The following is a 144,179-nucleotide window of genomic DNA, read 5'->3' as shown; positions in this document are numbered from 1 at the left end:
AGCACTTGGTGCTTACGGCATGCTGGGTGTCTCTGTGACTGATGCCTTTTAATCCGCACATTACCTTGAAACAGGCAGCGGTCTCTTTCTGGAAAGACTGATAGCCGGACGAAAATAAAGAATAGTAAGCTGGAAGAGGGATGGGCGGATGGCTCAGTGGACAAAGTGCTGGCCACGCGAGCAGGACATCCCGAATCCCAGCACTGACATAAAGCTGGCCGTGTAATCTTGGCGTTTCTATGGTGAAATGGAAAGCAGACACAGGAGGCTTGGCATCCAGCTAGCTTGGCCACGGCAGCAGGCAACAAATAAGGAGGAAGGTGAGGACTCACACTCGAGGCTGTCCTCAGATTCCCACACATGTGCCGTGGCACATGCGTGCCCACACTCATACACATGGGCAGGCACACACATGAATCCACCTGTAAATCACATGCACCCATGCATGACACATGCATGTACACACACACGTACCTGTAAGATACCTATAAGATAGGGCCAGTGAGATGGCTTGGGGGATAATGAGGGCACCTGCTGCCAAGCTCGATGATCTGAATTTGAGCCCTGAAGACACACAGTAGGAAGAACTGACTCCTGCGAGTTGTTCCTGAGACCCAGATGCTTGCAATAGTTTGTGCATCCATACACACACACACACACACACACACACACACAATAGATAAACACAAAAGATAAAAACCAGTAATGAAAGGAAGACTTTATCAAGATCATCCAGTTAATAAGCAAGAACACACCCAGGATTTGGGTCTGGTTCACAGCAGTCTTGCCTAACACCTGCTAAACAGCAGCCCTGGAGGCTCAGGATGGCCTCCAACCTCTTCCCTCTCTTGGCCACAAGGTCATTGTAGGTGGTTTTCGCCCCACACCCTGGGTTTCTGAGCCCACTGTCCCCCTTGTCTGTCACCCTGCCTGCAGAAGAGGCCCTGCTTGCTCAGTTGCAGTGGCACCTAAAGTGTTAACGGCGGGCATGTTTTAATAAAGGCCTTTTTCTAGGCTATGTCTATATAAATGTTCCAATTTAATATGCAAATGTGCTGCTGGTGATTTGGGGGTGCAGTGGGCCCTTATTGTTCAAGTTGCCGTTATGTTGATTTAGCCCATAGCCTGATGGTTAATAATTTAGTAGGCAACTTTATTTTTTAATATCCTTGTTCCTCGAGTCTCATCCTTTTCCACAGTAAGGGAGTCAGGCCTGCGTGAAGTTTTGCTTTAATGAACAAACAATTCTTGAGTAAGAATTCCATCCACATGCTGGAGAACTGTTCAGTTCCAGGTCCGCTGCCGTCACAGCGGGATTGTTGCTTTCACTGTGGATATATTGAATTACTTTAGCCCAAAGTCTGCTTTCTGTTTTATACTCTGTTTTGCCTAATATTGTTATTGGCATACCAGATTTTTTTAATGTTAGTATTTGTCTGCCTCGAACTCACAGAGATCAGCCTGTCTCTGCCTCCCGAGTTCGGTTTTGAGTTCTTTTTTTAAAGACTTATTTATTTATTGTGTATACAGTATTCTGCCTACATCCATGCTTGCAGGCCAGAAGAGGGCACCAGACCCCATTACAGATGGTTGTGAGCCACCATGTGGCTGCTGGGAATTGAACTCAGGACCTTTAGATGAGCAGGCAGTACTCTTAACCACTGAGCCATCTCTCCAGTACCCCGGTTTTGAGTTCTTTAGAAAACATGTTGGATGTGGTGGCACACACCTCCAGATCTCTAATTCCTGCACTCAGGAGGCAGAGGCAAGTGGAGCCATTCCAGGCACAGCCAGAGTTCCAGGACAGCCAGAGCTGTACAGTGAAACCCGGCTCTGAAAAAAGAAATCCTTGCTATTTATGTGTATGTTCATGTGTCAGCACGTTCGTGTGTGCATGGGCATTCGCATGCCCATGGAGGCCATGAGGGCGTTAGAATCTCTGGGGCTGGAGGTCCAGGCAGCTGTGAGTCACCCAGTGCGGTCCTTGGAACCACACTCCAGGCCGTGCAAGAACAGCAAGAGCTCTCTTATCCACTAAGCCATCTCTCTAGACACTTGAAAACTTATTATAATAATGATTATTATTGTCATTATTATTATTTTATGGGCACAGCTGTTTGCCTGCATATGTGTCGGAATACCACTTTTGTGGCCGGCTTCCTACAGAGGGCGGAATAGGGTGTTGGACCTCCTGAACCTGGAGTTATAAACTGTTGTGAGCCAAGACCATCCTCTGAGTGGAGCAGCCAGTGCTCTTAACCACTGAGCTATCTCTCCAGTTTACTCATTTTAATTTTTAACATAGTTGACTAAGTATAATTTTTCTAACAACTTTTACTCCTCGGGAGGAAGACAATCTGTAGCACACGATGTAACCAAATGAAGTCTCTCCCCTCCCCACCCCCATCTTCTTTATTATTATCTACAACTTTAGTTCCAACATTTACCATTAAAATATTTTAATGAGTTGCTGGGTGTGGTGGCACATGTCTTGAATCCCAGCACTTGGGAGGCAGAGGCAGGCAGATCTCTGAGTTCAAAGCTAGCCTTGTCTAGAGAGAGTTCCAGGACAGCCAGGGTTACACAGAGAAACTCTGTCTTAAAACAACAAAAAACTTTTTTTTTAACGTGTGTGAAGTTTTCATACAGCCCAAACTGGTCTTGCTGTATAACTGGGAATGACTTTGAATTCTTCTTTGGTTTTATTGTTTGTTTGTTTTGTTGTTGTTGTTTTGAGATTTTTTTGAAATAGGTTTTCTCTGTGTAGCCCTGGTTGTCCAGAAACTTTTTCTCCTGCCTCACCTCTGGAGCACTGGGATTCAAGATGAAAGTGGTGTGTCACCATACCTGGCGACATTGAACTCTTGATCCTCCTGCTTCCAGCTCCCAAGCGTGAGCCAGCACACATGAATTACATGGAACTAAAGATCAAGCCCAGGCTTTGTGAGTGTCAGGCAAATATTCTACCATCTGAGCTACCGGCACACTCCTAGAATATATAGTGGTCAGGAATAGAGGTCTATGGGGGAGTGTATCTACAGTGCACAAGAGCCTCGATTTAATCCCCAGCCTTACATAAATAAATAAAAACAATTGGATATGTAATCAGAAATTAGATTGACTAGTATATCTGGCTAACTTTTATCATCTTTTCAGCAAAGTTGTTGGTGGTAGACTAGTCTAAGTCTACAGCCTCTGAAAATGCTTGTGACATATTCTCCACTTTCAAAGTTCACTTAGTATATATGAAGTAAACTGATAGACTCTCCTCAATGGGCATGCTCAAAATATGACTTTTCTGTAGGCCATCCAATGCTGCAAAGGAAAAATCCACTGAGTCACGTGTGGTGGTACACACTTTTAACCCCAGCACTTGGGAAACTGAAGCAGAGGGGCCTCTGTGACAAGCCAGGTCTCAAAAACCAAAACAATGCTGGGTGCTTGTGGCGCACACCTTTAATCTCAGCACTCGAGAGGTAGAGGCAGGCAGGTCTCTCTGAGTTCGGGGATAGCCTGGTCCTCAGAACAAGTGCCAGGATAGGTTCTAAAACTACACAGAGAAACCCTGTTCCAGAAAAAAAACAAAACAAAACAAAAAACAGAAACAAAACCCACAAAACAAAAATGACAACAAAACCCTCTGTCATATTAGCTAGTGTTGCTTTACAGACATTATGTCTATTCTCTTGTAGTCTTTGAGACTTATCTTTAGACATTACGTCTATTCTCTTGTAGTCTTTGAGACTTATCTTTAGACAGTATGTCTATTCTCTTGTAGTCTTTGAGACTTATCTTTAGACATTATGCCTATTCTCTTGTAGTCTTTGAGACGTATCTTTAGACATTAGGTCTATTCTCTTGTAGTCTTTGAAACTTATCTTTAAATATTTATGTATGTGTATGTGTCTGTCTGTCTGTTAATCCCACTGAATGAAAGTAAAGACCATTACCCAAATTCTTTTGTCTAACTACACACGTTTTATTTTCTGTCAAATTTATTTTTCTAAGGTGGGGCTCAGAAACTTAGCAGCAAACGCAGGAGAAGGAAGGGTTTATATAATCCAAAAAGTGTCAAGTCTAGGGGGTTCTCAAGGGTGGGATGATTTCCAGAAGAATTTTGGTAACATGGGAACTTGGCTGGACATTTCAAGAACATTTGGTAGAATATTTATCCTATCAGAGTCCATCAAGGTATGAGTTAAACTTCATAGGATGTGGAGCATATCAAATTCCAAACAAGTTAAAGCACGGTCAACTTGAATTCTGTAGCAAACAGAAACTTGTTCTGACCTTATAACAAAGCAGCTTCCATCCTCACGATGGAGTTAGGCTGCCTCATCACTGCCCACCTGTCCTTTCTTTTTGTCTCTCTGTGACACTTTCTAGGTCAGTTCCTTAGACTTTCCGTTCACCAGTTTTCCCTTCAAGTGTGTCTTATTTTAGAGTTTGCCACCTGAATTCACTCCAGCAATCCTTTCTTTTCCTTCTAGTTTCTTGTTCTCTTCCGCATCAACAGGTAATTACAATTGGTTTTGTTTAATAACTTTTCTTTATACTTGTTAGTTCTTTTATCTTTGTCAAGATCTAAAGTGGGTTTCAGAATTCTTATTACTTATATTTCCCACAAGTCGACTTATCTCTTGTATTGGCTTCCCTCATTTTAGAATTATTTACGTGTGTGTGTGTGTGTGTGTGTGTGTGTGTGTGTGTGTGTGCACGCGCATGCTGCAGCACATATATGGAGGGCAGAGGACACCCTGCAGGAGTCTCTTTCTCTCCTTCCACCGTGAGAGTCTCAGGGACTGAGCTCTGGTCATCAGGGTTAGCCACTGGCACCTTTACCCCTGGAGCCATCTTGCTCACCTGGAATTCCCTTAGTGTTGGTTTTCTTCATGGCCTCTAGAATTGGATTTGCAGCCTGATTCTGAGGAAGAATAGTTCTGTCCATGTTGTTTCTCTGCACTTGGATAGAGCCAGTCCCTTGAGACCCTAGCTCCAAGTGAAGCTAACTATCAACAGCTCAGGGCTCTTAGCCTTTGGTGAGAAGAGACAGGTCACAGGCCTGATGGCCGAGTCTGGATAGTTGGCCTCAGATGGCCATTGTTCCCTCTGGTGACCTACAGTGTTTCCAGTCCCTGGCCACTGCAGAGTCACAGCCTGCCCTGAGTTTACAAGCTCCATTATCTCTGTGTTTCAGTTTCTTTTTATTTCAAAAAAGGTTTGTCTTGTTTATGAGTGTGATTAGTTATTTTTGTTTTTGTCTGTGTGTGTTTAAAAGATAAAAATTGTCTCTTATTACAGTATTATATAAGTGGAGGACATTTTCCCCATTAGTTCATGGATGGTTATTTTTTAATATCATAGCTACTGAAGTATAACTTACATTCAATAAAAGCCTCAACTGGAGTGCATAACCCAGTGGATTTTGATGACTGCACAGTCACATAATCATCAGTACAACGAAAGGTATTTTCTTTCTTCCTTAAAGCTTTGCTTACTCCTCTGCAGCCCCCTTCTGCCCCAGACAGCACTGGTCCCTCCCAGCATCAGTTTGCAGGATGGGCTCTGTGCGGCAGCTTCACTGAGCCCCTGGTGAGGACTCCCACACTTCATGGCTTTTGGAATGGTGTTCGGTTGCATGAGGACATGGTTATTCACTTTTGTCTTGATGGACATTTGAAATGTGTCCAGTTTGGGACTGGCAGACATCCATGTGCAAGTCCTCGCATGGACATGTTTTTGCTTCCCTTGGGTGAACACTAAAGTGCTGAGTCTATGCTTAACTTCATAGAAGCGTGTAGGGTAGCCCAGTGTGGTGCAACTCACCTGTAATCCTAGCATTTGGAAGGCAGGAGGACCAAGAGCTCAAGGCCAGCCTTGACTATGTAGGAGCTGAGGCCAGCCTGAGCTACATGGGAGCGAGAAAAAGAAGAGGAAAGAAATTTGCACCCCCTTTCCAAAGCAGCTGCTGCCTCTGCACCCCGGTATTCGGGGTGAGGAGCAGAGGGCATTTTAAAAGCATGAATTCAGTGCCATCATTACTACAGGTGATTTTACAAATATTTTAGAACGAAAAGTCAGGAATGGCGATGAAGGTATTGAGGACAGTCTCCAAGCATCCAGCTTCCAGCTGCACCCCAGTGTCCCCCCACCCTACCACTGGCCCCTCGGTGCTTGGCTCCTGCCCCCCACTTGATTAAGAAGTCCATGAATAAAAGATGTGTCACTCACAGACATGGAAGGCTGAGAGCTGGTTCAAGCTTTGGATCTCCTCCATCTCATCCAAAGTAAGTTCAGGGCTCCTGTTTGCTCCTTCCCAAATGTCACAAGATGCTTTGTTGGGAGCTAGTTGGCATTTCCATCCTGTTACTATAATATCTCCCCTGACTTTACCCCGGATGGTTGCTCTGCTCTCCATGGAGGCCTGTTTCAGCCAGTGGGAAATAGGAAAAGGGGGAGAGAGAAGCATACAGTCCCCCTGCAAGTAGATTGCCTGAAGCTACAGGCCATTCCTGCTTACTCATTGTGCGTCAGAATTTACTCCTATGGCCACACCTAGCTGCAAGGGAAGCGGAGTGACGATGAGACCTTCATTCTGACCAGCTGAGCAACTGGATGGATAGATACCAGGACGCTTTTATTTAGATGAGGTTAGGGATAGGTTCCTGATAGTGTACCTCAAGCCTGATTCTAACCTGAAGGCTTCCATGCATACTGAGAAAGTCAGGCTGATGCCCGAGGAGGGGGTTTGCCAGTACCCCCTGCCCTTGAGCACTTGGCTCTCCTAGGGGATTCCTTCTGGAGGTTATCTGCTACCAAGGGTACAGAACAACAGGGGGACTGAATTCAAAGAAGGGGATAGGTGATAGAGTCAGAAGGTAGGTCTGCTATTGGGGTGGGATACAGAGACCTGGGTCCCATGGCTTTTTTTTTTTTTTCCGAGACAGGGTTTCTCTGTAGCTTTTGGAGCCTGTCCCGAAACTAGCTCTTGTAGACCAGGCTGTCTTCGAACTCACAGATATTCGCAGAGGTAGGTCTGCTATTGGGGTGGGGTACAGAGACCTGGGTCCCCTGGCTTTTTTTTTTTTCAAGACAGGGTTTCTCTGTAGCTTTTGGAGCCTGTCCTGGAACTCTAACTCTTGTAGACCAGGCTGGCCTCAAACTCACAGAGATCTGCTTGCCTCTGCCTCTCGGGTGCTGGGATTAAAGGCATGCGCCACTACTGCCTGACCACTGTTCTTAAATTCCTGTTTAACTCACCAAGCATTCTGGCCTGCTGAGGGTGCAGCCTCCCCCACCGCAGAATGTCCTTGGGCAAAGAAACCAAACAGGAGGGGTAAGGCCTAAGGATTGTGAGGAGGTGAGCAACACCCTTAACACAGTTTTTACACACATGCACACACGCGTACCTCGTCTTCAGACCACCGTCTTCACTCTGGAAGTCTGGGACAATCTTACCCCTGTTGAACCAGCCTGCCTCCATCTTAAGCTTAGAAGTCATCCTATAGTAAAGATAAACTAAGTTCTTTCCTGTTTACAATTGAACCTCTGTTTCTCAAGGATTGGGCTACACCTCATCTGTAACCTTAACTACAAATGGTCTGTACTGCCTGTTCCAGAAATGGCAATCATATCTTTGTTTCCAAAAGGTGTTTAAAACCATCTTGCAATCCTGCCTTGGTGGGATTATGGTTATATGACCGTCTCGTTATGACTGGCTACCTGGTTAAGACGACCTGTTGTTCTGACTACCTTGTTATGCCCGCCTTGCCACCATGTCTTTGTTTCGGGAGTTCGTTAGGAATAACATGTAGGTTCTGCTCCTGTAACCCCACCTATTTTGCCAAATTTCCCATTTGGAAACCCCGTACTCCTGAGCTGTAAAAACCTTGTTTCCTCATAGCTTTGTAGGAGGCAGCCCGTGTACAGGAGTAAAAAAGCTTGCTTTCATGAACTGCTTGTTTTAATAAATTTGGCCATGATGATCTGGGTCTGAGGTCTCCTCCCATTATCAGAATTAACACCCCCGTTATTCCTCATACCTCCCCTGGAGGCCCCTCTGAGGGAAGTCCTGTAGACAGTTTTCCATCTAGATCGCCCATCAGGTCTGTCCTGCCAGTCACTCCCCAAATAACCACACTGAGACTAATTATTAATAATAAATGCTTGGTTGATAACTTAGACCCATTTTCAGCTGGCTCTAAACGTAAATTAACCCATTTCTATCAATCTATGTGCTGCCCGAGGCTCATTTACCTCGTGAATGTACTTCCCACCCTGCTTGTTCTGCATCTCATGGTGTCTTCTCTGACTCTGCCCTTCTTCTTCCCAGCATTCTCTTAGCCTGGTTCTCCTGCCTAGCTGTAGGCCAGCCAGTTTCTTTATTAAACCAATCACAGTGACATATATTCACACTGTATAATAGAATATTCCACAAAGTCCCCTTATCAGCCCAGGACAAGACCAAGTCTTCCCAACGCACGTGGCCCCTCAGCCATCCCACAGTGTGTCTTCTCCCTGAGGGTAGTTGATCAAGCTGTATGGAAGAGATCTTGGTTGTCATGTTCAGTAGAACATAGTAGGTGTTTAAGAAAATGTACACTGACTGGGAGAATTCACAGGCACGAGCACATCCTGGTCTAGCAGAATTAAGCCTGCAATGGCTGGAGACAGACTCTACCAGCTAAAGAGCCTGGGAAGAGGAGGAGGCCAATTAGCAATTCATTAGATCCATTTCCAAGTCTATAGTCAATGCTAATGACTTGTTTGTTTAAAATAGGAAGTTCTGCACTCATTAAACCCATTAGTAAGTGAAAATGTTTCTGGGGAAGTCTGGCCTCCCGCGCTGGAGTGTAATCTCAAGGCTGTACCCCTCTTGCAGAGATTCCCAGGATTCAGCAAAGCTGGTGCTACAGGGGGAAACACCTAGGCTGATCCCGGCTTCCTCAGCCTTCTCCACAGAGGGATATCAGGAAGCTGCTCCTTCTCTTCTGTAAAATGGGCAGAGATACTGTGAGGCCAGGGCTGCCAGAGAGAGAGTCCATGCTTGCCGGAGAGAGGCCACGCTTGCCGGAGAGAGGCCATGCTTGGTTGTATTGCTCAGACCTTAAGTGTGTGTCTTTTTTGTTTTTGGCTTTTTGAGATGTGGTTTGTTTGTGTAACAGCCTTGGCTATCCTTGAACTCACTCTGTAGACTGTTATGCCCAAATCTGTGGGTCCCCACAAAGCCAACAAAGGAGACTGAGTTCCATATGGAAATGCAAAGAGCCTTTATTTTAATCAAGTTTGCAAACTCGGTCTCTCTGCATATCCAACGTATTGGAACAACTGGAGAGCCCCAAGCTCATTTAGAATAGGGTTTTATAGTAGTAAAGGTGGGGGTGAGGGGCTTCTGAGGTTTTAAGACTCCTGATTGGCTGACATTCGTCTAGGGTTTCCTGGTGACTATGCACTGGCAGGTGTTTCTATCTACAGTGTTGAAATGCCAGGAATTTCCTTAGAATGGACTGTTCTTGGGTGAGGGTTGGGTGATCTCAGCCTGTGGTTCCTCCTGCAGCCCAGCATCATCTCAGGGTAAACGACTGAGACGCCAGCCTCCACTGAAATTCATTGCTGGCCAGAGTCCCAGGTGATGATGCTTGGGGGAAGTAAAGAATTCCTTTCTGCCCAGACTTAGATTATCATGGCTGGCCCTCACAAAGACTAGACTGGCCGCAAACTCACAGAGATCCACCTGCCTCTGCCTTGCGAGTGCTGGGATTAAAGGCATCTGCCACCACCGCCTGGCAATTGTCCATGTTTTGAAAAGAAATTATTAATCTACTGCCCTCCCTCTCCCCTTTTCCCTTCCCCTCATGCGTTTGTATGCCAGAGCACGCCTGGGGAGGTTCGATGACACTTTGTAGGAGTTGATTCTCTCCTTTCGCCGTGGGGGTCCTAGCAATTGAATCAGGTTGTCAGTGTTGATGGCAAGTGCCTTCGTTTACTGAGTCATCTTGCCTGCCCAATTTTCCAACCATTCTATGTTGCCTCATGCCTCTGCATGCTGAGCCATGTCCAGGAGGCTATCTCTTGCTTGCCTCCTGCAAGCTGAGCACCAGCAGGTGAAGATGCATGCTTCCTGGGTCTCACATACCCTCCTGCTGTTGTGCCCAGAGTGTGACCTCCCCCTCGCCCGTGCAACCACCAAGAGACCAGATCTGAAGCAAAAGCAGAGTCTTTTAAATTGTGAGTTAACTCGGGTCCTCTGTGCAGCTGACACGGGCGGGGGGGGGGGGGAGTAGGAGAGACCTGAGCCGCAGTGAGGCAGGGCATTTATTGGGGGTAGAGTAAGGGGAGTGGAGGTCTGGGGGTTTTCAAGTTGCATAGTGATAGTCTCAGGATTGGCACACCTCTGGGCTGGGGGAAGCTGCCCTAAATTGATTGGTTAGCTGTAGCAGTGGAAAGGTTGCTATCCCTGGATGCCATGGGGAGTTGGGGGGGGGGGGGTCGGTTACTACTTTTCACCACTGTCAGTACTGCTTGGTTCCTCACCACATGGAGGATACCTGGCAGTTCCTTCCCAGTAATTAGGGCAAGGCTGCGCAAGTTTTTGGTGGTGGTGGTGGTGATGGTGGTGGTGGGACCTACATCTTACTGGGTCTTTTCTGCAGCCTGTCATGGCTCCCAAAGTAGGGAGCTGGGTGAGGATCTGGGCCCTTCACTGCTCCCAGGGGCCTTAGGCTAATGCTGAAAGCTACTCTTCTCAGACTTTGCATCCTTAAATCAAGTCACTGAGGTCCGGTCCTTTAATCCCAGCATTTGAGAGGCAGGCTGATCTTTGTGAGTTCAGGGCCAGTTTGGTCTATGTAGTTAATTCCAGACTACAAGGAGAGACTCTGTCTTAAAACATTAAAAAAAAAAAATCAAGTCATTGAGGTTGGATGAGGGAAGCCGCTGATCACTCTTGGACAAAGCTGGTTTGTCAAGGTTGTGCTGTGGGAGTGTGGGAGACTCCAAACTGGCGGTTGTGCTGACTGTAAGTGATTGTCGAAAGCTCAACCCTAAATGGGGCATCCATACCACATGCACGCATGGAAGCGGAAAGGGGACGTGGTAGGGAGCTATCTGGGGGGAACAGAAAGGTAAAGGAGAGCTGGGGTGGATTAAGATACAATGTTTACATGTATGGAACGCAGGGCTGCCTGTTTGATAAATAACAAAGCCAGGGCTCCAAGCCAGAGCTAAACAGCCCTGGAGAAAAGCTTGGAAAAACAACTTCCCCGAGGCAGCGCCACCCACCATTGCTCAGGGAGTCCCTAATTGCTGCCAGCCTCCTTCCGGCCTTGCCCTGTCTCTACTTTCACTGCCTGCTGCTCTCACGCCCATAGCACAATTGGAGCCGCGCACTGAATGCTGAAGACTCTGCTGTCCCTCCGCCTGAGGCTCCTGTTGCTTGCCGGCTGGATTGTCTCTCCAGGCCTTCGGTCCCCTTCATTGCCACCTTGGCTTTCGCATAGGCATCCCGGCACTGTGGTCTTCATTGTGCTTTCTCTACTGAGTGCTTCAAACCCAGATGCCTGCCTCCAGAGTCTTCCTGGGAGATGCTGACTTACTGCACACACACACCCCCCACCCCCCACCCCCGATGCTGGCTTGTCTGGTTAGCTCTCCTCTGGGCCTAGCTCCTGGGAGACAGCATTTGATCTTTGCCTTCTGGGCCTCAAAACAATGCTTACTGATGTTCTGAGTCAGCAGGGTTAGGGTCCTGTTACATGAGCCCTGATGTAACGGATCAGGTGACATGAGCAGCTTTGGGTTCAAACCCAGGGGTAGCTCTAGGTGCCTTTGAACTAAAAGACGGTCAGTTATGTGTGACGTTAACTACAGCACCAAGCTGTCCGTGTTTCTGTTCATGGTGCTGAAGAGGCGGGCCCAGCTATAACAAACCCTCAGAGAGGAAAAGATAGAAGACGGACAGAGCTTCTGGGAAAGATCAGGATGCAGATGGCAGAGGGCAACAGGCAGTGTCCCAAGAACAACAGCCAAGAGTCCTGAATTCAGCCTGGGCAGTTAGGAAGACGGAGAGGCCTGGTCTGCCTCTTAAGAGCACAGAGGAGCTAGGTGTGGTGAGATAAACTCCCTGCCTGGAGAGAGGGGTCCACATGATGAACAGCCCCCACCCCTATATCAGCATGAGCTAACTAAAGAACTACAAACCCACAGGGCCTTCTGTAGAGAGGGGTCCACATGATGAGCAGCCCTCCGCCCCCACCCCTATATCAGCATGAGCTAACTAAAGAACTACAAACCCACGGAGCCTCCAATTAAAGAGAATGTTTTATTTTGATGTACGTGTGTGTATCTGCACATATAGCACATACATGCAGTTGCTCTGAGAGGCCAAAGAGGATGCTGAATCCCCTGGAGGTGGGATTTCAGACGCTTGTGAGCCACCCAAGGTGGGTGCTGGGAGCTGAACTCAGGTCCTCTGGACAAGCAGCAAGCCCCCGAGCCTTCTGTTTTATTTTATTTAACTTTTATTTTATGCGCATTGGTGTGAAGCTGTCAGATTGCCTGTAATGGGAGTTACAGATAGTTCTGAGCTGCCACGTGGGTGCTGGGAATTGAATCCAGGTCCTCTGGAAGAGTAGCCAATGCTCTTAACCGCTGAGCCATCTCTCCAGCCCTAGCCTTTTATTTTTAATGATAAATATTTTTGTAGATTGAATGAAATTTATGCCCTGGCAACACTAAAGCATGCATGGGCAGCCCATATATGACAGTTCTGTTGAACTTGTCCATATTGGGTTTCACAGTCTACATTGATGAGGACGACTGACCAGGTCCCTTCCTCAAGAGGGCGCAAGATCCCATTACAGATGGTTGTGAGCTACCATGTGGTTGCTGGGAATTGAACTCAGGACCTCTGGAAGAGCAACCAGTGCTCTTAACCTCTGAGCCATCTCTCCAGCCCACACATGCACATTTTATTTTTTTAAAAAGATTTATTTATTTATTATGCATACAATATTCTCCCTCCATGTATGCCCACCCACCAGAGGAGGGAGCCAGATCTCATTACAGATGGTTGTGAGCCACCATGTGGTTGCTGGGAATTGAACTCAGGACCTCTGGAAGAGCAACCAGTGCTCTTAACCTCTGAGCCATCTCTCCAGCCACATGCACATTTTAAAAAAAGGAAACAGTGTAGAGTATTTTCTGAAGATATCCGCCATCCTATTCCCTTTCCTAGGCAACCTTAAAGAGAACTGCCTTAAGCCACCGTCTCCCCTACCGGGAACAAGAGCCCTGCTCTTTCAGGCTACATTGTGGAGCTCTACCTGAGCATCTGTTCTGGAAGGCCATGAGACATGCCTACACGTTCACCAGGCATTCATGAGCCAGTGACTCTGGCTAGACATTTAGGTTGTTGTGAATCTTTATTAATGTAAACATGTACCAGTAAACATGCCACTTACCACCCCTGCACATGGGTAGAAAGGTTCTAAGGGATGGAAAGATGGCTCAGTAGTTAAGAGTAGCTGTTTAGCCAGGCGGTAGTGGTGCACGCCTTTAATCCCAGAACTTGGGGGGCAGAGGCGGATCTCTGTGAGTTCAAGGCCTTAGAAAATCGGGGCTCAATTCCCAGCATCCACACATTGTATGGCTCACTAATGCCCATACCGCTAGTTCTCGAGTATCCAATGTGTGTCTGTGTGTGCATGCACCAACATTCATGCATGTGTGTGTGTGCACGCACACACACACACACACACACACACACACACATAATTGAAAACAAATCTAAAAAAACCACCTCTACAGTTTTTCTTTCCGAACACGGGATCCAGCATTGCTCTAAAGATGTGCACTGTCCTGTGTGTATTTGTAGCACATGTGTACAGTGTCCACAGAGGACAGAAGAGAGCACCGGACCCTCTTAAGAGGAGTCAGAGGCAGCTGTAAGCTTCCCTGTGGGTGCCGGGAGCTGAGTCCAGGTCCTCCACAGCAGCACTGAGTGCTCTTCACTACTCAGCCCCTCCCTTGCTAATACTCGTTTTTAGGAAATAATCCACAGCACATTGGCATAGCTGCCCAGTAGATTGTGTTGGGCAGGGATGTGGAGTGTCTCATCTGCTCCAGACTGTGTGATCCCATGATTCTGTTGCTGTCTGTTGTTGACATACAAGACATCTGGATCGCTTTTGTAAACAAGAAAAGTCAACATACAGACGCATCTCTCGAAGGAGATAAACGACAGTTGATTCTGGAGCCAAATATGAGTGCCTACAGCTGGGCAACGCAGATTTATGTTGCCCCAAATACCATGTTCCAAGGTGGTCCATTTCCTGAGTACTTCGTGGGACACAGGCAGGCAAGCAGGGAAATCTTTGGCGCAGGCCTCAGTCTCTGATGATGCGCTTAGCCCTTGGGCTGGGGGAAGCTGGGGCTCTGTTAGTCACTTTCGTGTGCTATGCATACCAAACCTCGAAGGAGCCTGTACCAATTACAAACCCATCTTCCATACGGTCAACAGTCTTAAATTCCAGCTGTTTTAGGAGAGGGGACTATGCCCGGAGACTGGCCCAAACCCTTTTTCATGGAGCAGAGATGACAAGCTCAGAAGACAAAGGAACACTCAAGGTCACTTAGGGGCAGTGCCAGCTTGGTCCCTATCTCTCTGGTGTTCTCCAGAGAACTAGGGCGGCATCTGGGGCAGAATGAGAATACTGGGTGGGGTCCCCGTGGGGCGCTCTGAGGTCTCTCTCTGCTGCTCACCTGCGCAGAGGAGGGATGGGAAAGATTTTACATTTCCAGAAGGAATTTCTGACTTTTCTCTCCATTCCCTTCCCTCTTCCTGCCCCCCACCTCCTATCTTTTCCCTTGGAAACGGTCTCAGATTCCGGAAGGTGCTTTCCTCACTTCTGAACTCGTGTGGGAGGAAGCTGAGGACGTGGGGGTTACTGATTGAGAGAGGAGGTTGAGACCTAGAGCTGTTGTGCAGAGAGAATGGCAAATTACCTAAGGACTGGAACCAGACGGGGGGGTGGGGGTGGGGGTGGGGGGATAGGGGAGTGGTGCAGGCAGCCATTCATCAGCGCCTTTTAACCCTTTCCTGTGGCGAGCGCAGGCAGCGCTCTGTATCAGGTCAGGCTGCTGGGGGAACATTTCCACAAATGGTAGGTGCTGAAGCCTTTGAAATGAGGAGGGCCCGCTCCCTCTTCAGGCTTTGCAGACAGGTTCTGGCTCAGGGTAAAACTGTAGGAAAAGGTAGCTGAGTGCCTAATGTCGGAGATGATTCCTGTGGGAAATCAGGCTGCTTTTCAGGCATGATTTGAAAAGCCGCTGCCTCCCAAAGTCAGCAGTGGTGGGGTGGGGTGCGGGTGTGGGGAGAATGCCATTTATAAAGCAATCAGCGCTTCGCCAGAGTCCCCCATCACTCAGAATTATTTTCTGAAATTTGGCCTCTGTTCCTCACTCTGGAGGAAAGGCAATCCGGGCTCTCAGCTTCCAATCAAGCGGATGAGGAGGACTGGGGCGAGCCACACAAAGGGAGAGGGGCTTCTGCATTGTTCCGCACAGCTGGAGCAGAGGAAAATCATTTTCAGGGCTCCTCCACGCGGCTCGGGATGGAGCCCGAGGAGGCTTCATCAGAGGCCCCATTCATCTCACTTCGTACTTTTAAACTTTAAAGCACATATTTATGTGCCTCAAGTCGCTCGTGAACCACCGCGTGTCAAACAGTTCTGGGCTGATGGAAGAGGTACCCGTCCTGGGACTCTCTGAAACACAGTTCCATTGCCGGCCTCTCTCTCTCCCCCCCCCCCCCCTCCCGTGTGTGTGTGTGTCTCTGTCTCTCTCTTCCCGTTTCTCCCGTATGCTGCCATGAGATAAATATTCCTAAAATGCTCTCTAACACATCCTGTTCGAGAACCTTCCAAGACGACCCGCCGGGCTGATCCCTCAAGCCTGAGACCCCAGGCTTGGCATTCAAAGCTCTCTGCAGGTGTGGCCTCAGCTTTGCCCCAGACCCCTTACTATCCCCCCTTCCAGCAGGCTGTCACTGACAGGCTGTAAATGCAAGGTGATAAATGACTGTCATTTTCCTCCTCCCCACCTCAGCAGGCATCTGCAGGCAGCTAAACACAGTCCTCTCTTCCTTTAGAGGGAAGCGACTGCACCCCAGTTCCTTCTGCACACGGTAGGGTGAGCTGACCTAGACTTGTGCCTCCAGGCCTGTCTGTGGAGATGTAGATCAGGGGCTGTCGAATTATGGTTGGGGAGAAAAAAAGAAAAAAACCAACCCATCTCCTTATTATTAGACCTTTGAGCTAAACGACTTTCCATTTTTTTTTTTTTTTTTAATGCATAGGGGCTGGAACAACAGGCCACCTGGTAAAGTGCCTGCCTTGTAAGCATGAGGACCCGAGTTCGATCCCCAGCACTGATGGGAAAGCCAGGTGTGGTGGTGCATACTTGCTACCCCAGAGTCAGGGAGGTGGAGTCAGGTAGCTACCCAGGGCTCGCTGTCCAGCCAGCCATGCTTACTAGGTGAGTTCCAGGCCAAGTGAAGAGACTGTTTGAAAACAAAATGGGTGGTTCCTAACCTAAGGAAGGACACCCACAGTTGATCTCTTCCCTCTACACACAACCACATGTATTCCTGTACACACGTGCTTTCCTCCCATACATATACGCACCCACACGTAACACACATTTACACACATACATAAATTAACTAAAAAATAACAGGTGAGCTGGGTGGTGGCAGGAATGCCTTTATTCCCAGCTCTTGGGCAGTAGAGGCAGGTGGATCTCTGTGAGTTTGTGAGTTCGAGGCCAGCCTGGTCTACAGAGTTCCAGGACAGCCAGGGCTGTTACAGAGACTACCCCCCCCCCCCGTCTCAATCCCCCTGCCACCCCAACAAACGTGAAGAGTCCACTGGCCTTATAGGCCCAAGGGCCCTACTGCCTGTCCCTTTACTTAGGTGGACCACTGCCACCTACTGTAAGTGGCTGATGGCTGGTTTGGGGTGCAGCAGACAAGGAACTGAGGAGCAGGTACCCTGGGCTGCATCTGACTCTGGCTGAGGGAGACGAATCTCCAGAGTGTGAAAGACAAAGAATGGTCACCTGGAATGGCTGCAGGTGGCCATCTCTGACTGGATAGAGGTTACAGAGAAGGAAGGTCACACCAGGGAAACAGGAGTGCAGGGCTGGCGAATTCTGGCCTCTTGGTGCTCACACTAGCGTGAGCCTCTTATCACTCCACTAGCAGGAAGCCAGGGTGAGACACGGGCAGGGGTGCCTATGCCTGCAAGCATAGACTTCTCCCTTGTGAGAAGTCCCCACATTTCCCAGGCCCTGGCTGGAACCTTTCCCCAGCCTTCATCTTCCAGCTTTCCTCTATACAGAATTGAAAAAGGCCAGCGGCAGGCATCCCAGGCAGGTAGACGCCAGCAGCCTTCCCAGGCAAGAGCTTTCCCAGTTTAATGCACCCAGGGTCTTGTGTGTCTCCTTGCAGACCCAGCTCAAGTTCTGGTATTTGGACTCTTGAGTCAGTCTCTTGTCTGGCTCTGATCTGCAGCTCCCTTTGGTTCAAATGTAGGTCTCGCTGAGGGCTAACCAGGGACTTTTTCAGCCAGAACTGTGTAATAAGTCACGGGGAGAAAGTTGCAAAGCAGGGAAGTCTGGTGGAGGCTGAGCCATGGCGACTGATACAAGAGTTTAGAGTGGATTCCTTCCCACACAGCTGCAAGGGGCCAAGGCAGCAACAACACCAGGGATGAGAAAGGAAACTCGGAGTAAAAAGGACCCGTCCAAGGTCCACCCAGATCGGATGTGCCTAGGCATCCATGTTCCTTCCACAATGTGGCACCTCCAGACACCTCCACAGGACGCCCTACCTCCAGCTCTGTATTCCCCGACCTCTCCAGAACCTTCTACTGTACAGTAAAGCTCAGATACACTCAACCCCTTTTGTTTTCACTTATTCACTTTTCTTCACATGTGCGGGTGCACCTGGGGAGGCCAAAGGTCAATGTCCAGCATTTTCCTCAGGAGCCATCTGCCTTACAAAAAAATAAAAATTAGCTGGGCGGTAGTGGCGTACGCCTTTAATCCCAGCACTAAGGAGGCAGAGACATGTGAATCTTTGTTTGAGCCCAGCCTTGCTGGGGACGCAGCCCCGCCGCTCCTAATACTACAGATTGGCGCCCAGACGTGTGGACAACTAAACCCACTTAAAAAACCTGAGAAGACTTAAAAATAAGGGAGCTAGAGTTTAACACAGATTTTTGCTGTTTGTTGGTGGCGTGCTGTAGAGAGATTTCCTGATTCGGCAACAGTAGCAGAAAAAAACGCTGTGTCATTTTAAAGCGCGACTTCCTGGGGCTGTGCCGCCATTCGCCATTGCCATCTCTGTCTGGCTCCTGCGGGAGACAGAGCTTTTGAATAGAGCATTTGGAGTAAAGTGCTACGATTTGTAGCACTCATCTAAGAGAGGCTTCCTGACTCAGCTTCAGCTGCAAAACCCTGCAGCTCTTAAGAGGTCCTGCCACGAAACACTTAAATGGTGTTGAGGAAAAGCTGAACGCATGCTTTTCGGTTTTCAGCCACAGCAGGAAAAAAGCTGCGCTGTTTAAAAATGCCAGCTTTCTGGGCTGTCCTGCCAGGGCAAACTCTGACTCTTTTATGCAGGCGGTTCGTGCGGTTTGCAAGCACAGGCTGCTGAAGCTCGCTTGCTGGCAGGAACCTTGAAATGCCATAGAGTTGTCGCAGTAAACGTGGCTACAGCCAGTACCTCAGCCATGAGGCTGGAAAGCTAAGGAATGGACTACATCTAGCCAGCAAAGCCACGCCTTTAGTCCTACTGAGATTGCTTGGTAAATTAAAGACTCATGTGGTCAGAAAAACAGAGAGAGATACTGTAAAGAGAGATTCAAAGAAAATTTTTAAATGGTTTACAGTGTGTTAAAAATATATGCAGATTAAAAGTTGAAGTTCTTAAAGTAAAAAACAAAAAAGGAAGAGAGTTGTTGTGTGTGGTAGCACACACCTTTAATCCTAGTGCCTAGAAGGCAGAGACAAACAGATCTCTGTGAGTTCAAGGTGTAGTAGTGTACACCTTTAATCCCGAATGCCTGGGAGGCAGAGACAGGCGGATCTCTGAGAGTTCAAAGACAGCCTGGTCTACAGTTACTTCAGGTCAAAGATACAGAGAACCTGTCTCAAAAAGCAAAGAGTTAAAAGTAAAAATAAACAAAATAGAGGTTAAAACAAAGCTGTATAAAGATGGAAAATACACAGAGAATCTTGATACTGTATGCTATTGTGCTCTCTTTGAATTGTTTGAATGCTGAGGAAAGAGCAAAAGCTACTAAAAGATATTTGTTTATAAATGCTTCTGAACTAATCCAACATAGATATTTTGAATTTGGATCTAAGGATATAATACTTTGGAAAAGAGATTCTTCTTTTGTTTTCACAGAGGATCATACCTTGTGGATTGCATTTATCCCGATATGGTATGATGGACCACGCCCTCCTGAAGGGTTGTTGTGAACATCTTCAGAAAATTGCTTCGCCCAACTGCCAACTGAGATGAAACTAGCACACAGGTTATACCATGAAAGACCTAATTAACGACGCCCCCATTCAGCAGGAAGCAGTTTGGAGAGAAAAAACTGCGCCCATGTTCCCAAATATGGTTTATAAACGTCCTTTTACATTTAAAGGGGGATATGATATAGATATGAATAATTTGCATTAGTATAGATTTTGCTTTATTGATAGAGATTTAAGGTCAATTTTGTTATATGTATAAGTGTTTCTGATTTTGATTAAGGTATTGTGATTATGTAGTTCATTTAAAAATGTACTGTATAATTAAGAAATATAGGTTGTTAGCCGGGCGGTGGTGGCGCACGCCTTTAATCCCAGCACTCGGGAGGCAGAGGCAGGCAGATCTCTGTGAGTTCGAGACCAGCCTGGTCTACAAAAGCTAGTTCCAGGACAGGCTCCACAGCCACAGAGAAACCCTGTCTCGAAAAACCAAAAAAAAAAAAAAAAAAAAAGAAATATAGGTTGTTAATGGATAATCATCGATAATAGTAAAGCTTGTAGTCATGTTAGATTTTCTAGATATATAGAGATATATTTTAGATAGACATTCTTCATGTCTTTCAAAGATAACAGAATAGGACATTTAATGTTTTAATAACTGAGGACTTTTCATGACAATGAGACACTCTGCTCCTGGCAGCACCAATCTACTTCAAGAGGAAGATGGGCATCGAAGAGGATCCTTATGGAGTTTGATAGCCATTTGGGCAAGAAACTGCCTGGACTATTGCATCAACTGGACACAGAGAACCCGCAGAGAGAGGACTACTGAACTTGCCTAAAGGTGAGATGATCTTTCGGGGTTCCTGATTCGTGAAGGAGTCTGCAAGACATTCTGCAGGACACAACAGATAGTGACTGAACAGACTTTGAATTTTCCTGCTTCATGGAAATGTCTGCTGGATACTATGGGCCTGAAGGCTGAAGATTGATGCCCCAACGGTACAAAAGAACTTTGGGTGACTGTACAGGCAGCGAGATGTCTCTGTCATTTCTAGAATTTTGGACTTCTTGTTTACTTAGGTAATATTATATCTTTCTGGAGTCTTTGATGGAGTTAAGAATAGTTAGTTATAGTTATAGTTTTCCTCAGTTATGATAAAGATTATTGTAATTTTTACTTGATAACTGTTTTGTTATATGTAATTTTGCTATGTTAAAGTTAAAGCTTTTTTTTTTTTTAAACCGAAAAAGGGGAAATGATGGAGGAAGGTCATTGGCTAATAAAGGAACTGCCTTGGCCCATTTTATTGGTTAAGACATAGGTAGGTGGAGTAAACAGATCAGAACGCTGGGAGGAAGAGGAAGTGAGGTCAGAGTCTCGACCGCTCTCCTCTCGGGAGCAGATGCCTGAGAGAGACGCCATGCCCCGCTCCCGGGATGAAGCTCCGACCCAGGATGGACATAGGCTAGAATCTTCCTGGTAAGCGCACCTTGGGGTGCTACACACAGATGATTAGAAATGGGCTAAATTAATATGTAAGAATTAGCCTAGAAGAGAATAGGCCAAGCAGTGATTAAATGAATACAGTTTCCGTGTAATTATTTCGGGCATAAGCTAGCCGAGCAGGCAGCCGGGGTGCTGGGGACGCAGCCCCGCCGCTCCTAAAACTACACAGCCTGGTCTACAAAGCGAGTTCTAGGACAGTCAGGGCTGTTACACAAAGAAACCCTGCCTCGAAAAACCAAAATAAAGAAATAAATATTGAGAAAATTCTTTATGTGTTAAGTGTTTTGCCAGCGTGTATGTATGTGCACTGGTGTGACCGCCATGGGGGTCAAAAGGTATGGGGGCCCTGGAACTAGCTGCCAGTGGTCGTGAATTGCCACAGGAGTCTTCTGTAAGACAAACACGTGCCGTTAAGTGGGAACCACCACTTCTGTCTCCACCTTGCTGTTTTTGAGAGAACTTACCAAGCAGGCTAGGCCAGCTAGCCTGCCCCCAACTCCACAGTGCCATCACACCTGGCTTATCTCTGAGTTCTGAGGGTCCAAGTCAGGACCTTATGCCCCAAAGGCAAGTGTCTTATTAACTGAACTGTTTACTCAATTTCCCATTCTCTTCTTTCAGTTTATTGTGTGAGTGTCTGTGTGGGGAGGAGGTGTCAGGACAGCCGAGGGGGGGTCTGTGCTCTCCTATCTTTACAGGATCTGGGAGCTGCGCCGTCTCACCAGTCCTCCCCGCCCCCTTTTCTTTAAGATAGGGTCTCATGCGCCTCAGGCTGGGATGACCTTGCACTCCTGATCTTACCCCTGCATCCTGGCCTGGCATCACTGTCTGTCCACAGTGTACCGACTCTGCTAGGGCACGGTAAAGGGAAGCTCTTCCCACCCCAGCAAGCTGGAAGAGGGGAAGAACCGCTGTTGGACATCCATGCTAACAAGGTCTACCTGAGTCAGCTGGCCAGGCTCAAAATTAAAGTTGTCTGAATATAACAGAGGCACACTAATTAGTTTTTTTTTTTAATCAAGTGTAACAATCTGCCTGCTGCAATCAGAAAGCAGCTCAGTCTATTTTAACTCGTTGTTGTGGGGCAGGAGCAAGTTTGGAGCACAGTGGCAATCCCTCCTGCGTTCCCTGTCACTTCTCCGCCCTCACCCCGTCCCCATTAACTGTGTGATGCTCTGTAGGGCATGCTACCTGGCCGACTTGTTTTCTCATCTGTCAGATGCTAGAGAATGAATTAGCCCATCACTCTGTGCTGGCAGAGCTGGGAACAAAGCCGTCCTGGAACTTCACAACTAGAAGAGTCAAATGATACCCTGGACTCTTAGCTCGGGCTCCTAATGAAATCTCAGGAGTTGTGCAGAGTTCTGTGATGTCAGCTACATGGCACGTTGGAGCGCTGAGGCCAGGGAGGAAGCCCATGAGGACCTACCTGAGAGTGGTGGCCATCAAGACCTGAGGGAGCTGAATACCCCACTGTCCTCACAGAACAGACAGTGACCGGTAGAACTAGCTGCAGCCCCTCAATCCAGTGAAACCGCCCCGCTCCCCGAATGCCAACGAAGTGCTGGAGCTTGGGGATCATCCACATCACTCAGAGAGGTATCTGGCTGGTGCCTGGAAGGGCATTTGTCAATCCATCCCCTAGCTGCACACTCAAATGTGTACTGTGCTAAATTTCTCAGCTAGAAAAAACAAAATCAAGTATTTTTTTTCCTGCCTTTTCTACATAAATGGTAGTTGCAGGCTACAGATGCCCGAGGAAGAGAAGATTCCCAGACACCTCAGGCAAAGGCAAGTCTGCATGGGAGGCGTGGCAAAGCAGTAACTGTAACCTAGTGAGTGAGTGGTGACAGCACACCAGTGGCCGCTGACACAAGCAAAGTCGTAGGTCCTGATTGACGTACTTACAAGGGATAGTGTGAAGCCAGGAAACTGGAAGGAGAAACAAAAAAACAAAACAAGCCATACCTGACCCAGAACTCTTGCTGTTTCCCAGTTCACAGAAACTCCAGAAGAGCCTGAGCTGACCCTGCATGGATGTAATTAGTAAATCCATTCAGCAGGCATAGGCCATGGAGTAGAAAGCCTGTATCCTTACAGCAACCCTTCAGGAAGAGAGGTGCAGGGGGGAGCAAATGAGGTGCAAATGAGGATATTAGAGGACACACCAGAACCCCAATGTATGTGACTTATTTTAATTCTGATTCAAATCTGATGGGAAACACTGAACAGCTGACATTACTGGGTCACTGCTGGGCTCTTGAGATGCAGCCACAGAGGCTTACACTTACACACGTAAATCTTGTGCAAGACACCTAGGATCTGCATGAGCTCGACAAGTGGGTAGGGCTGTGTGTGGTGCACCACCCAAGGCCGTGGGCACATGTCACTGTTTACCACACATAGCTCAGTCCTCACAGGGACCAGTATGCAGTACCAACAATACAAAGTTAAGAAATCAGCCAGCAGGGCTGGAGAGATGGCTCAGGAGTTAAAGAGCACTTGGCTGCTATTCCAGAGATGCAAGTCTGGTGTTCACTACCCACATGGTGGCTCAAACCATCCACCATCCATAACTCTAGTTCCAGGGAATTTAACTTTCTTCTGACATCCTCCAGTACCCAGCGCACACATGGTGCACATACATATACACATAGGTACATATGGGCAAAACACTTACACACCTAAATAAAAAATTAAGAAAATGAAATTAAATTAGAAGTGGTGGCTCATGTCTGTAATTCCCGGTATGCAAGAACTTGAGAAAGGAGAACTGTCATGAGTTCAAGGCCAGCCTGAGCTCCCTAGTGAGTTCCAGAAGAGGCAAGGCTACAGAGTAACACTGTGTCTTACAAAAAAAGTGGGGTGGGGAAGCTTTGAGGATTGCTCAACAGGTAAAGGTCCAACTGCCAAGCTTGCTGGCCTGAGTTCAAGCCTGGAAACCACAGTGGAAGAAGTGACTCCTGCAAGTTGTCCTCTGATCGACATGACTTGACATGCATGCCCCATACCCCATAAAGAAGAGTGAGGAGAAAGCTTTCCCCTCCAGTGAATAAATCAATCTCTCACTAAGACGTTTTTAAAGAAGATTTATTTATCTTATGAGTATGAGTGTTTTGCTCATGTGTGTGTCTGTGCACCATGTACAAGTCTGGTGTCCGTGGAGGTCAGAAAGGGGTGCTGGATCCCTTGGAACTGGAGTTCCGCATGGTTTTGAGCTACCAGTGAGTGCTGAGAATCAAACTTGGGCCTGGAGCACAGCTGTGTGTGTGTGTGTGTAGGACCGTGGGGCAGAGGGGCTGTGCAGATAGTAGGCTAACTCCTAATCTTAACTCTTAGAGCCCTCAGACAATGCCATCTGAAAACACGAAGAGTGAAATATAAACAATAGTCAGCTACTTTCCTTCAATCCAATTTCTGAGCAGTGGTGTGATAGATCAATTTATACATCGATTGGCCTTCACCACCTCTGTGCTGCTGCCATGGCCTCCATTAGGGGTGGCTCAGTTCAACTTCTGGCTGGCAGGGTCCAGCAGGGTCACTGTAGCTGCTGGAGCAGGCGGAGCACGTTGGTGGCGTAGGGGTTCTGTTGTTCGGTGGCCCCCCGCAGCTGCACGGGGTGAAGGCTGGGGTGGGGGGCTGTGAACTGCTGCACAGGGCAGTACAGCTCTTGCAGGAGAAGCCAGGTGGAGTCAGGATCTACTTTCATCAGGTGGAGGAAGACACTGTGGAGAGAGGATTGCATGAGCAGGGGAGGTGGGTGGGAGGAGGAAGGAAGGGCAGCTACTGCTCATCCCAGAGGCTGTTCACTCAATTCTGAGAAGGAACTGATTATAATATCAAGTCACTTCAAACAATAGAGGGAACCTACTTTAGATCCTAAGACAGGGCCATCAGGATGGCTCCAGAGCCTAACAGAAATATAGGCGAATAGCTTCCGGTCCATTGACGTGGAGTAAAACAGTGATTAGTCCAAGGGGAGCAGTACTGACACAAAGAAGTTCTTCAGTGTAGAGCTGGAGTCTGAAGGAATGACAGGCCTAGCCCCACAACACCAGCTATGCCTGGGGATTTGGGAAAGCCCCTTAACTTCTTTCTTCAAGATCCTCATGTGCCCCTGGCTGGACCCATTCTGGTCACTCGGAGTCATGGCTTCTTAGAGGTCTGGGGACAAGAGCCAACAGACTACATGCTCATTGAAGGCTAGCCAAGGGATCTTGAGGCAAACAGTATTGATGTCCAGTACAAACACAACCTAGAGCTCAATTAAGGGTCAAGGCCACAGTGTTACCAGGAATGAAAGTCTTCACCTTGACCTGAACTCTTGACTATTATCTGTTCAGTTCCTGTTTCTGAACCACCAGTCGTGTGCCCCCAGACTGGATAGTCCCGTGTAAACCTCACACACTTGGCTGTTCAATCCTAGGGTAACTGATGCTCTCCCTGTGCTGGCCCTACCAGCCCACCCACTGAATCACCTGCTGGAGAGGCTGCTTTCCCACTTTGTCGAGGTGGTCTCCATTCTTTCCTCTCAGAACTCTCTCGCATTTAGCTGTCTCACAGTGGCAGGGAGTGTGGCTGCTGGCTTTCCTTTGGCTTAGCACACTATAAGCACTCAGTGAATACCTGCTGACTAACAGGCTCTCACTGCCTGACAGACTGATTAATGATTTTGAGGGACACCCCTTCCTGGGGTTTTTACATTCTAGCAAGGATCTGCGAAAGGTCATGAGACCATCATAAGGAAGAACAAGAACAGGGAAACAAAATGTGTTATGTATCACTAGCCATGGAGCCTTGGAACTATACACGTGGTTTGGCCTCAGTTTCCCTACTGTTTCCCTTCTTTTTTCCTTTGAGATAGGGACTCATGCAACTCAGGCTGGTTTCAAACTTGCTATATAGCCAAGGTTGGCCTTGAACTCCTAATTTTCCTGCCTCTACTTACCAAGTGCTGGTGAATTCTTTTAGTAAAACCACATCTATTTTCAGTTTTCTCATTTTACAGTATTTTGCTTAGGTTTAAACCTGTGTTTTAAAACACAGATAAGTGCCTACCAACTCCAGTTAAACATCTTTTTAATATGTATTTGTTTGTGTGTGTATGTCTTGGACATGTGCATGCCATATGTGGAGGCAGGGGATAACTAGAAGGAGGTTCTTGATTTCTACCATATGGGTCCTGGAACGGAATGCAGGTCTTCAGGCTCCATGGCAAGTGCCTTTACCATCTATCTCAGCAGCTCCCAAGTGTATTTTAAATTTAATTTTGAAGTTAGCATATACAATAATAGGTTTTATTACAGTTTTCACACATATGTACCATTATAGGTTGTTCTTGCCCATCTCCAGGTGACTTCCATTTACCAGTTAAAATACCATCAGCCTCAGTATTAGTGGACTCTACCACAGACTCAACTAGTGAAGAACTAAAATACTTAAAAGCCAAATTCCACTTGTAATGAGCACAGACAAGACTTTTCCTTGTCATCAGTCCCTGACCACCCAGGGTAACCAGCATTCAGTGTTTACACTGTGCAAGGTGATCACCATGTGCCCAGGTTGTAGAGACATGCTGACATTTCACAAAGGGACTAAGTACTTACGGGCCTGGAGCCAATTCCTCCTGTGTACCGAGGAACAACTATACAGATAAGAAGATAACCTCTTTCTTGCTAATTATTTCTAGGGACCTCTAGCATACTTTTGAGAGTCAAATGGGAATAAAATGATTGCTAAATAAAAATTAATTTCTGGTTTTTAATTTCATTAATCAGAAAAATTTGTGCCCCTGGGGGAGTTGGGCTTTATCCTGTGACACCAGCTTTGCTTTCTTCCTTGTGTGTGATAGACATATCCTGGGGGGGAGGGAGACTGTGTGTGCATGTGCGTGTGAGTGTACATGTGTGTGCACCTGTGACTGTGTGAGCATGCATGCGTACATGTGTGTTAGCTTAGAATAATCTTGTTGATAACCTACACAGTGGTGCTGAAGAAGTGATTATACAATTCTAATTCATTGTTTCCACTCCACTGCAGAAAAGAGATGGGGCCTGCGTGGGAGACAATTTTTGTTTAAAAACAAAAATATCTTTGATAATTAGAGTGGTGAGGGAAATGATAAAAAAACACCCCCCCCCCCCCAAAAAAAAAACCAACCAAGGAAGCACATTTCTGTTTACACGTGACACTGTTGACAGTTTCCCTTGGTGCCAAAGACTGTTAGAATGCAAATGATTTCATTTGACTTTTTTTTCTACTTCAAGAACTGGAACAATTTCTTAAGCTGCAGCTGCTCTTCCTTCAAGGAATATTTTTATCTGGGTAACAGTCAGCAGAAGGTGCTGAGGCCCAGCTCAGCCGCAGTTCCGCTCTGCTTACAAGCTCAGAGCATAACGACACTCATTCCTGAGACCCCTTTAGCGGGCTGAATGGGATGCTGTAATCACCCTCTGAGATCTCCAAATAAAACACTAACAGAGAAGCAAAGAAAGCATGTGCAGTCTTCACCTGTTTTTTATTAAGCAGAACCAAACTCTTAGAAATCATTTTAGATGTCTAAAAGGGTATACACTCAAACAAGCAAGTTCCTCCTCCTGCCTCAGCCCCTGGAAGCAAAGCATCCTGCCTCCAGAGCCTGCTTCCACTTTCTCCCAAGGATGATCACAGGCAGTCTATCCTCCCCATGGGCGTGTTCTGAGGGGAGGAGACAGAAGGGGTGAGGCAGGGGAGCACTCCGAGTGTCTAAAGAAAGCACTGTTTCAGAAACACACACAGAGAGAATCAGAGAGATGAGAAAGAGGGAGGAGGTAGAGATAGGGAACAGAAAGAGAGAGAGAAGGTGGAGGGAGAGAAGGGGAGAGGACGGGGATGGGGTGGGGAGCAAGAGCCCGAGGAATGATTACTACTACCGACTCCAGCAGTATCACCGGCTACGGATAATGCTCAGACTGAAAAGGGCAAAACATCTGTCTTTTGTCTCACTCAACTCCACAGTGCCTTGGTGGGGCCCAATTCTCAGCCACAGGGTTCTAATTCTGTCTGTGATTTCAGGGACAGCGGAGTGCAGTATATTTCACCACCTGCAAGCGTGAGGAGGGGGAATGAACCTGTGCCATGAAGGCAGGTGGCTGGCAGCAGCAGCTGCGCTCCTGCTGGGCAGGAGGCATGCAGTCTGCTGAACCCTAAATACTGACAAATTCTTAACCTTGGTCCTGTTGGCTTTGCCACCAGGAGCTGAGCCTGAGGCCTGGCAGGTTGGGTCTGAGGGCTCCAGAGGTCTGGCTTTGATTCTCAACTCTGGAGCACTTTGCTTGGGGCCACTTCTTGCCCAGCCTTTCTGCATAATCAAGCCAGGAGACAAAGGCAAGGCCTCTCTTTGAGTGACCAGGGCAACTGCCTGGAACACATCCTCAATCTAGCTCCAGACATGGCAGGATGGTTGTTGAACATGCCAAATGGCCAGTCATCTCTTTTCAAACCCAAAGAGAAGGTGCACTATTTAACTCCTGAACAAAAACTCCTTTCTCCTTCCCCCAGGCCCAAATTGGTGGCTCCGGGGAGCACAGTTATCAAGAGATTACCTGGTCCCCAGAGCACAGGAGGCACTCAGCTGTGCCTCTTGCCTCCACATGTCCCGAGGCAGGTGATTATCTCTCAATAACCTGTAGGGCCGTGTAGCTTAAATGATAACTTGACTTTAAAAAATTTAGAACTTGCCGTTAGGCAGTTTCTAAGCAACCTCTGTTTCCATGGCAAAGAAGCCTGGTGTTTATACTGATTTTTCACTTAAAATGCGGTTTTATTGAATTTCACTTCATGCAGGCAGCCATTTCCCTGCACTCCAGCCCTATCTATAGTTGACGGGTATCAGTAAGTACCTAATAAACTCCAGAGGCCAAACCAACAGAAGGAGAGCATTCCTTCAGGATCAGTGCTGGGCTACTCCAAAGAGCCAGCTGGGGTGTGGTGGCCTGTGGGGCAAGAAGTGTGCTAATGGAATCTAGCTCGCAGAGTCAGGGCCTCATTCTTGTGGTTCAGACATTTACAGACACTATGCTAGGTTTCTGAGATGTTACAAAGGAGGCTGATGAAAGATATGGTTTTAGGACCCATCTCATCTTCTGAGGAAGGCAGGCATCATAGTGTAGTATGGCCAGGCCATCCTAGAGGCCATCTGTGGGTGTAGCCAGGGAAGGATTCCTAAGGGGTACATACGGGCAGTGGCGACTCCAGGGGCAGACAGATAGTTCCGAGGTGTTGTCTGGCTTCCACGGGCCCCTACAACTCTGTACCATGAGCACTGCCACTACTACCGCAACCACTCCCCGCCCAACCCCAGGGGCAAAACCAAAAAGAGAACCCTGTGTTGTAGCAGCAGAGTATGTCTTTGCAAGCTCTGTCTAGACAGCATCCGCTCAAAGGCGGCTCTAGAACACTGTAAGCCAATCAGGGTCTGGAATTGCTAAATAAACTGTAACTGAAATGCAAGGCTCCCAGCTCTCCGGGTGGCAGGCTATTCTTTCTCTGTCAATTACTTGCTTGAGGGATCTGATGTTCCTTGTCTCTTTCTGGATTTATAAAATGCTCCCAGGAGCTGTCAGGGCAAATGCTAGAGGTAAAGAACTTGTGGCTTTGTGTCTGTTTGTTTATTTGGAGCATCTAAGGAAGTGGTTCTTAGGAGCATGACACACCTCTTTCCACAGGGGTCTGAGCAAATGTGGCCGAAAGCACATCACTTACTGGGAAGCGGGCCTGGTCCCCTCACCGGCAGAACAGCCTCCATACCCCGTTCTCTGGTCATTTCTTTCTCCATTACTCTGTGCATGCCAATACTGCAAATGATGCTGTGTGCTGCCTTTTAAACAAATGGATGCCCAGGGTGTTGACTTGTCCCAGGCTGCAAGCAGTGGGCTATGTTTCCATACTTGGTAATTTACTCTAATGGGTCTTGGTTCATTGGTTAACCAGTATTTCAAGCTTGTCCTTTCTTGCTATTCAATTTAGCTATCTTCCTATGCACTGAGGCTGGGTTTTTTTTTTTGTCTCTAAATGTTGGGAATGGGGGATTATGACTGGAAGCAACAATTTACTCTCCAAATACATGCTACCAATTACCTTTGCTGATACACTTACTTGTTAGACCTAGCTATATTTACCTGTTCAAAACCATTCACCCATCGATCGACCTCCAACACAGACTCCCATTAAAAATATTTAAATGCAGAGAGGACAGGAATTAAAACCATAAACACCAGTTGCAGCGTATGATGCTAATCATGCCCCTAAAATATCACAAGACAGAGTATCATAAATGTAGTAGAATGCTTCCATTGCTTCATGCATATTTAAAAGGACATGACACGGAGAGGCCCAATCTGTTAGAGACAATTCAAAAGGAAGTCAGAATCTAGCAGGGTTTAAGACTTACTGGGTGGGTTTTAAATGAAGCCCCTTCCATCTGGCTAGCTTTTCTACCTCCAGGCCCCAGACTAAGGTCCCATGGAAGGGTTGCTTGCCATGGCTTCAAAGTAGCCTCTTGTCTCAGCTCTGGCTAATATACTCAAAGGTCGCATGCAGTGTTTCCTGCCCCTACAAGAAAGATGACACTTTTGTGACAATTTAAGTGTTTTTGCCCTATCCTACTCAAATTATTTTTCTGTGACCCATGCTTTGTCACTAAGCTAGCAGCTCCTGCTGATGGGTGCAATGAGAAGTCTTTCTTAGAAATGTATTTCTGGTGGGGTATGATAGCGCATGCCTTGGATCTTGGCACTTGGCCTCTGCATGCACATGTACAGGCAAGCTTACCCCCCACTCCCCGATAAACACACTGGGTGCAAACTCCAGCAGGTTAGCAATCCCATGACACATTACAGCCTCGGGAAAATACTGGCAATACATGATTTAAGAAGTGCAGAGATCTCTGCCTTCATATCAGAAACCTAGTAACCTGCTTTGTTTGTAATCTGCATGGCAGATGTCTCTTATCTCTGACGCCATGAAATCATGCCTCTATGTGCACAGTGAACGGTTTCAGATCTGAGTGTATTTTTAGAACAATGGGCCTTGAAAAGAAAAGCAGCAGTGCCTGTCAAAAGATGGATAATAGGAAAGCTAACTACTTGGATCTGGATTTGTCAACTATTAATCAAATGTCAAAAGGAAAAATATGAGGAGTGCCCTCATTTCCATGCCAGGTGCAACCCAGGGGGAAACAGCTTTGAATCCAGGCCTCAAGTGAGCTGCCCACCCCATTCAGGGGATAAGCTATTCATTTTGAGCTAGCTGAACTAGTGGATCACCTCAGTAGCTCCTGAGCTGTTCAAACAGACAAGCCTGTGGGTGGCGTAAAGAGGAGTCGGGCTCTGGTGGGGATGAAATGAAGGAGCCTGTGCTAGTCTGTGTTGTTCAGGGTTTGAAGGCACCAGCTGGTTCTTTGATGGGCTGGGATCCTACAGCTAGAAAGAGAGCTGGGAAGTCAGTCAATAAAGAAACCTTCAAACCTGCTCCTGACTTCCCCCAAAAATGGAGATGGGGAGGGTGTCCCAATTAACACAGGAAAAAAAACCTTTTGAGGAGAAAGCCTATTCAGATTTTAATAACAAGTAGATTTAGAAGGAAGGCTGCACCCAGGTGTATACGCACATGACAACACATTATTTGGTTAGTGTATACACACATGTACTTCCTACATATACACATATATATAGAACCACACTTTGAAACACCACAAGGGCAGAGGCCACCTGTTTTCAATTTTCAGTACCCAGACCAGTGCTTGGCATACAGGAGTTTACCACATAATCTTTAGAGTTGACTTTCTGACCACATTTAAAAACCAAAACAAAACACCTGTGAGGAAGACATCGCCACCATCCACTCATACAGGGAGGAACTGAAGAGTAATAGATCCCATGCGGCCGCATAGCATAGGACATAGGACCTAAACCTAGGTTTGTCCAACTGGTGCTACTTGCTCTCACACATGCCAGGTGACCCCCACTCTGACCCAGGTCTATCTAAGCAATAACAGCATCAGGACCTGCGTGGCAGAAGGTGCACTAGCTGGTGGCTACCTGTATCCCTAGCCAGGTTCTGGGGTTGGCAGGGGGCAGGAGCTGATAGAGACCAAGCAGCCTTGGAGCTTAGTTTTATCACAAAACTTATTGGGGATGGACTTCATGATTTAACAGTAGATATTGTCTAGTTTTTATTTGTTTTTGGTCCAGAGTGAAGGTGCATATGATGTAAGACCTCGCTGTAGGACAGGGAGCCTCTGAGGCTAGCAGGAGATCGGCCCATTGAGTGTACATATTCAAGGAAAAACCAAAACTGGGATGGAACCCTAAGAGTAGGGGAGTTGCTCTCCTCTGGAATTCTTCCCGGGTATGAAATGGCAAAGCCCAGTGGCCAGAAGGGCACAGAACCGCATGCTGGGAGATATACTAAAGGCTTCCAGACTACTTAGGAATTTACAACAGTTAAGCTTCCCTTTGCCTCTGGCTTAGGTGGGGCACGGCTGATCCAAGGCTTACTCCTACTGATGCTGCCTTCTTTATAGCCCTTGGTTTGATGGCTACTCTTCCCATACCCAGAATACGATTTACTTATTTGTCAGCCATTAATGTTGCTTAAATACATGGGATTTGAAGAAGCGTCCCCCCCATAACCAGTTAACAGTGACACCTTGTGGTAATAAGCAGCAAGGTTATTTCCTGACCCACCCCTCCCCCAAGTTGTAAGATTTATGCCCCCTCCTTACAAGGCATATTTGCCAGATAAAAGCATAAACTGGGATGGCACCTCCACTCTTAGCATTTACAGCCTTGGTTATATCAACCACCCCCTGATCAATTTCCATTTCCAGAGTTTACGACCTGGATGTAAAACCTACCATGAAGGCTATATTTAATAAAACAAATTAAAAAAGCAAACAGAGGTTGGGACATTCTTTGGAGCCAGAAAAAACAAACAAGAGGAAGGAGAACTTAGCCATGATGTGGATAAAAGGAATGTGCACCAGTTGCCAGCTTTGCCACATCATGACGACTCTGAGGCCCACAGAAGCACCTATTCTCTGGGAATGTGGTTTATCGTCTTGTAGAAGGCAGAGGGCTCAGAGCAGACAGAGGAGCAGGGTGAGGAGCTCCCCTGTTCTGAGGGGAGTCGGGCAATCTGTGGCCCTTCTGACTTCCCCTATTACTTCTAGAGCTTATGCTGAGGTTTGTCTTTTGTACAACCTGCTACAAGCTCTCTAAACACGAGAGCGTTCCTGTCTCCTATGAGTGTGTGTTGTGTTACTCTGACAGCCATGTGGTGAATACGGTGTCAGAGGTGGAGGTACAGCTGGTAAAGAGGCTTCTGTGGTGGCTCAGGTCAGGGCTTACGGTGGTCTGACTATACTGGCACTTGGAATGGAAGAGGAGCAGTTTTCCAAGTGGGCAGGTAGGCATTCTCTTAGTAAGGGAGGAAGGGATTAAGGAAAGAGAACTAAGGACAAAGGGGCTGGCCTGGGACCCCTACTCTCTCTTCACGACTACCTTGACTGCTTCAATGCAATCAGCCTCACCAGGGCCCTCCACATGATGGCTCAGGACACCAGGCCTGCCTATTGTCTTGGGTGACTCTTCCTGTTTAGAGAGCTCATTAATTTCAGAATTAAGATGCAAATCGGAAAATACTGACTCTTAGCCCCCAACCCCTTCAAAATAAGTTTGCAGATGAGGTGTGGGTGAAGCAATCAGCTTTGTACGTCCTCTCCCTCCCACAAGGCAGACTTGGTCATCTGTCTCAACCCCCTGGTGGAAGGGAAGGGACTGGAGCAAAGGGAGCCACAGTAAGTGATTCGGCTGCATTCTCCTCCTCAGCCACCTTGAACACTAACTTAAGATTCAGCAAGGTCCAATTCTGGGTTTAATTACTTTCAGTGGCAGAAGAGAATTAGAAATGAAAAGATAAATGCATTGTGAATATCAGCTTGATGGCTCTAAACTTGAAGGATGGGATGCAGTGAATTTAGGAAAAGCAGACTGGGATGGGAAGTTGAAAATCAGATTTCTATAACTCAGAAGAATTTACTCCAAGATAAAGCCATCATGTCCTTGGGTTGCACCTTAAGTCACAGCACAACCAGCTACAGCACGGCCCAGGGAGGACCCCTTTCACTCTGCGTTGGTTTTTTTTTTTTTTGCTTTTTCGAGACAGGGTTTCTCTGTGGTTTTGGAGCCTGTCCTGGAACTAGCTCTTGTAGACCAGGCTGGTCTCGAACTCACAGAGATCCGCCTGCCTCTGCCTCCCAAGTGCTGGGATTAAAGGCGTGCGCCACCACCGCCCGGCTTCTGCGCTGGTTCTTAAGGAACAGGAACGCCTGAGGATAAGAAGCTCCTTGGGATGCTCCCCTATCCTCCAAAAACCATGACTGATTTTGGGTCTAAGAGATTTGACGGGACAGGGACAGAAGGAAAAAAAGCTACCAAGGAAATTAAGAGCAAAGAATTGCAAAGACAATAAATCAATTCTAAAAGCTATTCCTCTCACTTGTAGGGAATGCAAGGTTTATAAGGGAGCATGCTGCTCTCCTCATTCCACAGTCAGAGCAGCCTTCCCAGCTCCGAGGGTAATGAGGAGTCACCTGACTCCCTACCCAGCAAGGATGAGGAGGGCTAACTCTAGATACCTGGGGAGAAGGGGCTATGCCCACATTAAGTTGGCAGGCCAGGCAGTACTGGCAGCAGGTGTCCAGGGGCAGGCAGCTGCAGAGCACAGGCTATTCCCAGCAGGCAGGAGTGCTGAGGAAAGGAGGCCAGGGTGCACTCCAGGCCTCAAGTTAAGGATGCTGCTGTGCTCAGTTTTGGCTTATGAGAAAAAACACTTAGTCCTTGTGAAACCAAAATAGCTTGTGTTAGAGGCACAGCTATTTTCTAACAGGCATGGCCAAAACCCTGGGAAATGAGGCTCATGTAATTTTGGAATCAAAAGGTCTATCAAGTTGCTCTTTGGGTCAGCTTACTGCCAGAAGCAGCTGAGTGGTATGAACACGAGAAACAGGCACGCATCTGCCTGCACCCAGTTCTGCACAGATTCTCCTTCCACCTATGACTTTCTGTAGTTAGTCATAGAACACCTGGTGCTTTCCTTTGGCTTTGTTATGAGGAGTGAGCAGAGGCATAGAAAGGTGCTGGATCACTGATCACAGGAACAGAGTAGAGGCAGAAACCCTACAGCCAGGAGGGCTTGGGTTCGCTCCAGCACCCGACCTTTCTGCTTTGTGCCCCTCTGGAATTGTTGCTGACACCGCAGCACCGGGAAAGGTCACGTGCAAAGAGAAAGCATCTAGTCAAAATACCATCCTTGGAGTTGGCACAGTTAAAGAAATCATCTTAACCTGGCAAGGAGAGAGAAAAGAGGGCAGAGATTGCCTCAACTCTGCTTGCCATTAGCAAATCATCTATAATTTAGAACAAACGTAAAGAGATGCGGGTGATGAAGCAGACGTACCTCCTGGCAGCCTCTTGTAATTTCACGGGCTGTTTGGTGCTGAGGTAAATCAAGCAGGCATCAGCCACTTTATTCAGGTCACCCTCACCTACAGGGCAGAAAAACAAAACAAGCCTCAGGCTCTCAGACTGCACTGGATACAAGCAATATCCAACACTGTCTTGGGACCTACGATTAGCCATGCAAAGTTCCCTGAGCTCTTTACTCTGCCCAGCAAGCCAGGAATACCTTAAGGTAGAAGGAGAGATGGGGGGTCAGGGTAGACTGAAGGAGGTGTATAAGAGGGGAGGTGAGAGATGCAAGCGCCACTCGGCAGAGGACACAAAGCAGGGGCATCAAGTCATGTGCGGGCTCTATGGCCAGGAGACCCATGTAGTACCTACCTAAGTCCAGACTCTCACAGAGGGGGCCCAGGCCCTGCAAGACAGCTAGTTGTAGCTTGAAGGCCAATGTGTGAGAATAAACTGGTCCAGCCCGGGCACTGATGGGGGCCTGGGTGATTAAGGAGCTGGTCAATTTTGGCAGGACATCTTTGCAGAACCGGCTCCGGAGAAAATCGCCGCATCTACTTCCAAGTGTCTGTAAAACCTGCAGAAACAGCCCCCAGTCTGGTGACTGCATATTGCTAAAGCAGCAAGAGGGTTGGGACACGTTTGCTAATTCAATTCTATCTAGGACTCTATTTAGGAAAAAAAAATGGAATTATTGCTGTTAATTCCTTGCCCATGGTTTGTGATTCTGACAGTTATGAATTCAGAGGTCTCTGCTTCCAAGGCATAGATTCTTCTATCCATAAATACAGATTACATGGAGAGTAATTCAGAGGGAGTTTGGGGTGGAGGAATAATATGATTAATACCTTGATTTCCTTTCTTTTTTTTGATAAGAGAGAGAGAGCACTTAAAGCAGTTCACATAGATCATCTCTGGAATCTTCCTAACATCCCTTGAGAAGACTTGGGCTTTAACTCTCACTAGCTGAGCAAACATAAACTCTGAGGCTCAGCAGCTGCCATGTGCAGGCATCAGGAAGATGGTGACCAGGCTATGGTCCCTGGCTAAGCCAAGGCTGGTCCCTGTGGCTGGAGCCATCTCTGCGTTCCGTCTGTTCAACTGCATAATCTCTCATGTACATCACCCTTTTTCTATCTTTCACAACAGGCAGTCTCTTTGCATGTGTCGTTTAAACTTTCTGTAGCAGAACATATTGAAATGTTTTGCCCCGCTGCACAAGACTGAGTGAACAGGAGGATAGGAATTTCTTTAAGAATCAGTAAGCAAGGCATAATGGGCTCACAGTGTCTGTCCAGTCTGCAGAGTAAGGTTCTCATCTCAAGGGCCCTTAGCTGTATCACATGATTTCAGGTAAAGCACTATTAATGTGTCTGCATGTGGAAAAAGCAGTCTTGCTTGCAGCACACACGTCTTAGTATGTTTTCATTTTTCTACACTGGCTGGCTCTCATTTCAAATAACCTATTAATTTTCATAAAGGGAAATAGTACATCTGAGTAAGATTTAATAATACTGACTTCTCTCTCTGCTTTCCCCTTTCTCTCTACACACATACCTTCTCTCTCTTCTCCTTCCCTCTTAACACACACACACACACACACACACACACACACACACACACCATTTCATGCATTTTGCTTTGGTATTAACATTAACAATTATGTCCCTCAAATAAGCTGGTATTCTGGCTTAGTATCTATTATAGAATCTTACAGAAAACCAGACTATCTCTGCCAGGCATACTGACTGCATTTACAGTTTCCATCTGCTGCCCCTCCACATCTCTTCCCTCTGCTTCATCTTGCTCATCCACTTCTAATTTATGCTGTCTTGCATGGCAAACGTATCTCTGTAGGACGCCATTAAGTGCTTTTTAGAACAAGGAAGGATATAAATAAATAAGTGAAAATTCATGCACTAATATAAGCCAAACTAACCAGGGAGAATGATATCTCTACAGGGCTGTAGCTTATCAAAGGCCTTCACCAGAGTTCTATTTCATCCTTGACAAAATTGTACCTAAATTACTCCTGAAAATGGGTGACTGTGGGCTTGGGCTAGGCAGAAGTGGGCTGTCATCAGGTCTTTCATATGATTTACTGAGAATGAGCCTGACCTGGGTTCTACCCCTTACTAGCTGTAGAATTCCAAAGTATGTTATCATCGCTGACTTTTTTTCTTTCTTGGCCAAAAATGGAAGTAATAAGTGCCTTGCAGGTTACTATAACATGAACTTCCATGTGGACAATGCCAAGCCTTCTGCTTGGCACACAAGAGATGCTCAGTGAATACAGGTGGCCTTTGATTTTATGAGATCACTCAGTTTTAAATTCTAAAGAAAGTGTCATTTAATCTTTTCTGTGCTTTTCTTATTTTTCTTTACTTTCTTTAAGGTCCATGTCCAGAGGTCAAATAAAGAGAAGTAATGCAGAAGACTGGGTCAGTACCTTGAAGGCTCTGAGGACTGCCAGGGGGTCATCACTTGTGAGTCGGTGCACGAGTGAAGGCCAGGCCCGATGAGCCAGGGGGAGGAGTTGGTTCTTATGGAACTGTAGAACCACCACACACAAACCCAGCACATCCAAGACCTGAAAGAAAATACAGGACTTCAACAGGCAGTAGGGGCTTAAAACCAGATGCCTGGGACCAAGTCCCTGTTCAACAAAGTGAGCCCTAGAAATGCATTAAAACAGTAACAGAAACTTGATACACCTTTTAGTTCTGAAACAGCATGAACCCAATTTCCTTGAGATTTGGCTATTCCTGTTGACTTCAGTCCAGGCCAGGTATTAGAGCCATACAAATACACAAGGAAAAAATATGTATACTTCCTTGCCTTCATGGAGTTTAGAGTCAGCTGGCAAAGACCTTAGATACCATTCAATAGAGAAAAGATTAGCTACTGTGTCAAGAAAGACCGTAAAGTATGTAATACAAAGAGATGAAATCTCTAAAGCAAGGTGTCTCTCAGGAATGGCTTCTAAAAGGAGACACAAATGATGAGCAGGCACTAGTTCAGTGCACAGTGAGGGTCCCTACAGCTGGCCTACAAGGAAGAAGACCCTGCGGCTGGGGTAGACCTTGGTGGCAGAGTGCTGCAGAGCTGGTGCCACTCCTGGGTTCCATCCCTAGTATCAAAACCAAAACAAAACAAAAGTCAAACAAACAAAAACCAAACCAAACCAAAACAATAACTCAAAACTAAAAAGCCCCAGAGCTTTCTCTGCTTAAGAAATGAGAGCGAGATGGAGCTGGACCATAAAAGGTCATGTTAAGAATCTTTTATTTTGTGCTAAGTATACTGGGGCATTTCCAAGTGTTTTAGTAGGGAAATGACAGGACACATCCATGTTTTCTGAAGGTCATCCTAGTTGCTGAGTAAAGAAGGCATTTGAAGGGGATTGGGAAGAAGTGATGAAGCCCTTAGGAGCTCATGGCAAAGATGTGATCACATGATGTCGGCAGAACCACAAAAGGATTTGAACATGTTCTAGAAAGGTTTTGAACCCTGTTTGACTTCAGCAGCACTTGTGACTTCAACGGAGATACTCACAGTCAGGTGGAGGAAAAGAGCAGCGGTGCCACCGAAAGAAACAGGAAGCAGGGAGGAGGAGGAGGCTGAGAAGATGGTGGGCTCAAGTCTTGTTGCTATCAGGAGAATCAGGCAGGAAACTGAGGGCTATCCAATCTTACCAGAGAGGTTTGGGCTAGCCTAAACAGTACACTGATCTTTTAGTCTACTACTGAACACTGACAGCTGGCATCAATTGTAGGTAGTGGTCAGTACAGCAGCCAACACAGGCTTTGCAAGAATGGGTACCCACAAAGAGTGCACAGGGTATGTGCTCTTGAGTCAGAAAGGCAGAGTGACGCTGGCCAATGGAGTCTTACCAGCTTTCTACAACCAGCTGACCCCACATCAAGGGCATAGAATAGAGGAGGCCACATCTCAGCAGGTGGAGAGAAAGCTTAGTGGGACAGAAAAGGGCGAGAGTGCAGCACCGATGGCTTTGGTGTCACTGTCTGGACAAGCTGCATTTTAGCTCATGGATTCAAAAATGCCTATTTCCCCCCATACCTAGAAAGTTCTCTTTGCTTTGTCCCTTTACATAGCCAGTTCTTTAACCTTTAGAAATGTTGTCACCTCAGAGGCCCGCTTAGCTGGCTAGTTGGAATCAGAAAGCAAGCTCTGCTTCATGGATAGATTACCCTTCTCTATCATGGTGCCTGTTCATTATCTCGCTAGAACCTCCCAAACTTGGATATATGTGTGTATTGCCCTTTCCCCACAATAAACAGAGAGATCCAGGGGAAAAGGGCTCTTTTTGCTTTGTGCCATTGTCTTCCGTAAGTCCTGCATGAGGGCTGAGGGAGGGAGGGAATGAATGAGTGTCTACACCATACGTCAGGCTCCCGTATTTTTATATGAGCAATCCTGTGAGGGTGACATCCTTGTCCCCTCTTTCCTCATGATGATGCAAAGGTTCAAAATTCAAGGTCACATGGCTAGTAAAGAACAGAGGCATCATCTTAACTCAACTATGTGGATCTTACACCAACAGGCTTCTAAAAGATTTAGTATTTGTATGATGTGTCTGTGTGTACATCTGTGTACCAGAGTATGTGTGTGCAACAGAACGAATATAGAAGTTTTGGGAGTTGGTTCTAATGTGTGGCAAGCAGTTTTGCCTGCTGAGCCATCTTGCTAGCCCAACTGACACTCTTTTTTATCCAAGACAAGGTTTCACTGTGCAGCCCTGGCTGTCCTGGAGCTCACTTTGTAGACTAGGCTATCCTGGAACTCACGTAGATCTGCCTGCCTCTGCCTCCTAAGTGCTGGGATTAAAGGTGTGCACAACCATGGCAGGCACCAACTGATACTCTTAGTTACTGCAGTGTGTACACAGGTGCCAGAAAGATGTAGAGTATTTAGAAGGTTGACAAATAGTTTCTAGGCACTCAAACTGAAGCTTTGTGTATCACATGTACTCCTGCCCCCAGTGCTTGTCGAATGTGTAATGGGCAGATGTCTCAGGAAGACTGAAAAAACTCCCTAACACAGACTCTGACCCTGAGGTAACTTGCAGATCAGGGTTTCCATCCTTTAACAAGGCCACTGAGCAACTAAAGCAGTTGTTCTCCCTCCTCGAGGTGTGGAGAAGCGATGCTTTTCTTGGGCTTAAGAACTTTTTAGAGTGATTATGAGATTTCTCCCTCCCAATGGTCCTTTGACAAAGTCACTCACGTGGCTCAGTCCTTGGGATCAGGGCTTGTTTGGGAGCTGCTGACATAAGAGGAAGTCAAATTACAGAAAGTGTTAGTTTTTTCTATGATGAAAATAGAAACAAAAACAAAGATAAGTGCTCCGAAGAACAACTGCCTTAAAATATTAAAAGCTGCATCCTGCATTATGTCAGCACAGAAATGGTCACCATTCAAAGCACATAGTATTCCTTGCCTTGGAGACTCAGTGAACCTGTCAGGCTCTGTGGTTTTCAAGGTAGGGGACTCAGCTCCCTCTTGGTATCTGGGCTGACACAGAAAGATGTTAAAACTGCTGTCCCATAGAAAGACCCCTTTTGATGCTTCTTTCTCATGGACATCACACACGGGCCAGGAGATGAGGAAATTTGCTTGTTTATCCAGTTACCACTGACCACAACACATCTCACACCTGCTGCTCTATGAATGAAGAAAAGGGCCACACACCGACCTTCAGGCGGATTTTCAGATTTTTATCTGATGATAAGTGGATACAGCGCTCCATCACATCCTTGGCTATCTGGATGTGTACTGGCAGTGGTGGCTCCACATCTGGAAGGGTGTCATTCTCATCCACTTTTGGGGGAGATGATTGTTCCTCTGAAAGAACAGAATTAGTGACAATGCTTTAGAAAAATCCAGCTTGACAGATAGCTTTAGACTCCAGAATAGGACTGTGGTGGTTTGAAAGAAAATGACCCCATAGGGCTCACAGGGAGTGGGGTGTGGACTCGTTGGAGTAGGTATAGTTTTATTAGAGGAAGTGTGTCACTAGTTGCAGGCTTTGAGGGTTCAGATGCTTAAATTAAGCCTAGTGTGATTCTCTTTCGGCTGCCTGTCAATCCAAATGCAGAACTAACTCTCAGCTCATTTTCCAGCACTGTGTCTGCCTGCATGCTGCCATGCTTCCCACCATGTTGATAATGGACTAACCTCTGAACTGTAAGCCAAACCCAACTAAATGTTTTTCTTTATAATATCTGCCGTGGTCAAGGCATCTCTTCACAGCAATAGAACCCTAAATGAGACAAGGACTTAGAGGAAAATGTGTAAAGATGCATCATAAGGAATTTACGTCAAACTGAACAACTCAAGAAGTTCACTAGGAGTGGTGGTGCGTGCCTTTAACCCTAATGCTCATGAGGCAGAGGCACATGGATATCAGAGTCTGAGATCAGCCAAGGTTACATAGTGAGTGGTACCCCACTTCCTTTCCTACCCTGTCACCCCACATTTGCAGATACAGCACAGGCTCTATAATATGTTTTTGCATGAGAGGAAGAATAACAATGTACTGGGAGGGGTAGGCCATGGAATGATAGATGACTTAAAACTGTTTTAGGGCACAGTTCTAATTTGGAGCCCCAGGTTGGGTAGTGCCCTGGGTGGCCTTTTCTCTGTTGTCTCCTTTCCTTTTTGATTCATCCCTTGACCACAGAGTGCCAAAGCTGATCATCTCTACTGGGCTTGTAAGATGTTTAGACGACCAACACCAAAACCTTATTATCTTCGTTTGAGATTTGAAGTTCTAGGGCAGCCTGGTGCAATGCTCAGATGTAGGGCTTGGACCAGGGAGACTCCACAACCTGTTAATACCTCCTTTCACCGTGCATCACCTCGCCTGCACCAAAGGGATAAGGCATATCTTCTGCCACTAGGAGAGTGAGTAAAGAGGATGGCATAGCTCTCAGCTCTCCCTGCCTAGTACTGCTTGAGAAGATGATGATGGAAACTGAACAACAAGACTTGCCAGCTGTCTGAACCCCAGGCCTCATCTCTGTCCTGCAGGAATTTCCTGTCTACAGGCCCACCTTGTTCAAATGTTCTATTACCAGCTGTGAGTGAGCATTTCCACTGAGCTGAGCACTGCTCCCCTTAACTTTTTCTGGGTTCAGATTCCTCTGCTAGAAAACCTGAACCTTATAATAGAGGATATAGTCTCTGCTAGATGCTGAGAGGATGAAGGGAGATGCATCTGTGAAATATTTGGCTTTCTCAGAGAAAGGGACCTTGACTGTATAAGCTGCCTTTACATAGTTAAACAGAACATTCACGCCAAACCTGTATTAGGACAAACAATCTTACAAAGTCAAGGAAGTCGAATACCCATAAAAATGCTAATTGCAAAAGTAACAGGGCTAGACTGCTTCTTCCTCAGAGGAGGATCTGTTGTTTGAATCTGCGTGTTGTGGAGTGCTTTTCAGGAATGTGAGCTTCTGATATTGGAGGAAGGTTTGATTCATGCCAACTGATCCTAGCAGCTATCAAACAGAAGCAGATCTTTGTGTGTTTGTGTATATCCATGTGGATGGGTGGGTGCGTGCATGTGTGTGTGCTTGGAAAAGCTAGAAATCAAACTTGTGTTTTGTTCAAGCTATCCACCTTGTTTTCCAAACCTGGTAGAAACTGGTCTGGAGCTCACTGAGTAGGCTAGGCTAGCTGGCCAGAGAGCTTGGGGACCTGCCTATCTTCACAGCCTGAGTACTGGGATTACAAGCCCATGCTACCATGTCAGGCTTCTTATGTGACTTCTGAAGATCAAACTTGAATCCTTATGCTTGCACAGCAAGCACTTTTTTGACTGCATTCCCTCACCAGAACCAGAAGACCTTAATCACAGAAGAGCAGATTTATTGTTGGGTTTGGATCTTGGACTAGAGTGGCAGCCTTGATCATGAAAGGCCAACTCACATCCCTCTTCAGAGATGTAGGACTGGGTGGAGTGTGATTCACAGGAAGGTTCAGGCTGGCTCAGCAGAGAAACAGAAGAAAAAGCATGAAGGTTATAACCAGAGCGCTGGCTGTGGGAAAGAGTTTGGACCTGTACTGCTTGCCACTGCTCACAAGGAATCTGTTGCATTCATGGCCGTGAGCTATACTTTCCTGTTATCCTGGACGTTTTGGCTCCAGCTCACCAGAATAAGAGCACAGATGGGAAAAATGAAAAAAAGAAATCTGCTCACTTCAACCTAACAAACTAATTTGGGACTCAGTTCGATTTAGGATAGTTCTGGGACCACCAAGCTCATTATGACTTGGCATTTTATTGCAGAGGCGATTCTAATAATTTATTAATCCTTCCATGACCTAAAGCTCCAGATTGAGTTTGTGAATAAAACAAGAGGCCAGAGCTCCTACTGGCTTGAACTCTCTTTTTCCTCTATCATATATATGTAAGAAAAACACCGCAATCGTTCCCTACCAATAAAGGAATAGATGAAGTCCATGAATAGACAATGGGCCCAAGAAAGAAAAAAATGATAGGAAGAAGCATAAAGAAACACACCCAACTTGGGCATTAATCAAAGACATGCAAAGTAAAATAATGAGCCATTATTAACTTGCTAACACTGGCAAGTGAAGCAGGCAATCACCACTGCTGGGAAGGTGCAGACTGCTAAGACTGTCTGGAAGGCAATCTGGTCAGCACTAGCTGATGCTCTTATCTTGGATGTAGAAACCCTACTTGTGAGAATTTCTAGAGATATGTGTAGTGATATTTCATCTGTATTTTCATAAGTAAAGCTTGCCCAAAGATCAGAGAGTAAAACAGCTGCCCTGGTCAGCCTTACAGACTAGGCAGTGGTGACACACACCTTTAATCCCAGTAGCCACACTAGTTTGCCACAGAAACCAGGCGGTAGTGGTGCATGCCTTTAACCCTAGCACTAGAGAGGAATATAAGACAGGAGGAGAGAGTTCTCAGACACAGTCTCATTCTGAGATTCCTGGAGGCAGGATTGTCATTTCAGACTGAGGTAGAGGTAAGAGCCAGGGGCTGTATGTTGTATTTTTTTACCCTCAATCTGAAACCCAATTATCTGTCTCTGGGTTTTTATTTCTTGTGCTACAGATATGCAAGTACGAAGAAAAGGTCACACACAGAGAATTATCCCTTGGCACACTGTATCACAGCAAGGCTGCAGGCAACCTTAACTTCACATGGGGGATGCACTCTTGGTAGCTGCCACCCCAACGATGACTCTGAAAACTTGGAGTGTCCTTTATGACTAAACACGAAGGATATGGGACATTTAGACGTTGGAGCCAGAGGCACTAGGTACAGTCCAGTGGTAGTGAGTCCCAGTGCAATCCTCATCAGCACAAACAAAACTATGGCTGCTACCATGTAAATAGTTTTTTTTTTAAATAAAAGGAATGGGAAAAGTTTACTCACATACACACACACACACACACACACACACACACACACACACGAACAGCTGTGAGTATAGTGGGGTTTAGGGCAACTTTTCTTCCACTTTCTGGAATGACATTTTATTGTTTTCACAATGATTGGTTCAAAAAGGAGCTAGTGAAACCAAACAGCAATTACCTTCCTCAGTTTCAAGGTCAGAAACATTCCCTTCTGCTATGTCCTTCTCTTTGAGGTAGTTCAGCACAAACTGCTCGATGTCCTCTGCTGTGGCACTAGCCTGGCGAGCTGCTGGCATTTGCCTTCCCTCCTCTTCTAAACTGCACGGCTGGAGCTGCCCAGTAGAACCTGCATCTGGGAACCAGCGGGCTGCAAGAAAATGTTATCATGACTCGTGATTAGTGACAGGCACCAGCACTGCAACCCCACCTTCTACCACGTCAGTCGGCTGCCTCCTAACTTGCCAACTTCCAGTGGCTCCAGTACACAAGGTATTTTCCTGCCTTAGAACTCATACATGCTGCTGCTCTTGAATGACCAGAATACTTTTCTCCTGCTCTACACCTGTCTAATTCCAAATCACTGCACATTTCAGAACAATCAGAACATTCCCAGGAAAGCTGTCCCTTACACAGCACAAAGCTCTTTCCCTTTGTATTTTGTAACGGTATTTATTTTTCGTGTGGTTTGGTATGTGAATCTTCACCCTGGAACTCCTGACTCTAACATGCCACAGCACAGGGTTGGAACTCAAACATATGCAGTGTGTTTGAGGACAAACACAAGTGATGCAACTCCGAGGACAGGATACGCTCCCTGTCCGATGGGCTCTGCAGTACTGGGAGAATGGGCAGCCTTACATGGGTTCCTTAACAGAAAATGCTCCAGTGCCTCTGACATGTCACCACAGAATAAACCTTAAACCACTCCAGTGGTTTCCAACTGTGCCCTGAGGGGCCTTAGGCCTCTGTAGCAATCACAAAGGGGAAACCAGGAAGTCAGGGTGAGTGTGGGGTGTCCACCAGGGTCTAAATTCCTTACTTAACTACAGCAGTTCTAATTTCAGTCATTCCTAGGTATTGAGACCCTTCAAAGTCTTTAATTCCAAAAGGTTCTGAATACTTAAAGAATAAAGCAATAACATCCCCAATCCCACAGCCTCTTGGCCGGTGCCCTCCCTCCCTTCTGTCAACAGCAGGAGAAAGACTGTCACTTTTAGCACCTGCTAGTCTCCTTTTCAATAAGGAGCAACTGCCCAGAGCCAGAAAGCAGAAGGGAGGTGCTTCAGGCACCTGGGAGTATCAGGGAACAAATGATTGAGAGGACAGTTTCCTGGCTGGTATCTGGAGGCTCCTACATGTGGAGTTAAGCATCCTTTCTAAATTAAATTGAATTTTGAGACAAGGCAGAGATCTGCCTGCCCCTGCCTCCTGAGTGCTAGGAGCAAAGACGTGTGCTCCATGCACAGCTAAGCATGCCGTTTCTTCAGTGCCCCATTCCCAGGTATATATTAGGCTCTGGGTGAACTCTCAGGCGCTGGACCCCAAATGGGTAAAGCCTAGTCCCAGCATTATAACTGCAGGGAGTCCACACACTGCAGATTATTTTTACATTCAAAGCTAGTGTCAGACTGGAAAATGTCTTTGCTCACAAATGGGTTTTAAACGTATGAAAAGAAGCTCAACCTCACTCTTAATGCAAATTACAACTATAATAAGGTGCAATTTTTCTCCTATTGGATTAGCAAAGATCAAAGGCTCAGTAATAAGACAGTATGGGTGAGGGTGTGGCAAAATTGGCACTTTTACATTGCTGATGGAGCTTAAATTGGTACAATCTCTTAGGAGAGCAATTTGATACTCTCAATCAAAAATTTAAATGTAAAACTCTTTGAACAAGCATTTCTTTTAGGAATTTATGCTACTGATAATATTGAAGGCAAAAAGATAGAGAAACATTCTTTTTTTTAATGTCAAGCAAGAAAGGTCTGGTTAAAGTCAGTGTCATGACTCAGTGGGATGTGATGCAGCCCTGTACACCTCGCAGCCTCCTCCTCCTTCCAGTATCAGCCTTAGCTGAATTTCCCAGAGAGGCCTTCCCTGACAGTGCAACCTTGAGTAGCCTATCCCAGCTCCTCCCTAACACGAGGCTTTAGTGTCCTTCAAAGTGCTTATCAGCAGCTGAAGTCTCTCAGTAGCAAGAAAGCTGCGTATGTGATCTTGTTCACTGCTGTACCCTCACTACTTGGTGTAGCATCTTTATGAGTAAAGAAAGAGCATCCGCGCGGTACGTGAGTGGTCATGAATGAATGAGTGAACAATGAAGTGTCGCCCCAGAGAAGAGCATGGTCCCTGCCCCAGTCACCTCTCCTGAGAAAGTTTCTCACGGGATCTTGGCCTTTTCACCTGACAGAATGAGGCCAAGGACCTTTTCCTCTGCCTCATAGGCTATGGGCAGTACTGGAGATATGCTCTTTGGATAAAAGCACCAGGACAGAGCTCACTGTTTTTCATTTTATGATTAACTGTTCACTTGAGGGATTTATTTATTTATTAGACATGGTCTTGCTATATACATCATGAGTTCTTCTGCTTGAGTGTCCTGGCAGCTGGGATTACAGGTAAAATCCTTCCAAGCCTGGCTTTTGTTCATGGTAGAAAATCATGCCATGCTAAAGGTGGCTAACATCCCTAGAAAGCACCCAGCAGGATCAAAATATAAATGAGACAATTAAGTCAACTGGTACAATTAAAAGAAGGGGCTGGAGAGATGGCTCAGTGGTTAAGAACACTGGCTGCTCTTTCAGGGGAACTGCGTTCAATTTCTAGCACCCACATGGCAGCTCACAGCTGTCTATAATTCCAGGTCCAATGGATCAGACTCCCTTTTCTGGCCTCTAGGCATGTGGTGCACAGACACACATGCAGGTACAACAGTCATACACGTAAATAAATCTTTTTTTTTTTACTTTAAAAAAAAGGTTAAAAAGAAGAACAAGGGGCTAGAGAGATGGTACAGCAGTTAAGAACACTGGTTGCTCTTCCAGGAGGCCCAGTTCTAATTCCTAGTACCCATATGGTGGCTTACACCAACTATAACTCCAGTTCTGGAGATATAGTGCCTTCTTCTGGCCTCTGTAGGCACTAAACACACACATGTAGGCATATACACGTATACAGGCAAACACTCAAACACATAAAATAATAAATGTTTTTAAGCTTCTAGATTACTGCTGTCCAGTAAGGTCCATGTGGCTAAGATATGAAACAAAATTAAAATTTCAATTCCTTGCTGAAACATAATGGTTCACACCTATAATCTTGGGAGGCAGAGGCAGACAGAGCTCAGTGAGTTTGAGGCCAGCCTGGTCTACCAAGTGAGTTCCAGGACACCCAGGACTGTTACACAGAGAAACCCTGTCTTGAAAAACTAAACAAAAACAAAGAAACAAAAAGTTCAACTCCCTAGTAGTTTTAGTCATGCATGGTTACTGGCTATTGCACTGGGCAAAAGAGACAGAGGATAACCATCATCAGAAAAATTCTAGAGGGCTGAGGATGTAGCTCAGTGGTACAACACCTTAGCCTATGTAGGCCCTGAGTTCAATCCCCAGAGCCAACCCCAACCAAAGAAAGAAAGGTTCTATCTGCTGTCCCAGCTCTCGGTGGCTGAGTGCTTCCTGCTGCTCCTGCCCTCTCCCAGCACAGATGCTGCCAGCTCTAAGAAGCACCAGTAGCAGCATAGTATATTGGGAAGAATAAACTAGCCACAAATCCAACTTTATCCCTTATTAATAGTGTGACCCTGGCTGAACAGGATCTCACTGAGCCTTGGTTTTTCTTATTTGTAAAATAAAAAATGCTGTTTCTACCTAGTCTGTGTGGTTTATATCCTGACACAGAGCAGGGCTCAATAAACAGCAGAAATATTCCAAGTATAAAAACCAACACTGTAGTCTGACAATCCCCTGTGCCCTGTGGGGTTGGAGAGACAACCTTCCCAATGTCCTCCATAGCACATTCCTGAACACGGAATAAGACTAGGCAAACCAGGATCTTGGCTCCTATCTCCTCAACTGGCATCAAAAAAGGCTTTCAATGTACCTAATGCTGCCAGCAAAGCATGCAGAACGCTGACAAAGGAAGCAGCTCTCTTATCATAAAATTGGTCCAGGGTGGTCAAGACATCTTGAACCACATCTGCTACCAAAGGAAGTAGGCTAGCATCTGAGTTCCGAAGCATGACTTCTAAGACTTTTGGGGTATGAGGGTGCAGAGCAAGGTGACGCAGATTTAAAGAGATACCATTCACCAAATAGTCTGAATTTTGATTGATCAGGTGCTGTACGGAGTTATAGCCACAAGCATGGCTGATGGCTACCATGGTGCTAGTAGCCACTTGACTAATGAGCAAGGTTTGGTCTCCAGCCTTCTCCAGTACTGGATAGAGGGCTGACATCAAAAGCAAACGGAAGTCTTTTCGTAATGCATAAGCAAACTGGCCAATCCCTTCCAGCTGAATGCATATCTGCCAGATGTTACTGTTCATGGAGCAGATAGTGGGGCTCGGCTTTGACGAGGCTGGAAAAGACACAACGTGGCAGGTGTGTGCACCAGATGTGATGGCCTGGAGGCCAGGAGGCTTCACTGTCATTTCCTCCCCCTCCTCAGCTTCAATACAGGTAACCAAGTACCAGTTTTCTTGGCTTATGTATTCCTCCAATATAGATTTCACAATCTCTCTCAGTTCCTCTGGGCCTATGCTTGTACATTTGTTATGAATATCTTCTACATCCAGCCCGGCAGCCCCTACAACCAGTTCATTAAGGATCATGGCAGCTTGCTTTCGGTAAACTACAGATGCATGGTACAGTTCCATAAAGTGATCGACAAGCAAATACAGGTCCCCATAGTAACCAAGGAGCTGACAGATCTGCCGCAGGAGCAGGAAGACCCTCTCATCAGTGAAGCAGCGGAAATATCTCCTCTGGACTCGGCTCCACGGTCGCGCATCTGAGGCCTCTGGAGAAGCACTCAGGTTGTCGGAGTTCCAGCGCCGCTCTTCCACCATCTTGACGTCTGCCACCTCTAGCTCTAGTACTTGGACAAGTGCTCTGGAAAGGCGCTGCAGGTGGGCAACAGAATTGAGAATCACATGCACTTTGGGGCCCAATAGCTTTAGATACCCCAGTAACAAGGAAAGAGTAGAGAACTTGCCCTGGTCGTCTTGTGTGTTCATTAGGCGGGGAAGAGATGTGGCAAGTGCATGCAGGTTTTCTGACAAGATGTCAGCCAAGGCTCTGCTGCCCACCACTACTTTCTGATCTGCAAAACGCCTTAGCACTGTATTGCACTGCGCCTGGACTTCAGGACTTTCATCATTTACTAGACCAACTAACACCTTCAAGAGGGGACCAGTGCATTCAACCAGGGTCTGACTGCACTTCAGAAGCAGGACCTCCACAAGCTCTACCAGCTCCAGCCTTGCCTTCCAGTGAGGGTGAACAGAGACACTCTCAATTATCTTTTTAATAAGGATCGCCAACTTGTCCCCAGTGCTTTTTACCCAGTCTGCTTCCCTGTGAATCATCAGGGCTGCCACTCTGGGCTCAACTGCAGGGTTTGCTCCAGCCTTGGGGATCCTTGTGAGCTGTTCATCAGCCATGATGAAGCCCACTGTCTTGTAAAAGACCTTTAGGGAAGACACAACAATACTGTGACCTTGTTTAAAGTCTCCTGTGATGATTCTGGTCAGTGCAGTTGAGATTCCAGGTAGGAAAGACGCCAACAAATCTCCCAGCTGCTGTTGCTGCTCCAGTCCCCCCACGGGCCTCGGATGGTCCTGACAATCGCACTGAAGGAGGAGGACCTGTAAACACTCCAAGGCTGCAATTTTAATCTGCTTTGACTTCTCCTGCTCTGCCAAGCCTAACAGTAAAGATACAGCAAATCCTAACCGAGGCAGAATGGAGGGCTCATAAAAAGTCAGAATGATGTCCCTGTAAGCTGAGTGCATCAAGGTGCTAAGTCCCCGGATCACAGCCAATTTCAACTCCTCCGACACAGCTGCAGGTTTTTGGGAGCTGGGAGAGTACAGACAGGCTGAAAGTTCCGAGAAGAGTTCCTGGAGAAGCTCTTGCTCTCTCACACATGTTGAAGAGAGGACGAAGGTGAGGCACTCCACCACACTCTGGACCAGGCGCTCTCTTTTGGGCCCTGGGGTCTTCAGGGCAAATCGTAAGGGGAAGAGGACGTACTGCTGTAGCTCCTGAAGGGCAATATCACTCACGGCCTGTAACTGTGTCTGCAGATGTTCCACATTCTCCACTGTCTGGGCCTTGGTAAGCTGAACACAGACTGGACGTAAGATGCCAAAGGCCTCCTCAGGAGTGTCAAACACCGCCATTGCACAACTGTCTTCTCCCTCACTAAGGAAACATCCTGTAGGTTGGAAGAGGGAAGCTTTTCAGTAAAGAGTGTCAAGCTCAAAGCAAATACAAAGTGAAGGTCTGTCCATCTGTCCATCATTCCATCCATCCATCCACCCACTATTTATGGAGTCCAAGGTGCCAGTCATTGTAAGGGAACCGCAACGAACTGGCTCCTATTCTTGGAGTATCCTCAGCTCAGTGAAGGATGTAAGCAAGCAGCGCAGTCTCTAGCTATTAGGACAGACCTAAGTTTAGGTTCTAAGTGAGCAGGGAAAGTCACATCCCTAGGAGAGCCAGAACTGAGTTTCAAAATAGCATGCCTGAACCATTACGTAGGGGCAAATGAATAAGGTTCTGGGCTAGGCTAGAGACGGAGTTCTAACTCCTTACTGGGCTGCTGAAAGAAGAGGGATATACAGAAAAAACACAGTCTTGGTGTACAGGTCAGTGAGTTCTCACGTATGTTGAGGCCTGCATAAACACTACCCAAAGCAAGACAGAAAATGTTTCTAGCGGCCGAGAAGGCTTTCCCATGTCCTTTACATTGATCCCTCTTCCTCTATAATTCTGACTTCTCTCTCTTAAGATTCCTTTTGCCTGTTCTTGTCACTGGGGGTTTTGAGAGAGAGAGAGAGAGAGAGAGAGAGAGAGACAGAGAGAGACAGACAGAGAGAGAGAGACAGAGAGACAGAGACACAGAGGTTGGGAGGCTATGATCTTTATGCAGATGGTAATATGGAGGAAGGATCAGAGCTGGGTGAGGCTGACAAACACAAAAGAAAGTAAAGTATGCCCAGGGATGGAAAACCAGGAGTGCACACTGCCACAGCCATCACGGGGGAAGAGATTGCTGCAGCACAGAAAGCTGGATGGCAGCAGGAAAGCAAAGGAGACAGGTTTAGAGGTAATGAAGAGGCTGAGCCGCTTAATGCCTGAAAGCCTTTCTTTCCTGTGAGAAATTCAAACTCAGTGAACAAAAAAAGATAAACACAGAGCTTGGGGAGAGAAATAAGCCTCAAACATTTCCTTTAGGAAAACAGAGCATGCTGGGAAGACACAAAACTGTGGCCCAAGGGTACTACGGACCAAGTCAAAGCTGGAGCTATAAATGTATAACATTATAAAATGCTGGCATTGGATGGAGTGATCACCCATGGCTGGATTAGTGATCATCCAGTCTGGAGGGCTTGCATTTTTCCTCCTCGGCTGTCCATCTCTAGCTCATGAGTGAGTACTCCTAAATCCAGGGGCCACAGGGCTGACAGGCGAGAAGAACCTAGTGTGTTTACAGACCAAGACCTGGCCATTCCAGAGAGCTGAGCTGGACTGTGCCTGTGAACCAACAGAGGGCTCCAGTGCACTCTTATTGATGGCTGAAAAATCAAAAATTATTGGGCGCGCACGTGTGTGTCTGAACAATAGCACAAGATGTCCTCAAGAGCATGGCAAACCTTCTGCCTCAGCCTCTCAAGTGTTTGGATTATGGAGAAGAGTCATTACATCCACCCAAAGAACATTTTTTAAAGTTTTGAACACTCGAGAGAACAATGAAGACAAGTGGAGCAGAGAAGGGAGCTGCTCAGGGTGAGTGGACTTACAGCTCAGAGAGCTTGGTGGTACATCTATAACTTGGCACACCTTGGGGGTCTGCACAGGACAGAGCTGTCAGTGGAGAAAAGGAGAACACAATGGCCACATGGGGCCGGAAAGACAAACCTAGTTATGAGAAACTTCAAAATACAAGATTTTGGAAAGAAGGCTGGTGCTGAGACAGAAACCAAGAGATATTTTGGTGTCCCTTAAAGCTAGAGGAACAAAACTGGAGGTTTGTCCCCAAGCCTTAAACTCTTGGCTGGTGACTCAGCTCAGTCCCTCTTTAAGTTCAGTCTTGGTTCCTGTTTGTGATGAGCCTAACAGCGGAAAGGCAGAGACCTCTAGGAAGATAATACTACATGGAATCATCAACCATCTTTTTATATACTCTCTCACATACAGTAAGACGCTCCTGAACATGTGAAGAAACAAGAGCATATAACTGAAACTCCACAGGAAAGACAATACAAGCAGATCCACAGGCAACCTAAATAGCCAAGGTCTTTAAAAACCAAGATTAGTCAGTAGTGGTGGTGCAAATGCACCTTTAATCTCAGCACTTGGGAGGCAGAGACAGGCTAGACTGGTCTACACCTTGAGTTCCAGTGGCTACTCAGAGAAACTCTGTCTTAGGAAGAAAAAAGAAACCTTTCTTTTCTGAGTAAAAGCCCCCCCCCCCCCAATCAAATGGACACATAGAGTTAAGAAATACAGAACCTATCACTAAGAACACATTATAAGGTTTAGTTGCAAATGGATTTAGCAAAAGACAAGATTAATGATGTGGAAGATAGATCAATAAAAACTGCCCCAAGTCAAGCCAAGAAAGAAAAAAGAATGGTAAACAATGTGATAAAGGTACGTGGTATATACTGAAAGGTCTCATGTGTGAGTCCCAGAAGAAAGGACATAAAACTAAGCAAAACTGAAAAGTTCAAAACAAAGAAATCAACCACTGATTTAAGAAACTCAGCAAATTCCAAACTGACCGAGGTAAGAGAAGCATACACAAACCTACCATAGTCACTCTGCTGAGAACCATATACAAACCTACCATAGTCACTCTGCTGAGACTCAAAGGCAAATAAACAGAAACTTTTTCTTCTAGTTGGGGGGCAGGAGACAGTCTCTCTGTATAGCTTACTCTGGCCTCACACTTGGGATCTTCCTGCTTCTGCCTCTTGGTGCTGGAGTCACAGGTGTGTACCACTACGCCTAGCCAACAAGGAAAATCTAAAAAGCAGTAGAAAAAGATTGACAGATGCTTTCTCAACAGCATGACAAAACCTAGAAGTGACTAGGGCAACCTCTTTAATGGGCCAGAAGACAACTACCAACCTTGAATTTTTTTTGCCATACAAAAACGCTTTCAAAAATGAAGGTATGGCTTGGGGTTGAGCTCAGAGGCAGAGTGCTGCCTAGCAGGCTCAAGGCCCTGGGTTTCAGACCATAAACTGAGGGAATTCATTGCTGTCAGGGATGAACTAAAGGAAAAAGTAGAGTAGGAAAATTAACCTACACAGAAGCATGGAAGGTAGCACAGAGCTGGCCAGCACAGCGTTAAGTGTACATGCCAGTCATCATCAAGTCTTTTGTAGTAAAATGGGGGTGAAGTTATGGGTTTTGGCAATCTATAAGAGCCAGGAAGTGGTAGATAATTTGTACCAGATGAACTGTATCAAGATATCAAATGCATGTTAAAAATCTAGAGGATGTGCTCTTTAAAGAATTGTAAATGAATAGCCTTACAAGGTCAGTAGAAATGGGATAATACCCATTTTTGAATAATCTAAAAGGTGAAAATGAAAAAATAAAACCAATAAACCACTTAGAAAATGAATAGTAAGATGAGAGACAAGGCCCAAGTAGTGCATGCTAATTCAGAGTTTTTTCCTTTTGTTTCTGTTTTTTGAGACAGGGTTTCTGTGTATCTTTGAAGCCTGTCCTGGAACTAGCTCTTGTAAACTAGGCTGGCCTCGAACTCACAGAGATCCGCCTGCCTCTGCCTCCCGAGTGCTGGGATTAAAGGCCACCATCGCCTGGCCATCCAGTTTCTTACAGCAGTTCTACCAACATTTTAGCTAGATGATAATTTGTTGATGGAGACCTACCCTGGGCACAGCTGTGTACTTAGCAGTTTTCTTGGCCTTTTTATTTTAGATGCCATTAGCGTCCTTACTGCTATGACAACCAAAGATGTCTCCAGCTATTGCCAACTGTACTGTGGAGGCCAAAAATCACTCTTGGATGAAAACCACCGGGAAAGTTCACAAGATCCCAATCAAAACCCCAATGGAACTTTTCTAGACAGTAATGTCAGACAAGGTGGCGCATGCCTTAATCTATGTACTAGGGAGGCTGAGGCAACAGTATTTTGAGTTTGAGGCTAGCTTGGATTATACAGTGAGACTCTGCCTTAAAGTAAGTAAACAAATACACACCAACAAACAAGAAAGGAACACACTTCTAAAATGGTTACAGGAATGCAAAAGACCTAGACTATCAAAAACAATCCCGAAGACTGAAACTAGAGAACTCACCTTACCTGTTCAAGATAAATGTATCTGGAATGGTGCAATCGCTGCATAATGGCATAATGACACACACACACTTTGGGAAATAAAGTCCAGAATTAGTATCTTATATAGAACATTGCCCCAATTTAGCTATATATACTTGGCAAAGGTGACAGTGAAATGCAGTGGAAGAATGATCTTTTCTTTGTTTTTATTGTTTTGGTTTTTTTGTTTGTTTATTTTTCTTTTCTTTGAGACAGGTTTTCGGTGTAACCCTGGCTGTCCTGGAACTTGCTTTGTAAACCAGGCTGACCTCAAACTCAGAGATCTGCTTGCCTCTGACTTCCTAACACTTAGAGTGTTGAGGCACCACCACGCTTGGCTCAGCTAAAGATGTCACATCAGTTGGCTCTACATATGAAAAAAGGTATAGTCATTTCTACTTATGTATGGGGAATGTGCTGTAAGACCCCAACAGGTTCCTAAGACCAAGATTGCATCAAATTCTATACATACTCCACTTTTTCCTAGAAGTATTTACTCTAAGAAGGTTTAATTAGTAAAGTAGGCAAAAAAACCCCACCCAGATTAACAAGAGCAATAATAAAAACATGAGAATGTAGTCTATAGTAAATGACTACGTCTATGATGTGTGCTCTCTCAAGACCACATCTGTGATCGTCAACTTGACCCTACCTAGTACCACCTAGGGAAAGTCTCAATGGGGGATGTTTAGATCAAGTTGGCCCGTAGGAGTATCTGTAGGGATGGTCTTGTTTGCCTTAAGTGACATGGGAAAACCCAGTCTATGAGTGGGTAGCATCATTCCCTGGTTTTGGGCCCTGGACTTGTTAAGAGTGGAGAGTACTGGCTGAGCATCAAGCTGGATACCAGTATGATAGCATTAAGATTGTCACAGAACAAAACAGAACAAAATGATTCCCCAAACACCAGAATATAAAAGCAGGATGCATAAAAGAAAAACAAAGCAAGACACCCTGATGTGTTTGTTGACCATTACAAGTAAAAAGTATTCATCAAAATATGCTATTTAAAGCTGCAAGGGTAGAGATGGCTTAGAGATGGCTCAGCAGTTAAGAGAACTTATTGCTTTTGCAAAGAACCTGGGTTCAAGTCCTAGTACCTCCATGGTGGTTCACAACTACTTATTTATAACTCCAGTTCTAGCAGATCTCATGCCCTCTTCTGACCTCTGTGGACACAGGTATGTGTATGGTACACATACAAACATTCAGTTGAAACACTCGTATAAAATAAAATAAAAAACAATAAAAGCTGGGCAGGGAAGTGTACACCTTTAATCTCAGTACTCAGGAGACAGAGGAAAGAGAATCTCCGAATTTAAAGACAGCCTAGTCTACAAAGCAAGTTCCAGGCCACTCAGGACCACATAGTGAGACTCTGTCTTAAATAACCACAACTACCATTATCACTGCACATCCACCGGGAAAGAAAAAAAAAAGAAAGAAAAATACTAGGTGGCTGGCAAGGATAGGAAGCAACACAATTACTCAGGAAATCTCTTTGGCAGCTTATTCTGCAGGAGAGCAGGTGTGCTCTATGATCTAGCCATTCCACACCAACGTCCTCAAAAGACGTGTTCAGGAATATACCACCGTGTCACCCGGGCACAGAAGCTACCCAAATGTCCACCTATGATAAACAGTGTTATCATCTCTCAATGGAGTGCCACCCACATTAAAGTTTACCACAGCCAAACACCTAAAGAATGGGCTAAGGTTAAGAAATATAAAGCCGACTTTTGTAAGGAAGATAGTATAACACATTGCTACCTTGATATGACTATAAAAGGCAATCATATAGCTTTATGGGGAGGCCATGAAATCGTGCTGGTGTGACAATATGTCAATTACAGAAAGAATTGTTTAGAGACTTGGAGCGGTAGAGCCCTGGATTGTACCCCTTTAACCGCAGCCCTGATTAGTTAATGTGGGGTTGCTGCTGCTGGTGCTGCTGCACACCAAGGCCCCCAAAGTGACACCGGGACGGATGAGGCAAGCAGAACAAGTGAACAATTAGGAGTTCAGGTAGTAGCTGAATAAATATAACCAGGAGTGGACAGCCATGATTGCTAGTGGCCGTCTAAAGAGTTTCTAGTTTAATGTGCACTTTGTAGTCTTAGAAGCACCACTGTAGAGGTGGCAGAAGAGACTTGCAACTGGACAGCGTGGATCATGTCCTCCCTCTGCAAGTTTTTCTGCCTCATCTCAGAGATGTTATATACCAACAATGGGAGAATCTAAAGGTGCACTCTGTACAGGATGCTGTTATCTTTTATAGACACTTGTTTCGAGATAGGGGTTCTCTACAAATTTCTGCAAACTGTTCTCAAACTCAGAGATCCACCTGACTCTGCCTCCCAAGTGTTGGGATTAAAGGCATGTCCACCATGCCCAGCTCCTTTACTGACACAGGAAGGGTAAGAGGGCAGATCTTACTTACCCTTATATGACACTTACCATACTATACAAGCAAACATGAAAAGAGAGGGGAAAGCAGGCAAAAGGAGCTCAGAAACTGGATGCCAACAGAGAAGGGCTCATAGAGAGATTCATATTGAGGAAGGAGGACCATACCTAAAATCCTGTCATAGAAAAAGGCCAGAGGGAAGCAGAGTTGGAACACCAAACAAGAGGCCACAGGGGTGTGTGCCAGGCTTCACCCTGTGGTGACACGGAAGAGATCACATGCTCAGGCTTTCATGCTTACTGCTTGCTCCCTCCTGGTCTCACCCAGGCCTCTGCTAGATGAGACTTCTGAGTGAGGTCTTCTCAAACCCTTATCTGAAACCGCAACTCTTCCTCACTCCCCACCCTGGTCCTCACAACCTCCTCTCTCTGCCTTTCATTTTCCTCCACAGCACTCAGCACCACCTGCCAAACCAGATTACCTACCTGCTCTCTTAGTTTTGGATTATACCCAGGGTTGCCTCCACTCACTGAAATGTGGGTTCTAAGAAGTGTGATCTTTGCCTAGCTTGTTTCTCGCTTCTGGCACTGAGTAAGTATTTAATACTGCCAATGGCTGTAACCCAAGGTTTGGCTCTCTCACTGGTAGAACTCTGATGAAGCTGTGTGTGAACTGGATTCTGGATAATAACCATCATATTCTTCTCTTAGGAGGAGTTATCTCTCCAGGCAGTTGATCTTGTTAACCCTGGATGACCTTGCTGTACCTGTTTTTTGAGGCAACCAACTTTAGACTGAGGCTGTGCCTTAGACCACTTTTAGACTTTGAGCTCAAATAGGGTTTTTCTGATGTGGAGTTTCAGTCTCTATTCTCCCAGTCCTGGCTATGTAGTTTCCATTAAGATTTAGTCAACTTTAAAGAAAACTAAATTTGATAAATATGGTCTGCAAAACTTCCAATCTCTAATAATTGCTGTTGGAAAGGAAGATTAGGTCTGGATCATAGAGATAGGAGTTCAAACTTAAGACGTTCCAATACAATTCCTGAAGAGGAAGAAAATTAGTATTGTTTTTGTTTGTTTATTTAAAGATTGTCATCCTCTGGGGGCTGGAGTAAGTCCAAATTGGTCAAGAGCACTTGCTGCTCTTGCAGATGATCTGGGTGTGATTCTACAAGGCGGCTCACAAGACCTGGAACTTTCCAGAGGATCTGATGCCGTCTTCTGACCTTCACAGGCACCCGGCTTGCATATGGTACACAGACATACACACTCACATGAATAAAATAAAGATAAATAATTAAAAACAAAAAAAAAATCACCCTATGCTGGGCACTGTTCTAAGCATCTGTGTGTTGGACTTGTAGTGTGGATGTGTACACATTTGTGTGCAAGAACTCATGCAGTGAATGGAGGCCAGAGGTCAACATCAGATGTCTTTCCTTTATTGCATTCAATTTTATTTTTTGAAATAGGGCCTCTCACTGTATCTGAAGCTCATCAACTCTGCTAGGCTGTTTGGTCAATGAGTTTGAAGAATCCACCTGTCTCTACCCCTTAGACCCCCTCACCCCCCCACTCAAATATAAGCTTCAGAAAGTCCGATTTCTGCCTAGCCCGTTTCTTACTCTTGGCACAAAGTGGCTATTTATGCAGCTAATGGCCATAATCCAAGGTAGGTAGACAATCTGTTTTGACGGGGAGGCAGGTGCTAAGTGCTGTGGAGAAAAATAAAATGCTTCCAGTGCTAGGATCATGGGTACATAGCACTGTTGCTGCGTTTTTACGTGGGCGATGGAGATTGGAACCCAAGTCCTTATGTTCTCGTAGCAGGCATCTTACCTACTTAGCCATTTCTCTAGCCCCCATGCTAGGTTTGTTTTCTTGTTTGTTTGAGACAGAGTCTCACTATGTAGTCATGTCTGGCCTAGGACTCACAACGTAGACAAGGCTGGTTTCAAACTCACAGAAATCCACTTGCCTCTGCCTCTCGAACCCTGGGATTAAAGGCATGCACCACTGTACCTGACAATGCTAGAGACTTTATGTCCATAAATTCCTCATCCACAAACTGAGGAGCCCAAGCCTCAGAAAGATGAAGTGAAGGCCCATGTGTGAACAGGTATCAGACAAAGGGTCTATCTCAAGACTGACTCCAAAGGCTGGTGTATTCTTTGTACTATACCAGGGCTTCCCAGTCTGTTCATCAGAATTAAGGGGCTACAGATTAAATTCAATGTCCTGGGCTCCACGCCAGGACTACTGAATAGTGATGGAGGAAGGTCATTGGATAATAAAGGAACTGCTTTGGCCCATTTTATTGGTTAGGACATAGGTAGGTGGAGTAAACAGAACAGAATGCCGGGAGGAAGAGGAAGTGAGGTCAGACTCCACAGCTCTGCTCTCCGGAGCAGATGCCTCAGCGGAGACGCCATGCCCTGCTCCCTGGCAGACACACGGGATGAAGCTCCGGCCCAGGATGGACATAGGCTAGAATCTTCCTGGTAAGCGCACCTTGGGATGCCATACACAGATGATTGGAAATGGGCTAAATTAATATGTGAGAATTAGCCTAGAAGAGAATGGGCCAAGCAGTGTTTAAAAGAATACAGTGTCCGTGTAATTATTTCGGGGCATAAGCTAGCCGGGCAGGCGGCTGGGGTGTTGGGGACGCAGCCCCGCCGCCACCCTTATTACTTCAGAATAGCAATCTATTCTGAGGGTGCCAGAATGCTTAGGAATCTATGGATTTAAGAGTTCATGAGGTCAGCCGGGCAGTTTTGGCACATGTCTTTAAGAGTCAGGCAGATCTCTGTGAGTTCAAGGCCTACAAGACTATAAGAGCTAGTTCCAGGACAGTCTCCAAAACTACAGAGAAATCCTATCTCAAAAAAAAGAGAAAAGAAAAGAAAAGAAAAGAAAGAAAGGGAAAAAAGCCTGTCTCAAAACAAACCAAAACAAACCAACCAACAAACAAACCAAGGTCAGTCAGGAGTAGGAACTCGGCAACGGTAGTCTCCTTAGTCTAAACAGGCTCTCCTGAAAAGCAAGAGCTCTGCAATGAGAGATTCAACGCTCCACTGACAGTCATATTCAGGGTGTTTGGAGGAACACAGTCTTGGGTTCAAATGACAGATTATGTCTGTCTCCCCACTAAAGGATGTACTCATTTAGAGTTGCAGCTTTGCCTATGGTCCCCTTATTCAGTGAATGAGCAAAAGAAGATAGATCTCAAACTCTCAGCACACTGAAGTTCTGCTGTTTTCTGCTTGGCCTTCCTCCTAGCTAGAACTGGTAAATTACAAACCTATAAGGTACAATAACCATTGAAAAGGATACACACAGAGATATAAAAACATCGTAAGTAAATCAAATGGAATTCAAACAACCTGTGGGAAGGTTGAAAAAAGAAAACAGAAATAAAAACAGAACCAAAGTCAGGCTTGAGCTCCACCATATCAAAAATTATGTTAAATATAAAGGGCCTAAATATACCAATTACATTTAAGTAGAGACTGCCAGAATGGATTTAAAATCATGATCTAATTACAAGACTGTTTACAAGAAATTCACTTAATGTAACAATCAGGTAGGATGAGAGCCAAAGGACAGAGAAGGTATTACCATGCAAATGTTAATTAAAGCCGGGCGGTGGTGGCGCACGCCTTTAATCCCAGCACTTGGGAGGCAGAGGCAGGCGGATCTCAGTGAGTTCGAGGCCAGCCTGGTCTACAGAGCTAGTTCCAGGACAGGCTCCAAAACCACAGAGAAACCCTGTCTCGAAAAACCAAAAAAAAAAAAAAAAAAAAACACCCAAAAAACCAACAAAAAACAAACAAACAAATGTTAATTAAAGAATAGGAGCTGTATTAGATACAGACTTCAGACCAAGGTTACCTGAGAAGGAAAGGAACATCATATACTACAATAAGGAGTAAATCCACTAAGAAATAGAACTTCCAAATTACACACTAAAACAACAGCTGACAAACGTGTGAAAAATTAAATAAAAAATCTACAAGTAGGCAAAATCGATAAGCACAGATGGAGGTATCGCCACTCCGCAGTTAACAACTAATAAATAACTAGGCAGAAAAATCAACAAAGACACTGGAGAAGTCACACCACCACCCACAAGAGCTATGCTATGTGTACAAAACTCCACAACTGCATACCATCCATTCTTTTCAAGAGCCCACAGAACAAAGCCAAGATAGGCCACAGGGCTAGCGAGGTTTAGCGCTAAAAGCACTTGTTAATCTTGCAGAGGACCTAGGTTCAGTTCCCTACATGCATACGGTGATTGAGAACCATCCACAATTCCAGTTTCAAGGGGTTTAACACCCTCTTCTGACTTCTGTGGGCAGCAGGCACACATGTGATACACATACATACATGTAGGCAAAACATTCATCCCATAAAAGTTCAATGAGTGCTTGAGACAAACTTTTCGTCTGAACCTGTTTCTTGCGTGGGCCTCATTTCATTTTTCTGAGGCTTGGGCTCATTTTATGGATGAGGAATTTATTTATGGAGTCCAGTGCTGGGAACTGAATTCAGGTCCTCTGCATGAACAATACATCCTCTTAGCCTCAGAAACAGCCTCCAAACTCAACAAATTTAAAAGAACTGAAATCATTCAGAGAATATTCTTCAAACATAATAGAATCAAGTTTGAAATCACTCAGAGGGGTATTGGGAAATCCTCACAAAAGGGACAAGAAAACAGCACATGGGACAAAAAGGACACTGTAAGACAAACAAATGCAAAGAAATGCATGAAACAAAAATATAGTATCTCTTTTTTCTTTTCTGGGAGGTGATATATGCTTGTAACCCAGCATTTAAGAGGCTGAGGCACTTGGGAGTGATGATGCACATTTTTTATCTGTACTGAAGAGGCAGAGCTCTGGGAGTTCCAGACTAGGCAGGCTACATAGTTGTAGCTCAGTGGTAGAGCACTAACCTAACATGCACAAAGGTCCAACTTCCAGTACTGTGGAGGAAAAAAACAAACAAACTAAAAAATGGGAAAGGAGAGAGAGAGAGAGAGAGAGAGAGAGAGAGAGAGGAGGAGGAGACTCGAGAACTTAGTTAATAAAAATGAAGAAAACACCTATAACCACTGGGAAGTAAATTTTTATTTATTTTTGTGGGGGGGCAGAATTAAACTCAGGGTTTCACACATGCTAGGCAAGTACTCTGCCACTGAACTATATACTCCCACCCCAGGGGTAAATTTATAATACTGTTATATATTAGAAAAAAGGAAAGATTTCAACTAATAATAACAAATCTAAACTCTCATTTCCCAAGAACCTAGGGGGAAAAAGGTAAACTAACCTTCAAACAAGTAGAATGAAAAAATCATAAAGATCCAAAGCAAAAACTAATGAGAAGAAATGAAAACCAATGAAGACTGCTTCTTTGAAAAGAACAACAAAACAAACTTCTAGCAAGACCAAAAGGGCAGAGAGTGAGAAAAGGAGAGAGAATATCACATTAGCAATAATGACAAAATCGAATAGCAGGGCAGGTATTGCAGACATCACAAGAACACCTTAAATAACTTTTCGAATTAACCGGGCAATTCAGACAGTATTTGTCTGATTTGTTACTACGACAAAATCTCAGAAGGCAGAGAACTCCCAGCTGCAGCTCCAGTGAGGTTGTCATCCTTGATGGGGGACTTTGTAGCGATTCTGCTGCTTTTCAAGATCACCCCGTGCTTTACCAATTCACCAATACTGTTTACAGAAAGACCTTCTGGAGCCACACTGCAAACCACACAGTTTTGCTTGCTGTGGGTCCTGTGCTGCCTCTGCTTAGGAACAAATGAATCCAACTATCACCGGGGTATCCTGTGCTCTCTCTCCCTCACTGTGCACCTTCCAGTGTGGACAGACACAGGGCACCTCTGTATGACCTTCATATTGACAAAGAATTTTGCTGAGAGCTACGGAAGATGGGCATATCTGACATATCTCTGAAGACAGATGAAGATGAGCATGGTACTGGAATGCATTTACCTTATCCATGGGTACCCATAAGGTACATTTACCGTTATTCCTGTGCCAGCTGGAGTTCTGAACATGGAAAACTCTTATCCAATAGCTAACGGATTCCGGTAATCTTTCCAGGTTCGTTCTGTCTGTCTCTGTCTCTGTCTCCTTTCTCTCGTTTCTGCTCTTGGGGGCCAAGATCCTATCACACTTACTATGATGACTCCTAGACCCCCTGAACTTAAAAAAGTAGAATAGGAGTATTATAAACAATTAGATTCTGTATCTTTTAGTAATTCTTTGAAGAAACACTGTAATACTGTAGGACGAAGACATCTCATTGGGGCATTCCTATTAAATGCTTTTACAGAAGAATTCATGAGCACAAGTCCAGCTGAGCCACTACAGAACGTGGGAAGACAGGTCAGTGAGCAATGCAGTCAGAGCACTCAGGGCCCACGGAAGCCTCCATCCTCAGGGATGCCCCTTCACAGAACCATTCATTATCTGTGCAAGGTCCCAGCCCAGCTTTACTAAAATGATAGTTTTGGTTTGGGGTAAAGCTCAGGTTAATAGAATATTCTAGTGGGTACAGTCCTCTTTAGTTTCAATTTATTAAAATGCCTTATAGTTTGGGACAGTGGAAGGAAGGCAGGCATAAAAATATTTTAATTAAAAAAAACCAGTGAGGGTTGGAAAGATAGTTCAGCAGTTAAGAGCACTTGTTCTTAACAGAGGACCCAAGTTCAGTGCCCAGCACCCACATCAGAAAGCTCACAAACACCTCTAACTCCAACTCCAGGGGATCCAACACTTCTGGTTTCTGCAGACACCTGCACTCGTGTGTCTATTCCACCTCCCCAAATACACAGAAATAAAAAATAAAATAAATCTTTTTAAAGAAGGTAACAATGTAAAAGTTCAGTCATAAGGCAGATTTTTTATAGTAATCCAGAAAGCATTTACCACACCATAAATTTGTACTCTTTTCAGATGTGTGCACATAAATTCCACTTTCAAGAAAGTTGTGAAAATTGTACAAAGACAAAAGTGAGCAGAAACTTTAAAAAATAAATTGCATCAAGAATGGGGAGATGGCTCAGTGGTAAAGCACTCACTGTGTGTGCAAGCATGAAAACCAGAGTTTTAATCTCCAGCACCCATGTAAAGTGGGTACAGTAGCAGCATCTGTATGTAATCTCAGTGCTCCTACAGTGAGACTGGAGGTACAGACAGGATACTCGCTGTAACTCCCAGGCCAGCTAGCCTGGGCCATAGAGTGGCAAACAACTAAAAGACCCTGCTGCAAACCACAAGAGACTCCCTTCTCAAGGTGGAAGATAAAGGTTGTCACCTGAGATTGTGCTCTAACCTCCACATGCATGCTTTGGCACCTGACACCCAAACTCATACTCACGATCATCCATATACATCATATACACATACACCATACACAAAGATTTAAAATTGCATTTATAAATGATCTGTATTAGAATACAGCAAATGTGCAGCTACAGACGATTCATGTTGTTCTATAGACACATATTAGTTTTAATAAATAGCGATACAACTAAAACACCCACCCCAACCCCTCACACAGAGATACTGAGAGGCAGACTACGTTGTTCTGGCTCACAGTTGTATAGGTACAAAGCTTACGGGCTGTGCTAGGTGATGATCTGCTTGTTAGCAGAGTCCCTGAAGTGGCACAGGGCATCATGTGACAAGAGACAGGGAGTGCATGAATGAACTAGCCTGGTATTCTCCTTATATAAAGCTACTTTAATCTGGGGAGCTCTACTTTAATATTCTTAATTATTAATAATCTCAGTTGCTTCCCAAAGGCCGTACCTCTAAATGCCAAAGTGCCCACTTTCTCAATACTCCACAATGGAGATTAATTTTCAATACACAAAGCACTAGTGAACCCTCAAACCATATCCCAACCACAGCAGAGACAAAATGGTTTAAATCAAATCACTGCAATTACATATTAGAAAGATTGCTGAAGAAGCTTTACAGCTTTTGTGGAGCACAAGTCTGTGGCTAAAATATTCATCAAAATAGAGAAGAAGTCACTGGGAAATTTTAAACAACATTTAGAGTTGAATGAACACCAGTTCCACACAATATAGAAAGAGGAGAGGAAAAAATACTTTCCATTTTCTGAAGTCAATAGGACGCTGGCACACAACTAAAGACTAAAGCCATGCTTAGGCTTTAATCCCGGTACTAGGGAGGCAGAGGATCTCTGTGAGTCTGAGGCCAGCCTGGACTACACAGTGAGTTCCAGGACAGACAAGGTTATATAGAGACCCTGCCTCAAAACAAACAAAAACGAAAACGACTACAGATGGCAAGACAGTTCAGCAGGTAAAACCACTTCCATCAAGCCTGACAAGAGTTCAATCCGTGGGCCCCACATAGTAGAAAGAGCAACCTTACTCTGAAAAGCTGTCTTCTGACCTCAACATGGGCATGCACGCACACACACCCATGTACACACACTTACCCATAAGAGCACACAAAATAAGTAAACATTAACAAAAACATTTTAAGGTGTTTAAAGGCGAAGGTTACTGAAAAAATGGCTTAGTGGTTGAGGGGTATCTTCTTCAAAGTGTCCTGATATCCACAAGAGTGCTAGGCATGCATGTGTGAACTCACACACACAAAACTAATTAATATAAATAGCAACAACAAAGACCTAAAGACGCATTTCCTTCATGTCTACAAACACACAAATTCTAAACTAAGCATCAGGACATTCACTTTGCCAGTATGTAAAAACTATAGGTTACAACAAACTCAAGTTGTTCCAGAGATTCAAGGCTGGCTCAGGACTTGAAAATTAACCCCTAGAATTAATATTAAAAGACTGAAGAGGCTAAGTCTTAGGCTAAGTAATAGGCTAATAATCCTATTACCTCCATCTTCCAGATCTCTCAATGATAACATGTCCTAAGTCTCAGCCTCTCTCTGCACCTTCTCCCTTAGGACTCCTATATTTTATCTGTAGCCCAGAACTTGCCATTGAACTCCAGACTGTTAAGTCCAATTGCCTATGTATTTGTATAGGTAGCCCTCTGTACCTGGGAGCCCTAAGCCACCAATTCAACCAAGCACAGACCAAAAATATTTGGCAAAAAAGCCTGAAATTGTATTGACCATGTACTCTGCTCCTTAATGTTATTAATTCTTTTTAAAAAAATGTGCCTTTTTTTTTTTGCTGCTATGTTTTGTTTTTCATGCTGGGATTAAAGGCGTGTGCTACCACAGCCTGACCCTGTGTAACAGGTTTTACACACCATTCACATTGTCCTATATATAAATTAGAGATGACGTGGTGCCTGTGTGTATGGTGGGGCATGTGTCTTGGAATCAATTCCCCAGACACTGACTGGTGAGTGTCCCTAGATAGGTATTTTCAATCAAACATGTCCACCCCATCCTTTTTAGTTCCCAACTCTGTTTCTCTCTCTCTCTTTTAAATTCAGTAAACAGAAATTCCATCCTTCTAGTTGCTTAGGTCAGTATTCCTGGGGCTACCTCAACCCTTGTCTTCTTTCATATCTAAACCCAGTCTATCAGCAAATCCTGTTAACCTTTTTCTCTAAAATGTCTCCACAGTGCATCTTTTCCTACTTCCTCCACTGGTACAATCCTGGTCTGAGTCATCCTTTTACCTGAATTATTACAAGAGCTGACAAACTGGTATTCCTGTCTTTCTTGTACCATGACTTGTTTCCAACAAAATAGCCTTGCTTATGTAAGCCAAGCCTCTATGCAAATGTGACGACAGTGCAGTAAGAGAAAATGCTCTGCCTTCAACTGCTACTGTCCATCCAGAGAAATGCTCGATCCTGCCTTGTGCCTGACGTGCCCACGTGGCATGGTCCCTCCACACTTTTCTGGCTTCATGTCTAGCTACCCTTCCGATTTCTATCACTCTGGTTATACCGGCTTTTCCACTCCTCAAAAGTGTAAACAAGGGTTTGAAGTTGGTTTTGTCGCTACCTGGAAAGACAGTTTATGGCTAATTCTTTGCACGCTTACCAAATGTTTGCTTTATCCTCTCTAAAGGGCATACACAACAGACTATCATGTGACCAATTTATATATTTCTCAGCCCCCATGTGCTCTCTATTCCCCTTGGCCTCTCAGATCATTTTTGACTCATTTTATATTTGCATGCCTGTTTTTCTATCTTCTCTAGCAGAAGGTAAGCTCCCGAGGACATGGATGCTTTGTGTTTCCTAGCAACAGTGCTTCAGACACAGGTGTTCAAAAACTATTTTACTGAATGAAAGAACCTTTGGCTAACATGTGAAGACCCTGGATCAGGCAACCTTGACTGAATTCTAGTTTTGCCATTTGAAGCCCGAGCAACGTCAGATAGGTTACTTAACCACATTTTATGTGCTCTCATTATGAAATGGTGATGACAGTCCCCACTCCAGAGCAACACTGTCAAGGACTGAGATTTAGAAGGTAGTAGTATGCTGGATACATAGACTCCCTACAAGGGTAGCTAAAAGCCCTAGCCTTTTTTTTTTTTAATTTTATTTTTTTTTTTAGGCAGGGTCTCACTTTGTAGCTCTAGCTGGACTGAAGCTCACTATATAAACCAGGCTGGCCTCGAACTCCCAGAGACCCACCTGCCTCTGCCTCTCAAGTGCTAGAATTAAAGGTGTGTGCCACCACACACAGCACAAAAGTTCCAGCTTATAATTATGAATAGGTGTTGACTTTTATGCTAATTCACTCAATCAGCTATGAACTCAGCTTTGTTCCCAGACACTGGGACACACTAAGATACACTCTCTCTTCACTCAGATCTTAGCTATGTGATCTTGGGACTTCTGTGATCACTATACTTCTGATTCCTCATTCATTAAACCATGAGACTATAATAACCTACTTCATAGCTTTGAAAAGTGTCTAACACATAGCAAATTCTCACTTTGCTAGTTCTGATCATGAAGTAGTCCAGGTGAAGGGTCAAAGCATGTATACTAAGAACAGAGCAGTTAAGAAAACCGGGCACCAACTATAGGAATGTTTTCTAGGCTGGGATGGACCCACAACTAAGAAGTTCAACAATGATCAAGAAGCTGCAGGTGTGTGTGCTTGGGTGGGTGAGGCCAGAGGAGAATGTCGGGTGCCCTGCTCAGTCACTCTCCATCTTACTCCTTTGAGACTGGTCTTTCACTGACCTGGAGTTAGGCTGGCAGCTAGAAAACTCCAGCGATCCTCCTGCCTCAACCCCACAGCACTGGAGTCATAGGCCTGGCCCACCAACTTGGGCTTTTTGTTTTGTTTTTTGAGACAGGGTTTCTCTGTGACACTTTGGAGCCTGTCCTAGAACTCGCTCTGTAGACCAGACTGGCCTGGAACTCACGGAGATCTGCCTGCCTCCGCCTCCTGAGTTCTGGGATTAAAGGCGTGCACCACCACCCTGCCAACTTGGGTTTTTTAGTGAGTGCTGGGATGGAAACGTAGGTCCTCATTCATTTGAGCCATTTCTCCACACCCCTCAAAAAAAAAAAAAAAGTCAAACAGAGGATGTTGAAATGGATTATTAAAAATGCTGCAGAATCCCCGATGGCAGCAGGCAGTGGGCAGGAGGTCCCAAGAGCAGCCAGTCCCAGGCAGGGACGGCTGCAGGCCCTCGAGTTGGGGCTGGTCCAGTGCAGGGAGACACAATGCGGTGGGCAAGAGACAGAGACATGGATAGGCACGCCATGTACAAGGAGGTTGGATATTTATTAAGTGGGTTATGGAGGGGAAGGGAAAAGGGAAGGAGAGGAGAGGAATAGAAGGGGAAGGGGAGAAGTTGAGAGAGACAGAAGCTGCCTCTTTGAGGCAGGTGGAAAAGAGGGTCGGAAGCTGAAGATCAGCCTGTGTCAGCAGGGGGGCGTGGCTTGTCTCTTAAAGAGACAAATCATTACAGATGTAATTCCATGAATTAGGCAAGCAACTGAGTCAAGAGTGCTTCCTGAGGTGAGGCTGTTAAAGACTAAACTACAGAACTGGACGTGAAAAAGTGGTCCTGGAAGCTGCGCAGTTCCACCAGGTGAGGAAAGGGACATCCCTTCTGAAGACAGAACAAGAGCCAAGGTGTGGACGTCTGCAAAGGGTACGTGTCCTGAAGGAACCTGAGGCGCTGGCGCGGGGGTGGGGAGGAGGGGGAGGGCTATGTGTAAGTGCAGCAGGCACGGAGGGACAGCGTGGCCTGGCCCAGCCACCTGAGCGACGCGGCCCTTCCCACACCCAGGTCCCACGCTTTCTGCCTCAGTGTCCCCTCAGGATCTGCTTTTGGACGCTCCTAAGCTGCTGAACTCCCTCTCGCTCCCGCCACTCTTACCTGTCTTCCAGTCTTTCCCTCACTCTCCCGCCTCCTGCACCTAGCCGGAAGTGACGCATAAGTAGCGCGCCGCGCCGCGCCAGAAAGGTTCTGCCGGAGCGGGAGAAAGGGTTTCGGTGGGGCTCACTGCGCCGGCGCGCGGGCGCGAGCGGTTAAAGCGCCTTTTGGTGGCCGAGGACCTGGGATTGTCCGCTGAGCGAGGCCCAAAGAAGCTGCCCTCCTCTCAAGGATCGTCTTTCTCTGGTTCCGAAGCCTCTCGGCGCCCGGCTGTGGCCCTTGCCCTTTGACCCCGTGGCGGCGGGGTGAGAGGTCGAGTGGCCATCTTGTGGCGGCGGCGCGGGCGGCTGTTACTGCGGAGACCTGTCCCCTCCCCCAGCCTGATCCCCCTAGCTGTCTGTCAGTCGGCGGCGAGCTCTGCAGCCTGTCAGGGGAGGCCTGGGCCGAGTGCGCTCGCTCTCCCCGTCTCACCGGGCGGCCCAGGCCGCTCCTCGCCGTCGCCACCATGTCCTCCTTCTCAGAGTCGGCGCTGGAAAAGAAGCTTTCGGAGCTGAGCAACTCTCAGCAGAGCGTGCAGACCCTGTCCCTGTGGCTCATCCACCACCGCAAGCACGCAGGACCCATCGTCTCCGTGTGGCACCGCGAGCTCCGCAAAGGTGATCACCCGCACCCCTGGACTCCCCCATGAGTGTGTGCGTGCGCCCCAGACCCTCTAGCTTCTTAGTTAAGCCTTGCTTTGCTGGCCTGGTTCCCTGATTGAGCATCTGAGATTGAAGACAGTGCCATTACCTTTCTGGGAGAGGGAAACCGAGGCCCAGGAAGGTATAAGATCTTCATCTGCAGTTCCAAAGGCTCAAATGTCCAGACTTGAAGTTGTTAAGCTGCTTTCCTCCTCAGGCTCCCCTCTCACTTGGCGACAGTTGTTGTTTTCTTGTTTGTTTGTTGTTTTATCTTTAAATCGTGGCTGGGCTTGGAGCTGGAAACGTTATGCACCAGATCCTGTTTTGGGCATTTGGGATGAGATCCAGCGGTCTCTGGCCAGACGCTCCACATTGAGACCTGGTGCAAACACTTTGTAGCTAAGTAATATTGGGCATGTTTCTTCAGATATCCGTGTGTCTGTGTGTGTGTGTGTGTGTGTATTATCTGTAACACGGTCACAAGCTGTACTTACAAAGCCTTCACTCCATGTCAGTCACTGTCCATAGACTTCAGAACAGCCCTGTCAATTGGGTAGCCTTCTGCACTTGCCACTGAATTCAGACTCTGACGTTCATTGAGCCCTGCCTGTTACTTTCCAGGCCCTGTGTTGGACACAATAGCAAGTTGTCTCTGGCATCTATCTGGAAGTTAATCCTGTCCTTGCCGCTTACCCCAGCAGCTTAACCTCTATGTTCCCTGCTATAGAAAATGGAAATAGTGATAATTTATATTGCTGTGGCTTTATCATGTGCTACTGTCTGTATGTAGGTGGCTTTTGTTTTTTGCTTTAGGACAGGGCCTCAGTCTTTTTTTTTTTTTTTTTTTTTTTGATTTTTCGAGACAGGGTTTCTCTGTAGCTTTTGGTTCCTGTCCTGGAACTAGCTCTTGTAGACCAGGCTGGCCTCGAACTCACAGAGATCCGCCTGCCTCTGCCTCCCGAGTGCTGGGATTAAAGGCGTGCGCCACCACCGCCCGGCCAGGGCCTCAGTCTTTAGCCTGAAGTGGCCTGGAATTTCCTATGTAAACCAGGCTGGCCTCAGAGATCCTCCTGCTTCTGCCTCCCACATACTGGGATTAACAGCGTGTGCCACGGTACTCGGTGGTTCGTACTCGGTGGTTCTTTTTGTCGTTGTTTTGTTGTTTTAATTCTCAAGCCTTTTGAAGTAGGAACTTTGCAGATGGGGAAAACCCAGGGTTCAACGAAGCCGGTTGTGGTAAGAAGCCAGGATAATCCAGTAAACATTTTCGCGTGCTGTAGGCGCAGTGCAAACTTGCAGTAGCAGTGGTGAGTGTGGACTGTCGCCTGCCCAGTGTGCAGCGTGGTCTCTGCCGTCGGGTTGCTACCCTTGATGTGGAGCGGGGCACAGCGCATACAAAGCTAACTCTCAACTGCCGGATTCCTTAGCAGAGGCTGAGGAAAATAATTCCATTTGTCCATTCGTGTCTACTGCCTTTGTTGTAGATGAGGAAACTGAAGTGGATAATGATTCCGTTCAAGCTCTTTGACCTGATGAGGCTGTGCAGACCCCAAATCCGGGATTTTTTTTTCCCCCAGGAGACTGGACTCTAGGCTTCATGCAGAGCCTCCCAGTTTGCATTTGCTATACTGAGAAAGGAATGCCTTCAGCCCTTGGGGGCAGTTGAGTAGAGCCTGGGGCTTCCAGTCTGCTGTACCAGTCCAATATCTACGGCATCTGTGGAGACGTGAGAAAACTGCCAGTAACCTCTGCTGAGTTCTGTTTGGTGAAATCTCTTGGTCATCTTTAGAGCAGACTTGCTTTGCTGGAGCTCTTTTATCTCTAATCTTATCAGATAGAGTCTTCTGTAGTGAGTAGACTGGCATTCTTACCCATTTTATAGATACAACAAGACCAGTGCCTTGTCTAGGGGTCCGTAGCTAGGACGTGGGCCCAGGGAGAATTGATATCAAGATTTGTGCTTTTTCAAGTGCCTGGTGCCACAGTGAGCTTACCGAGTGAAGGCGGTGGTCTGAGCGCAGCAGCTTTCTTGGATTGAATACTCTCTCCCCTCCCTGGATTGAATGCTCTCCCTCCCATCACACCGGTTAGCTGTGCTTCGTTCTTAGCTATATCGTTTTCCCTAGGCTTCTTTTCATCAGGGCCCTCTGATATGCTTAGAATTGTGTCTGTTACCTGCTTAAAAATTTAGTTTAGTAGTTGTGCCTCTGATAAGGTTTTCCTAGTTGAGTAAAGGATCTAAACAGCACTGATTCAACTCTCTGCAGCCGGCTCAGTACTGTAGTGTTTCCACAAAGTGGCCATTTAAAGTGGTGAACAAAGGAGCTACACTTGTGAGTAAATGTGACGGAAGTTCGGTTCCCCAGTTTTATTAGCTCAGTTGACTGGCTGTCCATGGCCAACGGCTGCCAAATTGGATTTTGCAGAACTAGAGTTCTTCCCTAAGCCTTTTTTTTTTTTTTTTTTGGTTTTTCGAGACAGGGTTTCTCTGTGGCTTTGGAGCCTGTCCTGAAACTAGCTCTGTAGACCAGGCTGGTCTCAAACTCACAGAGATCCGCCTGCCTCTGCCTCCTGAGTGCTGGTATTAAAGGCGTGTGCCACCATCGCCCGGCTCTTCCCTAAGCCTTGAGGTGTGTGTTCATCTCCTACCCAGTTTCTCCTGTGAACTGAAAATGTCCCCATACTAAAGTAGAAGGGTTTGTGCTCCGATGTTGAAACTGACTAGCCTCTGGTGTTCTAGCTCACCCTGAGTTTTTAAAAATGGCCATTTGTGTTTCTGGAGAAGTTATCCTCCCCATCCAAGACATTGCCACAGTCTTTGAGTTATCCTCAAAGTACTTATGAGTCTTACAAAAATTATTCCTCTCACTTAGGAATTGCTTTTGTTTTTCATGTTATTTTCTGTTCACTTTCTAGGAATTACTAATTGGTCCTTTTAGATTGTAAGTAGCACTTCTCTCTTTTATGGAATATTTTGGCATTACAGTGCTTTATTTTATTTTATTTTATTTTTTTATTTTCGAGACAGGGTTTCTCCGTAGCTTTTTGGTTCCTGTCCTGGAACTAGCTCTTGTAGACCAGGCTGGCCTCGAACTCATAGAGATCCACCTGCCTCTGCCTCCCGAGTGCTGGGATTAAAGGCGTGCGCCACCACCGCCCAGCCTACAGTGCTTTTCAATGGTTTGTTTTGCTTTTTTTTTTTTTTTTTTTTTGAAACAGAAAAAGTAATTTTTTCCCTTCTCACTATTTAGCCCTTGCTGGCCTGAAATGTGCTATGTTGACCAGGCTGGCTTCAAACTCCCAGAGGCTTGCTTGTCTTTGCATCCCAAATGCTAGGATTAAAGGTGTGTGTGCCACCACACCTGACCAAGAGGAATTATTTTTTATTTTATTTTATTTTAGTTTTAGTTTTTCAAGACAGGGTTTCTCTGTAGCTTTGAAGCCTGTCCTGGAACTAGCTCTTGTAGACCAGGCTGGTCTTGAACTCACAGAGATCTCCTGCCTCTGCCTCCGGAGTGCTGGGATTAAAGGCATGTATGTGCCATGTGCCACACCACCACCCAGCCTTATGTTTTGTTTTAATTGTGACCACAATGTAAATAAATAGTTCCTTTTTTCCAGAGTGGTTTGTAGCCTTTCTCTACACATCAAAATTTTTTTGATTAGCCAGTCCTTTAACCTTAACTCAGCAACTAGTTCTCCTGGTTTGGAGTCAGTGTTGGTAGTAGGTGGGAAGATATATTTTGTCGTATTATCCCCCAGAGTTGGAGTAGCGGGGTATGTGTGCTCTGTCTGGCTGTGTCACAGTACTACTGCACACAGGGTACTTGTGCTGCTCTTCTAGGATTCCCAGTGTGATTTAGACTAGAAGAAGGCATTGGGTCCCCTGGAACTGTAGTTAGACAGTTTGAGCTGCCAAGTGGGTTCTGGGAACCAAACTCCGGCCCTGTGGAAGAGTAGCAAGTCTGCTGTTTTTTGAGATAGGGTCTCACTAGGTAGCCCTGCACGGCTGGGAATTCACAGAGATCTGCCTTCCTCTGCCTCCCAACTGCTGTGATCAAAGGCATAAGTCATACCCAGAAGTAGGAGTGATTTTTTTTCCCCCTCTTAAATCAAAATAATGGTTTGTTTTTGTTTCTTAAAAAATTATAAAAGTAAAAGCTGATCTGAGTGACCAAAGTATATACACTGAGTTTTGGGTTACATAATTAGATGCTTATCAGAACTGAGAACTTTAATATGTTTAAGTAGAGTGCTATATTCCTCCTTCCTGTTTTCACTATTGATTTGACTTTAATTTGTATGACATTTTAATTGCATCATTTTAAATTTTAAAATTACTTCTTTAATTTTTTTTAAGTTATAATCACATCATTTTCCCCTTCTTTTTCCTTCCTACAAACTGTTTTATATACCTCTTGTTCTCTTTCAAATTTATAGCCTCTCTTTTGTTTTGTTTTGTTTATCGAGACAGGGTTTCTTTGTGCAACAGCTCTGGCTATCCTGGAATTCCCTTTGTAGAAGTCACAGATCTGCCTGCCTCTGTCTCCTGAGAGCTGGATTTAAAGGCATGTGCCACACCAAACAGCCTCTTTTTAAATAAATTGTTATTACATACCTATATGTATATAGATATATATTGCTGAATATAATGTGCTCTGTCTGTGTAATGTTACTCATATGTATGTTTTCAGGGCTGACCAATTGGTGTGTTCTTTTCTTCACTAAGAAAGACTGTTTCTCTCTCAGCATTCCTTGTTGCCTGTAGTTCTTTGTGTAGGGTTGAGACCTCAGGGTCTTTCCTCTGTCCGTCCGTGTTAGCATGTCTGCTGTTGTCCTTGTTCAGTTCTTAAGTTTAGGCAGTCATGTTGGTGAGACTTTACTGGTGTAGCCTCTGACCCCCTCTCCTGATCTGTGAGCCTTAGGTGCGGGTTTTTTTTGTTTTGTTTTTTTTTTGTTTGTTTTATAGATGTATTCATTGAGACTGGCTCTGCAACTGCATTTTGATTGGTTGTGAATTTCTGTAATGGTCTCCTATTGCAAAAAAAATTTTTTTTTTTATTTGATGGAGATGAAAACTACACTTATTAGGCTTTGGAAAAGGAGATAATCCCATCTTTGTAACAACAGTAAGACACTGTATTAAGTATTGATACTTTTTGTTTCTTTGAGACACAGTTTCTCCGTGTATCTTTGGCTGTCCTGGAACTCACTCTGTAGACTAAGCTGGCTTTGAACTCCCAGAGATCCACCTGCCTCTGTGCTGGGATTAAAGATGTGAGCCACCACCACACCCAGGTCACTATTGATACTTTTGTTTTGACACCCCCCCCCCTTTTTTTTTTTAAAACAGTCTCAGTACGTAGCTCTGACTGACTGCTTTGGAACTTGCTAACTCTAGGTAGACCAGGCTGGCCTCAAACTCGTGGAGATTTTCCTGCCTCTGTCTTCCCAGTACTGGGACTAACGGCATGCACTATTCAATATGCCTGGCTTTGTTTTGCTTTTGAATAATCATTATAACAGTCTCCTCAAGTTAGTTAAGATAATTAACTTATCTAAATTGGGTTGCTACTAGATGGCTGATGTAGTTCAGTATCCCCCTGTCTAATTCTGTAAGTGTTTTAGGGTATAGTTTAAGCTGTAATGTGTAACCAGACATATTAAGACTGTCTTAAGAAAACAAACAGATGGGCTGGAGAGATGGCTCAGCAGTTAAGAGCATTACCTGCTCTTCCAAAGGTCCTGAGTTCGGTTCCCAGCAACCACATGGTGGCTCACAACCATCTGTAATGAGATCTGGTGCCCTCTTCTGGCCTTCAAGCATACACACAGACAGAAGATTGTATACATAATAAATAAATATTTAAAAAAAAAGAAAACAAACAGAGCAACTATAATGTGCTTTTCAAACCCTGTTTTTTATTTGGCTTTCTCTGTAATTGATTTTAAGATATCAGATCTTCTGCCTGCTGTGCTTTTCAAAAGTGTTCTTGGAGAGCAGTGGAGTAAGGACTTGATACACAGTTGTGAAAAAGTTGGCATAAATACTGCTAGATTTTTCTCTTTAACTATAAAGAAAACTTAGTGTTTTGAAACATCTTATTATATTCATATTTGTTTCTTTAAAAAGAAAACTGGGACCAAAATTGGTAGTGAAATAACTTTAGGGTTGAGAACTTATGTGCATAGAAGCCAGAAAATTCAGTAATGCACCCCCAAGCAGCTGTAACTCAGGTATATTACATGAAGCTTTTATGGTTTAATATATGATACCATATAAAGTAATAGAAAATAGTACATTTTGTATGTGTAACAGAGAAAAATTATATTTTTTGTGGGAGCCATCATTTTGCATATTCAGATTTGAGATGTGTGTAAATTTCCAACAATAATACGGCATTTCTGCATGTTTGTATTTGAGATAAACATTGGTTGGTATATCTAGAGAATCATCTGGACTGGAGAGTCAGTGTTATTGGCATCTCAAAGAAAGAGTCTCAGTTGAGAGCATCAGTTACAAGATTATCTTTCAAAGTTGAATCCTAACTCAGTGTTTCACTCTATAACGCTTGTTAATGAAGGTTATATTCAAAGTAGATGTCCTCTCAATACAGTGAATGACACCTTGGTTTTAGCATTAAGATTGACAGCTTGTCTTTAAGAATTTTCCTTGAATTATTGTTTTGCTGTCAATTATTCTGGTTAAAGTAACACAAAAATGAAGCTGTTGTTTTTCATTCTTCTCTCAAAATTGTATTCCCAGATGTACATGTTAGAGACTTCAATGGGTTCTTTATATTATCCCATTCATTATTTTATTCAGACATTTACTTGACTCTGAGAGGTAGCACTTACCTTAATGTTCTTTTTGTGTGCAGGTGGGTATGTATGTGAAGGCCAGAAGTTGATGTGTCCCCCGTAATCACTATCCACCTTATATAACAGGGTAGGATCACACACTTAAACCCAGAGCTCCTCAGTTAGGCTAACTAGCCGCCAGCCCCAGAGACCCACCTCCACCTGGCATTTTACTTGGGTGTGGGGGACCAAATTCCAGTCCTCATGTTTGTGTGACAAGTGCCTTACCTGCTGAACTGTCTTCTTTCTCATCCGTAATGTTCTTTAGGAATATCCTAAAAATTATTAATTAGAATTCTTTGGTATAAGTTAAATTGTTCTTTCTTCTTTTTCTTTTTTTTTCCAGCCAAATCAAATAGGAAGCTTACTTTTCTGTACTTAGCAAATGATGTCATCCAAAACAGTAAAAGGAAAGGACCTGAGTTCACAAGAGAATTTGAATCTGTCCTTGTGGATGCTTTTTCTCACGTTGCCAGGTATGTTTTCTATTTGGGGGGGCTTTTAAATTTTGCACCTTTTTGTTTTGTTGTTTTTGTGATATCCTTTGTAAATTGACAACTTTGTATTTTACAGAGTGTTGTGAAGGGCAAATTATGGTTTTATGTTTGTCTGAGCCCTTAACTATCATCTCAGACTGTAAACATTTTGAAACACTAAAGAGATTGATTCTGGTACCAAAAACTTCCCCCCCGCCCCCGAATTCACCTACTGGATTCCTTGAGTATGTTTTTCATGGCTGAGTTGTCTCTTTAGCTTATGATCAAAACCAGAGCTAGTAGTATGAAGGAGCCTTTTAGTAATGTCTCCTCAGTAGCAGAAATTGGTTACCAAGACTTCTTTATTTCCTTCTCAATTTTTAGTTTGCTAAAATAGTTGTCATTAGTGTCACTACAAAAACAGTCATTGTAAGTGTGGAAAAGTGGATGCTTGAGCCGGGTTGTAGTAAGTCTGCTACTTGAATTGTAGAACGTGCTGAACTGTGGCGGAGTCAGGGAGCTCACACCAGTTCAAACTTTACATCTCTTGTGCTCATTTTCACGTCTTGTTGTGGGTGTGAGTTAGGTTCCCAGGAGGAAAATTGTGCTTTTTGTTTATTTGGTAGAATGTTGTGTTTGTAAGTATGCACAAAGAATACACAGATCTTTACAAAAAGAAACTGAGAAGAGTGAAAATGAGACTAGTGGGTTAAACAAAAAATGTTCTGGGGTCTAAGAATGTGAGAGAATCTGAGAGGTCTTAAATGTGAATTTGTCTGTATTCCTTGAAGGATTTGAAATGTTCAAAGGAATACAATTAGGAATTCAATATTTTAAAAACACATCTAGCTAAGACTGGAAAGTTTTTTACTTGTACCTGTCATACTGGCTTCTGATGAACAAAGACAGGAAGTAACAGGATGTATATATTAACTTGAAGAAAATTACTCAATCTTCAAACTGCTGATAAATTTAAAGTAGGCCACTGGAGCACCTATCTGCAATTGGAGGCAGGGATGTATTGTTTTGATAAGACTTAGATAGGTACCTTAGATACTGCTCTATCTCAAACATCATGTGAGTGGCCTTGGGTGTGTAAATAAGTTTTTTAGCCCAAGTTTCTTACCTAGTTAAAAGGCACAGAAACCTCTTATCTCTTAGTTATTGTGACTCTTGTTAGGAGGAGAGGTTCTCTGAGACCTGGTTTACATTGTACTCAGTGGTTTTCATGCACTACACTTCCAGTAGGGAAGGGCTCTTTCCTTTCCCAGCTCTCGGGCTGCACACCTTATAGTGCCAAGTGCACAGCCTCGGCATTTACATAGCCTTTCACGGGGCTTTGCAAGACCTAGCAGCACTGGCATCTGTCCTGGTACTGAGCAGGAATTTAGTGAATATTTGTTGATTGAATTAGGATAATAGTGACTAATTGGGGAAAAGATCTGGTTTACCACAAGTAGTAAACTAACATTTTTACTTAAGAATGATAATTTTTACTGACTTACATTAGAAAAGGACAAGTAGAAAGGACTAAAAGGTAGGTACCAAGATTCAGAGGGCCTGTTTAGTGTGTGGACACATCTTAAACTGTACAGAAGCCAGGCATAGCAGTACACTCCGGTAATTCCAGCCTTCAGAGGCCAGCCTGGGGTATGTAGTGAGATCTTGTCACAAAGAAATGGAAACAGGAGGCATAGGGAGAACAACTGCACGTTTTACCTGTCTTTCCCAGCTCCTGTCTTTATTCCAGCTGTCGAAGGTCCAGTTTGTACCATGTGTCTGGGCTTCTCTCCTTCCCTCCACCATTAGGATAGAAAGTACAATAGCTACTTTAATGCTATGGGCATTATCAACCAAAAGTCATTTAGTATATGTTCATGGTGTACTTCTGCTGCGGCCACTTGGTGATCAAAGGTGACTGACCCATTAATCCTCAAATTGATTAGCAATATTTTTATGATGCTTTTATTCTTAAGCAAAAAAAAATCTTTGAATTCAGAGAAAGCATGATGTTCATAGGGTAGATTTGATTTGAGTAACAGTTTAACTAACCAGATTATGAACATGTTATGGTTACAAGTACCCTGTTTTCTTTAAAGTTTACACATTTATTATTTAACATGTATGAGTGTTGTTTATATGTCTCATGCTGATCCAGAGCTTGGGGACTATCAGGGAAGAAGGCAGGCAAGGATAGTGAAGTGAACACCACACAGTCAAATAGAATAGTACTCTAGGGTGAGATCTCCTTTAGGCCAATTGTGGGTAACGAAGTGACATTTGAGAACCTAAGGTAGAAATAATCATGGCATCTTAAAAGGAACAGTGAAGCCAGTGTAGTTGGATATGGTAAGCAAAGTCAGATGTAGCCCCAGATGAAATCAGAGAGAGGTAGAAAAGGACCAGTGACATATTCCCTGAGAGTCTGTTCTAATAGGATGTCATTCAAGAATTGTAAGCCAGGGAATGAAACAATTCTCATAGACGTTGTAAAATATCCTTTTTTAAAGCTCCTGTTCATGCATATATGTGTGTAACAGCTAAAAAGAGGAGTTGGAGTGGGTATATGAGAGGCTTTTGAGAGAGGGAAGGAAAATGATATAATTCTATTATAATTTCCAAAAATAAAAAAAAAAATTAAAAAGGGAAGAGAGATATCTAAAGCCCAGGTAAAGTTAAAGAGAAAAAGAAACCTAAGCATATATCTAGAATTTTTGCCCTGTCAATCCATTTGTTCATAGTGCTGCCACTGAAAGCTCATGGAAAATTTAACAGTTTGTAAAATAATGAGTGATCACTTTTGTACTTAAGAAAAGGGGGGTCAGTACATTAGGAGATGTTTCTCTTTTTATTCAATCACTCTAATGTATGATAAAGCAGTATGTATACATCTTCTCATTACAGTGTAGAGAAATTTTTAAAAATTTTTTAAAGGCTTGTATTATGTTGAATAGACGACTCAGACGGTAAAAGCCAAACTAGCTGAATTGGCAAGCTCTGGGTACAATTGATTCTGTCTCGGTATATAAGGTGGAAAATAATTGAGGAAAGCACCTAATGCCAACTTTGAGCCTCTGTGTGCATATACACACACATGTGAACACACATACACACGTGGACTCAAATTACTTTCACACACATAAAAGATTTGTGTGGAGAATGGGTTGTGAAGGGCAAGAAAGCCTGAGTTTGAAAGGTTTTGCTGTGGTCTTGGCTAAGGTGAGATCAGTTAAGGTATTTGCAGTGAAAAGGCAGTCTCCATTCACTGAATGCTTGTTCTGTAGATGGAGTCCCCTGTAAAATTTACACAATTTGTTGGAATTAAGTAGGAGCTGATAGTGAGGGGAGAGTTTCAAAGTTTTTATTATTTTATATATATATGGACATTTTGTCTGCATGTATGCCTGTGTACCACATGTGTGCCTAGTACACACAGAGACCACGCAGGGCATCAGATCCCCTGGAACTGGAGTTACAGGAAGTTGTAAGCCGTCATATTGGTGCTGGGACTAGAACATGGGTCCTCTGGAAGAGCAACAAGGACTATTAACTGCTGAACTGTTTCTCCAGCCCCCCTCCCCATTTCTTTAAAAACAGTTTAAAAATTACATGTGTATGTATATATATGCTCATGTGTCTGCGTGTGCTACAGTATACATGTGGAGACAAAAGGACAATTTTCAGAAGTCAATTCACTCCTTCCACCATGTGGGACCCAGGGATTTAACTTGAGTTGTCAGGCTTAGTGTCCTATACCTTTACCCACCGAGTCATCTTTTCTGATCCTGGACTTAATTTTTTGAGAGGTAAATCAGTAGTTATTGCCAAATACACAATACTTTTTTGTTGTTTGTGGGTCTCTGTACTTCTCAAGGAGGGTAACTTCCTAGGAGGACTCATGATTGACTTACTACAGCCAGAACTACAGACAGCCAGCAGAGTGGAAAGGTGAATGGGTGATTGTGACAGCCAGTGTGTAGTTCATTCTGATGGGAAGAGACTCAGCTAAGATTTATGAAAGTCACCTCTGCCATTATTCCTGGAAGTAAGCAGTCAGTCATTCATGTAGAACCATGTTGTTTACACAGTTGGGACACAAACCACCAAGTTCATTAGGAAGTGGACATTGTCCTGAAATCCCAGTCCTCAGGTGTGCTCCTGTCTTAGCTTTCTGTCACTGCCAGAGATAAACATAAGGGATTAAGAATCTCTCTAGGTTCATGGTTCCCGAGGTTTCAGTTCCTGCGGCCAGCTCCACTTCTTTTTGAATGTAGGAGGCAGAACATCACAGCAGGGAGAGTGTACGAGAGCCCTCATGATGGCCAGGAAAGAGGAGCAGGGATTGGAGGGGGCCCTCTGAAGCTAATGGTCCATTCAACTGTCAACTCATTGATGATGTAAGCAGCTTCCTGGTTTTTCTTTATCCACAGCACCCCATGGCCAGGATCAGAGTCTTCAGTATTGGATACTTTTTGTGGGGCCACTTTATACACAAATGATTAGCAGGCACCAGTTAACAGCAGGTCGTTCTAGAACACAGCATTTATATTAAATCTTTTCTCTCTCTCTCTTTTATTTATTTTTTTTATTTTTTGAGACAGGGTTTCTCTGCTTAGCCCTGGCTCTCCTGGAACTCATTCTGTAGACCTGGCTGGTCTTGAACTCAGAGATCCTCCTGCCTCTGCCCCCTGAGTGCTTAATTCTTTTTCTTCAGGTTTACTTTTCGTTTGTGTATTTGTGTGTCTGCGGGGGTACATGTGAATTCAGGTGCTTATGGTGGCCAAAAGCAGCAGATTCTCCCTGGAACTAGAGTTGGAGGTTGTTATAACTAAGTGTTCTTAACTGCTCGGCCACTTTTCCAGCCCCATTCATTCTTTTCTGAACAATTATGAGGGAATTTTCTGTTACAACTTTGCATAAGGTACTGTGGGAAGAGCTGACATTTTAGAAGAAAGGATTCCACTTCTGCTGGGTCTGCCACAGCTTGTTACGTAGGGGATCAGACTAATGTACAAATTACAAACAAATATGCACATCAGCACACACATGAGAAGTATATCTGCATTCAAAGAACTACCCTTGAAGCACAGGAAGGAAGGTCTCTGAGGCTCACTTGGCAGAGCTTAGGTGTCCAGCTGACACTTGAAGAAGCAGTGCAGTGTGTGCACTGTGCCACACTGTGAGTTGGCTGATTTTGGACTTCTATATTAGAAAAGTGAGCATAGGTTGAATTCATAATTAGAATTAAAATATATTTTAAACATTCAGTATACATACTCAGTGTGTGGGTGATTATTTCTTTCTTTTCCATAGTTTAATAGCAAATTATTTTTAAAATTACTTTTTCGCATAGATATTTCTCATATATATATTATTTATTTGTTTAGTTTGGAATCAGGTCTTCATGTAGCCCAGTGTGGCCTCAAAGTATTTGTGTAACCAGGGATGACTTTGAACTGCTCCTCCTTCCTTCACCCCTTGAATTCTGGGGTTACAGGCAAGCATCACCATGCCCAGTTTATACAGAGTTGGGGATTGAATTTGGCTTGGTACATGTTAGACAAGCAATTCAAATGAGTACTCTAAATAAATTCTCCGTTTAAAATGAAATCTGTGTAACCTGAAAATGTAGTGTTCCCTCCTACCCCCTGCTTTTTTTTCAAACTGCGTTCTTATTCTAGCTATATCTGATTTTGGGTGCCGAAGTGACTTCTGCTTCACTGGAGTGACTTATTTCAAAACCGATTAGTTTAGTTAATTTGTGACTTGAATGACTTTGCAGAAAAGTTGAAAGTCAAGTGTTTTATATAGAATTCAAAAAAGGTTTTAAAATTCCTAAAAAGATTGATTCAGCCAATGTGGTCCTCGTGGGGAGAAAAGCCCCTCTGTCCAGAAATTGCATTTATATGCAACAAGTAAACAACTACTCTGTGCAACACATGAGAGACATTATATGGAAGACAGTGAAGGTGGGGCAAGAAGTGAGCGTCCCTGTGGGGACTAGGGAAGTGCTGCTGAAGAGGAGGGTGGGGCAGAGAGCTCCTGGCGCAAAGCCTGAGGACCAGAGTGGGTTGGAGAGGTTGAAAAAGCCTTGAGAACTTTGTAAGGATTCTGTCTGATAAGAAGTGCCTTCCCACAGCAGCTAGAATTACATTATTAAAATTGGAGTGGCTGGGGCTGGAGAGATGGCTCAGTGGTTAAGAGCACTGGTTGCTCTTCCAGAGGCCCCAGGTTCAATTCCCAGCACCCACATGGCATTCCACGATTATCTGTACTTTTCTTCCAAGGTATCCGGTGCCCTCATAAAGACAGATCTGCAGACAAAGCACCAATGTACACAAAACAAAAAGAAAGAAAGTATTAAAAAACAAAAACAAATTTGAGTAGCTGTAGGAAGATAAGGCTGGAAGCTGGAAGAGCAGTAATGAGGCTGTCGGAGATGGCCTGTAGGGAATGGCTGCTGCTTGGACCAGGTTGTTGGCAGAGGAAGGGCGAGAGTAACTCATTTCTGCAAATTCTTTGAAGATAAAGTAAGAGTGTCTCAACATCAACACCAGAGAACTTGCTTATAGCTGAGCTCTTGAAAGTGTAGTAGAAGCATTTCCCTATCTTCCTAGTGCTTACCTCTGACTTGAAAAAAATTATAAAAAATTAGTTTATATGTTTGCTGACTTTGATCTCAGCTTAGTTGACTTGCTAGTAGTAATTTACTACTGACCAGGCTGAGTATTAGCATAGCATTGCAGAAGTGCTGTCATTGCTGCCAGTGCTGAGGGTGGGTAGAATTCCATCACAGTTGAATTTGCCATTCTTGACGTTCTTAGTGAAGACATTTGACTTTGCTCCTAAGATGGGGAGGTCTTTTCCCCTCCCCCTTTTGGCATAATCTCATATATCTGAGTCTGGTCTCAGATTTACTGTGTAGTTGTGGATGGATGACCTTGAACTTCTGATTCTCTTATCTTCACCTCCCCAGTGCTGGGATCACAGACGTTACCAACCATACTTTGCTTTTGCTGTGTTGGGGATTGAACCCAGAGCTAGACAAACACTTCAACTGACTACATCTCCAACCCAAGGTCTCCCTTTTTTAATAGTTACATTTTAGTTTAATTTATTTGGAGAGACACTACTCACTCATGGGAGACAGGAAAACTTGCCTGAATTGGTTCTCTTTTTTTTTACTATGTGGTCCTGGGTATGGAAATCAAGTTGTCAGACTTAGAGACAAGCATATTTACTTGCTGAGCCATCTTGTGAGCCCTTCCCTTTAAGGTGCTTGGTGTTAAGATGCTGGTGTTTATGCATTTTCACTAAACAGAGTGCTCAGGATCCCATAGGTGGCAGGCGGGAGGTCTGGGTCTCCTGAGAAAGTCTCCTGCTTGTTTGCTGCCATCTCACACATTGAGTAGGTAAGAGGTTAACTGTGTCGGCTGTATTCTGTTTTAAGAGCAACTTACCAGGAAAAGATTACCTAACTTTTTCCTTTCAGATATAGATTAAAAATTATTTCCAGTGTGTTCTAGGATTATCCATTAGATATAGATGTGTGAACACGGGACTCAGGCTCAGCCAGTGTTAAAGTCATTATGCAGTAGGTAATGTTGAGACATTTTTAGCAGATATGTATGCATGTAGAGGTGTTGGTATGTTAACGTAGTGAATTTAAACATTTGTGCCTTTAACATCTTAAAGGTTTGGCTAATTTTAATTTCCAGTATATGCCTAGGACTTAATTTAAATTGACATCTTCTGAAAAGGCAAGTTGTCGCAATTGATATGATCAATTTTGTTTTCTGTCTGTTAAAACCAGTCATATAGGGTTTTTTTCCTATTCCTCCACATTTCTAAGGGGAAAAAAGATTCCTTGGGTTATGGGATGCCTCTTCCCCACTCACCATGGGAGGAATGCAGTTTCTGTCAAGATTTGGGACTCCAAATAGTACAGGGTGTACCGCATTCTTGTTTTAAGTATATAAATCATTTTGGCAGTTGTTGTTGTTGTTTTTTTTTTTAATGGATCTGTCCTAATTAAAAACAAAAACTTAAGCTTATATATATATATCTTTTCATCTTTTCTGGGCAGAGAGGCAGATGAAGGCTGTAAAAAACCTTTAGAAAGATTGCTGAACATCTGGCAAGAACGAAGTGTGTATGGCGGCGAGTTCATACAGCAGCTGAAGCTGTCTATGGAGGACTCCAAGAGCCCTCCCCCCAAAGGTAGAAACATCACCACATGTTTACAGCTCTTGGTCTTTGCTACTCCCAGTCCCACATGAAAAGCTGCAGTGGGGGCTGTTGTGGCTGCTGTGGTCCACCAGCCGCTTCTGACTCTTCAGAGCGAGATGATGCTGAGTGATGGTGAGAATTTAGACAGAGCTCGCAGTGGGCAGGCCTGGTTCTTGTGCTCATGCTGCCATGTTCTCACTCCCTCACTTCCTGTGTGGGTTTTTGGCCCTTCTTGCTTCTTCAGGAACTGTCCTCCCACAGGGAAAGGAACAACCAACTTCTTTAGAATTGTGGTTGACTAAGAAATACCTCGCCCTGGCCATGACATTGTCCAAAGCAGAGCCTTGTATCATTCCCTTGCCCTTTTAGAACTTGACTTTATTAATAATAAATTTGGTTTTCTATCCTTTTATGATTGCCAACTTATTGTCTATATTGATTTTGATCTTTACTGAGCCTAGGGTATCCTTGGGAAGTATGTATGTGAATTTTAAAATTCTTAAGAGCCCATGTTATTTTTTCTCTAAAGAATAAATTGAAATGTTTGGTTTTTCCGTCTTTGGTTAGTTATATGTTACTTCTAGTTGGCATCACCAGCTCCTAAGCTGTCACTCTGATCTGACTCCACTTACACTTACTGCTAATGATCAAGTCAGTACTCACCATATTAAGGAGGCCTTCTGATGTGACTAGTCCACTTGGAGATTCTTTAGTCCGTGCCCTCACGATGCTCCTGGTTCTTGGGCAGGCTGAGTTTCCAAGTGTCCCTCTGGACTCTTTGCTGGCTGCTTTTCTGCATCTGCTGTAGTTTCTCACAACACATCTTTGCACCCCTTTCACTTGTGGCAGTGTATTCCCCAAGAATGCCACCCTGGCCCCTGTGTAGCCGTCCCCGCCTTGTTCTCTGGTTCTGTGCACACACCTCTGCTGTCGGACCTCTCAGGATCAGCATGAGTGACAATAACATGTCTTCAGCCCGTTACCTGTGTGCTCTACAGTCTCTTCCAGCTCTAAAATTACCATGTACCTTACAGTACACTGAAAGAGACTTTCTAAGAAAGTGCTTTCAGGCTTTGTGCCATTACTGTTTTACTTAGAAAACTGTTGTTTTACTTGCTTCTGAAAAGCTAGCTGTTTTCTGCCTTGGGTTCCAGCAGTGGCAGCATTATGGCAGTGTTGGGAATGACTCCTTTGGAGTTGGCTTTTTTTACAGGCTAGCAGTGCCGTGTGCTAGTGTCAGTTGTCTAAAGACTGTTTCCCTTCCCCTTCATCCTGTAAAGACAGACACTCAACAGGTCCCTGGGTGTGTAAGTCCTGCAGCGCACTCCTGTGTTCTCCGGAGCCGGATGATCAAAGTCGTTTATTACTTTCCTTTCAAACACCCTTGACTTCCCCAGAGGCTCATTTCCAAATTTGAATAGTTGTTCACATTGCAGTATTGATTCATGGGTAATTCATTATATTTGGGCAACTCATAGAGTTTGCCTTTACTTTCTTTTGGAACTTTTTTAAAGTTTTTTGTTTATTTTTATTTACTAAATTTTTAATTATGTATAAATTGGAGTTAGAGACAGCTGTAAACTGTCATGTAGATAAAGGAAACAGAACTTGGGTCCTCTGCAAGAACAGCCAGTGCTCTTAACCATTGAGACAACTCTTCAGGGCCACAGTAGTGTAAATTTTATATTCATATTTTATTTAAAAATTTTATTTTGATCTTATATTCATATTCTGGTGGCCACTCCTTTCACATGGCACTTTTATGCTGTAGTGGCTGAGTGTGTGTGGGTCATACCACATGCCACACATTAAGCTACTGTGCACTGAGTACTATTGGATATTTCATATGTAAACCATATGCTAGTGGGTTTTCCACTTAACAATATATCATCTTTGCTTTGCAAGACTATAAAATGATCATGTAAATCAAAACTGCGCAAAAAGAATTTAATGATCCATGTAGAAAATTGCAGTTCTCTGCCCCTTTTTTATCAGTTAAAACACTGACTACAAATGTATAGAGTAAAGAAAAAGATAGTAGAACTACCGGTGGCTTTTTCTAGGCACAGTGGCACATTCCTGCAGTCCCACGACTCAGGAGACAGAGGCAGGAGGATTGCTAGTTTAATACCAGCCTGGGCTACACAGGAATTTGAAGACAGCTTGAGCTGCGTAACAAGACCCTGTCTCAGCCAGGCGGTGGTGGTGCACACCTTTAATCCCAGCACCCAGGAGGCAGAGGCAGGTAGATGTCTGTGAATTCGAGGCCAGCCTTTTCTTCAAGAGTGACGTACAGGACAGACTCCAAAGCTACACAGAGAAACTCTGCCTTGAAAAAACAAAACAAAAGAAAACCCTGTCTCAATAGACCATTTTGTCCATGATGAAACTTAACAACAGAGGGCCTGCCTACAAGGGTAAGACCCTAAATTTCTTAGAAATATTGAAACAAAGTAACTTTCATTGCAACAAGTGTATAGAAAATAGTTTGAACAGTCTCTCAGTGTTTTAAAACTGGGGATTTTTCTTTTTAATTTTAAGATTTTTTTGAAGGCTGGGTATTAGACAGGGGACTTCATGTGTGTCAGTTAAGTGTCCTGTCAGTGAGTTAACATCCTCTGGCCTTTTTACTTTTTTTTTTTTTTTTTTTTAGGAAAGGAAGATTTATTTTGTTTATAGTTTCTAAGTATTTGTTTCATAGTAGCTTTGTTATTTAATTTGACAGAGTATCACTAAAGCAGCAATATGTGAAGGAGGAAGCTTTCTTTTTTTGTTCTTTAATTTTATTGATTTTTATTGAGCTCTACATTTTTCTCTGCTCCTCTCCCTGCCTCTCCCTTTCCCTTTTTACTTTATTTTGAGTCAGGGTTGTGCTGTGTAGTCCTGGCTGGCCTTGAACTCTTCCATACCTGTCTCTGCCTCTGCTCAGCTGAGGCTGCAGGTGTTTATCACTAGACACATCCTGAAAGTTGCTTTAGTGTGAAGTGTTTTTGTGGGGTCACTTCTTCCACCATCATCCTTTCTTTATTTTTTGCTGCTAAGTTGGTATCACCAAGCCCCTCTGTGCAGTGTTAGCCTCGCCGCATCACCAGGCCCCTCTGTGCAGCATCGCCCTTAGTCAAGTACTTACTTCTCAGCTCCTCTTAGTGCTATTCAGATTCAGTTCCACCATGGCTTTAGTTGCAGCTTCTTTGTTGTACTTTGATTTTTATGGTCAATTCTCTACTTGGAATTTTTATGAAATGGGATATGTATCTGTCGAATGGGATGACACAATATTCCACTCCCCTGTCCTTGTGGGCTGAGGATCCAGTGCACAGTGACTATCACTGACAGACATTGCGAAAAAGAAGTGATTGGTTATCAATTGTAATTTGGAGACTGAACTATTAGAAAAATCACTTCATCCCAGTATTCAGTTAATACACCTGGCCGTGAGACGCGAAGTGTGCTGCTGGGAACTGGTGTCATTTCACTAAACTGTGAGAGCTGTTCTCCATAGTAGCGTTATGTGAAACAGGGACGGCCTTTATCATAAATGTGGCTAGCTATTTTCTCACTTCCATCCATAAAATAAAACTATAAGAAAAAAAATACAATACATACTCTTGATTGGTCTTTCTGTCTAACATAACTAATAAATGTGTAAGATAGAAAATAGGAGCCACATCCTTGGTTACAGAGGAGACTTAAGTGAGTGCGTGTGCACTTTCCTGGTGAGTTACATACAAGTTCCGAGGTGGGTGCCTGGTACCCCCCCTTTGACAGATAAAGGTACTTGTGCTTAGTTGTTTGTGTATAGTGGAAAGACTTATGGGCTTGAGTGTTGTGCCAGGGAGTTGTTTAACCTCCCTGAGTCTTTTTCTGCTTGTAATAGAACGTTCTATCAGAGTTGTTGGAAAGACGAAAGGAAAGAAAACCATTGCAATGCTCTGCACATATTTGGCGTCCAATATTTCCTTTAAATGCAGATTTATCATTTAGATTTATTTCCCCAGTTGTTTGTGCTTGTTTTTTGTTGCCCTGTATGATGCAATAAGAATGATTTTAGAATTAACACATCTATCATAATCATGTAAAAGCACAGGGGACAGATAATAAAGAATGTAACTTGCCAGCTTCAAAAGTAGTTAATTCTAGAATGAAAACTTAAGTAATTTCTTTCAGTAGTATCAATCATGTTTCTCAGTAATAGTTGGTTTTTATTTTACAGTAAAATTAGGTTTATTCTGGTCTTAAAGAAAGAGTTGAAAGGGTATTTGTACTTGAAATCTTTGATAGTTTTATTGGTGAATTTGTTCCTCCTATTTATTTTCTAAAATGATTTTTGAAAAGCATAAAACTGTTTCATGTGCACTGTGTTCTCTGTCTCTCCCCGCCTCCCATACAAGTCGGTTTATTTCAATGTATTGCCTCATGCTTCTTACCATTTTACTGTTTACTTCTTTTGAAGGAAGGAAGGTTCTAACTATGGTAGCTTGGGACATACCAGTTTTAGCCGCTTTCCAGTAGTAGTTTCTTGGATTCAAAGAATAGATCTGAGATGACAGACTGGGAACTTTTTTGTCTCTTCAGTAACATAAGGAATTGCACCAATTTAAAAGAACTAGTAAGAAAGTTAGCATGAAGCCATCTCTGAAACTGAACACCCCACCCTGTCCCCCAGTTTTACCTGTAGTCATTTAACAGGGCACTGGATGCTTATGCAGGTCACGCAGCTCACATCTGTCATGTATTTTCCTAGCAACAGAAGAGAAGAAGTCTCTGAAACGAACTTTTCAGCAGATACAAGAGGAGGAGGATGATGACTACCCCGGAAGTTACTCTCCCCAAGATCCTTCTGCAGGCCCCCTCTTGGTATGTGACCCAGTGACTCCAGGTGACCTCTAATTGAAGATCATGACCACGAGGTGGCGCTTGTTATCAGTAGTGTGGCTTGTCAAAGGGCAGCAGCTACAATAGCCCACCCAGACACAGCTCACCAGACATCTGACTTTATACCATGACTTTACAATGGGTTTATGTTTTATAAAGTGTTTGGAATTGGTTTTATCTTCTAAAAGTGAAAAATACTCTTTAAAAGCAGATTTATATGGTATGATAAAGATGTTTTGAAGCACTTAGCTGTGCCTTTTGCTAATAGCATTCTTGTTTATAAGCAAACAACTTATTACTATCTAAGGACAGTCTTGTAACTGCCGATAATAAATTTGCTTCACTATAGCCTCTGTTACAAGTATTGCAACAGGGAGTTAGTATTTAAGGATGCATTTGCCTTAGATAACCCCTTATGAAACAAGTTTGATCTGGTTCATCTGTTTATCATCAAAACAATAAGCCGCCAAAAACAGATTAAATAGTATTTAAGTAATTTGCCAAGTATCTTAATTTGAATTCAGATCTGTCATAATTCAGAGTTCATGTCCCTTTTTTTGTTTGTTTTGTTTTTAATGTTTTGAGATAAGAGTCTTACTGTGTAATGCTAGCTGACCTTAAACTTGATGTTTTCCTGTTATAGCAGATTACACCTGTAAAACTAGCTCTAGGGAGTTCGAGGCACGAGAACCATGAGTTTGAGGCCATCCTGGCTATATAGTGAGGCCCTTTAAAAAAAAAAAATCAATGTTCCTTCCTCAGCTTCCCTGGTCCTGGAATGACAAGTGCATGCCACCATACTTGGCTGTCCATGTCCTGTTTGTTGAATGTGACTGCCTCATCTTAACTGTATTCTGCATTTCTGCATGGACATAGTCAGGACATAGATAACTAGGAAGTATGTATGTGTTGTGTGATGTTAAAGCCATGGATTAGACAGGATTAGATAATAGCAATAGTAGGTCGTATCTTTGCATCTAAAAACTTTAAAGGGGAGGAGCTTGGGTTATCAGCTTTCAAGGTAATTTAACTATTGCCTGCAGAGCCAGCTGTTCTTGGGTCATTGTGCTCGGCTACTTATTAGCATTCTGTGTTTTCTCATGGCTTGATAAAGCCCCTTTGGTAGATGCAGAATATGCTTTTCTTGTTTTTAACACCTAATGAGTTAATTCATTTCACATTTTAATATTGGCAGTGATCTTAACTTTGTAAGGCAAACTCTAGAAAAAATGTAATCAGCCAACACACAGATGTTCAACATCTGGTATTTAGGTCTTTTTTCTATATTATAGATTGTTTTATACTATAAACAATACTTCATTTGAAATTAAGCAGCATGAACTAGAGACCATATTCTTAAGTTGCCAAAAATATGCTCTTTAATTAAAAAAAGTTCTATAGAGGTTTATTTATGTTTTGTAGACTTAGAACAATTAACTTTATGTCTTTTAGAATTCATATCTTTCCAACCACAAATTCCTGGTACTACGAACAGTTGTTTGTGTGACTTTAGACCTGTTTTTTAATGCTAAGAATGACCATTTTTATAATTTGTCTTTAGCTAATTTTCTTTAGCTCCATTATATCTTAATGGGTTATATATTTGTCTTTGCCCTTTATAGACTGAGGAGCTAATCAAAGCATTACAGGATCTGGAAAATGCCGCTTCGGGAGATGCTACTGTTCGGCAGAAGATTGCTTCCCTGCCCCAGGAAGTGCAGGATGTGTCGCTGCTGGAAAAAATAACAGGTGAGAGGTCATTCAGATGAAAGAGAGGAAAGAGGAGCCGTCTGTAGTCATGCTGTATCCTAGGCAGAGACTTTCTGTGATGGTGGGTGCTCTGCCATGTTGGCATGTAAAGCCAGTCAGCGTGCTAAATGAGGAAGTTCTTGGAGGGACTGGACAGGTAGCTCCACATTCAGAGTACTTCCTGCTTCTGCAGGGGACTTGGGTTCCATTTCAGACACCTGCCTTGGGTGGCTACAATACCTTTAACTCAGGGCATCTGATGTATTCTTTTGGCCTCCATGGACACTCACACACATATGGCATACTTGCATGCATTCATACATATAAATAAAAAATAATACAAATAAATTTTGGGGCTGAAGAGATGGCTCAGTGGTTAAAAGTTCTTACTGCCCTTTATAGGACCTGGGTCTGTTCCTAGCACCCACATGGTGGCACAGCTGCCTGTAACTCCAGTTCCAGGGGATCTGATGCTGTTTTCTGACCTCTTTCGGCATCAGACACACAGGTGATGTACTTAGACACATGCAGACAAACACTCATACAAATAAAAAGCAAAAATCCTAAATAAATAAATAAAATAGATCACAACAAAAAGCTTTTGAATGTGAATAGTGATCTGAATAGTTACAGCAGAAATGCTGGAGTGTCATAGCCAGCTACTCTCTGAATAAGATCTGTTGACAGCATGGTACCAATTCTGTATGTGTAGGGCAGTGGAAGCCAGGAAAGGATAGGCTATGAACTCAGGACCCTTTGCTAAGAGGAAAGAAGTGTGTGATACACAGCTGTGTTGTTTGATGCAGTACACACTAACACGCTTGGAGGTGGTTCAGTGCCATGTAGGTGTTGAGCTCCTCCCTGTCATTCCTGGGTAAACAGAGGCATTGATACTGTTCTTGCTTTCTGCACAAGCAGTTGAAGAAGGGAGTGAAGTACGAGCTAATCTTTTAAAAAGCATGTTCTGTGCCTGGCACTCTATGCCTTGTGATAATCTTTGAAGAATTGTATTCTCATATATAAGAAAGGATTGAGACTTTGCAAAATTAGATATCTTGGCCAAAATCACACATGCAGTGAATTTGGGGATTTCAACCTAGGCTGCAAATTAAATGGTCTTTTCATTGCAAAAGTTCAATACTTTTATCCCGTTCTCTCCAGGTCATTTCCCTTCCAGCCTCTTGAGCTGGCTGCTTCTCTGACTTCCTTCAGTTGGCATATCTGTAAGGTTCACTGTATAGCAGGTGTTCCTGGTGTCGTGTCCATAGCTTTTCACGGATTAAATGTTAAGGAGGAGGCAGAGTTGGTGGGCAGTGAATCAGCAAGGAGATAAAGGTGATCAGGGAAAGCTTTCTGCTTTGGGAATCTTTGAGTCTCCCTCCCTTTGAGTCTGTATTCTCTCTCCTACCACCTCTGTGAAGCCTCTCCCATGCCCTTATTGAAAATGCTGTTCCTCTCCCTCCCAGTGCCCCACTTACTCCTTTCTAGTTCTGATCTTCAGCTGATAATAATACGGTACTATGTGTGACTTCCCTTCCTTCTAAGTAAGACCCAGACTTAAAGGCAGAGGATGTTTCTTATCTTTTGTCCCTGCTATCTGAAAACCAAGGCACATGAGAAATGCGCAGATACTTTCTGGGTGATTTGTAGTTGGCTTTTTCTTTGGGCTGCCAACTCAAAAATAACGATCTGGAGACTTATTAGTAATTATGAAAGCTTGGTCTTATCTTAGGCTTGTCCCTCTTTATTTTAATCTATGTTCTGTCAAGTGGCTCATTTCATACTAACCATGCTGCTTCCCCTGTGTCTGGCTGGCAGCTCCGTCCTTTTTCCCAGAATCCTCTCTTCCTGGAAGTCCCACCTAATACCTTCCTAACTATTAGCCATTTAACTTTTTATTACACCAATCACAGCAAAACATTTTCACACAGTGTACAAATATCCCACAACAGTGATTGAAGGTTGTACACTGAGAATTTGTAAGGCTGATTGGGGTTAACTTCTTGACATTGGAAAGAGGGACTGGCTGCAGGGACTAAGCGCCCCTGAGTTGCTGTTAAGGGGAGCAGGGAAGTGAGGTAAGAGCTGAGAAGTGCTAGCTGGTAGGGAGACAGCTACAGGTTCCTTCCTGTGTTGGTGGTTCTTAAGAAAAGAGAGAAATGGAGGAAGTAGGGAAGCTTGGGGACTGTCAGAAACTGAGTGTTTGAGTGAGTCAACCAGGAACGCAGCATTCCCGAGCACAGGCAGAGGACTGGCCTCAGGAGGCAGCTCATTAAAGGCATGGGGAAGGTGGGCCAGAGCACAGCCGGTCAGCCCCAGGCAAGATTTCCGCATTTGAACTACAATTTTTGTGTGACACCCACCTTTTAAATTGAAATTTTTTCCCATATGATACATTCTGATTAGTTTCCCCTCAGTCACCTCTTCCCAGATCCTCTCCATTTCTCTACCCATCAACTCCACACCTTCTTTCTCTCTTTTGAAAACAGACAAATAAAAGAACAAACCATAATTAAAAATAAAACACAAAAAAGCCTAAGAAACACATATATATGTATACACACACATAAACAAAACAAAAACAGAAAATCAGAAACAATATATATACATATGTGTATATATATATATGTATACATACATACATACAAAAGACCAGTAGAGTGAATGTTGCCCATACAAAGTATTACAGGTCAAGACCTCTCCAGTACCATTGAGTTTATTTTGTGTTGGCTATCTACTACTGGGCATGGGGCTGCCTCTAAATGTGCTTTGTATGTCTGGTGAGACTCCATTGGGAAAAACTAATCTTTCCTTTGCAGGTGTTTGACACTTGAGTTATAGATGAGGGCTGTTGTCCACTTCCACTCTCAGCACTGGTACCTCTTCTGGCTTGAACCTATGCAGGTCCAGTGCATGATGCCACAGTCTCTGAGTTCATGTGTGCATCAGTCCTGTTGTGTCCAGAAGATGACTGTTTCCTTGATGTCCTCCATCCCCACTGGCTCTTATAACCTCAAGGCTCCCTGAGCCCTAAGGGAAGGGGTTTGATGAAGACATCCCATTTAGGGTTGGGAGTTCCAAAGTCTGTCTCAGTACACTGTCCAGTTCACTGCAGGAAGAAGCTTCACTGATGATGGTTGAACAAGACACTGATCTGATTCCCAGCCAGTGTGGGTTGTTATAATAACTCTTGAGTAATAAAAAGCAGTTTCTGGGTTCCAATACTTGTATAAATGATCTGGATTCCTTATACAAGTTCTTGAGGGTGAGAATTGATTTTTTTATTCTTAAAAATTAGTGTTTCTGCCGGGCGATGATGGCGCACGCCTTTAATCCCAGCACTCGGGAGGCAGAGGCAGGCGGATCTCTGTGAGTTCGAGACCAGCCTGGTCTACAAGAGCTAGTTCCAGGACAGGAACCAAAAGCTACGGAGAAACCCTGTCTCGAAAAATCAAAAAAAAAAAAAATAGTGTTTCTTTGCTATCTTGCCACAAATACTCTAGCAATCACTGTTAAAAAGAGATCAGTAGTCGAGGATCGACATAACTGAGAGCAGCTGCTCAGGCTTGTTCACGGGCCGCACCACCAGTCTATACTATGTCCTCTGTCACAGGCCGCACCACCAGTCTATACTATGTCCTCTGTCACAGGCCGCACCACCAGTCTATACTATGTCCTCTGTCACAGGCCGCACCACCAGTCTATACTATGTCCTCTGTCACAGGCCGCACCACCAGTCTATACTATGTCCTCTGTCACAGGCCGCACCACCAGTCTATACTATGTCCTCTGTCACAGGCCGCACCACCAGTCTATACTATGTCCTCTGTCACAGGCCGCACCACCAGTCTATACTATGTCCTCTGTCACAGGCCGCACCACCAGTCTATACTATGTCCTCTGTCACAGGCCGCACCACCAGTCTATACTATGTCCTCTGTCACAGGCCGCACCACCAGTCTATACTGTTGGTCCCCTGCCCTCTGTCACAGGCCGCACCACCAGTCTATACTGTTGGTCCCCTGCCCTCTGTCACAGGCCGCACCACCAGTCTATACTGTTGGTCCCCTGCCCTCTGTCACAGGCCGCACCACCAGTCTATACTGTTGGTCCCTGCCCTCTGTCACAGGCCGCACCACCAGTCTATACTGTTGGTCCCCTGCCCTCTGTCACAGGCCGTACCACCAGTCTATACTGTTGGTCCCCTGCCCTCTGTCACAGGCCGCACCACCAGTCTATACTGTTGGTCCCTGCCCTCTGTCACAGGCCGCACCACCAGTCTATACTGTTGGTCCCCTGCCCTCTGTCACAGGCCGCACCACCAGTCTATACTGTTGGTCCCCTGCCCTCTGTCACAGGCCGCACCACCAGTCTATACTGTTGGTCCCTGCCCTCTGTCACAGGCCGCACCACCAGTCTATACTGTTGGTCCCCTGCCCTCTGTCACGGGCCGCACCACCAGTCTATACTGTCGGTCCCTGCCCTCTGTCACGGGCCGCACCACCAGTCTATACTGTTGGTCCCTGCCCTCTGTCACAGGCCGCACCACCAGTCTATACTGTTGGTCCCCTGCCCTCTGTCACAGGCCGCACCACCAGTCTATACTGTTGGTCCCCTGCCCTCTGTCACAGGCCGCACCACCAGTCTATACTGTTGGTCCCTGCCCTCTGTCACAGGCCGCACCACCAGTCTATACTGTTGGTCCCCTGCCCTCTGTCACAGGCCGCACCACCAGTCTATACTGTTGGTCCCCTGCCCTCTGTCACAGGCCGCACCACCAGTCTATACTGTTGGTCCCTGCCCTCTGTCACAGGCCGCACCACCAGTCTATACTGTTGGTCCCCTGCCCTCTGTCACAGGCCGCACCACCAGTCTATACTGTTGGTCCCCTGCCCTCTGTCACAGGCCGCACCACCAGTCTATACTGTTGGTCCCTGCCCTCTGTCACGGGCCGCACCACCAGTCTATACTGTCGGTCCCCTGCCCTCTGTCACGGGCCGCACCACCAGTCTATACTGTCGGTCCCTGCCCTCTGTCACGGGCCGCACCACCAGTCTATACTGTCGGTCCCTGCCCTCTGTCACGGGCCGCACCACCAGTCTATACTGTTGGTCCCCTGCCCTCTGTCACGGGCCGCACCACCAGTCTATACTGTTGGTCCCCTGCCCTCTGTCACGGGCCGCACCACCAGTCTATACTGTTGGTCCCTGCCCTCTGTCACGGGCCGCACCACCAGTCTATACTGTTGGTCCCCTGCCCTCTGTCACGGGCCGCACCACCAGTCTATACTGTCGGTCCCTGCCCTCTGTCACGGGCCGCACCACCAGTCTATACTGTCGGTCCCTGCCCTCTGTCACGGGCCGCACCACCAGTCTATACTGTCGGTCCCTGCCCTCTGTCACGGGCCGCACCACCAGTCTATACTGTTGGTCCCCTGCCCTCTGTCACGGGCCGCACCACCAGTCTATACTGTTGGTCCCCTGCCCTCTGTCACGGGCCGCACCACCAGTCTATACTGTTGGTCCCTGCCCTCTGTCACGGGCCGCACCACCAGTCTATACTGTCGGTCCCCTGCCCTCTGTCACGGGCCGCACCACCAGTCTATACTGTCGGTCCCTGCCCTCTGTCACGGGCCGCACCACCAGTCCATACTGTCGGTCCCTGCCCTCTGTCACGGGCCGCACCACCAGTCTATACTGTTGGTCCCTGCCCTCTGTCACGGGCCGCACCACCAGTCTATACTGTCGGTCCCCTGCCCTCTGTCACGGGCCGCACCACCAGTCTATACTGTCGGTCCCCTGCCCTCTGTCACGGGCCGCACCACCAGTCTATACTGTTGGTCCCTGCCCTCTGTCACGGGCCGCACCACCAGTCTATACTGTTGGTCCCCTGCCCTCTGTCACGGGCCGCACCACCAGTCTATACTGTTGGTCCCCTGCCCTCTGTCACGGGCCGCACCACCAGTCTATACTGTTGGTCCCCTGCCCTCTGTCACGGGCCGCACCACCAGTCTATACTGTTGGTCCCCTGCCCTCTGTCACAGGCCGCACCACCAGTCTATACTGTTGGTCCCCTGCCCTCTGTCACAGGCCGCACCACCAGTCTATACTGTTGGTCCCCTGCCCTCTGTCACAGGCCGCACCACCAGTCTATACTGTTGGTCCCCTGCCCTCTGTCACAGGCCGCACCACCAGTCTATACTGTTGGTCCCCTGCCCTCTGTCACGGGCCGCACCACCAGTCTATACTGTTGGTCCCCTGCCCTCTGTCACAGGCCGCACCACCAGTCTATACTGTTGGTCCCCTGCCCTCTGTCACAGGCCGCACCACCAGTCTATACTGTTGGTCCCCTGCCCTCTGTCACAGGCCTTCTGCCCACCTTGTTGTGCTCACTCCTTCCCAAGTATGTGTTCTCTAACCCACAGAGGGAGGAAAGCTTGATCTTTGGTGTCAGACCCAGTTGGAGAGCCCTCAGTATTTCATTTCCTATTGTTCACAGAGGCAAGTAAGGACCAGATAGCTGTTCTGTGCTAGAAATTCCTTAATTTCATTGCCTCAAAGAATGCTGAGAGCTCCAGATTTGTGTCACTGAACTGTCTGTCTAGCTACTGGAAGCTCTGATGCCCTTTTCTTCAAAACATCAACCTGCTATTTTCATCCCAAAGAATTTTTGTTTTTATTTATTTTTAATATTTATTTTATACGTGTGTGTGTGTGTGTGTGTGTGTGTGTGTGCGCGCGCGCCTACATGAATTTATTTGCACCACATGTATGCAGGTGTGGAGATTGCATTGTATCCTCCAGATCTGGAGTTATAGGTGATTATGAGCTACCTGATATGAGTGCTGGGAACCAAATCCAAGTTTTCTACAACAGCAATAAGTGCTCTTAACTCCTGAGCCATCTCTCCAGCCCCCAAAAGACCTTTTAAAGCAAGATGCACACGTTTAAGCTTGTGCCACCATCATACAGGTGCAGCAGTTCTTGATGGATCTAAACCCTCCTTTTGCCTCTGCTCACTTGCTACACCAGTCTTTCTTTAGCATTTCTTTCCAAGAATCCCCTTTCTTATGATTCAGGGCTTGTTCTTCTCCTCTCCCCAAAGCATGGGTGACAGGCCATTATTAGGATAGGAAATCTGTCTGGTCAATGGTGACCAACACTTTAAAAATACAACACAAAATATTTTGCACATTTAAGAAAAAGATGTTTGTTCCCTCCTTTCCTTTTTCTTTTGTCTTTTTTTTGGGGGGGGGGTTGTTGTGGGGGACCTTGCTATGTAACCCAGACTTAACGGAATTTATGGCAGTCCTCCTACAAGTGTGAGCTACCGTGCGTGGCATTGCTTATTTTATAAACTATTTCCAATGAGGGTTGTGCTCAGATACATTTGAGAGACCCTTCCTCTTTTTCAGGCTCTGTCTTTGGTGGACAGAGTCCTGCAGATCAGCTTCTGAGACCACATTCTGAGCCTCTCCCACAGCTTCTTTTCTCTCAGTCTCTCCACACCCAAGATGTGAGTGCTCTCCCTGTTACTTCAGAACAGTGGGGGAAAGTCTGCGGTAATAGAAGCAAAAGCACTCCATCTTCTCACAGACAAGGGAAGCCATTTCACAGATGACCCTAAATATCTATATGCTGGTTTTGTTTGAAGAACTTTTGCTGGAAGCTCTTTTCAGCATGCCAGTTGTCCTGTCCCATCCAGTTGCCTCACTTCAGGCAGTTCAGAAATATGTCTTGTTGACAGAGTTGGCACCTTTGGAGTCTTGGCTGGCCAGCATTGTTGGTTCACAGGTTCTGGCTTATTCTTGGACTGTGTGACCCTTTTTTCAGGAATGTTTGCAATCATACCTATGTGATTTGTATGTTGTCTCTGTTTTCTCTCTTATTTGTGCTCAGACAAAGAGGCAGCTGAACGTCTTTCAAAAACGGTAGATGAAGCATGTCTGTTACTAGCGGAATATAACGGGCGCCTGGCAGCGGAACTGGAAGACCGGCGCCAGCTGGCTCGGATGCTGGTGGAGTACACCCAGAACCAGAAAGAGGTTTTGTCAGAAAAAGAGAAAAAGCTAGAAGTGAGTACATTGCAGAGCAGACCCAAGCTGCCTGAATTGCCTTCCTAAAGCCCATTTTATTCCTCAGTTAACCTTTTTTTTTTTCTTTTGGAAACAAGTGAGATAGGAGGATCCGTTGGATAACTGTAATTACTGGAGCCTAGTTCAGAGTTGAAGTCACATTTTTACGTGTCCAGGAAAGAAAATCTCCCACGGTGAAAACAGTGCCTTCAGTCACAGCATTTAGGATCTTTAATTGTTTCAACTTAGTGTTAGAGTTGACAAATTATAAATGGAGGTAGAGAAGGTCAGCAAACTGAAGGGCACTTAGCTGGTTATATTGGGAGTCTGCATTGTTCTGAGGTTTGTTTCTGACATATGCACCATATGCACGTTCTTGCCTGTAAGGCGCCTGCCTACAAGCTCTTTCTGTACATAGTCTACAAGTTCAGTTATGTTTATGTAGTCTGATTCAACTATGAGCAGGAACCCACTTTTCCTGTGTTGAGAGCATGTGGCTCAGTGTCTCCAGCAAAAAAGGGTTTTGAGTCGTTCCCTCACCATCTGCTTTTTAACTAAGCGTAGCGACTTGTCCTTGGGGAGCAGAGCCAGCAGTGTGGTTGTTGGGGTTCAGCAGTTTCTCCTCTCTTTGTTTCTAGGAAGAGAGGAGGGGTCTCTTCCTAGAGGAGAATACGTCATGATGATCTCAAGAAACACCCCATGAAGCCCCCTCAGTAGAAAAGGGAGTGGAAGGCTGCCCTTCTTCCACTAGGGAAAGTTCTCTGACACAGAGGGAGGGAGCGTTGAGCTAGCTCTAGTGATTGTTGGGTATGTCATTCTGTGGTCAGCTGACTAGAGAGGGAGTGCCATATCCTTACTCGCAGTGACTATGGCAGCTGTAATAGCTAGAGGTGCTGGGGACTTCAAATGCCTAGCCAGCTTGTGAAAGATAGGAGACAGCTGAGCAGTGATGTGGCTTTCCTGTAGATTCAGCACTGACCGGAACTCCTAAAGGGAACTTCATCAGCAGTAGCAGACGGCCATTTATCTGATGCACTCATCTTTCACTGAGGAAGCATTTCAGCTCTGTATCTTGGGACTAATAAGAGATTGTAATTAATGATTCTGGTTGTAAGTCGTCGTGCCATCTGTTGAACTGGCCCTTGGCGACACATTAAGGGCTTTCTCTGATCTGTCAGACGTTGATTATCATGAGCAGCTGTTGTTGGGTGGAATGTGACAAGCCACCATAGAGGACAGTCTTTGAGAAGGAGACTGTTGGTAGAGGCTTTTAACTCTTTGTTCTGTCTCTGCCCCGTCTGCAATTAGCTGTCTGTTTCATAGGGGGCCATTCTGCCTGCACATAGCTTACTGGATGCCCAAAGAGGTTATGAAGCACAGAGGTCAGAGTTCAGTCCATTCTGTAGCTTTGCAGCCCTGTTGTTGCTATTTCACAAAATATGGAATGGAGAGCTGGGTGGTGGTGGCGCACACCTTTAATCCCAGCACTTGGGAGGCAGAGGCAGGCGGATCTTTGTGAGTTCGAGACCAGCCTGGTCTACAAGAGCTAGTTCCAGGACAGGCTCCAAAACCACAGAGAAACCCTGTCTTGAAAAACCAAAAAAAAAAAAAAAAAAAAAAAATATGGAATGGAATTGGAACCTAGCGCTTGAGGATGGAATAGGAAGACCCTGGTACTGCAAGGCAGTCAGAACTCAGGGTTTCTGTCCCAGACCATGTTAGCCAGCCAACTGGGCAGGACCATTGATTGCAAAAGTAAAATGAAGTAAAAAGCAAGTGACTAGATAAAATGTGAGAGGCTGGTGGATGGCTTTAACTCTTTATCCATGCTCGCTAAACAAATGAACAGTCGCTCTTCTGAATCTACAATTTCTTCTAACCCCTTTATAATAGACAGATCTTCATTCTGTTCTGACGGTGATGGTAATACCCAGTGTGTAGCTTGAGAGAACCTCAGTGCTGCAGTCCCTCCACCTTCCTTTCATAGTGCTTGGTTCTTAACATGCCAAATCAGAAGGCTGGGTAAATCTTGTCTGCAAACCTTTTGTTGCCTTCTGTGTGCAAATGCGCAGTTGATGGACATGTGGACAAACAGGTATTTTCTTGGGAGTCTTTCCCCATAGCTCAAATTTGTTAACACTTAAGTTTTTCTGTTTTTATTTGTTAACATTGTATTTTCTTTTAGATAGCAAATACCTCTCTTCTCTTTCTTTGAGAACTTTATGTTGGGTTCCTAATGGCTTTGAACCTCGAAGTGACAGAAGTTGCTCTGGTCAGAGTCCAGAGGGAAGGAGAACCCATTCTGGCTCACAGAAGGAAATTGAGTTTCAAGGAAATCAGTCTAGTGTCAACAGCGTAGGTAAACGTAGAACCAAACAAGTTAAGACAGATGACAATTCTGGTTGTGGTTCAAGATAATCCCTGATGGGAAATAAAGCCTTTTTGTAAAAGGAAATGGCAATTGGAGGAGAGAAATAAGTTTATTGAAGAAGAGCAACCAAATGCCTGAACAGGTGTGTGAAGGGAATAAAGTGTATGGACAGAGGAACGGAGACGCCATGTGGAGCTGGGGTCTTGGTTACAGAGTCACCAGTCTGTACCTGTTCACTCATAGACGCATGCAAAGATGGGTAAGATGTACCTCTTCAGGAGCAAGGGCTTTCCCTGATTCTAGAAGCCTGCTTACTTATTTTCCTCAGTGACTTGTCCTCCAGGGAGGGAATTGCAGAAGCAGGGAGTTAAAGGGAACTGTGAGGAAGCTTAGAGAAAGGGGACTCTTCCAGCTCATTATGTCAGCACTGAAACAGACCAAGAAAAACTTATTAATAACATTAATTCAGTCAGATGTTTACTAAGGATGTATGCAAGGTCTCAAATGCACGAGCTGTTTTGGAGCACCGGACGCCTTCGGATGGCCCTCAAGTCTTTTGGACTCTATGCTCTTTGGCTGCTGCCGTGCCACTCGGGATACATTTGTTCCTCAGAAAATGCTTGTCCTTTGACTCGTTCCTCAGTGGAGTGTCTTTTTCTATAAAGAGAGTTCTTGTTGCTAGGTTCCAGTAAGTGGTTTAACAGATGTGATCTATATTGGCTGCAGAGAAGCTGTTAGGGAAGGTGACTCTGGTCACCTGATATTGCTCTTGTGCGCCTTTCCTTTGTCCTTTAAGTAGAACTAGGGCTCATTGAGAGATGATACATTTTAACCATTTTTATGGTTCAGAGTGTCATGGTTGACACTACTGTACCACTTTTCCCTTAAACTCCAAGCAAGGTTAAAGGAAAAACTAATGAAAATCTGTAATGCTTTGTGTCATGAACAGAGAAAACCTAGAAATAGAAAAGAAGGCTGTGGAAGAGACCAGTTTTACTAACAGCTCAGAGGCCAAGCTACACTGTGGGGCCTAAGCTAGCCTATCTCAAAAGGCGAAAGCCAAAGGCACCAGATCAGCTCTAGCTATCACTTCTCAGAACAAAGGAAACTTTGTTTCTTGCTGACAGTGGTGACTCTTAGCCCAAGCAACTGCATAAAGCTCCCAAGCTTTAGTCTGAACAGGTTGTTCAGAGTTCCTGTCTTGGCATTTTGGATGAAAAGTGGTGTGCATACACTCATCAGAACCACCAGGGGGAGGAGGGGGAGGAGAGAAGCCACTTGGACAAACTTCCAAGAAAGAAAGAAAAAAACGAAAGGGTCAAGTGCCTGCAGTCTCACCTCCTGGCACAGCAGCTTCCTGCATTAAGTCATGATGTGTGTCCATGATCTAGGCTGAAAGGGGCTCTCCGTGGTGCACAAATACCGCCAAACAGAGCTCCAGATGATCCCTAGCTACAGGTTTGTTTGTAGGTTGAGGTGGAATTTATGTAACATAAAGTTAAGCATTTTAAAGAGTCAACTTTTCAGTGACTTTTCATAGCATAGAGCAGCTATCTGCTAACATTTTCATCACTGCCCTTACCCTCTCTGCCCCTGGGGATTTTATATACTCGTGTCTCTTTTAATTAGGTAATAAACTGAGGTTTATCCACAAAATACCATGTACAAGTGCTTCATTCTTACTGAGGTTGAATGTTAGTGCAAATATTGATAATTATTGTAACAGTAATAGCTATTACATGAATCTGCCACAATTTGTTTGTAGGCATTTGAATCTGTTATTGTGAGTAGTGAATAATGCTGCTGTAGACAGTGATGTGCAAGTTCTTGTAGACATCTTTTCATTTTTTTTGGGTGTGTGATATCTAGGATGGAGGTTGCTAGATCAAATGGTGAGTCTGTGTAACCTTTGACAGCCATCAAACCGTTTCCCATAGCAGCTGTCCGGGTTTCTTTTTCTTTTTCTCCCTTCGAGATGGGGTTTTTCTGTATAGCCCTGGCTGTCCTGGAACTCGGTTTGTAGATCAGACTGGCCTCAAACTCAGAAATCTACCTGCCTCTGCCTTCTAGTTGCTGGGATTAAAGACGTGTGCCATCACTGCCTGGCATCAGCTGCCCATTTTCTGCTGCCACCACCAATGTATAGGTCTCAGTATTTTCATGTCCTTGACAATACTTACCACTTCTTTCTTCTATCCAGCACAGAGAATGTGAACTTGTACTTGTGGTGATTGATTTGTGTTTCCCAGAGGAGCAGTGGCAAAGAGCATCTTCACCTGCTTCGTGGCGTTTGTTGTCCTTGTTGGAAGCTTGTCTGTTCAAGTCCCTTTGTCCACTCTCAAGTTGGGCTATGTGCAGTTTGAGTCTTAAGCGTTCTTTATGTATTTGGATAGCCGTGTTCTTAGATAAGATTTGCAGATATTTTCTCCTATTCTGAAAGTTGTTTTCATTTTAATAAGCTCCAGTTTTACTCTTAATTTTTCCTTTTCTTGCCTTTGTTTTGGTGTTTTATCTAAGAACCCATTGTCTAATTCCAAGACATAAAGGTTTCTCACTTTGTTTTTTAGGAGCTTTAGTTTCTGAACTCTTACATTTAGATGGTCAACGATTCTGAGTTAGCTTTGTGTATGGTGTGAGGTAGGGAACCAACTCCTGTTGAAAAGACTGTTTCTTCCTGTAACTGAGTGTGTGACTGACACCTTTGTCAGAAACAGTTGGTCCTAGCTGTATGCATTCTCAGTTGTGGGCCACTGGTCTCTGTGTCCCATTGGGACCTTGCTTTTGGCATGTAGCTCTGTAGGAAGTTTGAAAGGGAGATGCTTAAGTCTTTAATCCATTTTCTTTTTTTTTTTGTTTGTTTGTTTGTTTTTCGAGACAGGGTTTCTCTGTAGCTTTGGAGCCTGTCCTGGAACTCCCTTGGTAGACCAGGCTGGCCTCGAACTCACAGAGATCCGCCTGTCTCTGCCTCCCAAGTGCTGGGATTACAGGTGTGCGCCACCACTGCCCGGCTTTTAATCCATTTTCTTCTTCCTTCCCCCCCCCCCCGTGTTGTTTTGAATAAAACCTCTTAAAATTCTATATGAATTTAAGAATTTCCCATCACTATTTCAATTTCTGCAAAAACAAAAGAAAGTCATTTGAATTTCACTAGCAGTTGCTTAATTCTTATTGGTGGTGGGATCTTGTTTTTTGATCCATGAATAAGAGCTATATGACCTTGCATTAAGCCTTCTTTAATCTTTGCCGCAGAATTTTAATAGGCATGCCAGAGTGTCACTTACTGATGTGTTTGGCACTGTAAAAGCCCTGTCTAGGACCATAAGTCTCGTTGACACAGATTGAGGGTAGAAATGTCACTTCAGTAGCCAGTGGTACTTCCAGTCTCTAGAAGGCATGCATATGTACCCTCAGCAAAGTTCCCAGGGTGTGGATATCTGTGTAACGGGATGTGGTATGATTTTGAATTAGTGAAGAAACTTAGACCTAGAGGGAGCTAGCTATAGGGCAGGAATAGAATCCAGGGCACACACATCTCATAACTTTCCATTCAGATTTATAATGTTTGTTTTTGAAACTTTATTCCATGGGGGAGTAAAACAACAGAAAGACATCTTACTCTTGTACAAGAGCAGCCAGAGTTGAGTCATTTAGACAATTCCCAAACGTCTTCTTGTGACGCAGTGATATCTTATGCAGGGAAGTGACAGCAGCAGCAGGCAAGCATTCCAGAATGATCTGTGAGTATTTGAGAATCTACTCTGCTCCTTGATGTCCTTTCTCTGGTGGAAGAGGTGAAGTGAACTTGGAGGTCTTGCTGTTTCTCCACACCTCTTCCTGACTTGTAATGAATCCTTAAGAATTCGACTGAGACAACACAGCTGGGAGGGCAGAATGAATGATGTAGAATTCGGCATGGCCATGTGACTCTTTGTATTTCTGTGCACTGCAGGTTTTAACAACTCGAGAAATTCTTTGGCTCCATTCAAGGGACTTCTAAATCACACTGCTGCCTGTTGGTTTTTGGCAGCATCCCTTCCTCCTCTTCAGGGTGCAGGTGTTTAGAAACATTCGTTTCTCCAGTGGGACGAACAGTACGTGGAGATAGAGAAGTTTGGAATGTACTCTTCCTCTTTCCCACAGGATCACGTCCCTACAGTAAAGGCAGGCAGTCTGATCCTTGTTTTTCATAAAAGAATTAAGCTTGGGGTTTATATGGAAGCTCAAGGTCATAGTGTAGTACAGGATCTCTGACCCTAGTGAACATAACTAGAGCTGGCTCACATGGAGCATGTCAGGATAGCCAAGTGGCCTGAGATATTCAAGCTGGCTCCACCTACCTGCCCTTGTAACACACAGCTCTGCCCTCACGAGACAGCAGTATCAGCTCTAAGGGCAATTAGAACAGTTAATGAAGAGGCAGTTCTGCTTACAGCTGCCAGGTGGTCATGGGGTCTGATACCTAGATCTTGTCCATAGCAGGCCATGGCTTGCTCCTGCCGTGTTAGGGGCCTTCCCGCCCCCCGCCTCTTTATGTTCCCCTCCAATCTGTGAGGACTCCTGTTGAGTTGGTATTTGGGGTTCTATGAAGTAGGACTGGACATTGGAGCTTTGGATTCCTCTTGATCCTTTCACTTGGCTAACCTTTATAGTTCAGGCCAGATTTATAGCAGCTGTCTCGCAGGTTGTGGGGTGTGTGTGTGTGTGTATGCAGTGCTTGGAGTGACCCTGGGACCGCACTTCTGCTAGGCAAGTGCTATGTCAATTAGTGCGACCCTTAGTTCGTTGTTGGCATCATTGAGCCGCCTTCTGAGCAGCCCTGCTGAGTTTCCATTGGTGTAGGTATCACATAGAGGAGTGTACACGTGGAGTTGCAAACTGGCTCTGTTGCTTCCCCAATGCCCGGTACTTAGCCATTCTTACACTCCAAATACTCTGTTCTTTTTTTTTTTTTTTCTGATTGTAAAAACAATAAATCAGAGGAAAACCAGATAATACCTGTAAGGAAAAAAATCATAATCTTATTGGTTTATAATCTACAAAGAATTGTTGTTAATTTTGATCTAGTTCCTTTATTTTTCTTTCTGTGAAAGTTCAAATAGAGAGCCAAGCATGGTGGAACACTGAGAAGGTTGAGGCAGGAGGATCATAAGTTGGAGCCAGTGCCAGCCTGGGTTGTATGTGGGGAAGCACAGTTCTCTCTCAGAGAAACTTTTGAAATCAGGGGTGATATTTAGAGCTTTTTAATCTTGTTTTTAACTTTGCATAATTACTTTGCTTCGTAACAGAAGCTGTGAGCAGTTTGGATACCTGTGGTCCCTCGTGAGTGTTTCTCTCCTCACTCTGCCTCTCCTTTCATCCTGTGCCTCTTCTGCCAACTCTGGGTGTTTGAATGATTTTCCTCTAGCTTCCTAGAGGTATCTCTGTGTAAATATGTGGGTGTCACCTGGCGATGGTGGTGTACACCTTTAATCCCAGCACTCAGGAGGCAGAAGCAGGAGGATCTCTGTGAGTTCGAGGCCAGCCTAGTCTACAAGAGCTAGTTCCAGGACAGCCAGGACTGTTACACAGAGAAACCCTGCCTGTCTCGAAAAACAAAACAAAACAAAAAAAACAAAAACAAAAACAAAAAAAAAAACCAAAAACCATTTAAGTATCTGTGTGTCTTTCTGAACACTAAACAATGTTTCTTTCGGGGCTGAAGAGATGACTCAGAGATTAAGAGAACTGGCTGCTCTTCAGAGGTCCTGAGTTCAATTCCCAGCAACCACATTGTGGCTCGCAATCATCTATAATGAGATTTGGTGCCCTCTTCTGGTGTGCAGGCAGAACACTGTATATGGAATAAATAAATCCTTTAAACAAAAAAAAGGATGTTTGTTTCAGGGTCTTCCCCTAACTCTTCATTCGTGTCTTAGGAGCCCGTGCTCTCTTCCAAAGCTTCCAGACATAATCCTCCCATGTTAAGGGGAGTCTTTGTTTTGTGTAGGAGTTTAATTGGACAAAGTGGGCTGTTCTAGGTTTTTAGTGAACTTGTTTATATTTACGACAGCTGTGGGAAAATGACAGATACTTATAACGCTGACTTGAGTGAGCATAATTTTAAGAGCAGGGTTCAGATGACAGACATTTGAGCTGTAGTGGCTAACTCTGTTTGCCCCATTGAGTGTGTGCTATTTTAGTCTTTGTGAATGTCCTGCTGGTACGCTGGGCCTGTACTCCTTTCAAACCGGTGCTTTGGAAAGGGAGACACTGAAGGGTGGTTGCATGCTTTGAAGTCTCAGAAGCTACATCTCTGTTTCTTTCTGTAATGTCAGGTATACATGGCTATAATTCCAGCATTCAGAAGGCTAAGGCAGGAGGATTGTGATATGAGTTCAAGGCCAGCTTGCACTACACAATGACTCTACCTTTTGTTAAAAAAAAAAAAATTAAGGGGTGGGGTAGATGACTCAGTGGTCAGAGTGTGGACTTCTCTTGCAGAGGACCCAAATTTGTGTTCCAGCACCTATATTAGGTGCTCAAAACTACTTGTAGGGGCTGGAGAGATGGCTCAGCAGTTAGGCAAATTTCCTGTCCTTTGAGAGGACTCAAATTCAGTTCCTGGCACCCACTGTCTGGCAGCCAGTAATGCCAGCTCCAGCAGTTATCTGGTCTAGCTTCTCAAGGCACCTGCTCTCATGTGCTTGCCCCCACCCCCAATATATATATGTAATTTAATAATTAACTTTAAAATTTTAACAAAGACAAAACCTTGCCTGTAGTTCCAGCTCCAGGGGATCTGACACACTCTTCTGACCTCCTTGGCAACTGCACTCATATACCCCCATACAGACACACACAAATTTAAATAATTCACAACAGAAGGTAGGGCTTAAAACAAAGTCAAAAACAGTCTTTCTGTGTAGGACAACTTCCTAGTTACTCCAAGGAGTAAAAATAAAAGTTAAGATGGTCCCGTTTATCATCAGGTACTAGCCGGGTCATTCATTGTACCTTTGTCTACCCCCCTGATTGTTCATTTTCTGATTTAGGTCCTTTATCTTGAAGTGATCTTTGGAGAAAGTGTGGCTAGCTCTCTTTTCCTAATTTAGCATGCACAGTAACTTTGTAAGCTTCAACTCAACAAAATTACTCAGCAAGGAAGGCCTCTGAGCATCCTTGAGACCAGCACAGTGGTTAAGAGTGAGCAGGTTCAGTTCAACAGGCTTGTCCCTGGGGGGTTCTTTGTTCATAGAGTTCACTTCTATGGGGCATAGCCACGACCTCCGGCAGTGATCCTGTGGTGGGGAGCCGCATGGCCTCTTTCAGGCCTTCCATGGCTTTCACCATTGTGGTCGCTGCAGCCTTTTAATTTTGTTGTCATTTGTTGTTGTTGTTGTTGTTAGGATTTATATATTTTTCATTTATGAGTGTGTGTGTGTGTGTGTGTGTGTGTGTGTAATGCGCCTTTGTGTATTTATGTGTACTACATGTAAACAGAAGTCCTTGTAGGCCAGAAGAGGGCATTAGATCTCAGGAGCTGGACTTTTAAGTGATTCTAAGCCATCTGATGCGGATGCTGGAGACCAAACCCATGTTCTAGAAGAACAGCAAATGCTCTCAACTGTTGTTTCATCTCTCTAGCCCATTGATGGGATTTTTGTCATTTGTAAAGTAACAGTTTTACTCCTGAGTTAGTTATCAATATGTCTCAAGACTCTTTATTCTGACCCTCTCTGTATTCTTTTTTTTTTTTTTTTTTTTTGGTTTTTCGAGACAGGGTTTCTCTGTGGCTTTGGAGCCTGTCCTGGAACTAGCTCTGTAGACCAGGCTGGTCTCGAACTCACAGAGATCCGCCTACCTCTGCCTCCCGAGTGCTGGGATTAAAGGCGTGCGCCACCATCGCCCGGCCCTCTCTGTATTCTTTACCTGGTTTCAAGTCACCCTCTGCTGGCTCCAGTCTACCTTCCCATTCCATTCTCTGTGATGCTTCTCTCTATCTCCATCCTGTAGGGTTTGACACACCTTCAGCCTTTTTCTCATTCTGGATCCCCCCCCCCCCCCCAGTGACTTCCACTTCATTTGCTTTAATTCCCATCTGCATGTCTGTGCCTTAACCGTCCCAGACATTTCAAACACGACGGGGAGGCAGACTGTCCTTCTGCTGAACTGCCCTTCCTTCTCACACAGTGGCTACTTAGCAGAACTGCACTCAGGAGGCCGAGGCACGAGGGTGGAGAGTGTAAAGCCATGCTAGGCTACATAGAGCCCCTCCCCTCTGTGCTAGCACTTGCCCAGCACTGCTCCCAGGTTCCCACATGTCAGCTGTGTCAGTCAGCCTCCTCTAGTCTCATCCCTCAGCTCCTCTGCTGCACCTCTTAGTTTCTCAGATTGACCTCCCAGCCCTGTTTAATGCGTCCTGTTTTTCTCGAATCTTCCCCCCTCTGCTCTGTCTCCGCCTCTGTCACCTCCCTGCTAATCAGGTGGCTTCTCATTGTCTCTAAATGACCCAGATTACAATTTCCCTGTCACTCATGGCTTGCCTTCCCTCCACCCCTCTCTCCCATCAACCATAACTTGCCTTCCCTCTTCCCCACCAGCCTGATATTTGCCCATGCTGATCTCTCATCTCTGACTTTATGTGCGTTGTTTCCTCCACCTGGTAGGGATACTTCTTCTTTATGTTCCACTGTTTCCCTTACCTCAGTCCCTGCTCATCATCAGTCCCATAAGCTCATAGGGAGCGGCACTATTAGGAGGTATAGCCTTATTGGAGGAAGTGTGTCACTGTGGGGGTGGGCTTTGAGGTCTCCTTTGATGGTCAAGCTGCACCCAGTGTCAGTTCACTTCCTGTTGCCTTTAGGTCAAGACATAGAATTCTCAGCTCCTTTTCAGCACCATGTCTGCCTGTATGCTGTTATGTCCCACCATGATGACAATGGAGTAAACCTCTGAACTGTACGCCACCCCAATTAAAAATGTTTTCCTTTATAAGAATTGCTGTGGTCCTGGTGTATCTTCACAGCAATAGAAACCCTAACTAAGATATCATCTATCTGTACCTCACTGCCTCTTTGGGCAGCATGCCTTTAGACCCCACCCTGTAAAGCCAAGTAAGTACATGTTGCCTCTGCCTCCACTCTATCCTTCAGAGCTCTACATCTCTTGTGGATGCATAGTTATTCCTCTCTGTCTGTATCACCAGTTTCATACCGCTACCCCTTTAGCTCGGCGATAAACGCTGGTCCTAGCTTGATGAATTTCTAATCATGTTGGAGGGTTTTATCTTTGGCAGGGAACTTCCTCTACTCTGAGGGTGTTCTCAAGAGGTTTGGGCTTACTTTGTAGACCAATTCCTTCCTCTCTCTGGGATTGTAAATGCGTGGATTTGGAATATGGTGTCAATTAGTTGAAAAGCTTTGGGGTTCCCCCATGGTTTTAGAGGCAGGCCTTTAGAGAAGAGAGGATGACTCTGGTCAAAGAAAGGAGGACCTTTCTTGCTCTCAAGGCAGCGTCTGGTAGATTTGCTTGACTGTAAGGACAGTCGAATGGCTTGTGAGAAGAGAATTTTGTATTTCATCAATAATTCTTTTTATTCAAATCTACATGTCTCTTAACATAAATCAGAAAGATTAAATATTGCTCATAAAATAACAGAAACTAGGAGGGCTGGTTGTTTCACATCAGATCTGTTAATTCATACTAGTTTTGTCCAAACCTCTAGCCACCCGCAGTACAGGCAGGTTCCCATTCCTGTTAAAAGCTTATAATCACAGAAGATGGAAGATGGAAGCAGGAGCATCAGGAGTTCAAGGTCATCCTTAGCTATACAGCAAGGGCTAGCCTATGTTACATTAAACCCTATCTTTAAAAAAAAGATTTAGCATTTTGATTTTACTGCAATTATATATTATGAAGGGTCCCATAGTACAATTGCCTGCATTTTGAAGGACCCAGGAGTCTTCAGTGTTCTTTATAGATTTCTATTAAATTATTAGTGTTTGTGGGTTTTGTTTTGTTTTTTTTTTACCTCTGAGGAGCTGGAGGTTAAATACGGGATCTTGAGCATGAGGCGTTTTGCTGTTAAACTATGTCTCCGGCACTCTTTATATTTTTAATTTTTTTTTTTTATTTTCGAGACAGGGTTTTATATTTTTAAATTTTGAGACAGAGTTTTAGTAGATTACCCTGGCTGGCCTTGAACTCCCTCTGTAGTTCAGGCTAACCTTAAACTCACTTTGTCACTTGAGCTGGCCTTGGCTTTATGATCCTCTTGTTTCAGCCTCCCAAGTAGCTGGGATTACAGGCCTGCCACCACCAGGTGTGACTTTAAATTGTGAATATTTAGTTTTATCACCACATTAAAATTATAAAGAATTGCCTCATCCTAAAATTAATTTAATTTTTTTCCTTTACAATGCTCTTAGTGTATGTATAGGCACATGACTTTGTATTCCTTTGTTTGTGCAAATCCCTGTCAGATTTGTTTTTTTTAATTATTTTTTATGGGCATGCATGTTTTGTCTACATGTCCGTGCATCATGTCCTTGCATGGTGCTCACAGTGGCTAGAAGAGGGTTTCAGAGTCTCTGATGGTGGAGTTACAGATGCTTACGAGCCACTGTGTTGGTGCTAGGAATTGCACCCAGGCCCTCTAGAAGAGCAGCAAGAGCTGTCAGCTCCAAGCCGTCTCTCCAGCCCCAAGACTGGGGTTTTTGTTGTGATAGTAATACTTGAGGGTCCCCAAGGGAAAGAAGCGCCCTGACAAACTTTGTGTCTGAAACCCACTGGCATGTGACAAAGGCCCTGGTGGATGGATAGGTGTTCAGAGGTCTGTCCTCTGATGGCCATCTTGCCATTTGTCCTTTTATCATATGTTAGCAATGAAGCTGACCAGGCCCCAAGCTTGGGGGATGCAGCCACAATTTCTTCTTTTCCTTGTATTTTCCCCAGCATCTTACTCAGCAGCCTCAGCCCTGCTGTGGCACCCAGAGTATCGATTTGAAATGTGGTAACTGCCTTGGAGCTGGCTGAGAGAGAGGTACAGGTTAGTGATGATTTTTGTTCCACATGGATCTTTGACAGTCAAAAAATGTAAAGAGAGCCACATTCTTATTTCCAACATGAAAACATACATGCTATTCCCTGGCCAGATGGACAGTTGGATGGAGCTGCTTATGGAGGCTGTCATTGTAAACGCAGGTCCTGTGAGCCGTAGTGGAGGCTGTCTTCTGGTGCCATGGGAGGACTGCGGATAGGTTAAATCATGTCCAGGGAGAGGTTTACTTCCTTTTTTTGCTCTTCACTTCCTGGTGCTGGATTGGAATGAAGGCCTTGTGCATGTTAGGCCAAGTGCTCTACCACAGAGCTGCAAAGGCCAGCTTCTCCTGTAACAGAGCGGCTCTTGGAGTTAAGTTTGATCTGGTGCCACCTTCATCTAAAGCATGGACTTAATGGACTGTGTTGTTATAATAGTCCTTCATGATTCTTACCTTGAAGGAGCCATGTTCTATGTCCCATAGCACAGCAGAATGTGATAAAGGAGAAAGCCATGGTGTCCCATTGCTACTTTTCAGCAATTCAGGCCCGAAGCCCATCCCAGTGTTAGTACTTATGCAAACACTCAGCCAGGGAGAGAATGAGCTTGAGAATGCTCAGATTCTGATCCACATTTCTTACATGAGTTGCTAGAGAAAATGCTTACAATTTTGTTGGTTTCAAAAATGGGATTCCTGTAGAAAGGTCACTGTGCTGTCAGCCCTGTCATTTTTAACCTCCTTATCCCAGAGCTCATCTGCAGTATGTCAGGTCTGGCTTGCTGCCCTGGCCATAAAAGGCAAAGAATGTGGAAAGCCTTGCTCCCTCAGCACTTCATCCCATGTGCCATGGTGCTTGAGTTCACAGTATCAGCCAGGGATGTTAACACGTTTTCTCCTGTAGTCTGACTGTAAGGCAGTACTCCACAGCTTTGCCAGGAGCTTGACTCCTAGGCATTATCTCAGAACACACCTTAGGCTATCTACTTTTGAAACATTTCTTGGCAGTCACAGGAACCCTGGAAGGTCATCTTAGCCCCTGGATTTCGACTGAGGGGGTGGCAGCAAATCAGGTGTGACTTGGCATGTTTCAGGTCTCTGCACTGATATTCGGTGGGCAGCCTGGCAGCAGTAGCCAGGGGCTGAAGTATGTCCGAGTAGGAAGGACAGGATTGGCTTCTTGGGAAGATACTTGTGAAGGAAAAGAGCAGGAAAGGCCTTGTGAGTTGTATCTAGGAGGACAACTGCAGGAGAGAACATAGCTGGCAGGGCACCACAGCAGCAGTGTCTTGGGATGCCCATGGTATGCCTCCTAATTTCTCAAATGCCTGGACCAAGCAGGTAGATCAGTGGTATATCAAGATCACACACACACACGCATACACACACACACACACACACACACACACACACACGTGCGCGTGCATGAGACCCTAAACAAACAGCCTGTGGTTTCCATCCTTGCCTTGTTTGAGTAGCTCTTGGTGTCCTAAAAAGAAGAGAAAAGCCTGCACCTTTGGGGAGCCAGAGTGCTCTAGTGGGCCTTCTCACAGGAAGCTGATCTGAATGCTGTCTTAGTCACTGTCCTGTGGCCCTGAAGAGACACCATGACCAAGGCAGCTCCTAAAAGAGAAAGCATTAACTGGAGGCTGTTTACAGCTTCAGAGGCTCAGTCCATTGTCATTTTATCAGGGAGCAGCAAGACAATGTACATGACACCTGAGCAGTAGCTGAGAGCTGTGTCTTAAAATACAGGCAGAGTGGGAACTGGGCCTAGTGTGGACAGTTCCCCCAAAAGGCCACACCTTCTCCAACAAGGCCATACCACCTAATCCTTCTCAAGTAGCACCACTCTTGCTAGCACTCACGGTAGCAAAGCATTCAAATTTATGAGCCATTCTTATTCAAAGCACCACAGGTGGCATTGTGGAGGGGAGCAGGAGTTGCCTGAAGCACTGTTTCCCACGGGAGTCTTTTAGCTACAGCTTAAGAACCACTCACTGCCAGGAGGAAGGGCAGGCTGACCTTGAGAAATGAGATTCTTAGATTTTCCCGGAGCACTTACTAACCCTGCTCAGAGCCAGAGAAAACTGGGAAGGCAGCAATGGGACTAGGGTTGGGGGTATTGTATACTGCCCCGCCTTGGAGAGCATCAGAACAGGGAGAGTTAGAAAGTGTGAGCTGAAGTCGCACGTGGGAGTTTTGCTGGGACTTGTTCTTGAATGTGTTGTTAGTCCATGGCAGCATTTACAGTTGACTTTATTTGGAAAGCCTGATTCTTCCAAAAAAGAAGAGATGGAGTCTGCTCAATGACCCATAAGACAACTAGCTACAGCATGACCTGGCCGCCTGTCGGTCACTAAGCTGCATCATTCTGCTGCCCCTGTGAGGCCCTTGTCTAAGGCATCCTGACTTGTATTAGGGAACTCAGGCTTTGTCTGCTCACTCTGTTGATTATTTAAACCTTTTGGCCTACTAGATTTTTATTTATTCTGCTTTTGAGACAGGATCTCTCTTTGTAACCCAGATTGGCCTTGAATTTGTGATCCTCTTGCCTCAGCCTTCCAAAGTACTGTGATTAGTAACATTATGTCCAAAAAGAGATCTTTGGCTTTATGCCTTAGGCAGACATCACTTTAGTGTTGGTGTAAGCAGGTGGAAGGGACCTTGGACTTGTAGAGCCCAGGCTTGAAGGCATCTTCCATTGCAGGAGTGAAAGTAGTGCCTGAAGTCCAAATTTGAGGAAGATTTCTATACCTGTGTTTGTTCTTGTGAACTGTGCTGGGGGTTGTAGGGTGTGGCGGGTGCAGAGTAAGGCATATGGATCCAGAGCATCTGATTTGTTGCAAGTGTCTTCATTAATAGTTTACTTAAGCCTTCAAGCTAAGTTTAGCTAGCTAAGCTCTAGTGTGCCTAGGCATTTGGCTTTGAAGAACTGAGAATTACTGCTGGGTGTGTTGGTGCACGCCTTGAATCCCAGTACTTGGGAGGCAGAGGCAGGTGGATCTCTTGAGTTTGAGGCCAGCCTGGTCTGCATATTGAGTTCTAGAGCAGCCAGAGTCTCACTATATATAGTGAGACTCTGTGCTGTCCCTGCACTTTGGGCAGGGAAAAAGGACACATGTGTCTAACATGACAGTACAGCAGAAGCATGCTAACCCCTGACATCTGAGTCTTACCAGTGCTGTGGGTGAGGCTCCTCTAAGAAAGTCTTTAACCTGTATGGGCCCAGCCTCAGGATCCTCCTTATAAAATGCCTTGTGAGGGGGAAAATAAGCCTCTAGGAGTTTCTAAGCCTCAGACCTCACATGGCCCAGTAGTTTCCCATACAGATGTATCAGAAAGTATTTGTGAGCTGATGACGGAAAATATGGGTCACTGGGAGCCATAGCGTAGAGGACTGTGAAAGTCTGATGTGGCTGAGGTAAGGGAGCACAGAGCAGCTGTGTGTGTGTGTGGGGGGGGGGGGTTGTAGAGCAAAGGTTTGGGTAGGATACCTGTTCTCTAGGTGCATAGTGATTTTCTGCGGTGGGTGGAGCTCAGCTAGAAAGTGGAGGGGCAGAAGCAGCCTTGTTAGGACCAAGAGAAGCAGCTTGAGGGAGTCCTGAATGAATAGACTATGGGCAGTGGCATGCGCAGAGGTCAGGAAGGGAGAGGATGAATTTGGAGTCAGCTCTGAGCAGCTGTGGGGAAGGTGGGGCACAGTGTACCTTCTCAGTAGAAGGGCATGAAGAACTGGACTCTGGAGGTGAGGCTGGCAGCGTTCCTAGAGAAATAGCACAGACTCCTAGGAGGCCTTTCAGTGAAGGGGTCTTGGACTCAGGTGGCAACAGGTGGGTATTTTGAGCCTTCTAGAGAGCTTGTTTCTGAGTGATCAGTCTGGGGTGGTCTGTAAGTTTTTAACACAAAAGGTGTACTTTTGTAATCATTTGTCTAGCTTTGTCCAGAGCAGTGGCTCTCAACCTTCCTAACGCTGTGACCCTTTAATATACTTCCTCATATTGTGGCGACCTCCGGCCATAAAACTGTTTTCACTGCTACTTCATAATTCATTTTGATACAGTTATGAATCTTAATGTAAATATTTTTGAAGATGGGGTTGTGACCCACTGGTTGAGAACCACTGGTCTAGCTGAAGTCCTCAAAAGTCTCAGGAGCATGTGAGCACCTGTATTTTTATACAGCTGTTGAGGACAAGTTCAAAGAATACAAATATGGCACTGCTCTTTACTTCCACCTCCATGTGCTGGGTTGGATGTCCTCCCACAGGCTCTCGGCAGTCTGGCAAATTGGTTATTTCTTTATTAAGCTGGACCTTTGGGTGGTTGGCAGCTGCAGTGTGGTGGTAGACCTGAGGCGCAGGGCCAGTCTGGTTGGGGAATGCAAAGCAGGTGGGTGGAGCTAGCAGATTGGCCTGTGGGCTAGCCCAGCAGCCCGCACAGCATAACCCAGTGTCTTCCCTTGTCTTCCTAGGAGTATAAACAGAAGCTTGCGCGAGTAACCCAGGTCCGCAAGGAACTCAAGTCCCACATTCAGAGTTTGCCAGACCTCTCACTGCTGCCCAATGTAACAGGGGGCTTGGCACCTCTGCCTTCTGCTGGTGACCTCTTCTCAACTGACTAGGACAGGTATCACGCTCCAGGGTCCCATGTGTGCCAGAGAAAAGAAGCAAGTCACTGTTGGACACAGCCTTCTTGCCCTGGCTCCACCTCTTCAGCCAGCATCTGCCTCAGGAACGAAGCAGGGGACTGTGACTCATTCTCCAGATCCTCCTGAGCACAGTTAGGAGCCGTGTGGTTGGACTCAGTTTTGACTCGTATTTGCTAAGAGTACTGACTCTCTCCCCCGACTCATGTTCTCATGCCCTGTTGCTTTTCCATTCTTAGCTCTCTTACTCCCGTAAGCCATGAAAATCATGTGTATTTCTGGAAGCTTTCAAAAGAATTTTTCCCCAAGTGACAACACTTGTCATAGAAGTAGCTAACCCCTTTCTGAGCTAGGCTTGGCCAGGTTCAGAACAGGCTCCCAGTGAGGGACTCAGGCTGCAGGCATTGGCTTTCCTGGCTACCATCTGCCCACAAGGTTGGCAGCACAGCTATTAGGCAGTTTGCCACAAGAAGTTTGCCAAATTGCTGACCCTTCCTGACCATTGCTTCTACTAGAGAGGTGTGGTCAAGGTTAGGTGTGTTTGTTTTTCAAGCTTTCTAGAGAATCTAGTAGTAAGATTCAAAGCTGATTTGGGACGCAAAGTCACAGTGCAGGTAGACTGACCGGGATCACAAGTCAATTGCCTGGTTTCTCCCCTCAACCTTCCCATGCCACACATCTCAAGGGTCCCTGGTATCAGAGCACATCCCTAAATCAGGACCCTCTGCCCCCTGGTGCTGTGAAGGTAGCTGTTCTGGATGGCGTGCCTCGGGCCGAGGATACTCCACAGGTTGTACCTGGGCTCTCGTGAATGTTGCTGTCACCCTTCCCTTGGGGACTGGAGTATACGCCAACTCCACCACGTGGGCGTCCATCCACAGTGCCGTGACTAAATCTGAGCAGCTCTGCAGATAGGACACTGAGCACGCCAGGCGGTTCATGTTGCTCCGTGCTTCCATGTTCCCGTGCAAGGAGAGGAGTCTTTATACAAACAGCTCACCTCCAGCAGAGGAAGGGGATGTAGGGAGACTAATTTGGGGTTTTAATTCCATTATCATGCCAGCCGACATTATGACTGAATGATGTAGTTAAGATTTTTATCTTATGTCTAGTAAAGATAGGGCTTTTAAACCTGAAAAATCTTTCTATCTGGCAGGCTTATTTTTGACATTGGAAAGGGCAGAAACCATTTTGCCCTGGTAGTGTAATAGGAATTAGAGCCCGAAGCTGAAGTCTAAAATCCATAAGAAGGAATTCAGTGAAGGGGCCTGAGAAGCTTCGTTATTCTGAGTTGCTGTTTTTAGGATCACCAAAAAAAAAAGCACATGTCGTTTTACATTTTAAAGCAAACCTGTGTGTCATCAAGTAGGCAGCCCTCAGTGTGGCAGCGGTGGTGCTCAGTTCTCACCGAGCAGTGCTGCTGATGGTTGTTCACTCTGCCCGTGGTTCTGTCGACATTGTCCCCAGAGGCTACAGTAGGTGTTTGCCGGCCACAGACCAAAAGACTGTAGCAGCTCTGCTCTGGTCACTAGGAGAAAATAGGACAACATCACATATCTGACCGGCAATCAGTGCATAATTCTTACAGCAAGATCAAGAAATGAACCTGTAGCGATTGTGTAAGTGAATGTGTTGGCCTCTTAACCCCCGTTACTGGCAGACTTCCGGTGAGGAAGTTGGTTTTGTTTTAATGAAATGCTTTGGTTTTAATCTTCCTTGTTGTACCCCCACTCCCACCACCAGTCTCCCAACCATGTGCTTACTCCCCTTGTTTAATTTAATGGAACGTCTTGTCGCTGAGAGTTGATCTAGCGGGTGGGGTGGGTGACTTATGGTTTTGTGTTTATTTAGGGCATCCATAGGCCTAAGGTTCTTCCCTTTAGGGTTGTATTCCTCAGAAAGTCTTCAGTCTTTTTTTGTTTTTGTTAAAGGATATTTTTAAAGCTTAAATTTGTATATTAATTTAGGACTTTATTTAGAAGTATAGGCTGCCATCAGTGGTAGCAGTATATTCTGAGATGTCTCATAGATATATATTTTTGAATAAAGATGGTGTTGTTGAACAACATTTTGTGATGTTTCTTCTTCCTGCCTTGTGTGGTGGTGATCACCCATGGAGAACACTGTCTGCTCAGACTCTTCCCCCTTGGGACTGTTAGCAGCATAAACTTAAAATAACAAAATGAACTTAACTCTCCGCTTCTTTCTTCAAGCTTGATTGACAGCTAGCAATTGACATTGTTGCAGAGAGAGCCAACTGCATTTCATCCTTGTGCCGCGTGGTCCATCAAGACCAACTACAGCTAAAGTCCTAGTTCACTGTCAGGAAAAATTGAGACTACATATTATCTGTGCCCTTTTTTTCTCCCTTAGATTTTTTTCCCGTGTGTGAGTTTTGCCTGCATGTATGCATGTGCACCATGTGTGTGCCTCGTGATTATAGACTAGGCCAGAAGAAGGCTTTGGATCCCTTGGAACTGGAGTTACAGATGGTTGTGTGCTGGGAATCAAACCTGGGTCCTCTGCAAGAGCCCCAACTACTCTTTACTGCTGAGCCATCTCTCTAATTCTTCCCCAACCCCAACCCTGTGTTCTGACTTAATAAAAGTTGAATGTAAATTGTGAATCTCAGACAAGATCTTGTGTTTCAGCCTTCATGATCTTATTAATTCCTTTACTCCTCTCTATAAATAGTGTGTTCATAATTCTCTTGATTTTAATTAGCTTTTGATACTGTGACATGACACTGAAGTCCTCACAGCTTGAGAAGGAGTTGACGAATCTGCCAAAACACTTAAACCTTGGGTGATTAGAGTCATTAACTTTGTGTGACCTTTCTGGGCCTGGTACCTCCCTCCCAGGACCTTGGTTTCTTATCTCTGAGCTGCATGGTACCAGATCATTCCAGGCTCTCTGCCAGCCCTGAAAGCTGAGGTTGTTGTTGCCTACATCACCTTAGAGAACTCTGGGTAGAATGTCCTGAGATGCCAGTAATATAAATAAGTGAGTAGGGTCCTGGACCTGCTAGGTCGGCTTCCATGACACCTTGGAGATTTGTGTCTACAGGAACGAGGACCCAGAGACATTGCCAAGACCAGGAAGGTGGATGAGCGCTGTGGCTTGCCAGCTGTCAGCTGTATTGGGCTCTTTTAGAAAAAGCCATTTCCTGGCCTGGTTTTGCTCTTTCTCCTAGAATAATTCATCTAACTAAACTTATTTCTCGCCGCCTCTGTGAGGTTTCCATTTAAAAATCATTCTTCCACTCTCAGGCTCAGATTCAATTAAGAATCCATTATTCCTCTGCACAGTAGGTTGGGATTCATACAGCTTTATGTAGTGTTGAAAGCCCAGTTTGTTCAATTTTTTAGATCAAAATAGTTATTTTGCATTAAAAATTTATTCCTACCACTGGTTTGATAAATATTAAAATTAGCATTATCAATCAATTCATCTTTTTTTTTAACAAAGAGGTGGCTTTGAAAAGTGCTAACTGTCTTGCCCCTCACTGTGATGACCTTGGGTAGGTGGTCTGGTCACTTAGGCCCTTGGCTGCTTTCCATAGGAAACCTAAGTTGCACAAGTAACTGCTAAGGTCCTTTGAAGGTCTAAGTTCAAGGCCTGGGCTTCTGAGCATTTTTGCCCCCTAAGACTTCCTAGTGAACTCGGTGCCCGCATAATACCTTCCCTCCATAGGTTTTTAAATGCTGGTTATCTGCATGAATTCTTAGTTATGAACTAGATAAGGCAGTTATAGACATCCCTATTGATAACTTAGCACAATGCCTGTCAAGCGAGACTAGTGCCAGGTCTGGGACAGATGAGCACAGTGATGGCTGTGACTGTGTTAAATAATACATGTAGGTATTTACATGCATGTGCGCTGAGAGGCTAAAAGTAAGGTGTGTTGGAAGGCTGTATACCATATAGGTGGTACTTACAGTAAAGGGGGTCAAACCCCATACCTCTCTCACCCCCTCACTCAGGGGTGAGGCATTAGAACCAAAGGAAGATATGAGGGATAAGGATTCCTTCAAAGAGCACCACCATCAGTGTGTGGAGTCTCATACAAGGGAGCAGTGGGTGCCAACATCCTCTTTCCCCAAGACTGAGGCCAATGTGAGCTGAGTGGGCCCTGTAGGGTGGCAGTCCAGTGGACTACAATGACCCCTGCCTGGCAAAATCTAAACAATACGGTGCTAGTAGCTAGCTAGGTTCACAGATGAGGGGTCAAAGAAAAGATGTGCCCCAGTCTGGTGAGGCCTCCCTCCGCTCCTGGGGTCTGTGAGGTCAGAGTGGGGGAGAGCAGCGGCCACATTCTGGCATGCTCTGACTTAGGTGCTGGGTAAGGACCACGTGTGAACTAAGAATCAGGGAGAGTACATCATTGGGAGAGCTTGCGATGGGGTGAGCCCTGGGGACTGGGAGAAGAAGGTGAGAACACCCCAGAGGAAGTTGTGGGGGCCAAGCCGGGTCAACTCTTCAGAAAGTCTGTCTCTTGCTTCCCTGACTCCACTCAGTTCCTGGAAGGGTTAGAAGCTTTAACGAGGGCACCCTGCCCTATGCTGCTGTCTCACCTGCTGCAGACCTGAGCAGTCTTGCCACTTGCATTGCAGCTTAGCTCCGTGCACGTAGGTAGCCGAGTTGGAACCAGCTTGCTCCTGCATCACCATGACTACTCCCCAGTGAAGTGCGGAGGCCTGAGTTGTCCTTTGGTTGGAGACTCTTGCCCACTCATTGGGCTACAGTGCTGCCTGCTGTCATTGGAGTCTCACCAACCTTTTGTTTATCGTGTTGGTGATCTAGGGCCTTCATGTCTCCGTTCACTGTTCTGTTTCTGCTACCCACTTTCCTTTCCACAGCATTAAGCTGTTAGTAAGCTCGCAAACTACCGTTCTCTGTGTAAATGTGGATACACAAAGCACAATTAACCAATGCTGCGTGCTGCATGTGTGATGTTGTGCAGCCAGCACCACCATCCAGTTCCAGAACATTCTCACCCCACTTGAGGAAACCAGCTAGCCCTTGAAGCAGTCACTCCCAGCCCCTGGCAAACAGCCTGCTTTCTGTTTCTATGAAATTCCGTACTCTAGCCCTTAAGATAAATAGAATCACACAAATGTGACCTTTTGGGGGGCTCATTTCACTTGGCTCAGTGTTTCCTGCTTGCTTTACCTGCCTTTGTAGCAGGTGCCGGATTTCATCCCTTTCTGGAGCGGTGTGACAGTCTGTTGCGTGGACATGCCACATTGTGTTTATCGGTTAATTTGTGGACGTTTGGGTTTTGTTTTCTACCTCTTGGCTTTGTTGACTGAGCTGCTCTGAACTCATTTTGGTTTGCACACCTGTTCTCAGATCTTCAAGGTATGTGCCTCTGCAATGCTTTGTTGACTCCCATGGGAGGCCTTACCCTTTCTGAGGAGTGGATGGGGGAGGGGGGTAGCAGGAGGGCACAGGAGGCGAGGAGGGAGGGGAAACTGTGGTTGGTATGTAAAATAAATTTTAAAGATTTAATAAAACAACTACAACAACAAAAGGTATGTGCCTCTGAGTGTCTTGGCCAGGTCATGGGGTAATTGTTTGCTTACCTTCTTGTGGAATGTGTTAGCTCTCTGAGGATTAGAATCTGTAGAAAAGGACTGAATTGTAAATCAGAACATATTAACAGCAGGAGGCTGGCTGGTCCTTGGCTTTATACATGCTAGAAATCCAGAAGACCCAGGACCTGCTCACCCCAAGAAGCTGGAAGCTTCAGAAAAAGAGGCACAGAGTTGACTCGGTCCCGGTGGGAGGCCGAAGACCTAGAGGCTCCCTGGAGTCACAGGTTTGAATCCCTGGGTGATGGTAGCCGAAGTAAATGCACTCACTCAGAAAGTGTGTAGTACGCACATGCTGCTTCCTTCTGGTTCCCTTCTTGGCTCCGCCGGGGTCTATTGGACGGTGCTATCCACGGTACTATCCATGTTCAAGCTGGAGCTTCGCCCTTTGCCTGCTCTCACACAAGCCTGGCTTCTTGCAAGGCTCCCTGAATCTAGAATGCAGGCTGCTTTCCAGCCAGTCAAGGTGACAAGATTAGCTTTCGACAGCAGCTGACCATTTCCATCTGTGCCAGCGATTTGGCAGCAGTCCAGTTTTCCTGCATTCTCCCTGTTACATGTAAGATCCAGTCCAAGAGCGTGAAGACTTACTTCTGTGTTCTTCTTAGATTTAATATCATCCTTCTACATAGAAAATGACCATTATAAATGTATATACTTCTGAGATAGAGGAGGGAGGTGGTGGATGGTGTGGTTTTTGTTTACCAGATGGTTCCTCCTTGTGCACAGAGACCGTCAGTCTTCTGCTAAGGCCTGCAGTGGACCGAGGGAGGCCCACACCTGTTTTGGAAGGCAGCCTATTCTACTTGCTCAAACTCTGGTCTCAAGTCTTATCCTAACTAAAAATACCTTCACAGAACTATCCAGAACAGTGTCGAAGTGTCCGAGTACTTCTGCCTAACCAAGTTGGCACAATTTTTTAAAAAAAAAACTTTTAATATTTTATTTGTCTGTTTATGTTCATGAGTGTCTTGCTTCCACATGTGTGTCTGGTGCCCTCTGAGGTCAGAAGAGGGCATCAGATCTCCAGGAAGCAGAGCTACAGATGATTGTGAGCCACTGTGTAGGTGCCTCTGTCTCCTAAGTGCTGCGATAACGCCACCACTCCCAGCAATGTGAGTATATCCATGACCTCAGATATTTAGAGTGTGTGTGTGTGTTAAAAACATTAGAAATTCTCTTCTAGCTATTATGAGGCATATAATAAAATGTCCACCATAGTCATTGTACTATGTCACGGAACATGAACTGTTTGTTATTCTCTGTTCCGACTGAGCTCCCAAACCTGCCAATCATCTGTCCCCAGCCCTCCTGCCACTGTTCTGTTCTCTACATCTCGGAGGTCAGTGGTTTGCCACCCACATATGCATATGAGCAGTAATTGTTTTTTCATGTGGACATATCATCACACACACACACACACACACACACACACACACACACACACATTTCATCCATTTGTGAGAGTTGTGAGCCACCATGTGTATGCTGGGAATTGAACCCAGGTCCTTTGGACAAGTAGCCAGTGCTCTTAACCACTAAGATATCTCTCCAATCCTTTTAAATAATTGTATTTCTTACTGTGTGCATGCGTATGTGTTGTTGAGGGGTAGGAGCATTGCAATGGCACCCTGTCAGAAGACAGTTCTGTGGAGTTGGTTCCCTGTGGGTTCTGGGACTTGAACTTGGGTCTCTAGGCCTGTGTGGCAAGCACCCTTACCTGCCTATCTTGAGAACCCTGCACGGTGTTTCCCGTTATGAATAAACTAATTTTTGTGGCTAAGAGCTCCCCTCTCTCCATATCCTTGTAGGCATGTTTTATTTTTTTCTCTTCTGTAAGGGTCATTCTGACTGTTCCAAGTGGCAGCTCATGGGTTTGATTTACAGTACCCTGACGACACATGATGTTGGATATTTTTTCATAATATTAATTACTTTGGAGACTGGTTTCTTTCTTTCTTTCTTTTTTGAGAAATTCTATCCAGAGCACTTGTCAAATTTTAATTGGATTATTACTGTTTTGTTGTTGAACTTCTGTTTGTTCTGGACACTAGTCCCTTGCTGGATGAATAGTTTGCAAATATTTTCTCCCATTCTCTAGGCTTTCGTTGATTGTTTGAAGTTTGATACAATCCTATTGGTCAATTTTTGTTTTTGTTTCCTGGTCCTAGCAGTATTTGTAGAAAAGACCATTCTTTCCCCTTGAATGGTTTGCTTTTTTTCTCTTAGAGCCACACCTCCACTTTGGAGTCTGGAGACAAGGTCTTATTATGTAGCCTCGACTGGCCTCTAATTCTCTTGTCTTTGCCTCATGAGTTCTAGGATTACGGATGTGCACCACCACATCTGGTCCTGAAATCCTGAATGCTTCGAAATGGGAATTTAAAAGTTTCCTTGGTCATGTGATGACCAGTCAACCCAGATTAGCTTTAAAGATGGTCTTCCTATCTCAGTACTTGATTAAAATGTTCATGGTCCTGGCTTCCTGGTTTTAATTATAATTGTAAAACTTAAGAATATTCATGAACCAACTCCAAGCACACTTTAAAAACTTGTCTCTACCCATCTTCAGTAAGGGCACCATCTATTATAGTTAAATGACATTTTGAGTAAAAATAATGAAAAATAACTAATCCGTGGAGGATTAACCGCTATGTGATACCCTAAACTCAGACATACCGTAATCCCAGAAAACGCAAGTAGAACAGAAGCAAGACCCGATTACATGCTGCCCGGAAGAAACAACCTTTAACAAGTAGTTTCCAAGGAAAGAGTGGGGACTGGGAATGTAACTGAATAGGTAGATTGCTTCCCTAGCGTGTATGAAGCCGTGAGTCACGTGTCTGTAGTCCCAGTACTGGGAAGACAGGTAGGAGAATCAGAGGTTTAAAATCATTCTCAGCTTCTCAGCTGATTTTGTTGTTGTTGTTGTTATTTGATTGGTTGTTTTGTTTTTGTTTTTACTGAGTTCCAGGGCAGCCTGAGATCCATGAGACTATCTTTTTCTGGGTTTTTTTTTTTTTTTCTTCTTTTAAGGGAGTTAAAATGGTAACTGAACCAATCTGGGTAATACCACTGGGAAAATGACATCAAAGAAAAGAATATTAGTGTTGTTAGAACAGTTCATTTTCTAATGGTAAAAAGCTAAGGATAAAGGAGATGCCACCCTAAGCATTTGTGCATTTAATAACAGCTTGAAAATGGATGATGCAAAAGCTGATGAAATTGCAAATAGACAAATATACTATTATAATAGAGATGTCAGTATCTACTCTCAGGGATTGATGGGATGAGTATGGAATACATATTTGTGTACTCATCCATCTCGGGTTGAAACCCTGGCCCCAATGTGACGGTATCTGAAATTAAGGTCTGGGAGGTGCACTGCTGGCAACCAGAGCCGCTTGGGTCCTGGAGCCCTGACTAGGGTCAGCTGATGGATAAAGGATGAACACACAGCTAGAGGAACAAAGAAAGGACAGTCACACAGACACAGTTGGAAGCTGGGACCAGGTGTCACTACCTGGAACCTTAGCGGGTGGTTTATTAGGCACAGATGGGGAGGGACAGGAAGAGAGAGGGGGTAGCTAGTCTCAGCGGGCTGTTTCTGCAGGGAGCAGTCCCAATTGTAAATATCCCGGAGGAGGAAGCTGCAGTTGGCAGTCTTTGCACACACACTGGTTAGGTTTTCACAAACGCGCACACTCAGACCTCCTAGGAAAGCTCTGCCACTCCTCTTGAGCCAGGATATGTGGGGAAAGCGATGGAACTGAGGCTTGAAGTCTTCAGCATGGCTGTGCCCATGTCAACAATATACATTTACTCAGGATTTTACTCTGTTCCCTACAGAGATCATTAGCTCATGGTAGGATTAATGACTTTGTAAGAAGCTGACAGCAATGTAGGGTAAAGGGGCCAAGGGAGAAACACCCTGGCCCTGGCTTGACCCTGAGCTCAGAGACTTGGAAATCCCTGCCCCCCATGACTCAGTGTTAAGGGGCATCCCTGGGAAAGGTGTCTTCCATATTCTATTGTTTCCCTTGGGATGACTCCTAGAAAGCCTACCTCTCCACCTGGCATCCAACCTGAAGGGCCCTAAACTTACTCACTTTGCAATCAAATTTGGCCTCAATATCCCAGAGATAACCAATCCAAATTACTGCCTAACGGGACCCTAGGTGCCAATATTTGGGACCTTTACAGCTATTACGAGCAATAAGGGAAATGGAAAGAGATTCCATACGTCCAGGCTTTCTTTTATCTCCACTCCAAACCCTCTCTCTGTTCTTCCTGTCCCGTAGTCCCTCCCCTCCCCACAGCTCTTCCTAGCCATGAAGCCTGAACCGGATGGTTCCTCCACCACTTTTGGTCCCGCTAACAAGCTTCCCACTATCAGCCTCAACCCACAGCTCCTTCTCCAATGGCTCCTCTGGTCCTCCCTTCTCCCTCTCCAGCGACAGGCCCCCCTAATCAAATCTCCCTGGCATTCCCTCCCAGCCCACTGGCAGCCCTTAGTCCTCCTTCTGCTCATTCCTGCTCCACCGTGGAACCCTCTCTTCCTCCTACTGGGCCTAACTTGGCCATGATTTTCCCTTTGCAGGAAGTCACCAGGGTGGATGACTCTGTCAGGGTACATGTCCCCTTCTCAATAAGCAAACTCTTTCAGATAGGAAAAGGATTGGGGTCCTATCCTGCTAATTACTCCACCTCTATTAACGAATTCCAAACCTCACCTTCCATGACGTTTATAGGATTCTCACCAATAGCTTTCTTCCTGAGGAGCGCTGGCAAGTCTAGGAACATGCTAGGGTGCATGCAGACAAAGTCCACCAAATTGACGCTGCCTTCTTCTTTTTTTTTTAATATTTATTTATTATGTATACAATGTTCTGTGTATGCCTGCAGGCCAGAAGAGGGCACCAGACCTCATTACAGATGGTTGTGAGCCACCATGTGGTTGCTGGGAATTGAACTCAGGGCCTTTGAAAGAGCAGGCAATGCTCTTAACCTCTGAGCCATCTCTCCAGCCCCTGACACTGCCTTCTTTGTTGGGGCTGAAGCAGTCCCCGACGGGGATCCCTAAAAGAATTATAATACTGGGACGTCGGGGTGGGGCATTTAGCTACAGATTAATTAATAACTTGCCCCGAGGATGGTCTCTATAAGGTTGCCCTAACAGTGGTAAATTGTAAAAAGAACCCGAAAGGTTATTTAGGACAAAAATGAAAACCCGTCTCAATTTCTAGGCCACCATACACAGGCCCTTCTGCAATATAACAGTCTGGATCTGATAGCCTTCTTCCCCAGGTGGGAAACAATTCCTTTTGATCTACTTCTCCCAGAGTTTGCCTGACCCTTGGACCAAACTTAAATGCCTTGAGAAAGGGCCCCTGATCCCAGAGGTAGAAGTCTTAGCAGTGGCCTTCAAGATGTACCATGGGAGAGATAAAACAACAAACAAAAAACCTGATGTTAGCTGAGGTCTTTCAGCTGACCATAGGAACTACCCAACCCCTAATAACCTCAACCATGTCCAAGATAGCATCATGTTGACTGCCCCCATGTCCCTCTCGGTGTTGGCACATCAAGCCCAGATCGCCCTCCAGCCAACCTGTTAGGCCTGGCCATGGACAATTGAGGGGGCCTGGACCCCCTTGGCCCAACCACCACCAACTCCAACAGGGAACCGTGTGTAGCCATCATGGTATCAGGGCAATGAATCTCTCTCCTTCTGGATACTGGGGCTATTTATTCTATCTTGACAAAGTTTGGGGGACCCACTCTCCTCATTCCCCTATTATCAGGGTAGGGGGACAAGCCTTACCAACCTCACCAAACTCCACCACTCAGTTGTATCATTATGGGTGTTATTCCCTTTACCCATGCCCTCCTAGTGGTACCAGTGTGCCCCATCCCCTTGCCAGGGAGAGACCTCCTAGCCGAAGTGGGAGCCTCTATCTCCTTTGCTCCCCCATCCGCTTGACCCCAGGCTTGCCAGTCATTCTGTTCCTTCTCTTCCAAATCACACAACCTGACACACCTTTTCCCTTGCTAGCCTCTCAGGTGCATCCCTGAGTATGGGACACCCCAAACCCATCAATAGCCAAACATCATCTCCCCCCATCATCCAACTATAAAACCCTTTCACGCCTGTCCAGGGCAAAAAGTGAGATGTCACCCACCCACCTGGTTCTGGTTGTTTGGGAAGGTTTGTCTGTCTGTTTTGTGGGTGTGGATGGGTCTGTTTTCTGGTGTGTCCATGAGTCTTGTGGCAGACATGAGAACCGAGACATAAATGGGTCAGGCTCAGATGAATGTATGAATGATGGTGGCTACTCCATATTTTGTTTCTGACTGGTCTCTTTTGAACGTGTGAGCTTTCTGGTTTTGTGTGTGTGTGTGTTCGTTGGTTTTTTTTTTTTTTTTTTTTTTTTTTTTGTCTTTTCTGCTGCTCCCAGGCACACCGGTCACCACTGCTAATATTACTTCCGTGGCTGCTTTGAGGACCAGGGCTCGGAATTTTTCTCTGAGATTTCTGGTCACTGGGTTCAGTGTAGCAGAGATTCAAATGTCCTTTGAGTGTGGGTAACAGTGAAGTTCTTCCGCTTTATTGGAAAAGCTGACTCTGGAGTTGGGCTAGCCCATCCCCCCTCCCGACCCTAGCGTGTTGTTTAAAGGTTTCCCCCATAAACTCTGTCCTGTGCCAGGCAAACCACCTGACTGTGCTGGAGAAAGGAGAGCAAAACAAAAGGAACTTGCTTTGCAATGACTGCTCTCGGTAATAACTACCCACGGCTCTGATAAGTGGTTAGCTGGAGGATGTGGAAACTTAAGTAAACAATGATGGGCTAAGAAAAGTGTTCTTAAGTAAGCAGTGGGGGCCTAAGAAAGTGTAATAAAGGTCTGAGGCTAGAAAAGCTTAAGTAAGCTCTCAGGATCCGAGACCGTGTCTGAGGATATGAAAGCTAGTCTTTTAATGTATGGAAATGCAAAGTTGTAAGGACATAAGAACACAATAGAAGATAATGAAAAATGTTTCAGTTTCCTGTCCCCTCTGTTTTGGAGGTCCAGAGTTTTAATATTCATCAGTGGAGTTCTGATAAGCCGAACACTGATTGCTCTTATCAGCCACAGACTCAAGATTGTAAATTTCTTTTGGTCGCTGTGGTAGTTTGAATGTAATTACCCCATAATCTCAGGGAGTGGCACTATTAGGAGGTGTGGCTTTGTTGGAAGGGTGCTGCTGGCTTCTAATGTCTTCCTCGGGGAGGGAGTGAAAAGGCAGCATGCCAACGACTACAGATGCCGGAGTCAGGTAGGTTTACAGCAGACTCATTTATTTAATGGGGGCGGGGGAGAGGGGGGACACATATACCCTCCCAGCACCCCGGCATTCTGATCCCTTGACAGTTGATATTTCATGCTCATCTCTCATTGGCTAGGCACCACTTGGTCACTCCTTATTGGCTAGGCACAGACAGGACCTTTGACAATTCCAGACAGACTCCAGGTTGGCTCCTTTTGGCCTGGTAGGCCTTAACTTCCTACAGAGCGGGCATGGCCTTGTTGGAGAAAACGTGTCACTGTGAAGTCGGGATTTGAGGTTTCCTATGCTCAGGATACTGCCAAGTATCTCAGCTGACTTCCTGTTGCCCACAAGTTGCTGGACTCTCAGCTCCAGCATCACACCGCCATGCTCCCCACCACAATAACGGACTGAATCTATTAAACTGTAAGGGAGCCCCCTCAATTCAGTGTTTCATTGTGCCAGAAAATGACTGACCCTGAGTCTCTGGGCAGACTCCCAGCTCAGAGTTACCTCCCACTCCACCTGGAGTGTTTTGTCTCGTCTAATAAAGGCTGTGGTTTTTATTTTTTTTAAATGTTTTTTTTTTTTATAAGAGTTGCTATGGTCATGGTGTCTCTTCATAGCAATAAAAATCCTAACTAAGACAGTTGCTTTCTAAGTATAGACTTAAAGGTTCCTCTCATCATTCTACAAACATCTCTCTCCATCTGTGTGTCCAGCTTTCTGGACAGATGGAAAATGTCCATGCTTTTTAAGCCAAAGCTTCTGCTATGACTTGAAGGCATGAGTCTACTCCGGCTGCTTTACCGATATGCGTTAGCTGCTCTCTCTACAGTGTGAAATGCAGTAGAGATTGTAAGCAGTGATAACGCTAGTCAACAAGAGTCATGTAAGCTTCAGAGAATCCAGGGAGTCGGAAGACTCGGGTCCACCTCTCACAGGTCAACCGGACTCCCGGTAAGTCCAGCCTAGGTTTCCCCACCTGTCTCTTCCTGAGGTGAGGGTGGGATCTCTCTCCCTGGTCTTGCGACTCCTTCTGTCCTCTAACTACCAGGATTATGGACCTAAAAGTTCCAAATATATGGTTTTCCTTTCTATCCCTAAACTCTAACTTCTGTCCCTAGTCTATGTCTGTCTTAGCACATTTCCACTTGGCTGGTAGACACCATCAGCTGTGGACTACAAACTGCTCCAAATGGCTGCAAACCCTGAACATGCTGAACGCTGGTATGAACCCGTCTAGCCAATGCGATTGCTCCCTATCTCTTCAGCTGTGTCTGCTAACCAGCTGCTTCTGACAAATGCCCCATTGCGTGAATCCTCTTCCAGCCTTTGACTAGCTTTCCAGCTTTCCTGGGCTATGACAACAAAATCCTAGTTTCAGCAGGAAGTAGTTACAGAAGAAAATACAGCATCCCTACCCATGGAATCAGAGGCCTACAATCCCCCCCCCCCCCCCCCCATTATGCCCTGATGCTGAAGATCAAGCTTGCCTCATACAACAGGAAGTAGTCTAATGATAATGATGCCCTCTTTCCTGGTTTCTGGTTAGTTATAAATAGTAAACAAAAAAGGGAGTGATGTATGATAAAAGGCTAAGGAAAAAACCCTGCCTCTGGCTTGATCCCATGCTTCTGAGATTTGGAAATTCCTGCCCCCATGACTCAGCATTAATGGCCTACCAGTGTTTCAGGATTAATAGCCATGCAGTATTTTTCGCCATGCTGTTCTTTACCAGTAGCTCAATGTGCATGCTCCAAAGACCCTGTAAAAGCCCTCCCCTTTGTCCAGCCCCTCATTGTCTCTCTTTCCATTCAAGGGCATCTGCCATTCTGTGTGTTTCCCCAATAAATTGCTTACATGAGGTTTGTTGCATGGTGTGAGTTTGTTGTATTCCTTGGCTTCTAATTGTCAAGATACCTTGTGCTGGAAAACACTTTTAAACAGAGTTTTGTCCTCTCTCTGGCCTCCCAAGTGAGGACACAGCACAAGGTCCTATCTACAAACCTAACAAAGAACTTCCCCCAGAACCCAGCCACACTGCAGCCCTGATCTTGGATTTCCAGCCTCCAAAGCTAAGAGTAATACATTTCTGTTGTTCAAGCTGTACTGTCTATGGGGTTTGTTATGGCAGCCTGAGTAGACCAATGCTAGGAGGCAAGCTGGATCATTGATTGATCTGACTTAGTGACATTTCTCCAGAGCTTTTGCCCTACAACTTGCAGAATACAAATTCTTCTCCAGATTAAAGGTAAGAGTAAAAGCCATAAAACAAATACAATCTTTTTGTTTGTTTGTTTGTTGAGACAGGGTCTCATTATGTAGCTTTGGATGTCCTAGAATTCACTATGTAGACTTCAAACTCACAGAGATCTGTCTGCCTCTACTTTCCAAGTGCTGGGATTAAAGGTATGCCCTACTACACCCTGAAAATCTAATCAAACTTAGGAGCAATAGGAAGTATGTTCTCTTACCATTGGGGAATGTCTTATTTAGGGTTTCTATTGCTATAAAGAGACACCATGACCATGGCAACTGTTATAAAGGACATTTAATTGGGTAACTTGCCTACAGTTTCAAAGGTTCAGTCCTTTATCATCATGACGGGGAGCATGGCAGCATGCAGGCAGCTGTGGTGCTGAATTAGCAGTTGAGAGTCCTACATCTGCAGGCAACCGTGCCAGTGAGTGAAGCCTAAGGAAAAGACCTCAAAGTCCGCCTCCACAGTGACACACTTTCTCCAACAAGGCCACACCTCCCAATAGTGCCACTCCCTTTGGGGGATACAAACTACCACAGGGAACTAAATTAGAAATTAACACTGAAAAGAAATTTCCCCTTCAATATTTAGAAACACACGTTCATTCAAAAGGAAATCGAAAGGGAAAGGAGAAAGTATTTAGAGCAGATGAAAATGAAAACACGAGATGTCAGATTCTCAGAAACACTCCACATACTGTGAATAGAAAGGAGATCTCCAGACTAAGAAAACCACAGCAGATCAGTGCAGAGGTATGAGGACCTGAGTTTGTATCCCCAGATCCCACATAGAAGAAGCCTGCGAGGCAAAGAAACCAATGCTGGCATTGGAATAAGGCGGATCACGGAAGCTTGTTGGCCGGCCCTAGCATAGCTGAGTCAGTGAGCCCCAGGATCAGGGAGAGACCCGCCTCAGAAAGGAAAGGTGCAGAGCAACTGGAGGAAGGGATTAGGGATGAGACGAAAATGTCTTCTCTCATTTGCACCAGCGTTATAGTGAGCATTGCTGGGACAGACTGAAATAAAAGGCATCAAAACTGGAAAGTAAAAAAGTGAAACAACGAATCCTTGTTATTGACATGATTCTGTATGCACCAAAATCCTAGATAACCCACCAAACATCTCTAAGATTTAGCAAGATGGCTCAGCGGGAAAAGGAAGCCCGATAATTGGAGTTCTGTCTGCAGAACCCACATAGAGACAAAACGAGACAACTGACAGACACAAAGTGTCCTCTGACCCCCACACTCCCGTGACACACCCACCCCATACTAATAACACATTTTTGAGAGGTTCATAAGCAAGTACATCAGGGTAAACAGTCATGCAGCATACAAATTCCAGTGTGTCTTCTAAACAATGAACAACCCCAAAACAGCTCCACTTAAAAAGTGTGAAGTAAAATAAACCCCACAGGAGCACAGAGCTTCTTCTTCTCTGGAAATAACAATGTTGCAAGAAAAACTAGAAATAATTTGGAAGAATACACTGTCCAGATGCCAGCGACCCACAGATCCAATGTACCTCTTATGGGGAGCCCAGCTGGGTTTTTAATTTTTTTTAAGAAACAGCCTCAAGTAACTTAATTAATTAATTAATTTTATTTTGAGACAGGGTTTCTCTACTAATAGCTTTGGCTGTCTTGGAACTCACTAGGTAGACCAGGTTGGCCTTGAACTCACAGAGATCAATCCGCATCTGCTTCCTCTGTGGAGGAATTAAAGGCTTGCACCACCACAGCTGGCCACTCCCAAGTTTATAGCTTACTCCAAGGTGCTGTCATTGGTTTGATGGCTCCACTGGATCCAAAACCTAACCCATGCTTTGTGCTTTGTGACCAGTTTGGCAACTACAGAGGCGGGACCACTGGATAGGAAAAGTAGAGTGTCTTCAGTAAATGGCAGGATATGTGCGCCCCAAGGAGTGAAGTGGATTCTCTCCACACCACACATAAAAACTCCAAGCAGATTGCAGAACTAAACAGTTAAAACTGTAAATCCATTCGTTTAAAAAAAAGTGAGTAAATCTTGGTGTCCTTGCTTCAAGTAAAGCGTTTTGTGATGTAACGAGGAAAAGCAGCAAAATCAAATAGAGATTACTCAGATTCCATCAACACTACCAATTACCAGGGCTGGGGACAGTCAGCCAAGGGCTTGCTGTGTAAGTATGAGGACCTAAGTTTGGACTCGCAGCACCCATGTAAAAGCCAGATGTGGCAGTAGATACCTATAACCCTAGCTCTGGGGGACAGCCAGGCTCCAGAGGCTCCATGGCAGCTAGTCTAGGCAAGACAGTGAGTCCCCGGCGAAAGACCCTGCCTCACCAGCCAGGAGGATGGCTGGGGAGATGGCTCACTGGGTGAGGTGCCTGCTGCTGAGATGGACGATCTGAGCCCCATCCCAGAAACTACTTGGTGGAGGGAAAGAAGCAACCTCCACACAATGCTGCATGTACACAAGTAAATAAAAATGTAATAAGGAAAATTTAAAGGTGGAGAACAACAGAGGAAGACACACAACATTGACCTCGCGTCCACATGCACATAAATGTGCAAGCACACTGCACACACACACGCACCGGCATGCACCCCTATACACACTCATAGCCCTACATACACACACTCCCAAACATGCACCATACATACTCCTACACACATGCATCCCTACACACACACCTTTACACACACACCTTTACACACATGCACCCCTACACACACACACCTTTACATACACACACTCCTACACACATGCACCCTTACACACACACCTTTACACACACGCACACTCCTACACACATGCACCCCTGCACACACATACACCTTTACACACACACACTCCTACACACATGCACCATACACACTCCTATACACATGCACCCCTACACATACACCTTTACACACACACACTCCTACACACATGCACCTCTACACACACACACACCTTTACACACACACACCTTTACACACACACACTCCTACACACATGCACCATACACACTCCTACACACATGCACCCCTACACACACACACCTTTACACACACACACCTTTACACACACACACACCTTTACACACACACATCTTTACACACACACACTCCTACACACATGCACCCCTACACACACACACACCTTTACACACATGCACCCCTACACACACACACCTTTACACACACACACACCTTTACACACACACACTCCTACACACATGCACCCCTGCACACACATATACCTTTACACACACACGTGCAGACACAGATGCTAACTATAAAGTTCTCAAGGGACACCGGGAAGAAAGTGAAGGAAGACCACAGATCAGGCTTAAACAAGGTGCAGCTGAGTAATGAGCGAGCATCTCAGCACTGGGCAGAAGGACAGAATTCAACACCCAATCCCACCTCCCCGTCCCCACCCCACCCCACACCGCTTTCCTTTTGTCATACTCCACAGATAGTAGGAGACTGACTAGCCTTGGAAAACACACAGCCTTTTGTTTTGCACAAGGAGGAAGCTGAGGTCCAAAGGAAAGAAATCTTCCTCCGAGTTCCTGCAGCTATTTCTCGCCTCCAGGTTTATTGCTCCGTTGTAACAGCCAACGGGTGAGCGGGTGAGCGGGTGAGCGGTGTGATAAAACCTGACTTATCTGGTGTAATGTTGGCATGGCGTGGATGGCTGCTGATCTGAAAGAGATTGTTGTATTTCTGTTAGGGTTGTGAGGGAAGAGCTAGCTAATGAGCGACACAGTGTGTGTGTGTGTGTGTAGGGGTGCGCATATAGCTTTATCTTTTGTGTGTAGATATATATGTGAATATGTGTGTCTGTGTATGTGTGATGTCGGGGTGTGTATGTGTGTGTACAGGTGTACGTATATGGGTGTATGTGTGTAGGGGTGTATGAGTGTGTTTATGTTTGTATGTGCATGTGTAGGAGTGTGTATGGGTGTATGTGTGTAGGGGTGTATGAGTGTGTTTTGTTTGTATGTGCATGTGTAGGAGTGTGTGTATGGGCGTATGTGTGTAGGGGTGTATGAGTGTGTTTATGTTTGTATGTGCATGTGTAGGAGTGTGTGTATGGGCGTATGTGTGTAGGGGTGTATGAGTGTGTTTATGTTTGTATGTGCATGTGTAGGAGTGTGTGTACGGGTGTATGTGTGTAGGGGTGTATGAGTGTGTTTATGTTTGTATGTGCATGTGTAGGAGTGTGTGTACGGGTGTATGTGTGTAGGGGTGTATGAGTGTGTTTATGTTTGTATGTGCATGTGTAGGAGTGTGTGTGTGGGCGTATGTGTGTAGGGGTGTATGAGTGTGTTTATGTTTGTATGTGCATGTGTAGGAGTGTGTGTATGGGCGTATGTGTGTGTGAAGAGATGTGCATGTGTACACATGTGTGATATGTTGGTCATGGAGCTCAGGGCATCACTCTTGCTAGGCAAGTGCTGTGTCACTGAGGCACACTTCCAGGCCAGCTGACAGTTATCAATCAATTCCAAGTTATGTCTGGTGCTCTTGATGAGGGTCCCCAGAGCCCTCACCCCTCACATGAAAGGGCTGTGATCTGCTCACTTGGCAAAGCAAGATCAGAGAGGCCAGGACTCTTTACAAATGGCAGACTGAGGTAAACACGGACATGGTTTTATGGTGAGAGGGCTCGGGCTGTAATTCTCTTTTTGGTGCTGTGGTGTGTGTGTGTGTGTGTGTGTGTGCGTGTGTGGTGATTCTTTTAACTGAATGGCAGTTCTGGGTGCTGCTGTGGAATTCTGAGGCGGCCTAGCCACTGTGGGACCTGACTTGCTCAGTGATGCCTTTTCCACAGCACAGCACAGGGACCAACCAGCTGCCCTCAGCTGGCCCACTGTGCACTTACACGCGGCCATAGCTGTTTGCCCCATGATGGCACACAGGCAGACGTGGTGCTGGAGGAGTAGCTAGGAGGTCTACATCTGGATTCACAGGCAGCAGGAAGTGATGCCGCTAGACCTGACTTGAGCTTCTGAGACCTCAAGACCTACCTCCTAGGGACACACTTCCTCCAACAAGGCCACACCTCCTAATAGTGCCACTCCCTATGAGCCAATGGGGGCCATTTTTATTCAAACCACCACAGGAAGGTGCTGGATGGAATAGTATTTTACAGAGAGGTACAGCTTGGCCTCTGTACCAAGCATTGCTTCCCCAGGATCCGTTGGCTGGGACCAGTTCTGGGCAGTGAATTACAACAGGGCTCTTCATAGGGCAGGCTTTGCAAGTTCAGCTTTGAGTGACATGCTCTTCACGCCAGCAGAGGCTATAATGGTCCTGAATTTTCAGGCTATTAATTAATGAGATCTTCATGTGTTTCCAGCTCGTGCACTTTCAGACTCTCAGGTACTTATAGTGGCCATGTCTCTGTTCCCTGGCATAGGGATCTACTGTGTAAAACCGTGGCCTAGGGACCTACTGTGTAACAACACAGCCTCTAGATATGCACTGGGCTCAAAGCCAGGTTCAAATATGTTTCCTTTCCCTAGAAAGGATCTCAGTAGCATTGCCTCCCTGAGGGATTTGTTTCCACTTCATTTAAATCAGATTGGTCCACTCAGAATACTTCCTGCTAAGGCCAAGAGCCTTAAACTTGGACTCCAGTGGACATCACAGCTGAATGACTCCAGAACAGATACAAAGTAATTTTAGACCTCCCTGGAAACCCCCTCTGGAGGTGAGCACTGTGTGTAGAGAGGCCCTACGCAGGGAGTTCCTAGTGGGTTAGAATCCAAACCTCATCATTTAACTGATTTCTGTGTGGGTTTTCTTATCCAAATGATAAAAAAGATGACCCGTTCTAGCACACAGGTTTCTGTGGCAGGGACTTGAGTTCACACTGCTCTCCTAGGCCGAGCTACATGGTTTTAAAGACACTAAGCATTTGCTGATGTGGAATGCTGGGTCAGAATAGCCCGAGATGAGCTCCGCCTGGATGTAGCCTTTCTCCTCTGGAGAGAATGCTGCAAGAGCTCCATACTTTAAGGACACAGCTGTTGTGACAAGATGATGAAAGGGACAGCAGCTTGTCACTGGAGGGTAGCCAGACCTCCCAGAAAGGGCTGGAGGACCTGGAAGGTCATAGCCTTCAGAGGAAAAGAAAGCAAGTGGGGTGTGATCAGGGGCTGTGGTGTGCCATAGGTCACATAGAGCAGATGGCTCTTACTTGGAGGGTAAGATCTGGGACAAAGAGGTCAAGTTCTAGGGGAAAGAGCTGCTAAGCCCTCAGCCAGGGCCTCTAACGGAGGCTCTTCTTTACAGAGAGATTTAAATAAAGAGCAATACACCAGGCGCCTTCCAGACCCAATTGTCCAGACTCCTAAGACTTCAGCTGGCTTTGAGATGGGGGTGCGTGACAAGCATGGTAGGGACAAAACCACTCCTGCTTTAAAGGTGGATGCCCAACAAGAACTTGGTAAAGGGTGTCCGCACGTTTTCCCCAGGCTGTCCCCTGATGAAGTGCTCAGTGCTCTGACCTTGCTCGGGATCTGCCCATTTCCGGCAAGGTTGAGTATCATCAGCCCAGATAGGCACCATATGGGAAACTTGGTCATTGCTCAAGAATCCCCTAAACACTTTTGATATTTGCTGAGGTTGCCTGCAGAACTTCAGAAGGGCCGTCTAGACGTGGCCCTGGTGTACCCAGAGCGCGGCGGCATCTGGACTTCATTGTCACGGTCTAAGTCACTTCCAGCTTTGGCTGTCTTATCTGCCTCAGTCTACATGAGCAAGAGATGCTGGTGATGAGGCAATCAAAGTTTATGAGGCCTGGAGCAACATTCATGACCTGTTTCAGATAAGCCATGGCTTAAACCAGGTTCTTTCTCCTCCCTCACACCCTCTGCCTCTCTGAACGAAGGGACAAACTGTAATGACCTCCCTGTTACTAGGGGCACCCACTCAAACCAATGCAAACTCCACTGGGAGAAGGTTCAGAGGAAGAGTCTCAGCTGTGGTGGAAGAGAGGCTGTAAAAGCCCTGGGGCCGGGAGAACGGAGAGGATAAAGGATGGATAAAGAGAATGTGGTACTCGCACGTGATGGAGTTTATACTGCCATAAAGAAGAGCGAGATTGTGGGACTTGCCAGGGAGTGGATGTGATCTTTAGGCAAAACACACCCACTTCTCAAGACAAAGAGTATTTTCTCTCATACATAGAAGCCAGATGTCTGTGTGTGTGCAAGTGTGTGCGTGTGTGCATGAATGTGTGTGTATGACACAGAAGCAGGAGAGGGTCTGTTTCAGAGAGAAGGAGGGAAATTGGGGGTTGAGCAAGAATGGGTAATGGGGTTGATTATGAGCCAAGGAGGGGACGTGCCTGCATGAGAGTGTCCTAGCAAAACCCGTTACTTTATATGAACATTTACAAAAACATCCACTTTCTCCATGAAACTAAACAGATGAAAGAAGCAAGCAAGCAGGGGAACAGGAGAGTGCATGACTTCCTGGACCGTCAGCCATGCTCAGTTCAGCCAAGTGTCAGCAAGCTGGATTACATTGCAAGATGGTCGAAATTTTCCAAGGGAAGCTGGACCCCTGGATTTACACGTGGAAACTCTTTCAGAAAACCAATTCACCACTCTTATTAGAAGCTGTTCCCCTCCTCTGGGGGGTCAGTGGCAAAGGTCCTCACAACAAACTGTGTGTGGTCTGGGGAGGGCTCTGTTCTAGGAACAACCCGCTAGCTTTTGGACAGAGCTGAGTCCCATCCTACCTGAGTGCGAAGGGCCAGGCTTGGAGCCCAGCCCTGCTTCCAGGCTTCTTGCCAAGAGCCTTACTGACTGTGGCACTGGCGGCCCCATCCTGTCTCTGGGTCTGTTTCCTCTCCTGAACATGCAGAGATGATCGATTTCTGAATACCCCCTTCACTCCAAAGTTGTGTGATTCTGATGGACTTATGTCTTCCAAACTGTCCTTTGTCATCAGAACTCCGACTGTGCATGTGTGTAAGAGAGAGCATGTTAGTAGTGTGTGAGTCTGGTTGTGTGCATGGACACGTGTATACACGCATAAGAATGTATGTGAAGGCCGCAGGGTCGCCTCAGATGTCGTTCCTCAGGTATCATCCACCAGGTTTTCCCAGTAGACTCGGCTGGCTGGCCATTGGGCTGCAAAGGTCTGCATGTTTCCTGCATCCCTAGAACTGAGATTATAAGTGTCCAAGCAGCCTTGGGATGAGATTCAAGCCATCATGCTAGCGATGCAAGAGTTTGGTCGAGGGGGCTGGAGAGATGGCTCAGCGGTTAAGAGCATTGCGTGCTCTTCTAAAGGACCCGAGTTCGATTCCCAGCAACCACATGGTGGCTCACAACCATCTGTAATGAGGTCTGGTGTCCTCTTCTAGCCTGCAGGCATATATGTAAACAGAATATTATATCCATAATAAATAATATAAAAAAAAAAGAGTTTGGTCAACCGAGCTATCCTCCAGGGGCCTGTTTGGTTTGTCTATCTGTCTGAGACAGGGTCTTCCTACGGAACCCACTTGACCTGGACCTCCTGGTCCTTCTACTTCAGCTTCCCAAGTGCTAGATTCTACATGTGCCACTGTACTCATTGTTAAATAAAATTTAATGTCCGTGTTTCTTAAAGAGCCACTAGGCGAGAGGCATTATGGGTACAGTCAGCAAAACTAAACCCAGTTGGAGTTGAGATGTGCAGTTAGCAGAGTGTGGCCTAGCACCCCGTAAACAGAAACTGATGGTGCATGCCTAGAACCCCAGCACTCAGGAGGCAGAGGCAAGACCAGAAGTTGAAGGTCATCCTTGGCTACATGGTAAGTTTGAGGCCAGCCTGGACTCCATGAAATCCTATCTCAAAAAACAAAGCCAAACCCACAGTCCGTGTTTGTCTGGCATAAGCAGTCTTGAGACAGACATGATGACAAGTCTCCAAAAGAGAGTGGTAGCTGGGCATTGTGGCGCACGCCTTTAGACGCAGCTCTCGGGAGGCAGAGGCAGGCAGATCTCTGAGAGTTCGAGGCCAAAGTGGTCTACAAAGTACAGCCAGGGCTACACAGAGAAACCCTGTCTTGAAAAACAAACACACACACACACACACACACACACACACAGAGAGAGAGAGAGAGAGAGAGAGAGAGAGAGAGAGAGAGAGAGAGCCTAGAAGAGGAACAATGCGGGAAAGCCTGGATAGGGAGGGTGCAAGGTTAAGTTAAGGTCCCAAAAGGCCATATTGTCTCACGTGGTGGAAGAAAGCCATGCAAGGTGAGGCCAGCAAGGTTTGGGGAGAGCTGGACATGGAGATCTTGGGGTCCAATGCTTGGCTCTCTGGAGAGTGCCATGAAGGTGAATCTGCCTCTGTCTCTGTGAATTCATTGTGCCAGGTCCCAGCAACAGCTTCCATGGGGTAGGCAGCCTTCGAGGCGGCCCCATGAACCCCTGGTTTCCCTGCCCTTTTATTGTTGCCTCCTCTAGAGCATGGGTTCACTTGTTGACTGGAATCCAGGGCCCCACGTGGAGAGGTCAATGTTGTGATGGCAGGTGACAGGCTTAGAAGTGGACCTTCTGAGCCCTGTCAGCACCTGGTGAGGACTTATGGAACCTGATCTTGCCCCAGGCAAGCCTCAAGGTGACTGTTGGTAAGGCTGATGCCTTGATTGTAGCCATCCAGAACCCCAGTGACTCAGAAACACTCTGCTAGGCCTTGTTCAGAACCCACCCTCAGAAAC

The 144,179-nt window shown here is 45.3% G+C and overlaps 2 protein-coding genes across 2 annotated transcripts; one reads left to right on the top strand and one right to left on the bottom strand.

Moving 5' to 3' along the window:
• Positions 1–24,038: 24,038 nt before the first annotated feature.
• On the bottom strand, positions 24,039–70,377 carry Tti1 (TELO2 interacting protein 1). The gene is made up of 8 exons (XM_041670308.1): positions 70,343–70,377; positions 49,089–51,425; positions 45,166–45,354; positions 41,281–41,429; positions 38,015–38,155; positions 35,938–36,142; positions 35,555–35,642; positions 24,039–24,780 (listed from the first exon to the last, which is right to left on the bottom strand). Exons 2-8 carry the CDS (start codon positions 51,388–51,390, stop codon positions 24,594–24,596), a joined length of 3,261 nt encoding a protein of 1,086 aa, XP_041526242.1. The 5' UTR covers positions 51,391–51,425; positions 70,343–70,377; the 3' UTR covers positions 24,039–24,593.
• An 87-nt stretch (positions 70,378–70,464) lies between these two features.
• Rprd1b (regulation of nuclear pre-mRNA domain containing 1B) lies at positions 70,465–121,751 on the top strand. Its single transcript, XM_041670309.1, has 7 exons — positions 70,465–70,995; positions 78,227–78,356; positions 86,443–86,576; positions 91,330–91,442; positions 93,083–93,209; positions 101,108–101,283; positions 119,143–121,751. Exons 1-7 carry the CDS (start codon positions 70,845–70,847, stop codon positions 119,290–119,292), a joined length of 981 nt encoding a protein of 326 aa, XP_041526243.1. The 5' UTR covers positions 70,465–70,844; the 3' UTR covers positions 119,293–121,751.
• Positions 121,752–144,179: the final 22,428 nt, after the last annotated feature.

This window comes from Microtus oregoni, unplaced genomic scaffold, assembly GCF_018167655.1.
Source record: "Microtus oregoni isolate MIOR12 unplaced genomic scaffold, Mior012 000020F_ref0000438, whole genome shotgun sequence".
Classification (NCBI taxonomy): Eukaryota; Metazoa; Chordata; class Mammalia; order Rodentia; family Cricetidae; genus Microtus; species Microtus oregoni.
The sequence above is the reverse complement of the archived record's forward strand: the minus strand, read 5'-3'. Positions and strand labels throughout refer to the sequence as shown.

What these genes read in the sequence shown, in the direction of transcription:
- Rprd1b (XM_041670309.1), top strand. Translation starts at nt 70,845, where the DNA reads ATGTCCTCCTTCTCAGAGTCGGCGCTGGAAAAGAAGCTTTCGGAGCTG. An exon ending in GCACCGCGAGCTCCGCAAAG is followed by an intron (nt 70,996 to 78,226) that starts GTGATCACCCGC and finishes TTTTTTTTCCAG; the next exon opens with CCAAATCAAATAGGAAGCTT. An exon ending in AAAAAGAGAAAAAGCTAGAA is followed by an intron (nt 101,284 to 119,142) that starts GTGAGTACATTG and finishes TTGTCTTCCTAG; the next exon opens with GAGTATAAACAGAAGCTTGC.
- Tti1 (XM_041670308.1), bottom strand. Translation starts at nt 51,390, where the DNA reads ATGGCGGTGTTTGACACTCCTGAGGAGGCCTTTGGCATCTTACGTCCA. An exon ending in TGACCTTGAAACTGAGGAAG is followed by an intron (nt 41,430 to 45,165) that starts GTAATTGCTGTT and finishes CTGTTCTTTCAG; the next exon opens with AGGAACAATCATCTCCCCCA. An exon ending in CTGTGAGAGTCTGGACTTAG is followed by an intron (nt 35,643 to 35,937) that starts GTAGGTACTACA and finishes TCTGCCCTGTAG; the next exon opens with GTGAGGGTGACCTGAATAAA.